Here is a 104,921-nt window from a genome sequence, read left to right on the forward strand (position 1 = left end):
TTTAGTTTATTTTTAATATTATAGCAAAAATGACGATTTTACCCCTACCACCGTTAGGGTTTGGTTAAATCTAACTGGTCATGGGTGAGTGTTTGGTGTTTCCATAGTTAAAGGGGAGACTTTTGAGAAAACGCTAAACCTTGGGTGGGAAATAGTCGTTTGGCCGTTATTCAATGCTTGTTCCTTGTGTTGTGGTTGTGCCAACTAGCTTTCATTCTCCCTCCTTCTCATTGCTGCCCAAACTAGGTTTTCTCAATGCTCATATAATGTTAAACATATGGGTAGGTTAACTATTAATTCAACACAAAATTAATTTGAAATTTTCAAATTAATATATATAAAACAATATCATGCATACCTATTTATATGTGTTATCATATGATTAAGTATTATTTTATCTTTTATTAAAAGTCATCCAATCATGTAATGATACATATGAGTGTGTACATATTTGTGTACCTAAAATATGTACATATTATTTTATTGATATGTATATTATTATGCTTTCAAAACTCTTCCTTAATCAAACGTATGGAAATGACATTTATGGGAATGATTAACGACTAATGGATGGATGTCACACTACCTCTTTGGTTGAGAAGAAAGCTTTGAATAAGATAAAATTTCATTTAGCAGTTACAAATAAGAAGCAGGGGTCAATGTCTATTACATCTCTCACAGATACCTAACATCAAATAACATTTTTCCTATTGTATTGAATTAATTATCAAAATTTCAGCAATTAAACTTAAAATGCAAACTCTCTTACCATATTTGGATCACGATAGCGCACACCAAGCCACAAATTTCTGTCTTTTACAAAATAGGTATACATATAACTCTAGTCTTCGTTAGTATAAATTATTAATAGGTAAGACTAAGGGGAAAGATACTTCTAGCTAACACTATACATCAATTCTACATATCAGCCATTTGTTTTGGCCAACGTCCCCATAATTGCTTTGTTCTCTCTCTCTCTTTCATTGGTCTCCTTAAGTGGTTGGCAATTGTGTAAAAAAAACCCACATTTCCACACCTCTTTGACTTTCATTTATATTCAACTCTAACTTGAATTGGGTCTTGTGACAATTTACATTGAATCTCAAATTGGTGCAAAATAGGCTTCTTCGCATCAAATTCCATACAAACTCGGGCATACGATAGTTGGATGCACTTATAAGTTTGTTTATTACATGAGAGTGAGTGATCCATAAAACTAAAAACCATGCATAAGTTTGTCTATCATATGAGAGTCAACAACCCATTACACTCGAAACCATGCCGTAGTTATACATGTAAACTTAACCTCTGTTAGTATAAATTATTGGTAGTGGTAGTATAAAGGAGAGAGACACTTCTAGCCCTCAATTGGCACTCTAGTATTATAATATGTCATCCAACTTATATTACTAAAAGAATATAATTATTGTTGATCTAAGCTCTTGATATTTTTGGTTGAATCACGTTAAAAATTGATTGTTTCTTTTTCTTTCGTGCCTTTTCATAGTATTATATCAAATTTCACAAAGATTTAGTGTGCTTCTTATTGGTGTAAATCCAACACTAATATTTCTATATATGTGTGTGCATATATATAACCAATAAAATTATATGTATAAATAATGATGTATTATCATATAATTAAATAATATTTTATTTTTAATTTTTTAATAATATAATGATATATCATTGTTTGTGTATATCGTATTATTTATATATAATTCTCAGTTAGAATTTTATGGCCGTTGAGTTGTCAGGCCGGCTCTGATAATTACACTTTGGTTTTAACCCATCAAGCCCAATAAACTAAAACTCGGGCGGATCCGGATCTACCCGGATTTTATGCTCACCGATTACAGTCTACGGAGACAACACAACACAGAGAGCGAGAGAAAGGAGAGAACGTCGTCGTTTTGAACAGAAAAAAGAAAGGGAAATCAAGCAATTTGAGATTGTAGACCAACGGAAGTGTAGGATCCTCTCGCGAAAGTAACACAATGGCGCAGGATTCAGAAAAGAGGTTTCACTCGATCATGGATAAGCTCTTTCAACCTCCTAAATCCACACCAAGCTCCTCCAGGTTCTCTTTTTCTGTTTTTTGTTTTTGGTCATTTTTGTTTGTTGCTTTTCTGCGTTTGGTTCCCGAGAAAACGGAGGGAACCAATAGAAAAACAAAGGACAATGAGAATCTATGCTTAGTCGAGCTGAATATTTTCATAATATTTCGTTTTAGTTATAGTGATTGAAAATATTGATAGTATATACCCTTTCAGAATTTGAAAGTTGTATTCCTTATTGCTCTTTCTTTTTTTTTTTTTTTTAAGTTTTTTTTTATGTTTTACGATTAATCTTTTAGGGACGTTAGGTGCCAAATCTGGTAAATATTTATTACTTGAAGTGTTGTAACACTATTAAAATTAAACATTAAAGTTGTAACAGAGTAAGAATTATACACTTTGTTGTTTTGAGAATGCAGAATTTGCAAGTGGTAAATGTTATCTGTTGTTGATTGGTTTTATAATGTTACCAGCCTGGGTGGTAGTTGTAACCTTTGTTTTTGTTGCATACATAGTGTAATATTGACATTTTCATTGTTATGGTTTTTTTTATAAATAGTAGCTCAGCAGTTGAATTGCCAAGAGGCATAAAGCGACCGAATCCAGAATATGCATTAGCACTAGTGGAACCGAAAACCATAGTGAATAAGGTGGAGAAACACCAGCATTCTTTGTCTCCAGCTGCATCATCTCAAGCCCCACTGTGTAGACCATGGGACCGAGGAGATCTTATGAGGAGGCTTTCAACCTTCAAGTCTATGACATGGTTTGCCAAGCCTAAGGTTGGAGAAATATCATTTGGAATTTCAGTTCTTTCAGAAAAGGGAAAAAAATTTCTCTTGTTTTTATCTAATAAGATTTCTTTATGCTCTTTTCCTGTTGTTTTTAGGTTGTAAGTGCTTTAAATTGTGCAAGGAGAGGTTGGGTCAATGTGGACACAGATACCATAGCTTGTGAATCTTGTGGAGCTCGTCTCCTTTTTTCTGCTCCATCATCTTGGACGCAGCAGCAAGGCATGTCACTATTCGTATTTAGTACATCAGGCAATATTAAATCAGTGTTCTAAATGTTTTTATCTGAATATTGCTATTTCCTGTGTTCTCTCAGTCGGGAAAGTGGCCTTGGTATTTAGCTTAAAGTTAGACAATGGACACAAATTACTCTGCCCCTGGATTGACAATATCTGTGATGAAACACTGGCGCAGTTTCCTCCTACACCTCCTGCTGTTTTAGTTGACAAATTTCGAGAACGTTCTTCTGCACTCTTACAATTGTTAGCCCTTCCAGTCATTTCATCTTCTGCCATTGAGTATATGAGAACCCCTCAATTAGAAGAATTTCTTAAACAGTCATTAATGCTGGAATGTGATGATGGATCTGCGAAGGCCTCTCAAATATATTGCCTTGGCAGTGACTGTGAAGACATTTCTGCTAACTTATATTATCAGGTTTGAAACTTGCTTGCTTGAATGGTTTCTGAATTCTGGGTTGCTGATATGATCACATGTTTACTTCTAATACCGTTGTCAACTGGCATGTAAGCTTTAATTTATTTCATCTTGTTGGTCCTGCCTCCTTATACGTATCCTCATACATATTGAATTCCTGCATACTTGTAATGGTTAATCAAAATTCCATTTCATTGAAGCCAAGAGGTTCTCCATTCCGATTCCTTCTAATACTGTGTCATGGTCATTATTGCTATCAGTGTCCTGTCTACTGATTTCACTTTTGCATTTGATCCATTGCTGATTTCACCCTTGTAGTCTGATTATTTGATAAAAGCCATTGACTCTATCTCTTATTGGCGTTCAATTTGTTTTAATTAGTTAGCTTATGCCTTGGGTCAAAGCATCTATGATTTTGAATACAGATTATGTTCTTTTCTTGCAATCAATGAAAAATGTATAAGCTTTCATGTATTTTTAATTGAGTTTTATATTGCCTCGCTCTTGTAAGACTTGTGCATACTATTTCATATTTCATCACCCTTCAACAATATTCATTAGATTAGATTGTTCAGTGTTTCATCTTTCAGTTAATCTATTTTGTTCTGCTTTTACCCAACAAAATGAGTGAAAATAGTGATAATTGCATGACAAGTATAATTTAGAGTGGTCAGTGTATCTGCATTATTGACATGAGTGATGATCTATTATGCATTTTCAGGCGCAAAAAATCATAAGCTTGTGTGGCTGGGAACCACGCTCACTTCCTTATGTGGTTGTTCTTGAGGACAAAGTAAATCAGTTTGTTATTGATGTTGATGGACAAAATCCAGGCATTGATGCTCACTCTGGTGGCAGCAATGAAATTGTTGAGTCAGCTGAAAACTCTGGGACTCATAAGTCTGTTGTGTTGGATTGCAAGCTTTGTGGTGCTAGTGTTGGATTATGGGCTTTTACTATGGTTCCCCGTCCAGTAGAGTTTTTTAGAGTTGTGGGATATGCAGATGTAAATGGTGAAAATAATTCTGGAACTCATCGTGCAGGAAATGAAAATCATGAAGCTGTGATGAGCACTTTCTCAAATGGTGCACCATCATATAAGGATGCTTCACCCAATCTAAATCTGACAATTGCAGGGGGTCCACCACCAACAAAACAGAACTTTAAAGCAACAATTTCTTTACCGCTTATTGGTCGAGCTTTAAGGGCTAAGTTCTCAAATGATTCTGATTTTAAAGATAGTATATATGGCAAACAAGAAGAAATTCAACCTGGATCTAAGAATAGTAATTTGCCTACAGAGGGATTAGACAGCACAGAACACAATCATACAGGACAAGTTGTTCAGACGGAAGAGATGGGGTTGTCGAAGAGTAAACAACATGAGCAGGGAACAGATAGTTCTTCAAATGATGAACAACCCCCTGGTTTGAATCATAGCACTGGTGAAAAAGATGATGCTCTTGGAAAGGAGAATAGCAATCATATGCCAGTGGAAGGAACAAGTGTCACCCAACGAGCCACATTTTCTGAAACTGGTAAGTATTGTTGTTTTATACAAAGTACCATAGAAACCATTCAGAATGTAGAAGTAGACCTAAATCAAATTGATTTATTCCTGAAAATGCAGCAAATGTTGATCCATCAGGAGGGGACTCTGGTGGCTCTGAATCTAGTGATCTTTCTATTAGAACTCAGGATGCTAATTTGACTATTGCTAATGGGGAACATAGCAAAAATGAGAGATCATTGATGATTACATCTGCCAATGCAGATGTTTCTAGAAGTACAGGTATGATATAGTTTTGATAATTGCCATAACTGTTTCAATGATATTTTGTAGTAAAATCACTATTCTTATATATACTTGTTTAATTGATCCAATTTTTTAATGTTGGCTTTTCACACATTTTGTTTCCTTTTTCTTTTGGCCGGGAATCTTTGCTTACTTTGTCTTTAAAAGAATTTTGTTGTAACTCTGACATTATGTTATACCATTCTACTTGTCCCTTCTGCAATTTCTTCATTGCTAATTTCTAGTGAGTATAACACTTAATTTACCTGGCCTCTTCTCTGCTTAGTAGTGCATAAATATTAAATAAATGAATCTATCGTTGTTGCAACCTTTTTCTTTTTGCAACTCATTTTTATCTCAAGACTATTCACAAATTATCTTTTCTTTTCCAACATTGAGGAAGGACCCTGAAGTGGAATCCTCTTAGCCTATCTAATATTGACCAAACCCTATGGTTTCAAGGCCATTATTTGTATGAGGATAATTTAATTCACAGCTGTGAAATTATATTTTGTAGCCAGTTTTTTTGGCTATCTGTAAGCTGACTATCTCACACTAGTTGGACTATTTTTGACTTTTTTTCTCTGCTTAGTATGACTATTTTCTTCTGATTCTCATAAATTAACCATGTTCCTGTTTTCCAGGAAATGATCCTAAACAATTAGAAATTAGTGCAATGAAATTTGATCCAATAAGGCAGCACAGATATTTTTGCCCCTGGATTGTATCAACAGATAGTGGATCACCTGGATGGCAACGAACACTATCTGCTTTATGTCGTGCGAAAGACTGTACTCATCCATCACTGGCAAATTCTCCTCCATCTACCTCTGTGATTAAGGTATGTCTAAATGTTCTACCATTAGGCCTTGGTTTTAAGAAACTTGAAATTAACAGTGAGCAGCACAGTGATAAAATCCAGTCAATAATAATTCAAGGAACGCTGAACCTCCAAATGGGTCTGAGCTTAAAGTTTATCTGAATTCTTTTTATTATTGTGTAAGCCTGAATGTAGAAATATGGATTCTCTTTCTCCAGTGAAACCCCATTCTTTTGTGAATGTGTATATATAGTACGTAGTGATGATCAATTAGTTTTCTTAGTACTTTCATCTAGAAAGGATTTATATCTTGCTGGATACTGTTAACAGGTTGATGATCCCATCACCTCAGTTAGAAAGCTTTTCGAGTCTCCAGTTACAAAAAGATCGAAGCCCAGTCATTAAGCAAGCTGAAATATGTGCTGCACATCTGTGCTAGTGGAAATCAACGAGTTGCCAAATATCTCCGGGTGAAAATCAATGAGTTGCCAAGTATCTCTGGGATGACACTCCTGTCTTCTCTTATCTGGTAGGTTGTGATGCCCTTAGAGATGTATTTCTCCGTGTCGGTATCTCAGTTGAAAATGAAACCCCTAGAAGTTTTGTATCTACTGTTGCAAGGAAAAAGTTTTGGCAGAATGGTTTTGTGTTTATTACAATATCATTGTGAATTTCGTTTTTCATTTTTCACCTTGTCCTATATGCTATGTTGTAAAATATTGTCACAAGATTTTTTTTTTTATTCCGGAGGGCAATATAATTTTGTATGAAATTGTTCCCGTGGTACAAAACTGAAAGAACAGTAAAGAGTTGCAAATTGCTGTTATGCCATCAAGCCACAATTTGTGATGACCACCGTTAAGTAGGGGTGATTGAAGCCTCTTCCGGGAACTACAGCCCTCTTGTCTCCTATTAGCTTTGCGACTCTGCTCAGCAAACATCAGGTGATTATTATTTTGCCCTATGGTTAGCAGTGAAGTGAGAATGAAGGAACATCTGACTGAAGTACAGAAAATCAACCCTTAGCTTTTGATTGTGCAAAATGGATTCCATATTAGTTCCTATGAATTAGTCCATGTTCTAACCGGACCTGATGTCCTATATGTTCGAGAAAATGCATTATAAATCCCTTTTAACAGAGTCATGTTTTAGCAGGAGTCAACTTCTGTTTTACTAACAGAAACCCAGGATTGAAAAGCTAACCTGAAATATGTAGACCGTTAAGACTCTTCCATCGACTGGAGCTGAGGCATCCAGCTCTGGCGAATCCTCTGCGGAAATCACAAACTCTGCCCTATTTGGGTCCTTACCAACCTATTGATCAATCTCCAGCTTGCCTTTCCAAGCAACCAACTTCAGCTTCGGAGATGGCTTTGAGGGATCTCTGACAAAGTGACAATAATGCGATTGCTGACAATTCCGGCGAAGTTCTTGGTCTGAAGACAATTGACATAGTTTCCCTCCCATTCTTCTTCTATGGGACCATCAATTTCCAGATTGCCCCCTGTTTTCTGTGCAAGCTCAGCATCCACACTGTGCGAACTCAGTAACTTACCCTGCCATGCTACACACCAGTAGTTTAATATATAAAAAAACGTAAGTTTAAATCTTCTTTGACAATATTTCAAAATCAAAATTTTGACTTATTTAATATTATAGTTGTAAGACCAAGTTATTAGACTCAAAGTTTTATTAGCTTGAAGCAACAAAATTAAAAAATAAATTACCCTCTAATAATTCCAAATAAATTATAAGAGCAATAAAATAATAATTGAAGAAGGCTGAGTGGTGATGGAACAAATTTGGAAAAGGCAAGCAACGGCCAGAAGCAGATGATTATTGGGATAGACGTTGAACGACATCGCAAAGGGGTGGTTCCGGAAGTTTTGCAAGAACACATCTTTCAAAGATTCATAGAGCAAAGCAAATTAGAGAGACGACAAACAAAAATAGTCATATGATGCTAGGGTAGTTTCTCTTTTTTTTAAATTTTTTTATTCACCCATGTTTTTTATGTCAACAATGGTGTGAAAGAGGAAGCGGTGACTTTGATAGAGAACAAATGCGAGTATGCATTTCTACTAAAAGAGAAATTTTGGTACCTGAGATAATCAAACAACTCTTACAAATACTTAGACATTGTGATCCATTTATTTATTCTCTTTATTTTATTCACATCATATCATCCACATCATATCATCATGATCATGATCATGATCATGATCATGGCTTTTTCAGTCCATGCAAAATGATTTTTATACCCTTTCATGTAACGGTCTTTTATTAACGGAATGGCCAAACGACTTGTTCCCACCCAAAGTTTTTTTTTTTTTTTCAAGTTTAAATCTATTATCTATTAATAATCTATGGAACTGGTTATAGATAGTTAAAGTTAACTGAATCTATTAGTCATATCATTTTTTTCTCTAGATTTTAAAAAATAATAATTTTTTCTCAATCTAAGTTTTCAAAAATAGCATTTTTCTCTTGGGATTTTGAATTTTTCAGATTCAATTTTTTTGACAATGAAGAGACTTCTCTAATAATTTCCAAACAATATCTCTTTTTCTCTGATGTGTCATCCTTCTAATTTTGTTTCTTCTCGATATTGTGCAACATTGTCGTCGTCATTAAAGAATGAAGACGACTTGTTTTCTTCTCTAAATGAAGACAATTCGTCTTTTGTAAGAGATAAAGACAAACCATCTTCATTTTCTAATGACGACACCGCACAACATTGGGAAGAAACATCACCAAAAGGAGGACATGTTGGAAAGTAAGAGATGTTGCTTGGAGATCACTGGAGAAGTCTTTTTATCACCAAAAAAAATTAATATGAAAAATTGAAACCCTAAGGAGAAAATGCTATTTATGAAAATTTGAGTTGGGAGAAAATTATTAGTATTTATGGTTTAGGAGGGAAAAAATAAATAAAATTTAAGTTTATTTTTAATATTATATATAAAATAACAATTTTACTCTTAAAACTAACAAACTTAGTTGTCCATAGATAGATAAATGAGATTTTTAAAGTTAAAAAATGAAAACTTGTAAAAACAATATATTTTGGGTGGGAATAAGTCCTTTGGCCTAACAGAATTGATGGATGGAGGGACATATGGGCTTTTTAAAACTTTAGGGTGGCAAACGACTATCATCAAAGCTCGAGTGGGAAACAACGCGGCAGTGATTTTACAATTTATTTAACATTCAAAAGGCCTTTTTATTAAAGATGCGCCACGTATTGAGCTATCAATTTGCCACGTCATAGGTTAGGGTTTAAGCCAAAATCCTCAAAATCACAAAGGATGCTGAGAGCACAGGAAATTTCATTTACTCTCCATGGCAGTTCTCTCAAGAAGGCTTTTTCGTTCTCTTCTCTCAAATTCTAATATCTCTAGCGTTTATAGGCCCTTTTGCACCTCCAACATCTCTTCCTCTCACCCCATATCTGACTCTGGAGAGTCGCCTGTCAACTCGGACGCCAACCCAGTTCCTGAATCGTCTTCTCCAACATCATCAACTCGAGGCTCCGGTGAGACACGTCAGGCCTATAATCGCCCTCTTGAGAATGGCCTCGATGTGGGCATTTACAAGGCAACTTTTAACTTTACTTCGCATTTGTATTAATGTCGGATTGGTAATTTGTAATGTTATTTAATTTGCTTTATAACTTAGCGATTATGCCGAAGTTTTGGGACCCATTGAGTGAGCGGAGAAATAATATCTGGGTTTGATGGGTTTCTGTGGGTTGTTTTGTTATAGGCAATATTGGTGGGGCAGGTGGGACAGAGTCCGTTACAGAAGAAGCTGAGGAGTGGTAGAACAGTGACGCTGTTTTCGTTGGGGACAGGCGGGATTCGGAACAACAGGAGGCCACTGGATAATGAGGATCCGAGAGAGTATGCGAATAGGAGTGCTGTTCAATGGCACCGGGTTTCGGTTTACCCCGAGAGATTGGGAGGAATTGTCATGAAGCATGTTGTTCCGGGGTTAGGGTTTTAAATTAAGGATGATTAATTATATTCACCATTTTAAAATGAACATTTTTTATTGAATTATGGCACCGGTGTTCTAACTACATTTCTATCATTTTAAAATGAACATTTTTTATTGAAAACTTATTTTCTGGTTAAAAATCTGAGTGACTAGAATGAATGATGCATCAGTGTTAGACGTGAATATGCTTCTTGTGACAGAGATTGAGGTATAGAAACAAAATTTGAACAGTTTTTTTTCAATTTGTCTCCAAAGAATTTCTTCTTGGATATAAAAGAATTGATCCTGTATTTGGAAGTAATAATGTTAGGGATCCTGAAATGAGAAGAATTCTTGTATGTGAAAACAAACAAGATGATATATCATCTGTGACAGGTTACTATAACATTTAAGGTTCATTTTTTTTTTTTTTTGGTGGCAGATTGAATTTTTTCTATTTGCTCATTTAAAAGGCTAGAAGAAAAGAAAAGATACTTTTTTATAATGTTGTGAAGTTGTGCGTGTCAAGCACTCCAGTAGAGTGAGAGAGAAACACTTGTTATATTTTAGTTAGAAAATTAATGGTTTCCCAAGTTACTTGATCCTATCAATTTGATTAGCTACCATATAACTCTGTTTTTGGAATGAGTATGTGTATTTATCCACATTTTTGTGTAGCATCAACTTGTAGATACAATATTTGCTTCTGCATAGACATTGCTGAAGTATGTCTGTTTTATGCTTGCTTGTGCTTATAGTAGCCAAACTTGATTGTTGGTGCTTGTTGTTTTCTGTTTTGACCATGGCTTAGTTCTTATGAACTTTTGTTCAAGTTGCATCTTACTTCTGTTGCAGGTCATCTTCATTTTTTTTATAATCTCAGCTATGATTTATAATGTTCTTTTTTTATGTAGATCGATTATATATATAGAAGGAAATTTGGAGCAAAAAGTTTTCAATGACCCGATGACTGGTCTTGTTCGGCGTATACGAGAGATTGCAATTCGTAGTAATGGTACATGCATTGCTTTTTTCCAGTTTGTATATTAATTCTTTAGGCTAAAAAGAAAGTCATCTAACCTTATGTCTATCGTATTTACCCTTTTTCCATATATGTTAGAATAGCCTTTAAATTTATGTCTTTGGTGATTTATTGGTGTCTGGATTTCTTTCTGAAAATAAAGATATATTCTCAGTTAAAATGGACCTAGTACCTTCATAAACACAAAAGTCCCTAGCTTACAGAATAATTCACTATACCATTATGACAGTGAAGTGGCAATAAGTCTCCATGCCTTGCATACAAATTTTTGCCTCACTGAAGTTTGTTATTAATTTTTTTCTTTAACCCAAACACTATTTATGTTAAAGTACATTACGCTTTGTGAGAACACTAGTTTAGAATAAAAGTACAAAACTAATATCTCCTTACATTTTATGAAGCTATGCTGGGAACACCATACTTAAAATACAGAAGTAGTGGAGAGATTGATAGAGCTACAGTATGATATATTGATTTGAGTGAAAAGTGTCGGTTCTCTTGTAGAGTTGTGAACTGCCCTATAGACGACCAGAGCTTATTGGCATGACATATTGATAATACTGAACCATATAAGTGTTACTGGTTGATAGAGAATTGTCAAGATAGTGTAATGCTTAGTTTCTCCATCTTGTTTAATGATTTGTCTATTGTGAATTTGGCAGGGCGCCTTGTGTTTTTGGGAAATGGTGGTGATCCAGGGCCTTCATCACGACAAGAAATGAGAGGTGTCGGCTATTACTAAATTCATCATATTGAAGTGAGAGCAACTGTAGGTTCATTAACACATGAATTCAATTTTCAATATTTCAATTATATTTTGACTTTGTTTAAGGTACTTATATTCTGAAAATCTTGCACAAATGTGTTCTTTTAAGTGCTATTGTTGTGTTACTTTTTTCGCACTCTTAATCATATGATCTGCAGTAGTTTGAACACCAACCGGATTGTTCATTACTGTTCTTGAAATTGGGAAGTAACAGGGTAGCCTGAGAAAAGTGAAACCTTGGCGAGTGTTTTCATTCTTTTTGTGGTTGCTTTCATCTTGTTTGCTTTTTTCCCCGTTCAAGGACTGTTCATATGATGATTAGATCCAGTGGGAGAAATTGCCTATTGATGAGCTAGCCATAGATATCTAACTTGGCCATGGAGCAAGGGCCGGTCAGAACCACCGTGGCCACAGGAAATCATGTATGGGTCCATCAAAATCATGGCGAATTGGATGATACACGGAAATTTGATGATGTATTTTTTTTATTTTAAAATCATTTAATTGGTTTATGTGTATAAATTTACATAATTTATTTTAATATATAATATTTCTAAAAGAATATATAAAATCAATATGGGGGAGACAACCGGCGGCACCAGGCAACCACATTTTCCTCATCACAAAATTAAATGAGTTCAGAGCCGCTGATTCTCTGTCAGTCTTTTAAATCATCGGTTTAAGAAACGTACACGTGGCTCATATTCATTGTCAGCTGACGACGCGATGCATGCATGAATGGCTCACTTGTTTCCGTCATGATCAAAGATGCTTGTGCAATGAATGGATGGATTATAGAATTCGATAATACCAAAATAATAATAATAAGGCTTTAATTATTCAAAAGGGTTCATCCAAAGTTTAGTACATTTTCAAATTTTTATTTATTAAATTATGAAAATCTAAATATTCGTTCGTTAATGATTAAAATTTAAAAATTAATTAATTATATAATAAAATTATTATTTTATCAGTAATATTAAAATAATAAAATTTTATCTTATTTTTTTTTTAAGTTTGAGAAACTAACAATTAGAATTAAATTTTAAGAAATTATATTTTTCTCGTAAAGTTTCAATTTTTCAATTATAATTTCGGTAAACAGCTGATGCTCCCTCCCTTCTAACAATATCTCTTTTTCTTTGTCATTTCTTTCGACATAATTTTGATGCTCTTTGCACGTTCGTCTTCGTATAGATAAAGATGAGTTTTTTTGTCTAAGATAAACACAAATGGCCTTTGTCTCAAACAAAAGAGCCACTCAAAGAGAGAAGGCAAGAGGGAGAGAAGTTGATTCAAAGAGAGAAGACGGTCAAAGATAGTGACAGTTGCTAGAAAATTATAGGGATAGAAAATTAAACCCAGGGAAAAAATATAACTTTTCAAAACTAACGATAGATATATTTAATCAAATATTTAAATGATATATTATGATATAATTTAATATTATTTATTCAATCATATAATAACATATAATATAAATACTTCGATTAAATTTTCAAAACTAAATATATATAGTTTTATTAATTTCAAAGGAATTAAAAATTTTCATGGAGTTTTCATTATTTTCTTTAAACCATTGTTGATGTTTCATAAAATTATACCAATGGTGTGATTTTGTACCAAGAGCTGATGATTAAGATGTGAGATAAATATAACAATGTTTTTTAAAATAGTTCGGTTTGCATCTCATAAACTTAAGTCTATTGTTATGTTATTAGTTCTCGGAACGATTTTGAATAGAGTTTTATCGATTTATTATCTCAAACAATATATTGATAATGAGCATCACTATACAATTTGATATTATTTTATGAGAACAAAAATAATATATGTACCCCAACTTAGTACCCAAAATGATACCCACTGATTTGGCAGATGGTGTGACAAATCCCACATATCCATTTTGAATATATAAATGAGTATATATTTATATATATCTTTATGTGAGCAGATGTTATTTTATACTTAATCCAAAATTACCCAATCACATGATGACACATATCAAATGTGTACTTATTTATGTACTCAAAGTAGGTATCTATAATTTTATTATTATTTTATCTTTATTTTAAAATTATCTTATCATACAATAATACATTGCCATAATGCATATATTGGTATTTATTTGTTCGTATACATAGTTTTTTAAATTACGTATATTAATTATTATATCAATTTATCATATACTATTAATTACTAATAATAAATTATGTTGAGTAATATTATGTATACAAACAATAAATAAAAACTTATTCATAAACGATTATATAGCATTATATGATTTAATATTGTTTTATCTCTATGTCAAAATCAATCAATCATATGATGATATATCATTATTTATGTACAAGTTTATACTCATTATTTGTTGACATAGTTTTATTAATTTTTGTTTAACTAAGATGGAGACGTGTGGCTAAATTTTAAAAACTCAGATGCTCATTCGTCAGATGTTAAGGTTAATATAATCAATTAATTATAATTGTAAAATTATCATTTAACTAAAAATATTAAAAATTTAAAAATTTAAATTATTTTCCCCCTTAATTTGGAAAACTACAATTTCATTTAAGATTTAGTTTTGAAAAGTTATATTCCCCTCCCCCCCCCCTCTCCCTCTTACGGTTTCAATTTTTCAGAGTCAATTTTCTAACAAACGTCGACTTTTTTTATGCTCCCTCTCCCTCCCTCTAGCGCTACTTTTGGCATCAATCTGTCTGAAATTGATGAAGAAGGGAATAGTCAATTCATCCATATTAGAAGTAAATAACTACACATTTCATTCAAACAATGTGTATTACAAGGGATGAAGAAAGGACAACCATTCTGGAAGACGATTTCGTCTTCATCAATCTTCGTTTAGATGAATTGACGTTGGAGACAAGCGTCGAAAGCAACACTAGAGAAGGAGAGACTAAAGGGAGGGATAGAGAGATTGGAGAAGTCAGTGTTTGCCAAAAAATTGAATCTTAAGGGAAGAAATGTTACTTTTCAAAACTTAATCATAAAAGAAAATTGTTAGTTTTTCAAATCAACAAGAAAAAATGATATAAACTTTTACATATTTTAATATTATTAATTAAATAACAATTTTATCCTTATAATTAACTGATTATGTTAAATTTAACAACTAACGAGTAGGTATTTGAGTTTTTAAAATTTAGTGAGTGAAAATTTAAGAATACACTAAACCTTAGGTGAAAATAAGTCTACCTTTATTATATATTATGTATCCACTTAATTTCATTGACAATATGTTTTAAATATAATTATATCATCATAATAGAATTCAGTGAATAAAAAAAGTATATACCATAAAACAAGGTTTGTTTTGATAATGCAAAAACTTAGAGTATATATTTAACGATAAATTATAAAAAAATATTTTAAATATTATTTTTAAATAATTAATCAATCTAATCACTAGTCAAAACGATCTGATTGTTGGTTAGACTGGACCATCCCATTCACTAGATTGATGTTCGGTCTGGTTTCGGAAAAAATTTTGAATTCAACAGTTAATTTTCTGTCCATCAATCATAATAATTTTGCAGCATAATGTTTAAAAAAACAAATCGCAAATTATAAGGACCACATGGTTAGTTTGACTAAATTTCGGGGCCAAAAATTTTAACCAGCCCACAGGGAAGCCGAACTCAAAAGTCCAGAACTTCATCGCCATTTTATCAAGAAGGCTCTCTTGATTCATTCATTACAGAGATTAATCATCAACTCTGTTAGCATAATTTCAGCCATCAATCCGCACAATTTCTTCAATCAATCAGCATTCAAAGACCCCTTTGAAAAATCCCTTCTTGCTGAAATGTAATACAAAATTTCTACTGCTATCAAAGTCGAAGAATCAATGGATTCCAGGAGAATAGTTGTGGTAGTTGAAGATTTAGAAGTCGCAAGAACCGCTCTTTTATGGGCTCTTCATAATATTCTTCGCTATGGCGATGTCATCGTTCTCCTTCACGTCTTTCCTTCGTTGAAAAGAAGAAACAAGAAGATGCTGCGGCTGCTCCGTTTGAAAGGGTACCAGTTAGCGCTCTCTTTCAAGGAAATTTGCACAAATTACTTCTTCAACGTAATTTACAGAATTTCATGTTCTTTTTTGAGCTTTTTTGTTTCGGCGGTGTGTTATTTGATGGGAGAATTTTGTTGCAGACTAATGTTGAGATTGTTGTTGCGGAAGGCGATGAAGAAGGCTCTAGAATCGCCGCCGTGGTCAGAGAAATCGGTGCTTCGACGCTTGTTGTTGGCCTCCATGATCAGAGCTTTCTTTACAAGTAAGTTCAAAAATTTTAGAGTTTCTTTTGTTTTATTTTTTCAACTTCTTGATGAAATTGTCAGTTTTGTGAGTGTCATTGTACTGAAAACTCCATGGCCACCGCCGGCACACGGTGTGTGTTTGGCGGCGAAAGAGCCAATAGTTTTAGGATCATTCTGGGGCGTCTGATTGAATCAATGAAAACAAACCGTAGTAGAAAGCTACCGCCTCCTACGCCATGTGGGTTCAACCTTTCTACATTTATTAGGTGATGCCAATTTGAGACACGAAACTTCATGAACAATAATGGTACAAGGGTCAACCACAAACACCGTCTCCATCCGTGACAGATGCAGAAACTAAACTTAGCGGGTCAAAGTTATAACAATATAAATATATTTTAAATTAAAAAAAATATAAATATTTATTAATTAATACATTTATAATTATCTTTAACATGATTTTATCTTTCCAAAGTATTATATAATGATTTTATTTTCAATACAATTAAATATTTTTTTTTTTATGTACAACTAAACTATTATTCAACAATTAACTCATTTATTCTATTTCGCCAATGATTATTGACAAATCTCATAATTAAAAATGCGTCCTTCCCATTAGCAGTGACAATTAGTAAAATCGATGCTAATTTTATTTATAAATAAACTAATTGAAACATTTTATCTTTTTTAATTTCAACAATCATTTTTCAAGACCTCTTATATCATTAATTTGATATTAGAGCGTATATTCAAAATGAAGACATCAAGTTGAGAATATCGTGGAAAAAAGTTTGATAATGTTTAATATTTGAAGGAATAATCGAACAATACTATGAAATGAAAATAAAGGAGGATTGACAATGTTATGAAGAAATGGGTGAGTATGTGAAGAAAGGGGTGACAATGTTATAGAGTTACATTTAAGTCTAACTAAACTCAAGCGTACCTAGGCTTGAGTTCACTAAACTCTCCCCAAAATTATTAAAGTTTGGCTCCCTTTAAACAAATTGAGCTCAAGTTTTAATTAAGTCAAGCTTTGAGTTTGACTCAATATTATAACTGAGAAAAAAATAACTAAGACAACATTATTTTGATACGTATTGATCAAATTTTTCAAAGTTGATGAGTTTGATGAGTCGAACAACCCTTAAGCTAAACTAAAAATTTTTTAACTCTTAAGCTTAAGTTTAAGCTCAAATTTGTTTGAGTCAAACTCATTTTGGATTTGTTTGAACTGAACTCATTTTTTAGTTTGAATAAACTCGATTCAAATCTAACTTTACTTGTTTACATTTTCAAAGATTAAAAATGCATTTTTCGACACTTACACTTTTACAGCATTCACTAAAGACATTCACTTTAAGCACAACCTAACTAACTTCACATTGTACTTTATTCAAACACATTAGAAACGATAAGGAAATAACCTAAAACTAATTAATTTTCTTCCAAATAATCAAACAAGTTTAATAATCAGTCCGAACATCAAATTCAAACAAAACTTAACAATTCAATAAAACTCAAAACTTTAATTCAATCCAATCAAAATAATAAATAAATGCTGAAACTAAGACTTGAATGAATAGTTGAACAAGAGCATAAATGGTGGAAGATTACTGAAATTGTGGTAAAAACGGTGAATTCAGCACGACTACCTATATGGAGAAAATGTCTGTCACTGTTCAATGAAATTGGAAACCGTAGAAAAAAGGCTTTGGAGAAATGGCTATTTTGCTATAAAACTGTTCATGTTAATATAACTAAGCAGTGACAAAACTATAAATTTTATTAAACTTCTGATTTTTTTTTAAAAAGTCAAAGAAGGTTGCTTGACCCTTCTTGACCCTGGTTCCGTTCGCCCCTTATTTCAATGGCTTGGCTGCCATTAAAAGTCTAATATTATCCCAAGCAAGGTTTTCAAAACCGGATCGAGATAAAAACTATTTTAAATACTAGTTTTGATCGGATCGATTAGATCATTTGAACTGATCGATTGGATCGAAATTATAGTTTTCAGGAATTTGGGCATTTTTACTATAAACATATTAGCTAGCTCTCTCTTTCTTCTCTATTTCTACCTCTTCCCTGTCTCTACCTTAATGTAAGCATATTAGGAGCAGATCTGAAAGTTCTGAGGAAAATACCAACAGTAATTCCTTATCAACATCCTCTTTCTTCCCTGTCTCTAACTCTCTCTCTCTTTTTTCATTAATAGCTACATCACCCCTGTGTTTTGCCCAAGTATCTTCCATATTAGCTAGCTCTTTGGTATACGCATCAGCTTCATCCTTCAAATTCTTAGCCTCCTTACCAGGCTCAGCATTTGCATTAGTTTTACCGTTTTCTTTATTGTTTTGTAATAAATGACGTACCCAAGCATGTGAAGTCGAAGAAATTCGGTGGTTGCAGCAACTAAAGTTTTGCTTCTGCGTGCAGTGGAAGAACAGGAAAAAAATAAGTGTGTTATTTTATACTAAGCTTGAACCGGGAACCGGGTTGGATCGTAGTTCATGTGAGAACCAACGGTTCGACCGCAGTTCATGTGAGAACCGACGGTTCGACCGCGGTCCAATCCGATTTCAACCTTACAACGATTCTGTCTTCAATAATATTCAGCTACAATACCGGTTCACGATCCAATCGGCTGGTCCGGTCTGATTTTTAAATCTTTGATCCTAAGAATGTTTTTCATTCCATTGACCTCTCCCTAACTATATATGGCAATTCGGTTTGTAAAACTGAGTTTGTGATCTATCTTTCCCCGTTTAAAGAGAAGATTCCCTAATAAAGACTGAAACAAGGATAACTAAAATCTTCATAATTAAAGATAAGACGAAAATAAAGATAAATATAACTCTTCTTCAATCTCTCTCCTCTTATATTTGTTTCCTCTTTTATTTATTCTCTAAACCCTTATATATTATTAAATTATCACTAAACTTTTTAAAATATTACAAACATGTTTGATCCTCAGTAAATGTTTTATCATCAATCTAATAAGGATGTAAAAGAAAAAGTGGGGGGAAATTTTTCCGTATGAATGGAAAAGGGAATGGTTGAGAAATTTTTCTTGCAAAAAAAGGATGAGAGTTTTCTGTCATCCTTGTATGAAAAATAAAATGGAGACAAAGAAAGAATTTTGTTAGAATCTCTCGTCTCAATAGCTAACTTTTGAGGTATGATTCTCCTAAGGTTCGTATCAAATTTTTCTACAAAAACAGAAACAATAATTAAGATATTCGGCTCTTATCTTACGTATTGTCATCTCTACTCAACCTCAAAAAGACGAAATGCTCTTGGTGACATTGAAGTTTGGAAACAGAACTCAAACTCAAAGCTTGTATTTTTGCGAGGGGATAGGTTGGCTTTGGCCCAGACAAATATAGCAAGCAACTTCAATTGCAGAGTGCTAGCCATCAAACAACCAAGAGGAGCAGTAGCAACAACCATGGAGTTCTCGGAGATCGAAATCACTAAATTACAGTAAGATTCCCACTTTCAGTTTCTTAATTTACCTTCATTTCACCTTCTCCCTTGAATTCTCAGTTAAATAAAAAGGTCTTTTTCGCTCTAAATTTTGACCCAGATGCCCTTTTTTGCCTTTTCTATTATCTTATGATCTTATTGATTCCATTAATGGCGTTTGCAGAGTTCCTGATATGATTTCTCGGAAAATTCCATATCAAATATGCCCCAACCCTTATGGAATTATTTGGAGATGGAAAAAACCGAGAAGCCGGAAAAGGAGTAAAAAAAAGCAGTAAACTATGTCGTTTTTGTCCATTAGCTTGGCTTTGGTTCTTGTCTCACACCGCACACAAAAATTCATATAACAAAAATAGTTGAATTTATATTATACTAATTTGTGTTGTTATGATTATGTGTTCAATAAGCCCCGTGATTGGTTTGATTCAAATTAAATTTAAGTTAAAATTTCAATCTAATAACCTAATTTGAGTTCAGTTTGAATCCCCATATATCAATATTGTTTATCCATCTTGAGTTAGCTATTATAAATTTGAATTAAGTTCGAGATAGTACTTATTTAAGTCCAATTTGACTCAAATATAATTTTAATAATTTTAAATTAATAATAAAACAATATAAATCATATAATGATTTATTAATATACAAATAAATATTAATTGTTCATGCAAATATTATTCTTCTAAAGTGGACACGGTAAGTGGGTTGGGCTGAAACTTACTTTTGTTCTAGTTGCAAAGACAGCAAGGTTTGGACAATGATGGGAAAGATTCTGGTTAGTCTGTAATCTGTTAGTCATAATGGTTTAGTCCATTCATAGTTGGATATTTCTATAGCCTCTCGAAATATAATAAAACTATATGTGTATATCTTTACATACTAATAAAATTATACGTATTTATTTTAAGTATATAAATGTATATATATTTATATGTATCATTATATAATTAAGTGATTTTGAAATAAAGATAAAGTAACATTTAATCTCGTGATAACATATATAAGTGTGTATCTATTTGTATATTCAAAGAGGATATACATAATATGACTCTTTTAAGTACACATTAAGTATATAAATAGTATATCATTATATATTTAAATATTATTTTATCTTTAATTTAAAATCATTCAATTATAAAATGATATATTATTTATATACTTAATTATATATCCGAAAAAGTATATACATGATTTTATTGTTAAAAATAATTTCATTTTAATTAATAACCCTTTATTTAATAATTTTCAGGGGTTAAATTTGAAATTAGCAAAAAAAAATTCTAAAAGGGTACTAATAGCATTGCTCCATATGAAAATGCATATTGCCTAAGAACTTGGAAAAGCCCATATAAATAGACACAAGAACTTGAGAAGGCCTAGCACATTAGATCCTTTCTAAAGTTTAGTTCATGACTTTGAAGCCCAAAGTATGAAAAGTCCGTGTAGATTCGGTCTACAATATGTGTGTGTATATATATATTGAGTGGGTCAAATTCAGTGTAACCTATCGTGCTTACAAGTTATGTCATAACATAGTCCGTGGACATGGCAAGAGTCTAAGCCCTCACGGAGGTTGTGTCTCCATGAATACTTAATTGATGTCAAGTTGGACCGTAAAGTCCTTAGTATGGTTGCAAGCCCACATGCTTGGCATGACTTACAATTCTGTTGCAAGCCGGATCCTTTGACATGTCTATGAAGAGTAAGGAGTGAATACCAAACATTGCTTCTTTATCTTTTCCTTTTGGCCAAAGGCACATTTCCCACCCAAGGTATGCTTTTTTTATAAATTCCCCTCGTTAACTTTAAAAATCTTATTTAACCACCCATGGATCATTAAACTTAACTGAGTCCGTTGGTCATATCATTTCCTCTCAAAACCCTAAAAACTAACACTTTCCCCCAATCCAAGTTTTCAAAAACTATCTTTTCCCCCCTAGGGTTTCTAAACTTTCAGATTCAATTTTTTTGACAATGACCAGCGATCTCCAAACATCTACTCTCCCTCTCTAACAGCCCCTCCTTCCGGTCGTACACTTTCGACGATATATGGTGGCGTCGTCAACGAAGACGCATCATCTTCGTCAACGACGACGCTTAGGAGGGGAAACACCGCACAATCAAAAAGAGGAGACGCTAGGGAAGAAGAGACATCGTTTGGAGATCGTTGGTCATTGTTAAAAAATTCAATCTGAAAGTTTGGAAACCCTAGGGGGGAAAATGTTATTTTTGAAAACTTGGGTTGGAGGAAAATTGTTAGTTGTTAGGGTTTGGGGGTAAAAAAGAAATTAAATTTAAGTTTATTTTTAATATTACAAATAAAATAACGATTTTACCCCTTGAATCTGTCAACCTGACTTTTTTTTAACAGCCCATGGATAGATAAATGGGCTTTTCAAATTTAACAAAGGAAATTTATGGAAAAAGCATTCCTTGGGTGGAAAATTGTCCTTTGGCCTTTCTTTTTAATAAAATTATTATTCAAATAATATATATAATTTTTATATATAATCAATAATATATTATATAATTAGATATTATTTTACTTTTTATTTTAAATTATCTAATTATATAATAATATATTATTAATTATATATAAAATTTTATATATTATTTATACGCATAATATTAATCATACTTTTAAGTTAGGTTGTCAGGGGGCGGCCGGGAGCATCTTCCCAACTCTTTCTTTTCTTTTGGAACAAAAAGTAAATTTGGAAAAGTAATCCAAGGGAACGTAATCTTGACAATGACAATGGCAATGAGCTTATTAGGCTGGGAATCATCCAGAAACCTCATACAGTATTTGGAGAATCAAAATTTTTAATTCATTAAAAATGTTACAATTTTCCATTAATAATATTTATAAACACTATATCCATAGATAAAATAAGCCCAAAGGATTATTTTTCACTCAAGATTTGGTATAAAGACAAAAATATACTTATAGAATAAAATTGTTATTTTAATAATATTATTAAAAAAATATAATTTTATTTTATTTTTTCCTTTTTCATGTTTTTTAAAATTGGTATTTTATCACATGTCTTAATTTTGAAAAATAACTTTTTCTTTTCTAAATTTCTAAGTTTTTTTTTTCACATCTCTAGTCACCAGTGATGGCCAGTTTCCAACCTAAACCTAAGACGACGAAATATTATCCTTTGTTAAACGATGCTCATCGTCTTCGTTAAATGATGAAGTCTTGTTCTTTATCTTTCAGACGAAGGTTTTGTTATTTAAAAGAAAAACATCAAAGATAACTGTCGTTGTTCGTTGGAGGAAGTGGACAAATTTCAAGATATCTGCCCACTATTCAAGTCTCATTAATAAAATTTAAAAAATAAACTTTTATATTAACTAAGTTAAACTCATTTAACTATTTAAATTATTTGATTCAATCTGATCTAACTCTAAAAATAATTTACAACCAAATTGAAACAATTTTTTTTTTATGAATGATGGTGCAACTAATCAGATTAGCCGATTCAATCCGAATTTAAAACCCTGGCCGAAGAGACTCAATATTGATCCCAAAAGTGGATCTTCCTCCACAGGGGCGGACTTACCCTTATATGAGACTCAATAAAATGTAAACAAATCTCACTTATCAAAATGACACCTGTTCTTCTGAAGGTTTATATCTACAGAGTAAACCATCGTTCTCTTTTAGTCTTTCTCTGTCCCTCCTCAGCAGCAACTCATCCCTCGCACTGTGAAAAAAACCCGTAAATTTTGGTTAGGATTTGAGATGTTTCATTCTAGTATTGAAGGTATACAACCTTACGTTATGTTTTACATTTTTTTTTTTACAACCAAAAGTCTCATTTGTATTTATTTGATGGATAAATTTATGATATAATAATCAGATTTATAATCATTACACTAGATAAGTTAAAGTTTCACAAGTATGACAAAAACTCGAATTTAATTTTTACGTTAAAAATTTTAATATTTTACCAATTTTATTAACCCTTGAAATCGACCTTACGTTATGTTTTTAGTATGGTATTTGCATCAATTCTTTTTTGGGGTTGATCGATTGATAATTATACAGTTTTAGTTGAATCTTTTATCCATATTTACAAATTATTGTGTCTTATCTCCTACTCCCTTATATTCTACTCTACTGCCTTTTCAAGACTCATCTTTTCTTTCCTTATGAAGTAGTCTAACTTGTTTCTTTCTACTAATTTTACAAGCCATAGTTGCTAGAACAATATTATATTAACTCTTAAGAAAGTAATCTATCTCTTTTTAAAGCTCTATATATTTCAATTGTGTTGTAGTTATAATTAAACCTTAAATTTATGTGAAATATATTTGATGGATTCTGGTTACCCTAAACATTATATTTACGTGAATCGTTAGGTCACTATAATTTTTTTCTCTCCTCATATTAAAAAGGTTTTTTCATATAAAAATTAATTGGGTTTTTTTCATATTGAAAGGGTTTTATAGTCTTTTTAAAAGTTCTATCTAGTTGATTGAGAAACGATAAAGAAACCATGAAGAACATTAGATTTTGATTGTTCTATAAACATTGGATTTAGGGAAATTGAAATTTTTACCACTTTTTTATTCCGTGTATACAAAATTGCCACATATCCTAAAGCTTTCACAAATATACCACAACAGTACTCACCTTCCCCAAAATACCCCTCTTCAATCTTTCATGCATAAATTCTCTCTCCTCTTCTCTGCAACTTTTTTTTCTCTTCTTCCTCTTCTTCCTCTTCTTCCAAAGTTATAAAGAAATCACTCTCTCTTCTCCCTCATCTTCAAAAAACAAAAACAGGAAGGAAACAACCAAATTCTTCAAATTAAGAATTCTTTAAAGTAAGGATTTTAAAAAAAAAAAGGGGAAAAAAAAAGAGCAACCTACAAGATAAAAAATGACCATCGAAGAAATGATCATGTAACAGTATTTAACTGGAAAAAGAAAAAAAATTGCTATTTAAGCATTTAAGTGAAACAAAAAAAACTGGACATTTAACTTTAAAAAAAAAAAGGTTGGCGTGAAAGTTACTGTGTAACGCCAACCCTTAATATATGTATATAATATTAAATAATATTATTATATTAATATAATATATTATATACTATAATATTATAATATATTATAATTTATATAATTAAATTATAATATTTTATAATATAATATTACATATATAATATAAAATATATTATATATAATATATATAATTATTACAGGGGTTGGCGGCATCGCCAACCCCCCGCTATATTGCCAAGGGTTGGCGATGCCGCCAACCCCTGGTAATATATATTATATATAATAAAATTTATATAATTATAAATATTATATTATAATATTATTTTATATTTTATAAAATATATGTAAAAGCAATCTGGGTTGACGATAAGGGAAATTGGCCTGTAGCATTAATGTAGAGTGGGCCCACCCTTTATAAAGCAAAGCATGATTTATATATATATATATAATTATTTAATTATATATATATATATAATTATATTATATATTAATATATGATATATTATATTATATTTTAATTAGAATATTATAATTATATATTATTTATATTATTATAATATTAAAGATATTCTAGTATTAATAATTATATATTATAATATATAATATTATATATATTAATATAATATATATAATATTATATTAATATATTACAATAATATTATATATTATAATATTATAATATTTTATATATAATATAATATTAATTTATATTTGTATCAAATTTCAAATTAATTTAACAAATTAAAAAGGTGAAAGCTGCTGGATTTTACATCAATCCCTGAATTTAAATATATTATAATATTATAATCTAATATTAATATATTATAATATTATATTATATATTATAATATATAATATGTATTAATATATTATTATATATATAATATATAAACCAAAGGTTGGCGGCATCGCCAACCCTTGGCGACGCCAAAGGTTGGCGATCCTTGGTCAAAATAAAAAAAAAAAAGAGCTGGGGGCAAATGGTGGGACAAGGGAGCTGGGGAAATAAAAAAAAGAAAAAGGAAAAGTTGGCATTAACGCCAACTTTTCTTTCTATCACTCTTTGGTTTTTTTGAATGGTAGGCCCACCTTTAATCCTTCCAGAGATTTATGACAGAAGCATCAGGATTCTCTGCAAGAAAATATTGCAGAGAATAAAATATATATAATATATTATATATAATATTTTATATTAATATAATGTATATATTATATTAATAATGTAAATAATAATATTATATGTATATTACATAATAATATTATGTAATATATTATATAATTATAATTATATTATATATAATATATTATAATATATAATAAAAAAATATATAATATTTTTAATTGCAAATATATAATAAAATATATTATATAAAATATAATAAAATATATTATATAAAATATAATATAATTATATATTATAATATATTAAATATAATATATAATATTATTATAATTATATAATTAAATAATTAAATAATATATATTTATAATATAATATATATATATATTATTATATATATATATTTTTTTTTATTATATAATTATTAATAATATAATATATTTTAATATAATTATAAAATAATATATTATTTATATTATTATAATATATAATATAATATTATAATAATATTAAAATATAATATATATTATTATAATATTATATAATATAATATATATTATATAATAATAATATAATATAATTATAATATATAAAATTAATATAATAATATAATAATATAATAATATATATTAATATAAATACATTATATACATATAAGGGTTGGCGTTGCCAACCCTTCTATGTACAGGCCAGGTTGGCGTTAACAATTCCCAGATTTTACGCCAAGCTTTTTTTATGTTTTTTAGGTTAAACGTAAATTTTTTTTTTAAATTTTAATTCTTAAATGTTAATTTTTTTTTCCAGTTAAATCCTACTGAATGTGATATTCTTCGATGGTCATTTTTTTCCAGTTGAGTTTTTTTGTGAGTTGCTCTTTTTTTTTTAAATCCTTATTTTGAAGAATTCTTAATCTGAAGAATTTTTTATTTCCTGCTTTTGTTTTTGAAATCTGAAGAATTCAATATTTTTTTCCAGAAGAGAGAGTGATTGATTCTTTTATCACTTTAGAATAAGAGAAAAAAAAATTGCAGAGAAGAGGAGAGAGAATTTGTGCATAAAAGATTGAAGAGGGGTATTTTGGGGAAGATGATTACTGTTGTGGTATATTTGTGAAAGCTTTAGGATAGGTGGTAATTTTGTATACACGGAATAAAAAAGTGGTAAAAATTTCAATATCCCTTGGATTTAAGTGAATCGTTCGATCACGGTGATTTTTCTTCTCTACACATTGAAGGAGTTTTTTTTCGTATGGAAGGGGTTTTGTGGCCACTGTTCCTCCACAAGTGTGTGGTTTACAATGTGACAGATCAAAAGCCTTAATTTGTTCCGTTGTGATCATGAAGTCGTCATCTTTGAAAGTTCTTAATTTTTAAAGTTTTTTGACAATGTGGTTGGCCATTGTCATCTTTTTCAAAAGGTTTCGAGATTGCAATGGATCATCCACGAGTTTCCTTTTAAAGCTTGGTTTCTTATAACTTTCTATCAACTTTAAAAAAAGGTAAGAGGTGGGAATCTGAATCTGGGCTCTCTTCTCTTCCATCACCAAAACTTCTTCAAATTCCAACAAAATTTTAACATCAATTTGCCTAGTGCCACATCATTGATTCGTCTCAATCTCCCCTTCATTTTTATGATCAAATTGAAAATTATAAATGTAATTTTTTTACATAACTTGAAAAAAAATTATACAATATGGTTTCTGGGATATTAAAATCATAGTTATTACTTATCTGTATTATAGGATATACGATATATATATATCTTATATATAATACAAATGAAAAACAATATTATCTTAAAATATATTAAATTGATACGATATGATATATATATTATTATTATAGATCAATATATCGTATAAAAAAATAATAAAATGGTAAAGATATATCTAATAAAATCTAAAATTTTAAAAAATATTTATGATATTTTATCAGATGATAATGTGATGATAAATTTTTTTATTATATTTTAATTATTATAATTTTTAAAAAGCAATCCTTATGAGTGGCATCATTTTCTGAAAATGGGTCAATATAATATCTCATAAAATAAATAAAATAATAGAATTACTCAAAGAATCAAATTTTTAATTATAAAGTCAAAAGTATGGTTGTCAAAATTTAGACCCTCCATGTATTAAAAAAATGAATCATTTGTCTTATTATATTATTTAACTTAGAATTATCTAGCATAGTTTAATTGTTTGATCTTTCAACGAAGACATCAAAGTCATTTTGTAATTGTTCAATTTAAAAATTTTAGTCTACCCATGATCTCATCTCCCTTTTCACACAAGAAAGAAGGAAGTCCATTTTTTTTAATACAACTATATTATTAAATGGCACGTGACATTGACAGAGTTTACTTAGATGTATAATATTTATTTAATAAAATTATATGAATTTATTTTAAATGTATATTTATTACATATAATTATATGATTTAATAATTTTAAATTAAAAATAAAACAATATTTAATTATATAATAATACATATAAATATGTTTTATATTTATATATTTAGAATATGTATATATAACGTTGGATTCGAATTGAATAGGATAAAACTCATTTTTGAGAAAACTCGGCTTGCTTCATAGATCGGGAGTTTGTGTTTAACTTGGATTTGTATAGACAAACCAAACTTAGCTTGGGTTCATTGAACTCATTTACTCAAATTTGATTCACTTGTAGCTTATACGGTATAGTTTAAAATTTTTTTTAAATATATTTTAGATCAAGCATAGATTTGTATATGTCAAGCTTGAGTTCAAATTCATGATTGGTTTTCAAATATATTTTAATTTGAGTTCGAACTTAAGTTTGTATATATCAGGTTTGGATTCAGGTTCATTCAAACAAAATTCATATCAAGTTTGAATAAACTCACTTCAAATCTATCCAAAAATATACATAATATTACTCGTATTTATTTGTTTAATTGAATAAATAAAATTATGTGAGCTGAAGTGTATTAATAATAATATTATTATTATTTTATTATATAATTATGTATTATTTTATTTAAATTATTTAACCAATATGTTATTGTTGATATGCATTATTAATACATCTAATTTTAAACATCAAATTTCGAATTTAATGTTCATAAAATTACCCAAGCGTGTAACAAAATAATTGTGGATTCAACAACTAATCCAACTTATTTGTTATTTTTGATTAATTAGTGAATAAAGAATTAAAACTCTTAAAGATGGGCATAATACAACATAATATTTTTTAAATTAGATTGAATATTAACTTGATAGAGAAGTCGATATAATCTAATCAATGGTTAACTCGATTGACTGGTGGTTAAACCAATTAATTGTTTATAAATAATATTTATTTTTTTTATAATTTGGCTTATTTAACATAATAATAATAAACTAAGTTCGAATATATATATATATATATATATATATATATATATATATATATATATATATATATATAAAATAAGATTTTGACTTTAAGTTTGTATAATAAATTTTTGAAAAATTTTTGTTATGTTAACCGAGTCATACTCGGTTTTATACTCAATCTAATTGGATAATTCAAATAGTTTAATTCGGTTCAATATGTTTTAATTAGAAAAGTAGTTTTTAAGTAAATTAAAATCAAATTGGCTAACGATTGACAATTCAATTACTCAAATCAATCGATTCGATCTAATTTTTAAAACCAAGATACAACCCACAATTGGCTTGTTTGACTAATGCAAGTAATTGACACCAACCTATTTGTTGATTTTACCTATTCGATTGAGTCTAACTAAATCATAGATCCCCTAGAACAATTAGAAGAATCTATGTCTACTTATCATAAATGCTCTAATGAATTGTTTCTTTTTTATTTTGACATGTGATTAAACGAATTAATTGTTCAAAAATATTTTTTATATATAAATAGAGAGAGAGAGAAAGGCTAATGATTAACAATTCGATCAGTCACACTAATTAATTCGATCAAATTTTTAAAACTATGATACAACACACAATTAGCTTGTTTGACTAATACAAGTAATGACACCCACCTATTTATTGATTCTACCCATTCGGCTGAACCTAACTAAATCCTAGATCACTATGAACAATTAGAAGAATTTATGCCTACTTATTATAAATGCTTTAATGAATTGTTTTATTTATTTTGATACATAGAGTGTTTAAAGTATATATTCCAAAACAAGCTCTTGAAATTATACCCACAATCGAAGTCTTCAAATATATTTTAGAGTAGTATTATATATATAATTTTATATATAAATAATGATATATCATTTTATGATTAAATAATTAAAAATAAAAAATAAAAAATAAAACACCTAATCATATAATGATAAATTATTATTTATACACATAATTTTATTATTTATTTTAATTATACTTGTTTCATGTCAATGTACTTACCAAGTTTACTCTTTACGTAATATTGCTCATATTAACACGGTTGAAATACTTTTTGAAGCAATATCGAAGAAGTTTCTAATTTACTTGTTTGCTAATTTGTATATTACATTTTTCATTATTTTTAATGGGTATTTTTGTCATTTCAATTTAATTTTCAAAAACAATGAACATATAATTAAGCATGAGATAAATAGAAAGCCCAAAATGTTGGTATATGAAATGATTGTCCTTGACGAAAATGGTAGGCCAAATACACTTATTTTCGACCATATATTAGTGTATTTTCAAACTCTTATTTATAAAATTTTAAAATTTTATTTATTATTTAATTTTAATTAAAATCCTTTATTAAGAGTAAAGGTATTAATAATATTAAAAAATATAAAATTTTTATATAATTTTCTCTTTAATTTAAAAAATTAATAATTAAATTTTAATCATTTTCTCTCTAAGATTTCCACAATGTCCAATGATTTTTTGACAAATTGCAATCGCTTTTCTCTCTCTTTGGTGTTGTCTTCTAGACAAAATGTCTAAATAATAAAGATATTATCTAGATAAATTTAATTAAATAACAATTTTATCTTTAATTTTAATAAAAATTAAATAAAAAATTTAAATTTAAATTCTGCACGTGAAAGATTGCCAGTACACTAAACATTGAGTGGGAATAAGTCCATCAGGCAAAATAATCATAGCATCCACTCTCTACAAATACCGTCCAGCACTTTTGGACTAATCAAAACCAACCTTTTCATTTGTTTATTAATAAAACTATGTATATTTATTTTAAATATATATATTATTATATGATTAAATAATTTTAAATAAAAAATAAAAAATATCTAATCATATAATAATATATATAAATATGTATATATTTATATATTTAAAATGAGTATTATAATATTACTTTTTATTTATTTATACTTTCTTGTTTATAATAAGTGTAATATTGTATGTATAACTTTATATACAAATAATGATATATTATTATATAATTAGATAATCAAAAATTAAAAATAAAATAATATCTATACAAAATGATATACATAATTTTACTATTATAATAATTTCTCCGAAACCGCAGGTGCATGAATTGACGAGGATGAAGAAAACTTTAACAAAGAAGGAAAGTGGGGACAGTCATAGGAGAAATAATCACAGGCAATAATTCATAAAAGCTTAATTATAAATTTAATTAATAAAAAAATAATAAAAATCACGTGGACTTACCTCTGATGAGAAGCAGCCGAAGACAAAGTTGGTGGACTTCTTGACTTTATCCATGAGGATTTCACAATATTTATCACTCTTATCTTCATTTTGCTCGCTCAGTTTGGTTCTCTGAAATTTCAATGCAGATAGAAAAAAATGGAGGGAGGAGTTCACGCAGAGGCCGATATTTCAGCGTTCAGAGAGTGTTTCTCTTTGACATGGAAGAACCCTTATGTTCTCCGCCTTGCTTTCTCCGCTGGAATCGGTGGCCTCCTCTTTGGCTACGACACAGGTGCTTCATTTTCCAGTTTCTTTGAGAGGGTTTTCAGAAGTTGTGATTTTGATTTTAACTGTGGGATTTTGCAGGGGTTATTTCCGGAGCTCTTCTTTACATCAGAGATGACTTCAAGTCTGTGGATAGACGAACTGTTCTACAGGTGAAATCTGTTCTTCTTTTCATCTCTTTCTCTGTAATCAGCCAAATGATGATAACAGTCAATAAAATTATTTCTATTTACTTTGAATGCACAAATGAGAATAGGTTTAATGTGTGTTAAGTGTTTTGAATTAAAGATAAAATAAGACCTAATCATCTTATGATTAGTTATTTGTGTATTAAAAAAAAGGTCAGCATAGCATTGCTCTGATAAGAATTTACCATTATGATCTGATCAGGAGAGCATAGTCAGTATGGCTGTAGCTGGAGCGATCATTGGGGCTGCAATAGGTGGCTGGATGAATGATCGTTATGGAAGGAGAAGTACAATCCTGATAGCCGATTTTCTTTTCTTCAGCGGTGCTGTGATCATGGCCTCAGCTCCGAACCCAGCTGCTCTTATCACCGGTCGTGTTTTTGTTGGACTTGGGGTGGGAATGGCATCAATGACATCTCCTCTGTATATATCTGAAGCTTCTCCAGCAAAAATCCGCGGTGCCCTTGTTAGTACCAATGGCTTTCTCATCACCGGAGGCCAGTTCCTGTCTTACCTTATCAACTTAGCCTTTACCAAGGCACCAGGGACATGGCGGTGGATGCTTGGAGTTGCAGGTGTCCCGGCTCTTGTGCAGTTTGTTCTCATGTTGCTTCTTCCAGAATCTCCCCGTTGGCTATACCGAAAGGTAACTTCTTTCATTATTGCTTCTTTCAAACCAGTTCTGCATATTCTAAATATCAGGAAACCAATCATATGTTCTCTGATTGACAGGGAAGACAAGAAGAAGCTAAGGCAATTCTCAGGAAAATCTACCCTGCCCATGAGGTTGAAACCGAAATCCAGGACCTAAAGGAATCAGTTGATAAAGAAGTTCAGGAAGAAGGGTCTTCTGAGAAGATAAACTTGATCAAACTACTGAAAACCAAAACAGTGAGAAGAGGACTTATAGCTGGAGTTGGTCTTCAGGTTTTTCAACAATTTGTGGGTATAAACACAGTTATGTATTATAGCCCTACCATTGTTCAGTTAGCTGGCTTCGCGTCGAACCAAACAGCACTCCTGCTTTCACTTGTCACGGCTGGCCTCAATGCCTGTGGCTCCATTGTGAGCATATACTTCATCGACAGGACTGGGAGGAAGAAGCTTCTAATCATCAGCTTGTTTGGGGTAATAATTTCTCTTGGACTTTTATCAGCAGTCTTCCATGAGACTACTTCTCACTCACCGATGGTTAGCCTAGCCGAAACTTCTCATTTTTCAAACACCACTTGCCCAGATTATAGTGCAGTTGCAAAAACTGAGAGCTGGGATTGTATGAAGTGTCTGAAGGCTTCTTCTCCAGATTGTGGCTTCTGTGCTTCAGCTGCTAATAAGGTAAAACACATTTCCCCTTCTTCAGATCACAAACTGGGAAGCAAAATAATACTAACATACAACTCATTGCAGCTATTTCCGGGGGCATGTTTGGTCTCGAACGATGATGTGAAGAAATCATGCCATGAAGAGGGAAGAGAGTGGTACACAAGGGGATGCCCAAGCAAATATGGATGGCTTGCGCTAATCGGCCTGGCACTCTACATAATATTTTTCTCTCCTGGAATGGGAACTGTCCCATGGATTGTGAATTCTGAGATCTATCCGTTGAGGTTCCGAGGGGTCTGTGGAGGAATAGCTGCCACAGCAAACTGGATATCAAATCTCATTGTGGCACAATCCTTCCTATCTCTGACTCAGGCAATTGGAACATCCTGGACATTTCTAATATTTGGAGTCATTTCAGTCATAGCATTGATTTTTGTCATAGTATGTGTACCTGAAACTAAAGGGCTCCCCATTGAAGAAGTTGAGAAGATGCTGGAGATCAGAGCTTTCCATTACAAGTTCTGGAGCAAAAACCATAAGCCATCGGAAAAGGGTAATGCTGTATGAAGAATATGTATATGTTGAAATCAAATCAGGAATCCCTAGAGAATGGTCAATGTAAGTTGTTCTGGGATTTCAGTAAATCAACAAGCAAGGGTTATGTTTCCATACCAAAAGCATGCCTAATTAAGTCAGTATAATTAGGGATGTCTTTCAGTATTTCTGTTATTAATTTTAGTTTTCTAAGCCATACTTACCATAGAGTTGGTGACTGCTTGTAATATTAGTTTGCAAAGCTAATGTAATGCTGTATTTGAAAAGAGCTGTGCCCATTCCCAAGCCAGTTAGCCTGCCAGTTAGCCAAACATAAGAGATTTAATTGCATATGGTTACCTCAAAGATTGACGAACTATTTGGTCGAATTTTAATGTTATATCAGAGATAAAGAACCTAGTATAATAAACTCCAAATTGTGTTGTTAGCTTTCCTTTTCAAAAAGATAACACAGTTAAATATAGGAGACCACAGTTATAAGAAGGTTTGCAGAAAAGGAAATACTCATGGTAATACTAATAAGGCAAAGCTTATCTTGGTACAAGGATCCTTCAGGCATTTCCTCTTATTGCTAAATATGATTGTAGCATACCCACTTAAAAAAAATGAGTGCTAAAAGGCAGGAAAATGATAGCTTTTGCAGTTTTGCTTTAGAATTAGATAATTTAGCTCTAAATATAGTCCAAATCAGCTCTAGATAAGCTTGAACTAGCCCCACCCAACCCCCAATTTTTTTATTACTTTGAGAAAAGAATTTTGTAAAGGTCTATCTTAATTCATCAATAGGAACGTAATATATAGGACTAGGAACATTAACATCTCAATTATTCAAGAAGTACACAAACAATAAGTTGCCAAACATAGAAATATACCACCAGTAAATTACAAAACTTAGAATTTAAAAGGGAAAGTTTACTTAAATCAAATCCCTAAACTCGGGTAATTGATTCTAGGATCCAATTCTGGGATTCTAACACATCAGTACAGTACAATACTAAAGATCTTAGAGCCTGAATGCCTGAAGACCAAAATCAACTTTGATCAAAATCCATACCTCAGGTAATATGCTCTGCCAAAGTAAAGGATCTTGACATGCTTTTACTTCCTTGGTACTCTGGTCCCAAACGGCTGGCCTTGCATGGAGAACCCCCAAATCATCCTATACAAACGATAATTCAAGGCTAAGGCACAAATCTCGAAGATTAGGATAAGTTTATCTTGATGAAAGAAAAATTCAAAAATTCGGTAGAAACTCTCATAGGTGAAACAATTAGAAGGCAATTTCACAAAAAGAAGACAATTAACAAAACCACAAAGGTTAGCAGAACCCCGGAGATCCTATTGAAAATTGACATTGTTAAAGAGAGCTGTGGCTTATGAATAGAAAGATGAGGAGACAATAGGCCGCACTGGATCACTTTAAAACTGGATTTCTTGCATCAATGTTATCCCCCAATTCAGCCCCCTTTTCTCCCTTCAGAGCTTGTGTGGACATCAAATTTTTGGCGCCAGAGTTGTCCACAATGTTGAGAATAGTCTGCATCTGTATGCAAATCCTTTGCCGCCATAAAATGCAAACCATATGTTACAGTTATGTCTACAAGAGCTATAAAGAGATGACCAAAGAAACTAACTAATTTTACGAAACAATGTTGCAAGCCAATTGGTTCAAACAAATAATTAAGAAATTTGCAATGCCCTGGCTCTAAATAAAAGAAGTTGCAGAAAAGTAGGCCTATGCATAAATAGCTTCCAGTTATAAAGAATATAAATTACCTCCCTAAATATTTAAGTAGGTGTAAGTATAGACCAAGAAATCTATAGCAGATATCACTTAAGTGAAACTATTTCTATATATACAATTTGCAAAAGATTTCAAGAAAGTTACTTTCCAAACTCTAAGAAAGATTAGATCATACAAGACTTTATATGTTTCATAACATCAATGTAGATGAAATCAAACCGCAACCAAATACCTAATACTCACCTGAGACAAGAAATTGCGGGCTGTCGTCTCATTCAGTATGCTAAATAAACTAGACAAATTGTTTCCTAAGCCCCCCGACAATGAACGCTGCACAGCATTTTTTTGGTTCCACATGCAAATAAAATCCAATGAGTGAATAAGGAAAAATATTGGAAAATTAGAAAAACTGAAAACAAAGTTTCACATTTGCATCAAAGGAAATATGGGGTTAGCAAGGTAAATAAAGTTTGACATATTGAAAATCATGCATTGAAAATAAGGTCTGCCCAACAATAACATCAAGAAGTTAGAAAAACTGCAAGGTCTGCCCAAATTTACCATGTATTTGTTAATTGATTCAACTTGTATGCTCTAGACAATAAATTATAAGCAATTATTCAGAGATATCACCATTAAACTTGCACCAAGTGAACAAATAATTGGTCAACAGGTAATCAAGCTAACAAACATTTGTAGCAAAGATGGTTCCAGGGAAAATCTCCATGATTGCTGATCAGGAAGAATTTAATCAACTGATTCAGAAGAGATCTTGTGTTGGCTTCCAACCAAACCAATATCCTTTCCTTTCTACACTACCATTCAGCATAGCTTCCTTTACTGATGCATCAATGCTATCCCCCAATCCAGCCCCATTTCCTCCCTTCAGAGATTGTGTGCACATCAACTTTTTCATGCCAGAGTTGTCCATGACGTCGGGAGCAGTCCCCATCTGTATGAAAGTCCTTTGCTGCCATAAAAATGCAAACCAAATGTTACTGCTATGTCTATAAGAGGCTACAAAGAGATGATCAAAGAAACTAACTAATTTTATGAAACAATGCTGCAAGCTGATTGATTCAAACAAATAATTCAGATATTTGCAACGCCCTGGCTCTAAATAAATAAAGTTGTAGAAAACTAGGCCTACACATATATATCTTCCAGTGATAAAGAATGTAAATTACCTTCCTAAATATTTAAGTTCGTGTAAGTTTAAGACCAAGCAATCTATAGGCTATCAAATATCACTTCAGTCAACCTATTTCTATATACACAATTTGCAAAAGATTATAAGTTACTTTTCAAACTCTAAGAAAGATTATATCATACAAGACTTTATATGCTTCATAACATCAATGAATATAATATCATACTTAACGCTCACCGGAGACACGAAATTGCAGGCCGTCATCTCATTTGACGTGCACAATAAACTAGACAAATTGTTTCCTAAGCCCCCCGGAAATGAGCGCCTCACCGGTTTTGTGGTCTAACGTGCAAATAAAATCCGGTGAGTGAATAAGTAAACATATTGGTAAAGCACAAAAACTGAAAACAAAGTTTCACATTTGCTTAAAAGGTAAATAATGTATTGTGAGATCCCTCCTCCAACGGAAATTAGAGTGAAGGAGCATACCAGTTGCGAGTACACGAAGATCCAAACGAAAGCTCCAGACGAGGAGAGAGGAGAGGGGATCGAAGAAGGATAATGAAGTGCAGAGTGAAGATATGTGATATGCTAATCAATTAAAGAGTAATGCTATCCGGACACTATTTCCTTTTTTTTAAGATTTGTTGAGAATATGTTATCGTGTGAATAAATGTTAAAATCATTCAGTCATATAATAATATATTATCTGTATATTAAAATTATGTACGTATAGTTTTATTGTTAATTAAAATAGTCGAATAGTAAGAAAATTCATGTTACAATTACAATTGGGGTCATGTTTGGGGCAATTTGAACTCAATTAAGTCAAGTTGACCTGAATTGAGTTAGCTCGGTTTTGAAATTTGATTTAGCTTAAATTCATTTAGGTTGAATTTGAGTTAAATTTGAATCCGAAGGCTCTTATCGTTTTTAGAACTCAAGATAGATAGATGGAATTCAATTCAGTTCGACTCAAGCTCGAAAAAATTTGATTCAATTCAAATTTTAGTAATCAAGATTACCCTTTAATAAAATCAAATTTTCGATTCAATTTAGTTATAATAAAATCAAGATTATTTTAATAATGTTCTAATACCTAAAATAGAAGTGATAATCAGATTATCCTTTATATTATTAGTTATATCACCATTGATAATAGAAGATTATATTAATTTTTTATTATTTATAAATCAAATATCATTTTATTTAATTATTTTATTTAATTTATAAGTAATAGAAAGATAGTTAGGAGTTCTTCTAAAAAACAATAAATAGTTAAGTGTGAAGAAGTATCGAGGCAAAGATCATCTACTGTGATTGCTAGAAGACTCTCATAAAAACTTCTTCCTCAATTCATAAGACCAATTTCCCATCTGGGTATTGCCACTTTTGCATGTGCTGATTAAGCTTCTACAAAATGTAAAATTTTTCACTACATGATTTTCTGCGGGCTGAGCTTCTTTGTTGTAGCTTCAGTCAGAGGTTTAGCTGTTTCTCAGATTAACAGTACTGACTCATCCAAGAAGACTAGATCTTCGAATATCAAGCACCGAGGTGCTTCAGCCTGTTCTAATTTTGTGGACATCTGTTTGTCATTCTGTTAAATATTTCATGGCTTCAGTAAAAATGTCAGTACTCATAATTCTTTGTGCTCTTCTGCGTATACTGCAGAGAAAAAATGCCTCAAGCTCTAAATGAGATTGAAGAAGAAGAGGCAGAAGAGATTTACAGAAAACTTATCAGTAGTCTCTTCCTGTCGCTCTTTGAAAATGCACAAAAAAAGTAATGGAAATTAATACAAATATGAAACAACTTGAAGGAGGATGCGAATGCACATCAGAAAGACAAGTACACATTTTAATGTAGGGATAGGCGAAGAGGAAGATGGTGCTAGAGAAAATTGCTTGAACCACATGGTCTACAAGAGCAGCAAGCATAAATTATTCAAATGCATAGTCATTTGGAGGAGATAATAACAGATACTGGCATGCTCGGGGACATTGTTAATCAATTTGATGATGAAGCAGAATATCTTCGAAAAATTGCAACTAAAGAGAGTGAAAAATATGCTAGTGGCATTGGAGAAGAAGATGAATGTCCATGCTGGCCACATGAAGCAACAACAAAACATGTAGAGTTAGACATGTGTGGAGATGCAGAGGAACGAGTAGATCACCACTATTACTTGGTCTATCGATAGGAAAACATGAATGTTGAAATCTAATTAGGATTCCCCATCCACACCCACATTTACTTTAGTTGAATTTTCCACATTGAGAAAAGAATTTTGCAAAGGTCTCTAATTTTCTATTCATCAATAGGAACATAATATATAAAACTAGGAACATTAACATGCCCATTATTCTTCAAGTACACAAACAGCAAGTTGCCAAACATAGAAAAATACCATCAGTAAATTACCAAACTTAAAAAATTAAAAGGGTAAGTTGACTTCAATCAAATCCCTTAAATCGGGAATTTTATTCTGGGATTCTAAACAAGGAGTCTAAGACACATCAATACAATACTAAAGATTTTACAGCCTGAATGCCTGAAGACCAAAAAGAAGTTCCATCAGAATCCATACCTCAGGTAAAATGCTCTGCCAATGTAAGGATCTTGACATGCTTTTGTTCCTCAGATCTTGACAAGCTTTTACTTCCTCGGTATTTTTGCCCCAAATGGCCGGCCTTGCATTGAGACCCAAATCGTCTTATACAAATGATAAGTCAGGGCCAAAGCAGTGATCTCGGAGATTATGATAAGTTTATCTTGATCAAAGAAAAATTCGAAAATTCGGTAGAAACTCTCATAGGTGAAGCAAATAGAAGGCAATTTCAGGAAAAGAAGATAATAAAACAAAACCACAACGGTTAGGAAAACCCCGGCGATCCTATTGAAAATTGACATCGTTGAAGTGAGCTGTGGCTTATAAACAGAAAGATGAGGAGACAATGGGCGCTGGATCACTTTAAAACTCGGATTTCCTGAATCAATGCTATCCCCCAATTCAGCCCCCTTTTCTCCCTTTAGAGCTTGTGTGGACATCAACCTTTTGGTGCCAGAGTTGTCCACAATGTTGAGAACAGTCCCCATCTGTATGAAAGTCCTTTGCTGCCGTAAAAATGCAAACCATATGTTACAGTTATGTCTACAAGAGGCTATAAAGAGATGACCAAAGAAACTAACTGATTTTACAAAACAATGTTGCAAGCTGATTGATTCAAACAAATGATTAAGAGATTTGCAATGCCGTGGCTCTAAATAAATAAAGTTGTAGAAAAATGGAACTATGCATAAACAGCTTCCAGGGTTAAATTTTAATTTCTTCAAAAAAGAAAAGCTTCCAGGGTTAAAGAAAATAAATTTACCTTCCTAATAATAAGGTAGGTGAAAGTATAAGACCAAGAAATCTTCAGCAGATATCACCTTAATCAGACTATTTCTATTACACAATTTGCAAATGATTACAAGAAAGTTACTTTTTAAACTCTAAGAAAGATTAGATCATATAGGACTTTATATGTTTTATAACATCATTGCAGATGAAATCAAACTGCAACCACAAACTTAACACTCACCTGAGACAAGAAATTGCGGGCTGTCATCTCATTTGACATGCTCAACAAACTAGACAAATTGTTTCCTAAGCCCCCCAACAGTGAACGCCTCACTGCTTTTTTCGGTTCAACATGCAAATAAAATCCACTGAGTGAATAAGGAAACATATTGGAAAATCACAAAAACTGAAAACAAAGTTTTATTGGAAAATCATGCATTGAAAATAAGACTGCACAACAATATCATCAAGAAGTTAGAAAAAATGCAAGGTCTGTCAAAATTTACCATGTATTTGTTAATCAATTCAACTTATATACTCTAGACAATACATTATAAGCAATTATTCAGAGATGACACCATTAAACGTGCACCAAGTGAACAAATAATTTGTGAACATGTCATTAAAAGGACAGGAAACAAGCTAACAAACATTTGTGGCAAAGAGGTTTTGTGGTGGCTTCCAACCAAACAAATATCCTTTCCTTTCTACACTTTACCATTTGACACAGCTTCCTTTACTGATGCATCAATGCCATCCCCCAATCCAGCCACTTTTTCTCCTTTTAGAGCTTGTGTGTACATCAACCTTTTTGTGCCAGAGTTGTCCACAGCATTGGGAACAGTCCCCATCTGTGTGAAAGTCCTTTGCTGCCACAAAAAATGAAAACCAAATGTTACAGTTACATCTAGAAGAGGCTATAAAGAGATGACCAAAGAAACTAACTAATCTTATGAAACGATGTTGCAAACTGATTGATTCAGACAGATAATACAGAAATTTGCAATGCCCTGGCTCTAAATAAATACAGCTGTAGAAAACTAGGCTGATACATAAATAGCTTACAGGGATAAAGAACATAAATTACCTTCCTCAAAAGTTAAGTTGTTATAAGTATAAGACCAAGCTATCTATAGTAGATAACGCTTCAGTCAACCTATTTCTATAAACACAATTTGCAAAAGATTACAAGAAAGTTACTTTCCAAACTCTAAGAAAGATTATATCATACAAGACTTTATGAAATGACTATGATATCAAACTATAACCACAAACTTAACACTCACCTGAGACAAGAAATTGCAGGCAGTCATCTCATTTGATGCACACAATACACTAGACAAATTGTTTCCAATGCCTCCCAACAATGGACGCCTCACTTCTTTTTTTGTTGAAAATGCAAATAAAATCCAATGAGTTAATAAGGAAACATATTGGAAAATCACAAAAACTGAAAACAAAGTTTCACATTTGCATCAAAAGAACTATGGGGTTAGTGAGGTAAATAAAGTTTGACATATTGAGAAAATCATGCATATAACAAATGACTCCCCAACCATAACATAAACAAGTTAGAAAAAATGCAAGGCCTTCCCAAAATTACCATGTATTCGTTAATCAATTCAACTTACATACTCTAGACATTAAATTATAAGCAATTAGTCAGAGATGTTACCATTAAATAATTTGTCAACACATCATTAAAAGAAGGTAATCAAGCTAGCAAACATTCGTAGCAAAGATATTTTCAGGTAAAATCCCCACGATTGCTAATCAAGTAGTATTTAATCAACTTATTTAGCAGAGGGCTTGCGGTGGCTTCCAACCAAACACATATCCATAAGGAAGATACAGAAGTTGAAAAAACTCAACAAAACATTCTAATTGATAGCAAAATTAAGCACACAAATGCAGGTGTGCACAAAAATTTTTAATGCCCAGATCATTTTCAAATATAGCTTCCTACTTTAAACATGCACAAAATGTTGATTTATTTAAAAGTAGAGCAACCAAGAGTTTCGATAATGTATCTTTGAATCAAAACTCTGTACCGACGCAGATATTATCTAATTATCAGCTTAATCAGATACAACTACAATCTGAGTAGATAATCATATGAACAGGATTAACTTCAACCAACATTAACAATGTCGAGCTTCAAAGCTCATATCGTTATATAAACAACAAGTTGCCGACCACTGTGTATTATATAGCCATTTATTAACTTACATCAATTAATAGGATTTTCACATATCACCTGCACGAATATGAATAAACTAACTAACTGAAATTAATACAAGCAAAAATCCACAACCCTAAAAAAAAAAAAACACATACCACGGGACAATTTTAAAGCCAAACTTGCAGCCATCTCTGAAATTAAGATCCCAACCTTGACCACAGCAAAAGTCAAGGATTATAATAAACTTTCATGTCCTTCAAAGCAAACCTTAAAATTTCTTAATAGGATAGAAAGATTTTCAGAACCAACCTGGAGTAGTACAACCGAAGCGAGATTGATCTAATAGAGAGCAGCCGAGAAAACCTAAATACCTACTACAGTCTACAGCTTTGGAAAGTGAAATGATGAAGTACTTGGATTTGGGCCATGGCCCGGAAAGTTGCAGGTCCAGTCCAAACACAAAGAAGTTAATCTACAATTACCTGGAACCCTGATAGAAAAAGTCAAGTCATCAACAAAAAAACAAAAAAATCCACCGCTACGTACGATTCCCAAGCTCTCTCATTTCTCTCCACGTCTCCCCTTGCATGTCTCAAACTATCCCACCTGTCCCCCAAACAGCAACTTTTCCTACTTCATCTTCTTCAATCTTTCACCTCTCAACATTCCCCACAAACCCCTTTCTTCTTCTTCATCTCCAAACCTCAGTTTCAAACTCTATGGCCGAACGAAACCCCACCCACCAACGGCCCTCCAGACCTAACCACTCCCTCAACGCCAACTCCTTTCTCCGAAAACTCCAATCCCACGCACCCAACTCCGCCCAACTCCTCGGCTTTCTAGCCCTTTTCATCTCTGGCTCCATTCTCCTCCTCCTCACCGGCTTAACCATCACTGCAACGATTATCGGCCTTATTTTCTTCGCCCCATTGCTCATCATTTCGAGCCCCATTTGGGTTCCCATCGGAACCGTTCTGTTCGTCGTCGTTGCTGGGTTCTTGTCCGTTTGCGGGGTCGGTTTGGCGGTCTTGGCAGGTTTGTCGTGGATGTATCGATACTATCGGGGGCTCCACCCGCCCGGATCGGACCGGTTCGACTACGCAAGGAGTCGAATTTATGACACGGCGAGTCACGTGAAGGATTATGCAAGAGAGTATGGCGGGTATCTGCAGAGTAAAGTGAAGGATGCAGCTCCCGGTGCTTGAAGAATTGGCCGGCTGGTTGAAGAGGGTTTTGTTTTGTCTTTAAGGCTTTTGTTTGGTTTTTCTCTTTTTTTTTTCTTTTTTTTTTTGGGTTTTCGGTTTAATGGAAAAATAGAGGTTTTAATTTTGCATGAAAGTTGAGTTGGGCGATACGAAGTTCATTGATGGTTGCAAAATTCCCAACAAAAATTAAGATAAATGAATTTCAATAAATTTAGATCCATATAATTAAATGTTATTCATTTCATTTTTACTTGATTTTTAAAAAAGTAATTTTATATATATTTATTTTGAGTTTACAAATATATATTATATATTATTATTTAATTTAATATTATTTTATTTTTAATTTAAAATTATTTAATTATATAATATAAGTACATACTTATTTATCATATTATTTTTAAAATATTTTTCTTTTTTTTTAGCTAAAGGGTATTTTATTTAATAATGAATTAGATTTATCATGTTGAAATACCTTTAATATAACTTTGAAAAGAAGTTTATTTTGGTGGAAATATAAAATAAATTTTAATTATGTGATAATATATATATATATGTGTAGATAGATATATATAATATTATTTTATTATTTAATATTATATTTATGACACGTTTGGATCAGGAAATTTTTACTAAAAAAATATAGATTCATGTAAATTATTACTACTATAAATAATTATTGTTTTTATTGAAATTGTTAAAAAATACTATTATTATTTATTTAAATGTTTTTTATATTATTATTATAAAATATTTTTTTAAATTATTTATTATATTAATTAAAAATAAAATTATTTTTATCTTAAAATATATTTTAGTATTTTTTTAATATATAAAGTAATGGTGATAATTAGATTTTCTCTATTTATTATATCATGTAATAGAAGTTTATCAAAAGGTAATAAAAAATTATCGAAATTTTTTATTATTTTTTAAACTCAATAAAATATTGTCAATAATAAAAAAATATAATAAAATTTTATTAATAATAAAAAATAGGTCATTCATAGCATATAACACGAAGCAAAAAAATCTATGGATACCAAATGAAAATAAAATCTAAACTTGTTTATATATCACCATTCCAATATATTAATGTAACTCCACAAGATGTCGTTGTTAAATAATAGTATAATATTATATATATATATATATATATATATATATATATAGTATTTAATTAAATATTTAAAAAATATAATATATTATTTATATATTATTCGAGTGCCTCATTAAAATTAGATGTACATAATTATGTGCGAAGTTTTATTTGTACACTATTGTAAAGAATAAGTGCAATGCAAGTTTTATTGTGAAGAATAAGTGCAATGCAAGTAATATAAAGTATGTTATGTGGACTAAGTGGAAAGGGAGAATAAAGGGCAACGTTATATATATATATTTTATATATAATTTATATATATAGATGATGTGTTATTATGTAATTAAGTATTATTTTATTTTTGATTCAAAATAATTTAATTATAAAATAATATATTATCTAAATACTTAAATTTTATAATATATATATATATATATATAATTTTAGTAGAGAATAAAAGATTAAGTGGACTAGTATAAAGGTAAAATAAAATAGGTAAAAATAGAATATTGTTCTTCAATAGTCATATATGGGACTTATAATAAAATTATACATACATATTTTTATATATATAATTTAAATACATAAATGATATATGATTAGATGATTTTGAATTAAATATAAAATATCATCAAATAGTATGATGACATATTATTTGTGCACTTAAATTGTATATAAAAAGTGTATACACATAACATTATTCTTATATGTTATATAACATTGCATTCGTTTTTATTAATAATAAAATTATATGTATCTATTTTGGGTATATATATATATATATATATTATGCGTGTCATTATGTAATTGAGTAATTTTACATTAAGGATAAAATAATATTTAATTATATGATGATACATATAAATATATATATTTATATACATAAAATATATACGTATAGTATTACTATATTTTGTGGTATGTGACAAGGTGGCATCCTCACCCATATATGAGTAGGTAGAATTGTATATAATATTTTACATCTACCTTCGTTAAATAAAAATTTACTCATATCTTATGATACGTGTTACACAAACAGTTTCTTTTAAAACATATGATGATATTGTCAAAGTCCACTTTTTCATAGTATTTCTATTTTTTATAATAAAATTATGTATATAATTTTTGTACATAATTTTATATATAAATAATGATATATTATTATTATTATTTTATTTTTAAATTTTAATTATCTAATCATATAATAATACATCATTATTTATACATAAAAATTATGTATATAATATTATTAATTTTTTTAAATCACTCACATATAATTATATTAACTTTGTAATGACAAACTTAATAAAATAAACAAAGTAGAGGACTTAACAAATCAAATCAAACCTTCGGGTTGGTAAATTTATCGTAAAGATAAATGATACCACCATAGGTAAGTTCTTCCTAAAGGTTGACTTAACTTTGCTAGCGAACATCCCATATTGATAATGTGTTATAATGTAACTGTAATTAGTATAGTATTGCATCTCCACTCTTTTCAAATAGAATTTAAACACATCGTATGGGATTTAGCCACTTCCTATAACACATGTCACAAGATAACATCAGTAACAACCCTAACAATGTGAAATTTTATATAATATTACGACTCACCGTTATCAAATACAAGTTCAACCACATCTTATGAAATAAAACTATATATATATATATATATATATATATATATATATATATATATATATATATATATATATATATATATATAATTTTATATATTTAGTTAAATATTTAAATGATATATTATTATATAATTAAATATTTAAAACTGAATATACATAAAAGTCAAAGTTAAAGTCAACCAAAACGCCAAATTCTAATATATGTGACAAAATTGACTTTCATTTAAGTAGACATGGTGAGATGGTGGGGATCTATCGTATCCTTCCTCTCTCCCTCTCTCCCTCACGCTATCTGTATATCTATATATATATATATATATATATATATATATATATATATATATATATATATATATATATATTATGGTTCAATAAAGCTGAATATATCATGGTTCAGAAAAGCCGAACATAGAAGTCAAAGTCAAAGGATGATGACTGTGATATTTAGCCAGAATCAGCCATTGAAGTATGAAGTTTGAACCTTGAGGTTGAAGGCAAGGACTTTCTTATTAGTTAGTAAGAACGATCACCTTCAATATGAAAAGCTTGGGAAATTGAAATGTTGTGCACAATTACCTAAACTAGGGATGTGCATAATTGGATTCAAATCGTAAAACTAAACCTAACCACTTAAAAATTATGATTTTGTTTGAGTTGAAATTTTTTAAATCGTTTTTTAAGTTCAAATTACGATTTTAGTAATTTTCAAACAGAACTAAATCGTAAACAGTATATATATATACACACTCTGTGTAGAAACTGACACCTAGGAAAGCAGTAGTCAGCATTACAGTTTGCTTAATTTCTTTGTTATAAGGTAAATTTCTTGGTTTAGAGCTCAATTTCGGTTCCAAAATGTTAGCTATTTTGTGAGTGACTCTTCTGTTTTTTGATTTAAATTGTCAAAATCCGTATCTCTTCTATATGTCACTTCGTTCAGAGAATAGCAAACCTCATTTTACATATATGCCCTTGGAATCAAGGAATTGCTTTTATTTATAGCTTATACACAACATACCAATTCCTTTTACTATTGTGTGTCATTGGTATAAGAGTTCATGTAAATTTCAATAATAATCTTATATTATTAGTTCATGTCATTAGAGAGTCTGGCTTTTTCACCCTGAAGCACTGCATCCCAGCTATAAAATACACATAGCACACATTTGTTCTTTATAGGAGGGTAAATATGGTATTTTCATTCAAATGGATTGTTACATGGTTGGTTATTTCAATTTTTTAGGTGTTTTCTGGAAAACAGGTAGTGTAGAGATTGAACTATATTTGTAAATCTTAAAGTTGTGCTTGAAAATGTTTGATGTGATATTGTTTCTGTTTTGGTCTTTGATTTCTCGAGTCTTAAAAATGATATGTATTATTTTCTATTTATATATCATATTATATTATATGATACGATATGTATCGTATATCATAAGATACTGATAATTACAGTTCAAAATAAATTAAATCTTATTTTTTTAGTTTGGTTTAGTTTAGTTTTAAATCTCAAATGGTTTGGTTTGGTTTAAAAAATTTTTAAACTATTTTTTTCAGTTTGATTTAAAAAATCTCTTAAACCATATCAAACTGGATCGTGCACTCTCTTAACCTAAACCTAAGTCATGTGAGCTTTCTATTATCAATAAATTAGTTAGGATTTCTTATCTATAGACCTGATAATATATTTTCTAGGTAATATTTAGAAATAGACAATGAGTCGAACAACGGTCAAATTTCAAAATCCTTGTTTTTGTTCTCATAAGGAAAAACTTTTTCTATCCTTGTCCTCGCAAGAAAAACATTTCCATGTTCCCACCTCATCTTTGATATGAGGATCATAGGAAATTCCCATACACTTTCTACAAAAAAAATTTCTCTCCCATTCTCTTTTCCATCCCCATCCTCACGCGGAATTTCTCCACACTTTCCCCTCCTTATCTCTGATATAAATATAATAAAATATTTACTAAATATCATAATATATTTATAATAAATCAAAATTTTTAAGAGTAATTATATATATAAAAGTTTATAAAATATATAGAAGAGAGGCAAATCAAGGAAGAGACAGGTTGAAGATATATTTATCTCCATTCTTGACCAAAAATTACATACCATCGATGAGAAATCTCAATAAACATATGTAAACAATAACTAAGATTAGTTATCTAACAAGAGTAATGTAATTACATCTATAATTTTGACATAATATAAATAACTTAGTTTTTTTCCTAATAAAAAGATAAATATCTCAAAAAAAACCTAATATTACATAAAGAACAATGTTATATATATATATATATTAAATATACAGATAATATATTATTATATAATTAAATATTATTTTTTTTAATTTTAAAATTATCTAATTATATAATAATATATAATTTATATATCTAAATTATATAAAATATATGTGTACACGCAGTCTGGATTATTAGGTTTTGGCTTCCAACCAAATTGGTCAAAGTTTTATGATTGCCTTGTCCAAGGGAGTCGTTTACCATCCATATATTTACCAAAATATCACTGCGTTCCTTAAATGCTTTTAAATATCCGTAAAAAAATTTAAAAAAAAAAAAAATTAAGTAAGTTGAATGGTAGATTCAAGCCGACCAAGTGTGAACTCGAACCCATTACAACTTGAATCAATGTTGAGTTAAAAGTTAAGATGAAGCTCAATGACTTTTAAATCATGAGTTCGATAGCTTCGTATACACGACTTGCTCAAGTCTTAGATTTCTGTTCAAGCTTAATCGAATCAAATTGACAAATACATTCAAACTAGGGATGTTAAAAAATATATAATAATTGAATTGAAATAATTTTTAAATAAAAAATTAAACTGAAAAATATGTTATTTAATAAAATTAAATAAATAATAATAAAATATTAAATCTATTTTCAAAAAATTTGAAAAAAAATAGTTAAATAAGATAATTTTTTGAAATTCAGTTCAAAACTAGTTAATCAAAAATTCATTTCAATTCATATGTATTTTTTATTTTGTTCAAAATAGATTAATTTTTAAACTGGTTTGATTTCGATTTATAATTTTTTTAAAAACCAAAAATTGAGTTTGATTCAAAAAATTATCAAACCGATTTTAAACACCCTTAATTTGAATCATAGTTAGTAAATACGAGAATACGCAAATTATATAGGTGCAATACGGTAAATAATAAAAAATACATTTGCAAAAAAAAAAAACCCCTAAAATTTTCATATGAAAAAAGTACAAAATATGTATTTACGAGTTTAATACGGCACATCGTCAATAATACATTTTTTAAAATATGATAATATCATAATAATTTTAATTATTTTCATGAATCTTTTATTGAAAATCAATATAATAATTGAAATATAAAATATTTAATTAACTATTAAATCTAATATAACATAATATATAATCAAAATTCTTTGAATAATAAATAATGTATCATTCAATTGGAAAAAACTAATAAATTAATCAGTTTGAATTTTATATTCAAATTAGGGTGAATTTTTATACAGGTCATAAGAGAAGAAAATGCAAAATTAGAGTTGAGAATTAAAAAAGAAATATTGTTAGTTTTTTTTTTTTTAAATGGTAATGATGTTTTTGTAAATAATTTAAAATAAATAGAATAATTTTGTATTTTAAGTCTAGCAAAAAATTAAAAAATGTGACAAAAATATGGTTTATAATTCGCATTTAATATAAAAAGAACATAAAATATGTGCTTAATATATTTTAGGTTCAAAAATTATTTTGAACGTGTTTAATAAGCAAATAATACGGAAACGTGAATAATATCCGAATTTACTAACTAAGATTTGAACTAACTCGGTTTGAATCTATCATTATCCAAAAGTAATAGAGTCATAAAGATAAACAGATAAGAAAATATTAAAAAGGTGAAATTATTTATGTTTTTGAGAGTTTATATCTCGAAAATATTATTTAGCAAGAAATTCTATATTTCTTGTCTTCATACGAAGAGCTACTTAGGGACACAATTAAAATTCTCCAAGAGACTCACCCTTATATATACATATGCCATCTAATACATACACATCTAAAACGACACCGCTTTGACCAAACGACTTGATCATCCCCTCAGCATGACCCCGAAGCTCTCTTTGTGCTCACCCATAACACCAACACGCACGACACATACCGTTTAGCTGTGACTTGACTCAACTCCATGGCTCACCCGCCTGTGACAATATCAGATCACGTCTCTTGTCGTCGTGCAAGATATCCCGGCAACGGACTCGCACGTGGCGACCTCAGAGGCACCTCGCTCAGCCGCTTCCCCCTACTATCATAATAAATTACACCTGAGAAATCCAACGGCTGACATTTATCCCCCATCAAAATGGCTCGTTGCCACACACCGCCGTCCCCAAAATCCTCCTCCCTAGACGCATGGAAAATCGCATCGTCCTCCTTCTCCTCGCCGACTTTTTTCTTGTTCATAAATTTGATCGCCTTGTTGCTTATCGTCGTAATAAGCTGCTTCGGTCGGGCCCTTAACGGCGACATCGGACTCGGAGGAACTGATAAAGAAGTGTTGTAACTTCGCTCTTGGTAAAATTTTTTGCTAACCGGTTTCGATTTGGCTTTGAGCTTACTCGTGACTCGACTGGCTTGCTTGGCACAGAGAGATATGAGGGAGGAGATGCTTATAAGGAAGGTGGCAGAGAGCCGCTTTGGTGAGGCGGAACACTCGCTGTGTTCGGAGGAAACTCGGCTCATCTTTGAATTTTTGAGCTGTGGGCTTTTTTATTAGCCGAAAATGGCAAAAATGGCGGGGAAGGCTGTGTATGAGGACAGGCTCACTGTATTTATAGGTGAATTATGGGTTTAGGTGACCGGTAATAGCCGGTGGCAATTAGTTTGATAGTTGACTCACTTGCTTGAGACAACTTGGGTAAAAAATTGATTGGCAAATAAAAGCTCGGAATTTCAGTACATGAAGTTATTACGAAAATAACTATTTATATTAATTATTAGAATTATATATAGTCGGTTTGAATTGTAAATTTGAATTAAATTATTTAAATAATTTGGTTAACAAATTTTTAAAAAATAATTTTTAGTTTGGACAATATTTTTTGTTATTTTTAGGCCGATCCAAATAGTAAATTATTTTATATATATATATTCATATTTGACAAAATTTTTTAATAATTAATTGTGTCTACAATTTGATTTTTTAATATTTATTTTGTTATTTTTTAAATATGTATATTATATATATATTTTTATATTTATATTATGTTTTTGAAAAAAAATTATAAATTAATTAATTTTATTAAATAATATATATTTAGAAGTGAATAATTTTAATATGTTCAAATCGTAATTTAAACTAAATCAAATCAAACCGTATTCGGTTTAGTTAAGATGTTTGATTTTGTTCGAAATTTTTTAAATTATTTTTTATTTTGATTTAAAAAAAACTCTTTAATCATATTAAACTGGGTTGTGATATCTTTATTAATTATGTAAATTATATTTTTAATTAGTGAATAATTTTGTTATAATATTCTTATTTAATTTATTGGATTTAAATTTAAATAAATAATTTAGTTGATTGCTTGCACAATTAACGGTGGAGATTTCATGACGTGTTCAAGTTTTCAAATATCAGCCCACGCACGTAAACCATTTTGGTAATACTAATTAACTAATTAGTAGCCACTAATAAAGATTAACACCATCTTAATCCTAAATTAATTAACAATAAACTTCGAGTTTAAAAGATTTTAGTGGACTGCAAACTTATCTGATAGCTAGTGGTTGATGAAATCTGCACGCAAGAGAAGCACCGGATCATGTTTTCCACGTGTCGCGTAGTGATAGACGAAGTTGTAGAGTCAACGGCGAATGTCGTTGATCTATGGGGTCTACGTGGAATTGGCCAAAGTCCGATTTTTTTTCAATTTGCAAAAGCAATGGGCGTGCGTGGGAAGGTAAGTGCGCGTGGCCCCCACGATTGCAACTTGAATTTTGTGTGTCTGGGAGTGCTCTTGGGCCCATTTTCGTCCCAGTCCACTATCGACCCCTGCCTCCTTTGAAATATCATGAATGGTTTCGGTTGGTCGAGGACCTTTGTCGAGAAAATATAGAATACCCGAAATGTTTAAATGGGTTTGATTATTTTATCGGGTCATAAAAACCTACTTTTCAAAGATTTGTTTCTTTTCTTTCGGATCAAACATCAATTGTAATGATTTGATATACGACTCGTTAAGATAGATATAAATAAACAATACTCTCTAAAAATATATAAATTTTTTTTTTTGTATGTCTTAAAAAAATAACTTGAAATAATTCATCAATAATAATAAAATTATTCGTATTTATTTTGAGTATATAAATAAGTAAATATTTAATAATATTATCATAAAATTAAAAATAAAATAACACTAAATTATAGGAAGTGTATATCTATTTATATACTCAAAATATATAATATAGTATTGTTCCACCAATAAACAAAATTATATAATTTGATTCAAACTGTAAAATTGCATCAAACTATTAAAAATTTGTAGTTTAATTCGGTTTAATCTAGTTTATAAAATGGTTTCATGGGATTGATAAATTTGTGATAAAATATTTACGACAATTATGTGTATATCTTATTTTTCATATTTATTTTATCATTTTATTTACATGTTTATTAAATACGTATTTCATATTTATTTTACACTTTTATTTCATATTCTAAAAAATTATTATTCAATAAATATAATATATTTAAAAAGTGAATGATTTCTAATATATTCAAACAGTAATCTAAATCAAAACAAATCATTTTTGTTTTTCAGTTTTGCTTGGTATAGAATTTTTCAAAATTATTATTTTTAATTTGGTTTGAAAAAATTCTTAAACGAAATCAAATAAGATCATACGTATTTCTATCAATAAAAATACGTGAGATGTTACATTGCTTATTTATTTATTTATTTTCTAAAAAAATATATTTATTAATGGTAAATAAATAAATTGTATATAATGTTTTAAATATTGTTAGATAAAATAATATGAAAAATAATAATTAATTTAGGAAATTTTCAACAAGAAATTGATTGTGTGGTGAAGAATATTAGTCAATGTTGGCTGGTTACCAAATCACAAATAAAAATGCAAGGAGAAGTGTTCGGTAATCTTCCATTAATTTTATTAATAGTAAAATTAATGTATTATTATGTTGATTTTGGCTTAATTAAATTAATTTGTTATATATTAATTAGGGATTAGTGAATAATCCAAACTCAAGCCTTTTGCTTTCAAATGTGAAAGTGGGAAAATGAGGATTAAATTATTTAATAAGTTTTTTAAATATTTTATTATATGTAAAACCAAGTCAAATGATTATTTTCTATTCAAAGTTGATAAAACAGTCGAATTCTTATCTTTTAAATTTGAAAAATAATTTTTTTATTTGTTTGATAAATTTGTTAATTTTTTATAAAATTATTGAAAAACGATAAAAGAAAACTCATGTTAAATAACATTTTATTTTTAAAATGATATTAAATATATTTTTATTTATAATTTATATTAATTTTAATTAAAAATAATAAAATAAATAAAAATTTTAATTTATTTAGACTAAAATGAAAATAAAGAGATTAAAGAGAAAAAAAAACATTTAAGTTTAAAGCAAATTTTGTTTTTATTATTAAATTTAAATGTATAAGTTCTATAATAATATTTAAATAAAATGACATTAAAACGTTATTAAAAATAACGGCTAAATTAAATAATATTATGTATACATATTTTTAAATATATAAATGATATATAATTATATAATTGGTGTTATTTTATTTTTAATTTAGAATCATCAAATTATATAATAATACATCATCTATATATTAAAAAATATGTATATGTAATTTTATTAAACTAAATTTGGGTGAAAGAAAAAAAAAACTTTTTCGAATATAAAAAGTGAAAATCTATAAAATATTTAGGGTTAAAATAATTTGTTTTTGTTATTAAATATTTAAATCATATTAATCATATAATAATATTTAGATAAAATAATATAAATATATTATTAAAATTAACAATTAAATTTAATAATTATTTTTATAAAATGATTTTTTTTTTAAATTAAGAAGTGAGAACCCACCATTTCATCGAACATGGGGTGGGTAGTCATTTGGCGTATATGCAACCCCAAGTTGGACGAACCACAAAGAGTAACAAGAGTCGTTCAAACTAATAATATTAAGAAAATTTAAGTGGGAAATTAGTGGGGCGAAATTATTATAATATGACTCTAAAAAAAGTTGATGAACAAATCATAATTTGGCACGTGCCAGCTAAATAAAAGTGGTTTCCTTAATTAGCCTGGTCTCCATTTTGCTTATAAGAGTGTTTAGATGGATGTATTGAAAGATTATTCTGTTATTTTATTTTGTTATTAATATTATATTATTTTATTTGATTCAAACCAAAGGATTTATCCTTATTTAAAGTATGTTATATTTTCAAATTTATACCCTTTAATTTTAAAAATCTTATTTACTTATTTATAAATTGTTAAATCTTAATTTTAAGGATGAAATTATTATTTTATATATAATATTAAAAATAAACTAAACTTTTATCTTTTTGATCCCTCTAACTAAAATTTAAAAATTAACAATTTTCTCCTCTAAACTAGGGTTAGATTCGAAGCAAGGTTGTTTGGACTTGAAATGAACTTTGCTAGAACAAGCCCGAACCGAGCTTGCCTTAAACAAGCCCAAGTACGAATACGAGTGTAGATTTTAAGCGAATAATGAACAAGAGTCCGAACCCGAACATGAGTTAAGTTGTCAACACTGTTTATTCCTTAAAATACGAGTTTGGAGTCGAACTGTCAAGCTTGAAATGTGAGCCCAAAATCGATCAAAGCGAACTAGAGCCCAAACATACAAACCTGAGCTAAGTGCGAGCCGATCTTGAATACTAAAATTATGAAATGAGCTGAACATGAATATGTGTTTAGTAAGCTCGATGAGCCCAAGCTTGGGCTCACTAAAAACTAGTCAGACCTTGTTTGGGCTCCACTCAGCTCGTGTCCAACCCTACCCAAAACAAAGTCTATGAGTAGGTAAATAAAATTTTCAAAATTATGAGATGAAAACTTGGGAATGCAACATACTTTAGGTGAGAAAAAGTCTTTAAACTTTTGATTTATAAGTAATAAAAAATTTTAGTAATTTTTTATTGTCAATGGTGATATAGTATATAATAAAAAAGTTAATCTGATTACTATCTTTTACCAAGATGATCTTAACTTTATTATAATTTTATTTTTATTTATTAATTTTATATGACAAAAATATCTTTATTTTTAATTAACATAAAAAATATTTTAAAATAATTATACCTAATAATATTTAAGTAAAATAATATTTTAATAACATACCTATATTAAAATTATTATAATAAATTAACATAAGATTAGCTTGACAAACTTGAAGCATAAAAGAGAACGCCATACGCCATCCTTGGCATTTTAAGCATGATTTACCCACCCATATAAAAAACTTACAAAATGTATTTATTTCCTATTATTATTTTTATATTCATTTAATGAATGAGAAAGAGTTATTATATTTTTCTTTGATGAGTAGGGTTAAATTCAAATTGAGCCAGTTTGAACTTAACTCAAACGAGTCGGCCCTAATCAAGCTCGAACTCGAGCTATTCGTCAGATTTTCTAATTAAAAATTTTGATACAAAACGACGTCGTTTTGATCAATATGTATTAAAATGACGTCATTTTAATAACAAAAAATAAATCGAATCGAATTCAAACGAAGTTTGAGCTTAATTTTCATGAGCTCAAACAAGTTCAATTCAGTTCGAATCCAATCTTATTGGTGAGTCAGGATTTAACGAAATGATTGAAGACTTGGTCTCAGGTCAATTGGGAGTAGCATGAAAAATGATCAAGTGAGAAAGGGGCAATTAATTAAAATAAAACGGCAAGTCAAAGGCTCAAAAGTCACACAGTGTACATCAATCTTTGTCACTCAAACTCTGGCTTCAGCAATGTGGCTTTTGCCCTTTGTTTACAGCCCATGGAGCCATGCGAGAAATTGAGAGTGACATGCCTTGCTCACCAGCACGAAGTTTTGATAACATTTATAAAATTAGATCAATAATATTTATATCAATTGATGAGCTCTTCAATACCATGCAACATTATAGTGTATTATTCATTATATATAGGCCAAATAATTATTTTCCACCCAAAGTTTAATGCAAACACAATTTCTCACTTGTTAACAATCGAAAATTCAAATATTTATCCGTCTATTAAATTTTGTTAAAATTATAAAGGTAAAATTGTTATTTATCAAAATATTTAAAAAACTAAAAATTTATCATATTTTTCTCTTAAATTTAAAAATATAACTAATTTACCCCAATATAAAGTTTGAAAATCAACATTTTCCCCTAAGGTTTTTGCAGCCACTTCTACGGACGATCGAAGATGGTGAAGACGACATTCTCCATCCCTCTTGGCTTCTCTCTTAGTTCTGCTCCATTTCCGATCATTATTGACCAACAAAACAAGCCAATGAAGACATTCTTCATCTCCAAATGAAGACGCAATCGAGACTAAGAGAGAAGTGTGGAGGGAGAGAAGACGCCACTGAAAATGGTGGTTGGAAAAACTCTAGGGAGAAATATTAATTTTTCAAACATTGAGTGAGAGAAATTTATTAGATTTTTAAATTTAGAGGAAAAAATATGATAAATTTATAGTTTTTTTAAATATTTTGATAAATAACAATTTTACCCTTGATAGTAATAGTAAAATTTAATATATGGGTGAGTATTTAGATTTTCGATAGTTAGTAAATGGAAAGTTAAGTTTGCATTAATGTTACTTTTTGTTACTTATAATAGAATTAATGTTACTTATATCTCTAATAATGACAAACAAATATATTTTCAATCTAACTATTTTGTTTTTTTTTTTGGTCACATCCTTCTGTTTTTCCTTTTTCTTATTTTTTCTCATTTCTTGGTCCTCAAAAAAGATCTAGGGGATAGCTAGCAAATCTGGATGCAAATGGTGAGGCATCTTGGGTTGGTAAAAATGATAAGACTCGACTAAAATGAAACTTGTTTGTGGCAAATTTGGGTTAGAAGTGAAAGATCTAGACAAGATCTATTAATCCGAAACAATTTAATAGTGAGCAAAGGTGGTGATGTCAAAAAATTGTACATAAAATTGAAAATGTAGTAACAACTGAAGGACTCAATTATATATTAGTAAAAAATTGAAAAGTTAGTTGGTAGTTGATGGTGACATATGGGTGGTTATTTATTTATTTATTTTTTTGTCACATCCTTCTTTTTTCCTTTTTAAAAATTTTTTCTCATTTCTTGGCCCTCAAAGAAGATCTAAGGGATAGCTAGCAAATCTGGACATAAATGGTGAGGCATCTTGGGTTGGTAAAAATGATAAGATTTGACTAAAATGAAACTTGTTTGTGGCAAATTTGGGTTAGAAGTGAAAGATCTATTAGTCCAAAACAATTTAATAGTGAGCAAAGATGGCAATATCAAAAAGTTGTATATAAGATTGAAAATGTAGTAACAACTGAAAGACTCAGTCACATATTAGTAAGAAATTGAAAAGTTGGTTGGTAGTCGATGGTGACATACGGGTGGTTATACGAGAGAGGAATAGTATATCTGATTTTTTTATAATAATTTTTCGCTTTCATTAATGAGGGATGAATAAAATTTTATAATTCTTTTTTAGGAGAGCAAACTGTTACTTAATTTAGTTAGGATGGAAAAAAAAATAGGCGCTTCGGTTATATCTAGGTTTAGATGGGCATATTGGGCCAGAAAGATGGACTAGATTTGCAGAACAAGTTGAGACGGCCCATTTATCTGGTGAATCTTTCAGCTCAAATGGGTTAACAGGCCTAATTAGCACGACGGGGAAAAATTTCGGGGGCTTGACTCTTAGACAAAGGTTAAAGGAATGGCATGCCATGACGCACTTTTTGTTTCCAATAAAATTACAATAAAACAGTGTATATTTATTTTAAATACAGAAATAAATATATATTTATATGTGATAGTATATAATTGAATAATTTTAAATTAAAGATAAAGTAACATCAATCACGTAATGACACATATAAGTATGTACCTATTTGTATATTCAAAGTAAATATTTATTATCACGTAATGACACATTTAATTTATAGAATACAAAAATTAAATGTTTAGGGATTCAGACAAACTTGATTTGCCATTCTAACACAAAAAATTGAAGAAAAAATGACCAATTATCGGTCTCTATAACAAGTTTTCCTTCCCAATTTTTAAAAGTGATAAATAGAATGAGTGTCAAAATAAATCGAACGTATACTGGAAAGGGACTTACCCTTTTTTTGATAATAGTTTATTATGCTTTTTTATCAAAAGCCCATCGAACTTAATAGCCTACACTTGTATCATCATAACCCAAAATTTTATAAATAAAGTGTACGGGGTATTTAACAAAATTGCTCACGATATGTCTACAAACAAAACTTGTTAGACTATGCATTTACTCGGGTTTTATTAAATTAAACAATATTAATGTTTGCCCATATTTGAGAAATTTTCTAACAAATACACCATACAAACACTTAAAACTGTGTATACGTAATATTGTTCTGTTCGTTTTCGAAAAATAATAATGAACGAGTAGCAATCTATAGTGGAATACCATTCAAAATCTAAAATTCAGAATGTGAATACTTTGTATGAATTGTGCAATTGTGGTCTTTTAAATCATTACAAATAGAAGTGGTGATTAACGTGAAGCCCTATTGCACTTCCTTACCCACTCATTTTCGCTTTCTTTTTTATCAAAACACTGTGTACACAGTATGACGATAATAGCCAAAGCAATAAGATAAATAATAGTGTTATTTCATAGTGCATCATTATTGAAATATGGAAATGTATTGTAAAACTTCTCTTCAATCAAATTCACATCATCGGTACTGAAAGAAGTGATTAGTCAACAAATTGTGACAAATTACATAATCAACGATCAAACTCTTTACCTATATGCGAATTGATGTGAAAAACTTTCCACATAGAAGAGGTAAGGTGAGTGAGAGTTGATAGATTTACCCTTTCCACAATCTCCCTGATGAGTTGAATTAGGTTTCCTCTTTCTATAGGATTATCTGTCTATTTCATCTCGTGTCTATGTAGGAAAATAATCACTTTCAAACAAATCAGAATCATGTAAATCAAAATTGGAATAGAAATATATAGATTCGTAATTGTAGTACGATGTTGACAAATCTCATATGTAAGCTTGCCATTTTATCCTATAAATAAAGTATAGGTAAAAGCGGTTTGATCTTCTAGCATCTCTTTTGAATCACTTTGGAGGCGTTTGTTTTAATGTATAAAAAGATTACTCTAATAATTTATCTTTTATTATTGACATCACTTTATTTAATTGTGAGGTAATAAAAGATTTTGATAATCTTCTATTACCAATGATGATGTGATAAATAATTTATCTTTTATTATTAATATCATTTTATTTAATTGTGAGGTAGTAAAATATTTTGATAATCTTCTATTACCAATGATGATGTGATAAGTAATATAAGAGATAATATAATTATCACTTTCATTTTAGGTATTAAAAACATTACTAAAATAATTTTGATTTTATTATAATTATATTCTTATTTATTAATTTTTTAAAGAAAAAATGACTTTATTTTTAATTAATATAACAAATAATATAAAAAATTTAAAATAATTATAATCCAAGATATAATAATTAATCAAGAAAAATAAATTTGATTAAAAAAATAAGAAAAATAATTAGAAATTTGATTCGATATTATATTATCTGATACTAACTTATTGAAAGAAAAATTTTAAATTCAAATATTGTTTAGTACGAATTTCAATTCAAAAGAGATATATAAATTGACATAATTAATTAATTAATTAAATCCCAAATGAGAAAAAAGCACATGTAAAATCTGGATTAGCTAAAATAAAACAGAAAGGAAAGTCGATGAAGATGGCTTAAGAAAGTAGGTTGACATTGTAAACTTTTCTTGAACTAATTAATACCAACCCCACGTTGAAATTTTAAACCCTAATTTTCAAGTTTGAAAGGTTAAAGTTTTAAGTACAACAAACACACCATTTTCATTAACTTCAATTCGATCTACTGCGACATTGTTCAAACTTTGACTTCTTTAGAATCCAATGTTGAAATGTGTGAAACCCTTTTGCTTTTAATTATTGACTTCTTCATTATTGTTAGGGGAGGTTAAGCATATGTTAATCTTTGATATAATTAGAAGTGGATTGAAGTCAAATTAAGCCGATTGCTCAGTTCACACGAGTTTTCATAAGTATTGACGATGATTCTCAAATATTGTAAAATAAAATGTGATATGATGTGATATAACACAATAAAAATAAATACATATGGGATAAGTTATTTACTTTTAACGGTCAAAACGAATACTTTTATTTTGAATTATTTAATTTAAAATGAATCAAATCTCTCCAAGTAGGATTTGAACTTACGATTAGTTAGTTAACAATTGACTACTTACCATTGAACTACTATGAAACAACATGAAATTTCAATCTCATAAGCTTTAATTCTTATTCTCAAGCCATAAAGTTTCCTTTGCAACTCCCGAAACTTCTTTGTATCAAGTTGGAGCATTAAATTGATAAGTTAGTTTGAGTTTATCTTGTTTGTTGACACTATTTATTCTTATAATAACACTGTTTACACAATTAAAACATTGTTCATTCTGTTATCAGTTTTCCGACAATATTGAATATTATGAATTCGAACAAAATTCAAATCAACTCTAGTTTGGTTTAAATCCAATCCTAATAAATAATACAAATATTTATCTCTCTATGCCAACACTATATAGTAATAAATATTGGGTTGCTACCCACGCGAGGTACAATCTAATTGAACCAGATTTGCCGATTAAAATCTTGAAAATTCTGGTCTCAGAAACATGCCGTGCCGTCACAGCCACTCCTGTGTTTCTTCCACACATGCACCACATAGAGTTGAACTCAAATAAAATAAATACATTAAATTATTTGCCTGATCAAGCATGCTTGAACGAAGCATTTAATAATTTACATCGAGAATAATTAATCAACAGAAATGAAAATATGAATCTCTAAACAAAAGTATGGAATTTATCATACAATTATGTTCACAGGGCAAGATTTATGATCTTGTTTTCTTCTTCTGGTGATGAATGATGAGAAGAAAAATGAATGATTAGGGTAAATCATATTGCAAAAGCTTGAAGTGATGAGGAGGAAGAATATTTAAACCTCTATGTATATATCTCAATGGTGCAATGGGTTTGGGCCGCTGGGAACAAGCCTTTTTTCAGCGCCGTATCTGGGGTCGACGACGCCGTCTCCGGCAGGATTCGGCTTAAAGGGCAAGTGTTTCCGGTGGTGTCTGTGGCCGTGAGAGAGAAAAGGAGTGAAGTCGAATTTGGAAGGTGCAGAGACTCTGGTACTGTTAGTGGAGTTGAAGGTATGAAAGAAAAGGAGAAAAAGAAAAAGAGAGAGGGAGAGAATTACAGTAAATACTTGTGGGACCTTGATGGCCATGACAAAGGAGAGAAGAAGAAGTGAAGAGAGTGCATGGAGAAGAAGTTCAAAGTATTTTTAGAAGAAGAAGAAGAACAATTACAGCTGCTTAAATGCGGATGCAGAGAGGGAGGCAGAAACGTCGTCGTCGAGCATTGTTATACCAATGAATCTACCGTTTCGTACAAGGAGCAAATTAAGGGTCAATATGAGCAGTTTGAAAAAGATGAGAGGTGATTAGGTGAATTTACTGTTAATTAGGGTAGTTAATTAGTTGATTGTCATACCAAATCATTTATGTACGTATAGTTGAAATTAACTTTTACTCCGCCAAGGTTTGGGTGGATAGCGTAAATAATGATTTTTTACCCCAAATCAAACTTTGTTAAAATAAAAAAACCAACACCGTAAAGGTTAATCTCTATAAATTTTAATAATAATTTGTTATAAATCTCACTAAAATATTTAAAACATGATAGTTTGGTATTTTTATAAATTTAAAAATTTATAATTCAGTCTTTATAATTTATTAGAAACCCTAATGGTTAGCGTTGTCAACTTCACTACTATCAGAATCTCTCTATCTGAACTCTAAACCATTGTTATGATCTTGCCACATAATGAGCTTACATTAACATTTTTTTTCACTCAATCAAATCATCAACAAATTGATTGAATGTAATCACTTATGTGATGAGAGAAAAAGGACAAAAGGAGGTAGAAGGTCGATAGAGAAAAGGAAAGATGGTGGTAATAGAGAGATGATGGATTGAGGGTTATAACTCTAAGATAGGTTGTCAGAGAAAGAGGATGTTGTAAGCCAACCAATGAAGAAATGGTGAAGGTGAAAGGAAATAGAAGAAATAAAAATGAATAGATAACTTATAATCGTAATGATATATTATCTATAAATCTAATTAAATATTAAAAATTAGATATATATAAACCGGAGCTATAAAAGTAAGTTTATAGTGTACGGTAATATAAATTGGAGCTATAAATCTATATGAATAATTAATTGGGAGACAGTGAAAGAGAAAAATAAAATGAAAATAAAAAATTGGTCCCGAAAGAGTGGAATATAAATGGGAAGAAAAGACGGTGGAAGTAATCCTCAATTAAAGGGTTGAACAGCTGGATTATTATGAAAGAAGATTTCCATGCTAAGTTTGCATAGATGGACGAAACAATTCCTTCACTTATACTCTTCACCAAAATTTTACATTGAATCTGATGCAATGTTTTGCCTACAACCAAGGCATCATTGATGATTAATTACCTCAAGAGATAGTTCAAGTTTCGAAACAAATAGAATTCAAATACGAAAAAAATAATTCAAATTTTATTGATAATATTTTAATATTAAATTATTAACTTATCTGATATAATAATTGTAAAACAGGGTATTGAATATCAAATTTTATATGTTTTATTTAAATAAGATTTCTTAATTACAAAAATAAAAGTGATTACTAATTGTAAAAAATCAAATGAAGATAGAATAATTGTGGAAGATGGCTCTCAAAGAAAAGATCAACCATGGTTCTGTGTGTATAAACAATCTCCAAAAGCAGGTTGAATTAGATATGCATATAAAAATGAACAGTATTATATATATATCTAGTTTTTAAAGTATCAAATTAGATATCACATCAGAAGTTAACAAAACTGGTAAAATATTATAACTTTTAAGTAAAAGATCTATGTTTAAACCTCTATCATGTTTATCTTATCAAACAAAAAGAAATATCAAATTAGGTATATATATGTCACATGATGATAGTGGGTACTCTAAACTGAATATACATAATTTTATTGTTTTCGAAAAAACGGGAGGCTCACTTCCAGGATAGACCACGAAGAGGCCTCACTAATTATCTAATTTTGAATACATTTGGAGCCACATGGAAGGCTGAGTGAATTGGCTGGCTGGCGCTGAGCTTTTTCTTTATACATGCCAGCCTTGTTAAATCAAAAACTGAACATCAAATTACTATTAAAGTTGTCTTTGGTTTTGTTTGTGGGAAAATTTGTCAAAAAGAGTAGTTGGATCGGCCATCCCAGGAAGAATAAGAAGGAAAAACTATGATTAACCTACTTGAAATTTAAAAAGTCAACTTGGAGTCCCACTTTTGCACTTCATTTAAACCACAAACACACCCATCTCCACCCACCCAAAATTCTTAAGTTTTTGGGTAAAGATTTTGATTTAGATTTATCATTGTGTATAATATGACTATACGAGTAGAAGTGGAATTACGTTTCAGAAAGGGTTACTTGTTAAAAGGTTGGACGGTTATTTGTGTTGACTGAAATTTAACCAAATGTTTAAAGGTTTTAAGAGGTTCAACAAATTTTCTTTAATTTTAAAATTAAATGGCTATTTTTTAACTTAAGATTCGATGAAATAATAGGTTTTTATCTGTTAAATTTGAAAAAAATCAAATTTTCACCCATATGTTAAATTTTTTAACAAATTTGGTTTACTTTTTTTTTCATAAAATTATTGAAAAGATTAAAAAAAAAAACTTTAAGCTAAATAATATTTTAATCCTAAGTACTTATTAAATAATGTTATACCATATATTTATATTAATTTTGGTTTAAAATAATAAAAATATTATTGATAAAAACATAAATAAGGCGTCGATGACGTATAATCATACGGTTAGAAGTAAATTATAATTTTTAAAAATATTAGTGAAAATTTCAAGGGGGTTTTGAAATTTGAAAAAAAGTTGGAAATGTTTTTTTGAAATTTTTACTATTTTAATATACCCTTCAATAGTTTCAAAATTGATAATTACACCCCTAAAATCCATACTAAATAAAGGATGCAAATGTCTTATTACACATTATTAAAGTTACATTATATTTTAAAATATATGAGTTAGATATAATAATTTTCTAAATAAGATAGGGAAATTATTATGTACCCTTATTAAGTTTTAAAATACAACATTGACACTTATAATATTTGAAGAAAATAACATAAATACTTTTTTATAGTTAAAATTGACATTTTACTTTGATAGATGGGTAGAAAATTAACTTTTTTAAACTTAATGAATAAAAGATGGTCTAATTTTAATGAGTAATATTATGCGTACTTATTTTAAATACATAAATAAATATATATTTATATGTGTTATCACGATTAAGTCTGATTTATCTTTAACTCAAAATTATGTCATTATATGATAATAAATATCAAATATATATTTATTTGTATACTTAAAATAAATTCGTATACTCGTAATATTAGATTCCATATTGAGCGAGGCCCCCCTCTTAGGCTGATTGTACAAGGCCAATATGTAGAAGAAGATTTCTAGGAGAATCCCCTAAGTTTTGGTAACTGTTTTTAGTCCTTTTATGTTTAGAATATTTTTCTATGGGACCAGCCTAATCTATCCACCTTATTGGGCTGCCACTATTTTGCTTCGCTGAATAAATTTCAAATTTTCATAGAATTGTCCCAAATTCTAAGATAATTCTTTTTATTTTTTAAATTTAATGTAAGCCCTAGAGGTGGCAAAAGGGTCAACCCGATTAGATACTGTTTACTTTTAAAATTTTTTTAATTATTAATATAATGGAGAATCCAAAAATTAATATGAATACTTAAACATATTAATTATTTATTATTAGTATTACAAAAAATTAATATAAGAAATATAAATTTATTATTTATTTATTATTAATCTTACAAAAAAACTAAATGATTGATAATGATTTGATACAAAAAGAAAAATCTGAATTTATTAATTATTACAAAGATTCTAAATTTATTAATTAATATATTATTCCAAATTTATTATTAATGTCATGGAAAATAAAATAATTAATAATGAATTAATATAGAAAACCTAAAAGACTTTAACAAAATAAGTTAAAAATTAAAAAAAACTAATAAAATATATAATTCAGTGGTCTATCTGATAAGAACCCATGGGTCGGTCTAACCTACTAAGCCTGCAGTGCAGCAGGCATAGACACAGCTCAGCCCATTAGCACAACGGGCCACACCGGGGCCAGCCGGTTGACACCTGTATAGGCCCTATTGAATTGAAATGGTTTGTTGGGTTAGGTTTTAGGATGAGCACAGAATATTTAGTAGGTGTACATAGAGTTGTCCCTCCTCTCTACTCTAGTTTCTGCTGTACCCGCCTGTCGGTGTGTGGGTGTGTGTGTGGGTGTCTCTCTCTGTCTTTGGAAAATGGAGATGAAGCAATTAATCGTGGCCGATTCCTGTGGCGTAAATAGGGTGTACTGGAAATAGCTGCCGATCCTCGGAGCAATTTCCGGAGATCTGCATCAGGATTTTTCTTCAGCAATTAATTACTCGGTCAAAAAAGGACTTCACCTCTTTCACTCTTTTTGCGCGCTTACTCATGTCTGGAGTTTGAAAAAATCAGAAATATCAAAAACGTGGATAATTTTATTTGTAAATAATTATGGAATATTATAGGGTCAAGTAATTAAAAATAAAAAAAATTAATATTTAATTATATAACCATATATTTTATTTATTTATAAAATTTTATATAAAATTTTATTGATAGCAAAATAGTCTGATTATAACTCTGAAATGATAATTGGAGTGATAAAAAAGGTGGGCTTCTAAGAGAAAAAGTTCAGATTTAAGTCTTTGATGACATACTAAGATAAAAGTTTTGATTTATTTGATTTAATAATTATGAGATTGATCATTAAATTCGAGATTTGATTTACTCGATATGATCGGTTTGGTCTTAAATAGAAATACTTGGCTGAAATTCCTCGATAGCCAAAAAAAAAAAAGTGGATCACTCATAGGATCGGTAGATAATTTGGGTCTAACTTTAGGGGTCCCGATCCTAACGGAAAACGAATTCCCTAATAGAAACGGGGAAGGGGACGGGGATGAAAAAAATCTTCGCAATCGGGGACGGGCCGGGGATGGGGATACATGTGTCCCCTCCCCGTCCCTTTATATTAATATATTTATTTAAAATACTAATATATTTTTATAATTTTAAATTATTTATGTTTTTCAAATTTATTTAGGTTTTTGTTGTGCATATTAAAAGAGTTAATATATTATATTTATGATATTTGAAACAGTAGATTAATTTTAATTTTGCTTAATTTTGTTATTTAATATATTTATATTGTATTTATAAGGTAAAAAGAATATATTTTTTTTGCGGGTACAAGGAGGGGATTTTTCTTTTCGGGGAGGAGACGGAGAATCATTTTCATCCCTGTAGCGGGGACGGGTCGGGGACGGGGACGGGGACGGGGATTGAGATCCCCTCCCCGCCCCTTCCCGTTACCATCCCTAGAGGATACCCACGGGTTATCCGTTATTTCTTTTTTATTTGCGTTTTTCTTTTTCTTCAACATCAAACTTATAACACATCCAACATAAATTTCAAACATTTTTTTCTCTTGATATGAAATAAACTCAAAACCATTTAAAATTAAAGAATTTGTTATATTAAAAACAAAATTAAAAAATATGAACACTTGACAATATTAATTTCATGTTCAATGTTAAAATTATTCAAATTTATAAAAAAATATTTTTATAATTTGAGTTTAATTTTTGATCCTCCATAAAATATTAAAATTATTAAAAAATACAAAAAAATATTAAAATAATAAAAAATTAATATTAACAGATAATATATGGGTCGGCCCATAACCGCAAAATTATATACAAATATTATAAATCATTACCTATATAACTTACTCCAAACCTATTTCATCCACACCTATATTAACGTAGCTTGCATTCAATCTGAGACGAGACTCGTCTGATGTCAGGTCTAGTAAAAATAAAAATCATTTAATAGTGTCACAGCTAGTTAAAGGAAATGAACTATGAAACATGACTCACAAAAAATAGAAATTGTTACCCTTTGCAAAAAATTTCAGTCACCCTAAATTTGAATTACATCATATGGTGAATTATTTTAGTAATATTATACGTATTTATTTTATTTATATATATTTATATAATTAGATATTATTTTATTCTTATTTTAAAATTATTTAATTACATAATAATATATTTTATATAATATATACCTATTTATATATATATAATAAATATATATAATTTTATTATATTTTTTTTTTTACTTTTTATTGCAAATATTAGAGAAAAGAGATTGTAGTAAAAGGGGTGCTGAAAAGGTGTAGAATATATATCATGTGTGAAATGTGTGGAGTTTGAATGATGTGTGTCTCTCTCTTTACACGTCTTTTTTCCTTAAAAGAAGGAACTCTAATCCAACCACGTCATCTCTGCCCTTTAACTTTTACTTCTTTATGAATTATTAAAATTAATTAATTTTAAATTTTTATTTTTTTTATCTCAAAAAAATTAATAATTTCTCCCTCAGTTTAAATTTTAAAAAACAAGATTCTGACAGATAAGGATTACTCTCCACTCTTCGCCTCCATCACCGGTGGCCTCTCTTGTGCTGTTTAGTATAGATTTGATTATTGATATTTTAGTACTTCACCTCTTCAATTCTTCCTTGCTGTAGCCGCTATTTTACTTCACGGTGACGAATATGGATGTTTACACGAAGAAGGAAAGACAATATAGAAGAAAATGTGGAGAGATAGATTCCCATTTCCTCTTTTAGTTCTGCAGTATATATATATAATTTAGATACGTGATTTAAATATATAGATGATATATTATTATATAATTGAGTATTATTTTATTTTTAATTTAAAATTATTCAATCATATGATAATACATTATTTATGTACTTAAATTTTATACCAAAAATATATACATATTTTTATTACTCAAGAATATATGTAGTTCTTGCTCGTGAGGATTGCTTGAGTGATAAAAAATAAAAATACCCACCAAACAAAGAGGATATGATTTGGAATCTCGTTAGAGACATATCAAAATCATTTGTCTGGTGAATGATTGAGGGAATCACTAGACTCAAGGTATTCACATGGTTCATGTTTTTAGTTCAAACCTAATTAGACTGAAAAAATAGTAGTATAACTAAAATATACACTTAATTTAAGATTTTTATCGTTGATTTAAATTTATATTGAGGTGTGTTATGTTTATATAATAAGAAATTTATTTACGAGAAAATTAACATTGTGCTGGATGATTATTTTAAAACTGTTGTGTTGTAAAATTCGGTTGAATCCTTTGACATCACTATAAAAAAATTGGCAATAGTAAGAAAAAATAAAAAGGGGATAAATATCTCATTTTTGTAAATATTATTTTCTTAATATAATATGTAATAATTTATACTTTTATTAAAACTAAATAAATTTATAATTTAATAAAAATAATAATTTTATTATTAAAAAATGTTAACGACAAAAAAATTTTTATTAATTTTTTTGTTGTAGTTTCTTTTGTTAAAAATATTAACGATAAAAATACTTTTAACAAAAAAATTATACTAATTAGTGACAACAAAATTTTTTTATTATTAAAATTTTTGAATAATAGAAAATAACTTTTTAACAATAATTATTTAATTAAATTTATAATTTTTTATTTTTAATTAAAATATAAATAATTAATTATAATAATTAAATATTTATGCATTTATTTATTTATTTTTCATCGGGATAAACTTTCGTTTCATAATAGATAATTTTTAAAATTGGGTGTCACATCCAATTAAATATTAATTTGTGTCTGCACTCCCACGAAGCAGGAACATTCAAGCTCAGAAGATCCGGTTTTGAAGGCTTTCCAATAATAATTAAATAAACAACTCATCAATTAAAGTCACATCAGAAATCAATATTATTTTCCCTCTCAAAATTTCACTTTTGCATACAAATTTCCAACCAAAATAATTGTTGCTTGCCCAAGTTTTAATTCATACAAATTGCCACCCCTCTATTACCCTTCTCCGACATGGAAAGTTGAAAATCTAATTTTTTTTTTATATAATATATATCATAAAATTTTTTAAATATATTTTACCAATAATTTTTATATAATATATAATATATACTCCAATTTTCGAAAATCTAACAAAATTCTGTAAAAAAAACTCAGATAAAATTAAAAGTAAAATAATTTTTTTAATTAAAAAAAATATTTAAACCCTTATTCTAATTTCTATCTTCTTGCCACCCAAGCTCTCCTTTTCCAAAGTGTAATAATAGAAACTCAAAGCTTTTAAAAAACCTAACCGAGAAACTAGGTCACGCAACAGACGTCACATGAACCAAGGTAACTGCTTTTTCTGGAACCAATGAAGACCTAGCTATCTCTGCAACACATGGTACGTAAACGTACTCAGATAACATAATGAAAACGGGACAGCAGAAAACCCTAGCTACTTTCTCTTCTTTTCCCTTTAAAGAGTGCAAGAACTGCTAGTCTTCATTTATCGTGCCACTTCTTTTTCCGGATCTGTCTCTTTCAGTTTTATGCAGTCGTCTTCTTCTTAATTGTTCAAACTTTGCTGCTGCAATTGATGGCTGGCTTCCGTGTACTGGTTGAGTTTCTCTGCCTCAACTCTTCCTTTGTCGGAGGCTCTTCAGATTTTGTTAAGCACGTCATATTGACCAAATTGGACCAGGTTTGTTTGAAGGGCGGCATTTTTTGGTTGAAATTTTGTTTCCTCCTGCGTATGGCTTTTCCGTGTTTACTTTCTTCTATGTATCTTTTGGCTGGAGGTGATGAGGGTACTCCTTTCACGAAAAGCACAGTGATTGTTCGAAGAATCTATGACGTATATGAAGGTAACTGTAAATTTTGAGCCAACTGCAATTCCATTTTAGAATTTTGCATGATAATTGCATTCAAAATTTCACATACTTAGTGAGATCAGTTCCTTACTTCTTCTTCTTCTTCTTCTTTTTGATTATCGTTACTAGGTTGGAGTTGAAAGATCATTATACTGTATTATAACCTGAAATAGGAAGTATTTTTTGTCTACTGATTTCAGTGTTAAAAGCAGAAGATATTAACCTAGCATTTCGTGCTAGAAAATAAGTATACAAGAGGAATTCGATATATGATCAAAAGGTGACCGGATTAATGAATCATAAAGAAGCAGTTTTTGTAATAAGCATAGTCTAACAATCAGTGCTGGATTCAAATCAAGTAGAACTTTAACATGGACCAATTCGAGTTTGTCAAGCCCTAAAAGATGTTCAAAGGTTGGCTTGTTTGAGAAGAGTTAAGATTGAGTTTAACTCTGATGGGAACTCAATTACAATATTAAACTGAACTGAAAAATGACTAAAACGATATTGTTATTATGTATATGAGTTAAAATGATACAACTTTAGTCAATTTAAAAAAAAAAATTTCATATTCATAAGGTTAGTAAGTCGAACACTCTTCAAGTTTAAGCTTGAACTTGACAATATAAACTTTTTAGCTAGAGTTTGAGATTAAGTTTATTTGAGTCAAATTTATTTTGAGTTTATTTTTTAACTTGAAAAAGTTTGGATTAAATCTAACCCTAAATTAACAATACTGTTGATATTTAATTAAGATGATAAACCAAAAATAGCATATCTGTCACATCATTCATTAAACTGTGATGTAGTGATAGATCCATGAGCATGTGGTCACAAATAGGAAGGATGACCACCTTCCCTGTGAACACTTGTAGCCAGGCCCCCCATAGAGGAAGAGAATTTCGTTCATGAACTCATCAGTGTATTAGGTAAACTAGGCACTCACATTTTCTCCCTTTTTCGTGAAAGCAACGTTTTTTTTTCCCTTTCCCATCAAGAAGATTAGGATGATCTATGATCAGCGAAGGTTATGGTGATAATTTTACTGGGTCCCTTTTCTAGTCTTTTGTACTTGGTACATGTCTTTGATTTCACTGAAATTATAGATATGCATTTTTAAATACATAAATAATATTATTATATAATTAGATAATTTTGAATTATAATAAAATAATATTTAATTATATAATAATATATTAAATATATATTATATTGTGTATCAAAAAGTATATGTATATAGTATTATTTATTGAATTTATGATCACTTATATTGTTAAATTTATTTGGCCGTTTGGTTGGGTAAGATTTTATTATTAAAATTAAAAGATTATTTTGAAGATAGATTACTTTGAAGATTATTATATATAAATGATAACTATATTTAATATAATTTGATAGATATAAATAATTATTGTATTTAGTTAGATGTAATAAAAGAATATTAATATATTATTTTACTTAAATGTTTTTATGTATAATTATTATAAAAATATTTTTTATATTACTTATTAAATTAATTGAAAATGAAGTTATATTTATACTAAATAATTAATAAATAAGAATTTAATTATAATAAAATCAAAATTACTTTAGTAATAGTTTAATACCTAAAATAAAAATAATAATGAGATTATCAATATTATTGCAATTTTTTATTACTAACAAATCAAATAAAATAATATAAGTATAAAAAAATAAATTAACAAGGTAATTTTTATTTACTAAGAATCAAATAACCCATTAGGTTTATTTCATAATTTTACTGCGTTTAGTATTTGCAAACTCAGAAAAAATTCATTTTGCTTTTATTATTGTTCTTATTTTCATTTTTTTTGTTTTCCTTCTCTATTTCATGTTGAAGAAGGTACAATATTTGATTAGTTCTTATTTTCTAACGTAGAGAGTAGGAAAGGTAGATAATTAGGCGTATAAATAAGAAATTCAAAACAACCAAAACATTTCTATACATTTTCTATTTATTATAGGAAAATGATAATAATTCCCACGTAAAAATTACTCTTTTCTCAAGTTTTCATCTTTTTATTTTAAAAAAATTTAAATATTCACCATTCTATTAAAATTTATTATTAGGGTTAAGAGTAAAAATGTTATTTTAACAACACAGATTAAAATAAAAAAAATTATTGCATTCTCCTCTCTCTTCATTAGTTTAAAAATCTAACAATTTTGTCTTATTTGAGATTTGAAAAGTAACAAATTCCTTCTAAAATTTTGAAACAGTCACTAGAAACCATGATAGAAATAAGTTCTAAATTTTTTATTTTTTTCATAATTATATGCTGTTTTTAGAGCGATTTTTAAAATCATGACAACACAAAGTTGAGATATAATATTGAAGTTTTGAATATTGAAATACACCAAAAGAACTACTTTTAAATTTAATTAAAATGTTATTCAAATTTTAAGAAAATATAAAAAAAATAGAATATCATAAATAATTTTTTTGAGTGAGTGGAAGATAGAATAACAAAAAAAAAAGTACTTAGATTTGATCGGGAGGCTATTCAAATATAAGAACACAAAATAAAATATAAAATCTTACAGTTTTTGAATATGTAGAAGCCAAGATTACCAAAAAATTGACTATAGAATATTCTATGGTTATTTGATGAACATCTATAAAAATTAATTCATTAGAATTCTCATAAATATGAATAAATTACATGTTAATAAAAGATTTATACCACATACTTCTTCTAAGTTTTTGACTTAAAAAAAACTCAAAAAAGCTTTTGGATTTTCACTATAAAATGGTACAAATTTTGGTAAAATGATATGATCAAAGGACTATTTTCCACCCAAGTTTTATTACAAAGGTAAATACATACGTATGGGGTTTAAAAAATGTAAACACTTACTCATAAGTTAATTTTCATTAAAATTTTCAGTTAAATGATAAAATTATTATTATAATAATAATATTAAAAAAAATATATAATTCATTATATTTTCTCCCTAGGTTATAAAAATTAATATTTTTACATTTGTCTAAAGTTTATTAATTTTGAAAGTTATACTCCCCCCTCCCAAAACCTAGGGTTTCCATCTTTTTTTTTTCATTTTAGCTGCCCCCCAAACTTTTGAAAACTTGAAAGTATTTAAAAATTCTGTGACCTCTCCCTCTGTCGACCTTTGCTTCTCTCTAGTGCTTGAGCTACACTCCAGCAACAACGCAACGTAATTTCTCCTCTATAAGGTTCGTTGTATGAAATCTTGAAGATCTCTCAAAGATCTCTTCATCGAGATGAAGAGATTCCCCCTGTGTCTCTTCATCACACCTCGTGTACTGGTCAACCATTTTATCGATGAGAGACAACCGATTGAATAAAGGAAAAAGGAGTCATCGTAGAGGGGCGGTGGTTGGAGAGGAAAAAAAAATTAGGGAAAAGAGAAAATATACACTTTTCAATATTAGAAACATTTAGGTAAGGATAAAATTAGTTTCTAAAATTTTGGAGAGAAAATAAGATAAAATTATATATTTTTAATAATATTATTAAAATAACAATTTTATATTTAATTATAATAATAAATTTTAATAAAAATTAACATATAAATATATTTTTAAATTTTTAGAATTTTATAAATATATATTTATGTTTTTATTAAAGCTTGAACAGAAAATAACCCATAGACGATTACACTGAATTGAAGTTTTACAAGAACAGCTCCAAGATTTGACTAGGAAACTGATTAATTCTGAGAACACAAATAAAATATATTATATTTTAAAGTTTGGCAGTGACAGCAGAAGACAAATTAAATTACATGAAAAGAATTGCTCCTATTTTTTGATAGGCTAGCTATTGTTCATCGGCATTGTAACTTGTTAGATTTTCATAGCCAAGACTACAGCCCACCCATGCTAGATTTCAACCTGTAATCCATTTATGATGGTAGATTCCATTAAGTGGAAGATATAAAAAACATTTTATATAAAAAAATTTAGATGGTAGATTCCATTAAGTGGAAGATATAAAAAACATTTTATATAAAAAAATTTATTTTTTATTTTTTCTAAACGAAGTATATTCAAGATAAAATATTATTTTTAAAAATAGTATAGGTAATTAAATATTAATGAAATTTTCAATAATTTTTTAAATTAAAAAAAAGATATTTTTAAAATTTAATATCTTTTTTAATAGTTTTTAAAAAATAATAATTTCATTAGAAACAAAAAAAACAAAAAACAATAGTTTTGAAGTTGGGAAGAATGTTGATATTTTTTAAGGGTATAAATGTTATATTTATAAACTAGTAATGATATGTTGGTAATTTAAAATTTATATTGAGTATTAATGATAATTTCAAATTTTCAATATGATAAAATTATATATACACTTTTTCGGTATATAAATATGTACACATATGAAAATATCATAATATGATTGAGTGATTTTGAATTAATGATAAAATAAGATCTTATTATATAATGACATATTTATGTGTATATATTTATGTATACCAAAAGTTTGTACACATAATATTACTCATTTCGAGTAATATTATATGTATATATTTTTTATATATAATTTAAATATATAGATAATGTGTTATTATGTGATTGAATATTACTTTATCTTTAATTTAAAATTATTTAATTATATAATAACATATCATTTGTGTATTCAAATTATATACAAAAATATATACTTTCAGTTTTATTGATAAATATATGTATGAGAGGATTGTGATGTTAATATATATGAACTCATTTCATCATCTAAATTCAATTTCCTCAACAGCTAGCGTGGATCGTGGCACAATGCCCTTATTTCTGGATACAAGAGTCACAGTACAGAAGATTGATTTTATGCAGCAATGGCAGAGAAATCGGTAAGAGTTGCTCATATTGCTCCTTTTACTTGAAGATTTAAGATTTGTTAATTCCATAACTTCATTTTAGCGTAGTTGTTCATAATTTTATTCTCATTATTTAATCATATAATGATACATATCAATTTAGATAATGTCATTAGATTATGTTCGGTTCATGTCAATTTAGGTTTTAGAAACTCTCAAACCTAACCTAACCCAAATTAGAATCGTGTCAAAATTTTCTGATCTTAACCCAACATAAATTATATTTGATTGGGTTGACTAGACACAACTCATATTAATTTGAAAAATTATTCAATCATATAATGGTACATATCAATTTAGGTAATGTCATCAGATTATATTCGGTTTATGTCAATTTAGGTTTTAAAAACTTTCAACCCTAACCTGACCCAAATTAGAATTATATCAAAATTTTCTGATCCTAACCCAACATAAATTATATTTGATTGGGTTAACTTGACACAACTCAAATTAACTTAAAATTATCTACTATTTTCATTCTCATAAGTTTTTTTTAACATTTTAATTTCCTCACCAAATAATCCTAACCTACTATTAACAAAATACACAACATAAGATTTTGCTTTTTTTTTTTTTTTACAAATAGTATAAAAAATTATATACCAAGACCATTTAAATTAAAACACTTGAATAATCTTATAAATGGAATCTTATTTTCACTATTGAAAAATAAAATAATATTTATAAATAAAAATTAAGAATAATCAATGTAAGTACAACTATAGGGAAATACAAGATATGCAATATGTAAAAACTTCAATTATTATTAATTCTTGTCTAACAATGTTTTGTTAATCTGCGTCTACCAGATTCTACTACAATAACATTCTCTAAACATTCGAGATAATTTGAGTTACTTTCGGATCAACCCAAATATAATCTAATTATGTTTTTTGAATTGTATCAAATTAATCCAAATTAAATTTTGTGTCAAAAGAATTCAACCATAATCTAATTTTAGGGTTTAAGATTTAAGGTTTAGGATTGTTAGCTCTATGTTGTTTTTATTTTGTATAAGTTCATCGAAACCTAGTCAAGTCTATAAGGTCAAAAGCCACCAAATCCACAAATGGGCCCCCTTTAATCCATATATGCTGTTATTAGAAAATGGGCCCCATTTCTGGCCCAATGTTTTCTTCTTCGTGTTCTTTTCCAGTGTCGTTATATTTACGCCTTTTAACACTTTTATTAGGCTTTTTTTTTTAAATTGCAATTTTACCCATCAGGATAATTAATTATTAAATAGGGCAACATAGATCATCGTGTGTTATTGAAATAAATTATCATAAGCAAAATATGCTTAATTTATATATATATTATACATAATTTGAATACATAGATGATATATCATTATATTATTGGATAATTTTAAATTAAAAATAAAATAACACTTAAATAATATACTAAAAATGTTGGTATATCGCATTGTTATTTATTTAAAAAAAAAACCCCATATTTCTAACCACTAAATTCTGAAGGTTTTTTTTTTTTTTTCAACTAGTAATTTTAAATATTAGTATATGTGTGCATTTGAATTACTTTATTTTATTTTATTCTATTTTATTTTTGGTTTCTTACCCGTATAAGAAAGTATCTGCTTCACTCTCCCACTTATTTGTGAGGAAAAAAATTTTTTATCACCTTTCATAATTTTAATTTTCCAGGATAAAAAAAATATAAAATTTATATAATATGTAACTTGATGTGAATCTAAGTTCGAATAAAATGAATTCAGTGCAAGTAAACTTTGATTTTATAAATAAGATAGTATATGATGATACAAATAAATGTGTATCTATTTATGTACTTAAAATGTATATATAGATAAATAATATAGAATTGCTAAGTAGGTAAACTATATTGTAATGTGACCAATAACAATTCAATGCTTCAAGGAAAGTCATTAGCCAAGGACAAAACTTTCACGAATCTCTGGTCAAAAGAGAAATGATAAAGGAAGAACCAAGTTTTCAACAAACAAAACATGAAACATAATATTATTCATTAAGTCTTAGGTATTACACTAAAAATTAGACTATTTTTATAGGTCCTAACAAAACAAAACATTTTAATAACAGTTAAATTCTTAGTTGATATGACATGATTTTTATTTATAAGAGCCTCTAAAAAGGTAAGGAAGGAGCCACCAAAGTTTGCAAACTTTGTCTTTATAAAAAAGGGAATGACTTATAGCCACCATTTTGTCTCTTCATATATGCTCCGATACGTTTTGTTGACTTGGTATTCGATCTTCAAAACTTATATTATACTTTAAAACAAAACAAAACATAAAGTAAAATTTATTTTACATTTTAATGCAAAACATAAAGTATAACTAATTAGCATGAAAAATAAATATAAATTTTTGAACTTTTATGAGATTATCAAATTTGAGGATATCTTTTTAAGATTAGTCAATCCTTTTGAACTTCATATCCAAGTAAACCATTTTTGACCCATATGATTATATTGCACCCTAAGGAGTAAATTGGGTTAGTAAATAAGGATTAGGCGAAAGTGAGAATATCGTTGAGAAAATGACCGTTGGATCATCACTAACACTAAGGCATTGCTTTCATACGCCTCAAATTAATACACCTAGACATGAAATCTACATGTCTCAACACCAATACATTGATGTTACATTGAAACACTAAACACAAATTACTTGTCATATTGTCACCATGTTTAGATCGTTTATATTCGAAGTTGAATTACTAGGTATAGTCCCAACAAATACATATACTTTCGTTTTCCCATAATGTTTATGCCAAACCCTCGGAAGTCCGAATGCAAGGTGGTGAAATTTGGCTCGTTTAAAACTTGGGATTTCTCTGAAATCCAAGCTTGGTTATGCAAATTGATTAGGCCCTTATCAAAGGCTTACAACTTTATTTGTGTAGGAATATTCCCTTCGTAAACTTAATTGAACTTGATTGTTAGGCTATCAATTCCAGCTCATAGATTCCCACTACCATAAATTCTAGCCAATGTTTTAATTGTACTCTCTGGTTTTTATGTCACTTGTCAGTTTTCTTTTTTCATTGTTTTTTCTGCAATTATCCATGAAAGCTCCCATCACTACAAATACGTATAGCCTGTCTTCCCAGAAGTAGATGCTTGGAGCAGGTTTTGTCTTTGCAAATAAGGGCCATACCCTAAATTCATTTTAGGAAGATTGTTGAAGTAGCTTAAAGTCCGAATCCAATAACTAACCTCATAAATATTAGATCTGTTGAGTTTGGGTCCACCTATGGCAGACGGAGCAGACCCATTTGTATTAAATGCCTTGATGACAACTGAAGAAGAGTTTTAGAAACAATTAGAGACATGTTTAAATGTCCCAGCTGCTGCTGCAGTTAATTTAACGCAAGTTTCCCTCTCTTCTCAAATACACCATGCAGACAAAAAAGAAGAAGAAATAAGAAAACCTTCCAATACCAAATACATAGAAAAGCTCTCTATTATATAAGGTACGAAAACAAATTGTGTTGTGGAAAAGGTTAATCATCAAACCCCGTATCGTATTCAATTCATAATAGAAGTAAGGGAATCAAATCTTGTTATGTAATTTTCAACAAAACCATGTAATCGAAAAGTTTAATTTTAATATTTCGTCAGTGAGTCTTTAACCCATACTTTTAAACTCAGAGATTCTAAATATTTTGCCGTTCAAACTACCCTTTTAGGGTAGAACCCCTTCAATGATTTATTATTCTTCAATATTAGTTTATTCGAACTTCTTTTTTCTCTACGGCAAACTTCATCCTGCCATTGATTCATTAAACCACCTTGGAAAAGCAATTTTCTATTAATGCTTAAGCCACGCCCTAGAAGTCCAAATCAAAGATTCTCTATACAATACAAGCTTGGTTCATGCAAATTAAAAGGGGCCCTTGTCAAAGGCTTAAAGCTTAATTATTTCTTCATAAACTTAACTGAACTTGATTGTTAGGCTATTCCACCTAATAGATTCCACTACTAAGACTTTCCCAGTGTTCACACTTCAAGCTCTAGTCAAATATTTTGATTGTACTTTCTGGTGTTATGTCACTTGTTAATCTTCTTTTTCATTACTTTTTTGCTTGCCATCCTTTAAAGCTCCCATTACTTCAAACGCGTATAGCTTATCCCCTCGTAAGTGGATGGGGGTACAGATTTTGCCTCTGCAAATAAATAATGGCAGACAAATAGACCTGCTCCTACCAAGTTCATTAGGCTAAGTACATTTGAATCCAATTAGTTATTGTCATTTACTATGCATTCATTTTGGAAGAGTTACTGTTGCAGCTAAGGTTGGGCTTAAACTAAATCGAACTTGTTAAGCTTATCATAAAATTATTCAAGTTTGACACTGTATTAGTACTGTAGCCTAGACAAGTATGACTCAAATATGAGGTTGAGAAACTAGATACCCGTAAAATTCAAATTTTAAAATATTTAATTATGAGACTTGAACTTGAGTTTGTTTTCGAGCTCGAAGAAGCCTGCAACCTTTTAAGCAATGTTGAATTCTACTAACAAAAAGAAAAAATTGATTAAACAATAAAATTATATGTATTTATTTTGAATACACAAATATCATTATATGATTAAGTAATTTTAAATTAAAAATAAAATAATATTAAATCATATGATAACACATATATATATATTATTTATGTATTTAAAACAAATACATATAATATTGCTTTAGATTAAAATATGTTGCCTCTGGTATGAATGTGTGATGTAAATTTCATTAAAATGAACCACAGGTGGTGAGGGAGAAGACTTGTGGTTAAAAATTCTGGTTTAAATCTGTTCTGAGTTGGAATAGAGAGTGGTAATTTTGGTTGAATTCTGCAATGTCACTTCGCTTTAACATTCACTTGGCTTCACTTTCATTGTATTCATTCTTTAACAAACCTTCCATAGATGTACAGAGTATACCAAAAATGAATATATATATATATATATATATATATTATATACAATTCAAATACATAAATAATATGTCATCATGTGATTAGATATTATTTTATTTTTAATTTAAAATCATTTAATTATATGATGACACGTCATTTATATATTTAAATTATATATAAAATATATATATACATAATCATTTAATTATAAGAAATAGTATGATTTCGATATTTGTTTGAATTAGGGTCATAGTTTTATTCCTTTGAATTCATGCATACACCTATGGAGTGGCAACTTCTAGTACACAAACTTCTTTGTGCCATTTTATCTGGTCTTTGCAAACCCTTCTCTAGTTCTCTTCTTAGGGAGTTTGTCTTGTGATCTTTGATCACAAGAGACGAAAGATTAATAAAATATTATCACAAAAAATAAAGATTGTCTAAAATATTTATAAATATAATTATTTTTTAAATATCATTGAATATAGATATTTTAAAATACTTTTTATGTTTTTAAAATTTAATGAGCGAGTGTTCGAGATTATATGGGAATAAGTCTTTTGGCCTTATATAGAATGATAAAGTCTGTGCATATCATATTATTTTCGGGATCAAGTTAATTGAAAATCGATAAGGGCAAATCAGGCAGGTGGGTTACGATTAGATAGCAGAAAACAGGAGCTGGTTGATAATATTCTCTGTTTGAAATTCAATTGTGGGTTACATACAATGCACCCAGGCCAGCTATAACATTAACGTCTTTTCTATCTTCTGCATAATTTGTACTACAAACCCACCAGTTGGCCTCTTAATGGCTCTCACATTACTCTTCCCACTTTTTATGCTAACCTGAAAGGTAAACTGTGAGACCCTACACGACCAGCACACACACCTTGGCTTTGGTTCCCATCGCTTTTGACATGCTTCGTTCCAACCATTCACATCAAACCCACTGTACTTTTTCTCTATAGGGTTTCTCAGAAAGTACCTTATCTCATTGATGAGGCACCGCCTTTCCTGTTAGAGAACAAATTAAAGCACCTCTTATCTTTTCTTCTCTCTTTAGGGTTCCTCACCCTGCTGTTCCAATTTTGCAGTAAGAATGGACTTTGAATCTCTTTCTAGGGTTCTACACTTACTGTAGAATGTTTGGGGAAGAATATTTGTTTGAGAAATTTCATTTTTTTCCTCTCATAAGTATTGCGGCTGGGTATCTGATCCGTTTTTTGAAAGAAATATTTGACAGAAACCAGATAACTTCTTTCTGTAACATTTTTGATCGGTTTCAAAGGTGACTTCAGAATATCTCTTTTATCTCTTTGTTGGGATGAATATATTTTTGTTTCTTTTGTAAGGACTTGCTTTTCTAAAGATCTTTGTTTGATCTGTCTCATTTACTCTTTAATTACTGATGGGTATTTTTTTTTAAGGGTTCTTAAGTCTCTGTGTTTCTTTGTCTTTTCTATCACACGCCCAGAAAATTTTTTAGGGTTTGACAAATTTCCTTTAGATTTCGAGTATTGATTTCTATTTCTCTTGTACATCAGATCCTCGGACTTATTGATGATCTTGCCTATGACTTTTTCTTTCTTTTTTTCTTTTTTCTGTTATTCTAGGTGATCAATTTATGAAAGTTTTCCTTCTGAAATTTCTTGATAATCTTTGGTTGCCATTTTACAGACTTTTAGCAGTAAGAAATATTGAATTTTCTGTTGCAGAATGGATCTGGAAGTTTTCTGGGTTAATTTCTAGAAATAATTTTTTTTTTATTTCCCTCTGCGAGTGAATTGCACTAGGCTGGATTGTGTTATTCGGCATGCATCTAAAATTCTAAAACCAATGCTGATGTAGGCAGCAAAATTCCAAATTGACAAATGTCACAGGAAAGAGATTGGCTTTGCTATTCTGAAGAGAATGGAAATAGAAATAAAAAAGAAAAAAGAAAAAGGAAAAATATATTTACCAGGAACATTATATTTACCAGGAACATTATAAACCATTTCCTTCATTGTAAAATTAATTTTCACAGTTAACGCATATGATACATAACATAAGGGTTCTACATACGAAGAAGTTGCTAATTATAATGTGATCGATAAATAGGGAAAAAAAAAAGATCCCATGAAGTTGGTAATGACATCAAGTTTCTTGGAAGGGCATTGATTTATACGGTTAATTTAAATATTTGATTAAATATTCAAATAATGATTTATTATGTAATTGAGATTATTATTTAATCCTTTTCATTTGAATCTTAGAAAATCAAAATGGTCCTACAGACCATCTTGAAAAATCCTCATACCAACTCAATTGAAAGGATTTGAAAAGAAAAAGGAACCCATGTTTGGTCTTTGCCCATATAGTCTTTGAAGAAGAACCAAATAACGTTAGCAAGGATACCATCATGAGGAACAAGATTATCTTTATTTCATCAGTTTCTTCATTTCTTCCCCTTGACATTGATTAGCTCGGCAAGACCAGGTTAAAAAGGAAAACATATCTTTTTCGACTCTTTGTAATAAGAAAAAAATGAATAAAAATCAATGGCACAATATGTACCTACAAATCCTTATGAAAACTTGTGCAAGCCCAACTGTAAACACCAAAAACTTACAGAGGTTAGAGGGTATGTTTTGTTCTTAGATTCATATGCTCTCTTAGCTGTTGTCTTCTGCGGTCAATATAGAGAAATTACTTGCCTTATAATTAAAATTGAAATTAGACTTTTCTCAAGAATAGGTGGTTGTTTTGCCACAATATAAACCAAAAATATATAAAATAGTTATGATAAACTTTAGAAGGCGATCCCAATAGCTAGTAAAATTGGTAATGTATTAAAACTTTCAAGATGAAAGTTTAGGTTTGAGTTTTTGTCATGCTTGTAAATCTTTAACTTACCTGGTACAGTAATTATGAGTCTGATCACTGTATTCGGGTTTATCCCTCCAACAAATATAAGCGGGTCCTAATTATTAGAAAAAAAAAAAAAAACTTTATAAGGCCTCCCTAGCATAGAGTGGTATATGGTATTAGTATTCTGTTTCCAGAATTGTTCTTTAGTTTTATCATTTTCTTCTTCACCTCTTGACATAGATGACTGCAACGAGGCTAATTTTCCTGCTACAATAAGAAAATACAAATGAAAATGGTACTCATCAACAGTAACCGCAACAACAACAATAATAACTAGTATCCATTTAAAACAATAATAAAACTATATGCATATATTTTTTAACATATAGATAAATATATAAATAATATATTATTATATAATTAAATAATTTTAAATTAAAAATAAAATAATAAATAATTATATAATAATATATTATCAATGCTAAAAAATGTAGCGCATGGTATTGCTGTTAAAACAGGTACAAACCCAACTGTCACCACCAATAACTTTCAGAAGGCTGGGGTATGTTTTGTACTACTCCCCCACCTTCTGCTATTAATTGCCGTCAGTAAGGAGTACATCTGTTCAGCAATAAGTGATATCTCTCTTTTTCATTACTTTCCAGTTTCAAACTCTTCTCTAAATTGACACTAAAATTATAAATTCATCTTTTTTTAAGTACCACAAGTTCCTATCAACTCCATTTAGACAACTTAATCTGATGCTTTAATGGTAGGTTCTGTGTATGACCTCAATTAGGCCATACAATATTTCTCAATCTAAATTATGTGAAACATGACCAGGAAACATATTGAGAGAGGCAAAAGATGTTGGGTGAATAATTGAACTGATAATTTCATTTCATAATCAGATGATTGTTTGGGGCTTCTGCATTGAGGATATAAGGCACCTTAGTGTATACATAAAATTGATTGATACAAGTTACCAACAATGTCTGTTTGTCATGGAGCAGAAAAGGACCCAAGGCTTAATGGGGAGCTAACCAAAAGTGAGACGCCAGGCCATGCTATCATGACAGTCACCTTCCATTTCACATGCCTAGCACAACTTAGAGATGGTGGGATTTTTGCATCACATCTAATGAGCCATAATGATTGGAGAAAATAATTCAAGTAAATTTTATCCAGGTTAGTTTAAATAATTTCCATGGTATATTCTGAAGATGCCTATTTTGCATTGCATAATATTGTCTTGTGTTGTTGTAAATGCCATTTGATCCCCTTGTGGCAAGTAGAATTTTGAGGTTTGGCAAGCAATACTTCATCTCTTCCATGGAGAAGAATAAGTTGCCAGTTTGCTCACATTCATTAATTAGCTTAGTAAATTAGTTTAGACCAATGCCATATGTATATAACTTTTTAAGTATATAATTAGATACACAAATGATGTGTTCTCATGTAATTTGATGTTACTTTATCTTTAATTCAAAATCATCCAATCACATGTTGACATATCATCTATGTATCTAATTATCTACTTAAAAGAGTATTAACATAGTTTTTTCATAAGTTTAAGAGTTTGAATTCAGGTTTGCTGCCTCAAGTTCATTCATGAGAGCTTTATTTTTATTGCTTAAGGACAGTATAACCATATGACATTAATTTTGTTTATTTATTCATGATAAATAGGAAAACATATATTTTTTTAAATTTTTCTTGAAGTTTTCATCCATGGCAACATAACCATGTTTCAAGTTTTTCTAGTCTAATAATTTTGCACCTTCAGGTTCTCATTGTATTTAAATTTCATCTTCATCACGCCATAACTTTTTCCCAAGATGGAAATGAGAAAACTCTTAAAACAAGAATGAAAGCAAATGTTCAAATCCATTCTGGTAAAATTTTAGCATTTTAATAGTTGGGATTATGAAGATTAGTCTGTGTCATGTAAACAGTCCTTCAATGGAATTCTCATTGTGACTTGGAACATTTATGTTGTAGTTGCCATCCTTGCATCACTGTCTGCAACAAAAAATAGGATCCATACACCACAGAATATATATAGAAAATGAAATACTAAATCTTTCTTATGATGGAAGGTCCCTCCACTCAAGTGATTTATGCCCCTCTATCTGGTTAATATACGAAACTGCATATAAAGTACAGTTCAAACAGCATGCATTGTTCAATACTTCATCATCGTGAAGTTGATAAGAAACGGCTTCATGAGCTTTCAGATGTTGTGTCTTGTTTATGTGCTAACTCCATGTACAACCAACTTATTATGCTCATATAGAAAGCAGTATTCTGGTGAAATTTTAAGCTGTCAAAAAATACTGTTGCTATATAAAAGAAAATTATGGATCTTTTTCTACATAGGCTACACCTCTTGCTCTGCAAAAGGCAATGATATTACTAAATTGCATCAGTCCAGCATTATGTTTTGACTTAAGCATCAGGGGATCAAATTTTACAGCCTAAGAACTTTCCTACTGAAGTCCGGAAGATGACCAGAAACCTTTAGGTTCATAGGAAACACAGAAGGAAGGTTGGCTTCAAGATACATATGAATGAAAAACTAGATTATCTATAAGAAGTCCAAATATTCTGTGGGATGTTTCCATATTTAAAGAGAGAAACTCTAACTTGATTAGTGTGTAGATTATCTAATAAATAGATTAGTTTTAAGTATCATAACTAAGATTCATAAAATTATGTAAATATACTTTTGAGTATGTTATTAAATATACAGTTAAAATGTTATTATATAATTAGATGATTTTGAATTAACGATAAAATGATACTCAATCACATAATAATACATGAACTATATATCCGATTATATACTCATAGCTGTGTCTTCTTACTTCATGTCAGGAGGTCTACATGGGTTCATATCTCAAGACCATCAAATTCAATAATTTCATGCATATTTTCCACCTTATATGACTTCATATAAGGCAATCCTTAAGAAGAATCTTATCCTAAAGTAAAACAAGATAACTGATATGTTTAAATTTCTTTCGTTGGTTGTCAATGGTGGGTAGTGGATGACTCATATGCCTGTTCAATCACTTCCTAAAAGTGTATCTGTCTTATCGGCATGCATTTAGGAAGCTCAAAAGTCCACTAAAATACAATGGAACAAACACAAGGCAAAGTAGTTGAAGAAGTAACCCTAGGAGACCTGGATTTCCCACAGCTTGGATGTATTAAGAAATTAAGAAAAATGTTTTTAAAAACTTGCACCTAATTGAGAAGAACATATTCTATAAATCACGATATAAATTCAGAAACTAGGATTAAGGGTACATATAATCATTCCAAAGGATAAATATACATAACAATCACTGGCAGAAACGCCCAAAAGAAATTACATAATAAGATACTTATTACATTACAATCTTTAAACAGAAAGGGAGGAAACACTGAACATACCAAAGATAGAGAGATAAGCCATGTTAGCATTGACGATCTTGATGAACTTTTGCGGCAGGTTTCTATGGTTTGCCGAAGAACTGAGAGTCCGGAAATCGATGCTGCAGGCAGTAACAATAGTGGCGATTAACTAGAACTTCCATTGAGGTACTTGATGTTGCTTAATATTGATCATTGATGCACATTAATTTGTCTTTTAACATGAAAGATTGGAGAAAATTTTGGCATAATCAGGAAATTTTCTATTTAACAAACTTACCCCTTCTGGAGTTCCGATGTTGTGTGGATAATTGAAAAAGGAAGAAGGGCTCCACTTTGCCATTACCGCAGAAGAATCATCATAATGGTTCACTAAATGTTCTTCAACCTCGGCCAGCATCTCCAAGAAATTCCCGTATGGACTTGGAGAACTAGAATCTTCACCATTTTCAAAGGAGCTGCGAGAGCATAATTGATCTGGGCAGTTATGTTTTGCCGAGTTTCGACCAAACATCTTCTTAAAACTTGTCCTCTCCCTCGCCCTTGCTCTTGCCTTGTTCCTCATATCCTTTGTTAGAGGGCCAAGAGTACGAGACTTTCTGATCTTGTTCACTTTGATTGAGGGTTTTGATCCTGCAGAAGCAGTGGCAGCTGCAGCCTGGCGTATCCCAGATGCCGCTTCACATTCAGAAGTAGAAGAAGCACTCTTTGCACAAGCAGTGCAGCCGTAATTCACGATCTGAGGAACCCGTCCTTCTAGTTTATCGATCTCATGTTTTGCTTGTGTGAGTAACCACTCAACAGTTTTACTAGGTTTGTCAAAGCCTAACATGTCTTGCAGCTTGAAAAACCGTCGAGCAACTTCAACAGACAATCTCATTCTCCGGTCTCTCACTCCTCTAGCTGTGGTGATCTTGCTGTGGCGATCTTTTCTTGAAGCAGCTGGTGTCTTTTTTGTTGGAGCCGGCTCGGTGGTGACGTTTGGACTTCTGTTGAGTTCATTTTTGGCTGAATCCCCCATGTTGGCAACAATTTCAAGGTCATGGAGAAAGTCATCATGGTCATATAAAGGGAAGTGCAAAAAGGATAAGGAAGCTTCTTCTAGTTTGGAATCAGGGATGAAGTCATTGAAAAAATGCTTATTGAAAACAGATGGGTCATTTGTAAAATAGGATGGCTCATAGTAACCATTGAAGTCTCCGTTTGAAGGCAACATTGCAGCTTAATTTGTTTCTGCACTTGCACACTTTACAACCCTAGCCACCTGGTGAGCTATTTGTTGGCCGCACTGGAGCTTTGAGGAAGAAACATGCAACGTTACTGTATTATATCAGGCTTGAATCTTCAGCTAGATCTACCAATATCCTTTCTTTCTCAGTTCACTTCTCTGAACAGAGAAAAAGAAAAAGAGATTAACATTGTTGATAAGATTATAAGAAAGAGAGATAATAGATTGTCTATCACTTACCACTGTATGTCCATGGGAGGGGGGCAGGCTTCTTTGAATATGTTGTGTTGTGTAAACTTGTGAGAGAGAAATCTGTGTAAAAATGATGTTCAGGAGGAGATGAAGAGAAGGGATTTTATAGAAAGTGCCATTTTTTATTAATCTTTTCTTCATAGAAAAAAGTTGGCTTGGCCTTCTCTTCACTGCTCTTGTGGTTGAACCATGAAAGCGAACCAAAAAGTAAAACAGAAATATTGTGGGAATTTTGAGTGGACAGGAGTCACTTTGTATTGTGCCACTTCACATTGTAGCAGGTGAGACATTTGTGTTTTTCAATCAAACCCAAGAAGTTGCATGAAAATCAACTTATATTTCTTATTTTTTATTCTGCGTTTAGGGCCGGAATTTGAGATGACAATAGGATAAATAAAGATCAAACACCTTAATCTCGATTTTTATTTTCTTAGAAAAAAACCTTTCTTCATCCCGTTCTAATAGGGGAAAGACAAGAATTCTAATCCCCTCTACACAAAAATTTTTTTTCACACTTTTCCCCCCTTATTCTATTAGAAAAATAATTAAATATTTATTAAATGTCATATTCAAAATCTTTAAGAAAAATTTAATATATAAGAGTTTAAAAAATATGTAAAAGAAGAGAGACCAAAAGAGAGATATGTTGACAATATATTTATTATTATCTGTATTTTATCTCAACTATAAGAATTTTAATTATTCTCATCCTTATTTTCATCCGAAATTCTCTTCTCCTTTAGGAAAAAAGTGGGCTGAATATCTAATTTTACAGATGAAATTACGATATCTAGCTGGGGTTCCAATTCAAATTACAGACCCAAAGCCTTTGTGACTTGTTATGGCAAGATACATATAACACAACATGATGTTGCTAGATTTACATGTGGATGTGTCAGAGTCTAATTAGTGATGAGAAGTGTAATTATTTTCACGAGAGAGAATAAAATAAGCCTGCAAAGAGAGATAATGCTTCTTTGACCGGATGACCTTGGCAATTAAGGTCGCTTTCATAAAAAAGAGAAACCCCTCATGTGTCTCCAGGTCTCTATCTCTCTCTTTCTTTCATAATTGTTCTTCATGCTCATCTTTCATGTCTAAGCTTTGATTGAGATACGCGAAGTCATATTGTATTTCCAGGGCTTCTCTCTCTTAAATCTTACGTAGAAATGGCAATTCAGCCAAGAAAATTGCATCTTCAATCCATCCTTTCATAAAGAAGAAGGAGATTTTTGATAAATACAAGGGTAACTAAACTCTTTATAGTTGGAGATACGATGGGGATAGAGATTAATATATTTTTATCATATCCTTTTCTTAGTATGTTTCTTCTTTAGTATATTTTTTAAATTCTTATTTATTTAATTATTTTTAAAAATTTTGAATTATTATAAATATATTATGATGCTTGATAGGGTATAATTTCTCTCTCTGACATCTTCAATAAAGATGATAATTTTATCTATATAATTGAGTCTTCAACCCATCCCTCCCAAATAAGATTTTTTAATTAAAACAAAGATGACTAAAATCCGTAAATTGGTTCTTCAACCCATCAATTTAGTATATAAACTCAGATCTTTGACCTAACCCTAAAATATCATAGAGGATTTGAATTTTTATTTTTTCACCTCACTCTTTATTGCTCAAACTAATCTTGAAGAGCTTCGGCACATTATTCCCTAATCACTGTTTAGGAATGTTAAGAAAACCCAACTGAGATTATATAATGGAAATGGCAACAGTCTTATCCACTATTGGATGCCCCTTCTTTGCAAAATACTATTTTTGCACTCATTTTGATGTCCATTTCCATATAAACAAGCCGTCCTTTATCCAGAATCATTTAACTTTCTCTCTCTCTCCCTCTTTTCTGCCTATAGCTGATAAGTGTTGTCCTCTTTAGACTGGCTTCATTATTGTATAGAGGACCACATGAAATGGAGAGCTGGTTTGCTCTAAGGTTGCTTTCAAAGAAGAAGATAACTATGACAAAGATGGTGATTTTGCACCATTTTTTTTTGAAGTGGATGATAATGAATGAGAGCATAAAAACCCTCGAAGTCTTGCCCTAGTTTAAGTGCTTTCATTTCATTTCCCTCTGTGCATTCTTTTCTTTGTCTGTGCTCTTGCACAATCAGACCAATAATTTTGTGGCTGAAGTCAATGTCAAAAGTACATCTCACCAGCTATTATTTATCTTCTTCTTCTGTGGTGAACTTTTTCACCATGATTCTTTTTCTTCTGTTGTGATATTTTTCACTGATGATAATTCTTCTTCTTTAATTATTCCTCCTCTTCTTTGACAATTGGTCTCTTTCTCTAATATTATTGTTCATCTTCTTTTATATTATTATTCACTAACTCAAAACTACTCAAACTGTTTGTTCTATATTCGAATAAAACTCAAACTAATATTTATTCAAACCCAGTTTATATCTACCTATAATTGAGAGAGTTTTCGATATAAATGAATTTTTTAAGTATCTTTGATCATCAATCAGATATATGGTTTTATTAATTCACCATTTTTATAATTTTGATTTGATTAGATTGCCCATATAGTTATTCTTTTCATGACATTATAATACAAGGAGACAATAATACACAAAAGGTCCCTCGATCGATTGATGCCAGAAATCTTTAACAAACTATAAGATAAAAAGTTTTGATGTCATTTTAGTTAAAGAAATTAGTTCTGATAAAAACATTTCGTATATTGAAAATGTTGTAGATATAATATCGGATATATCGATTATAATAAAAGATTGACAAAGGAAACTAGAAATCAAACATTGCAAGATTGACTTAATTTGGATTTCATAAACAAAATCTTATATTCAAGGCGGAGGTGTTCCTTTAATCGAATCTATTAATATAATGTCAATCTACAAGGTATAATACAACATCTCTTCAAGATTATATAAATGTATGAATATTACAACAACCAACACTACAAAAAAATTTGCGTTATCGAAAGGATAATAACAAGTGAATAAATAATCGATCGTTTTAAATAATAATTTTATAATTTTAGCGACCAATTATTTATACTCTCATTAAAACTAAATAAATTATGATTTTAACAAGAAAAAAATTGTTGTTAAAAGTGTATTTCCTGTTATTAAAAAATTTTAACGACAAGAAAAATCACCAGTTATTTTTTTTTTATTCTCATTTGGTGATCTTTTTTACCATGATTCTTCTTCTTTTTTGGTGAAATTTTCACCGACGATGATTCTTCTTTTTCAGCTATTCTTCTCCTTCTTCAACGATTTTTCTCTTTCTCGATGTTATTATTCATCTTCTCTTGTGTTATTATTCACCAACTCGAAAATCACTTGAACTAATTATTTTATATTCAAATGAAACTCAAACTAATGTTTATTTGGGCTCAGTTTAAATCTACCCACGATTAAGATAGTTTTGATATAAGTAAATTTCTTAGCTGTCTTTGATCATCAATCACATATATGGTTTTATTAATTCACTATTTTTATTGTTTGATTTGATTACATTGCCCATATGGTTATTCTTTTCATGACATTACAGGTGTTTGCCTTCTTGTCCAAGGAAACGATAATATACAAGAGGTCCCTCGATAGATTGATGTTAGAAATCTTTTACAAACTATAAGATAAAAGTTTGTATGTCGACCTCAAGGATTAGCTTAAGTAGTTAAAGAAAAAAGTTTCCTATGAAAAGTTAGGGTTCGAGTAACTTGTTCACCTAGATTAAAAAAATCTTGGGTGAAACCATAATATATTTGGTAAAGTAGTTATGGATCTAATCAATGTGCTCTCGAATTTGTCTATTCAACGAAGTTGGGTAGAGTTCCCTAGTTAAAAAAAAAAAAAAAGCTTTTATGTCATTCTAGTTCAACAAATAAGTCTAATTAAAACATTTCACATATTAAAAATGTTGTAGATTTAATACTGGATGTATCGATTATAATAAAAGATTGACAAAGAAAACTAGAAATCAAACATTGTAAGGTTGACTTGGTTCAAATTTCATAAACAAAATTTTACATCAAAGATGCAGGTATTCTCTAATCGAATTCACTAATATAATGTCAATATACAAGGTTATGAATATTACAATAACCGACACTACAAAAAAATTTGCATTACCAAAAGGAAAATAACAAGTGAATAAATAATCGGTTGTTTACGTAATATTTTTATAATTTTAACGACTAATTATTTATAATTTCATTAAAACTAAATAAATTATGATTTTAACAAGAAAAAATCGTTGTTAAAAGTGTATTTCTTATCATTAAAAAGTTTTAACGGCGAGAAATATTTTAATGAGAGAAAATGACAATAATTTTTATATCGTTAAAACTTTTTAACGATGAGAAATAAATATTAACAATTATTTTTCTATTTTTAAACTTATAAATTTATTTATTTTTAATGAAAATATAAATAATTAGTTATTAAAATAATAAAAATAACACTTCTAATAATCAGATATTTATTTTTTTTCTTTGTTAATACAAATTTTTTTTTCTTGTGAAGAAAGGTGCTCATCGGACAAAGTCAAACCGATGAGCTTAAAAAGGAAAATTCAAAACACTAGCAAAGCATCCAAGGCAAGATAAATAAAAAAATCAATCGAAAAATCTTCAGTAACTAAAATAACCCAGATTTATATACCGAGATTAATAATGATCTAACCCTAGGAATGGTCAAACTGTCACTGATATGACACTAAAAGGACTAATCTGCCCTGTGATGCCACTAAGGTTAAGACACATATAACAGAAAATCATTTGGTTTGTCACAGTATAACGCATATAATGTCTTAAACAAAACTCCACATAATATAGGCCAAAAGACTTATTCCCACCCAAAGTATAATAAAATCTCAAATTCTCATTCTCTAATTTTAAAAAATCTAAACATCCATTTATAAACAAATTTTTGTTAAAAATCGCAATTAGTATTAGGGATAAAATCATTATTTATTAAAAATTTAAAAAATTAAAATTTTATCACATTTTTCTTTTCATGTTTAAAAAATTTATAGTTTTCCTCAATCCAAAGTTTAAAAAATGACAAATACGTCATAGGTTTATTCCTTTTCCTTCAGTGTTGATTTCTCCATCTCCGACCATCGGCCATCTTCCTGCCTCCTTATCTCTTCCTTTGGTCATTCTTTCTTGCCTCTCTGGTCGTCTTCAACCAAAGACAAAAATGAAATCGTCTTCCTCTTAAACGTCGCGTCTTCATATCAAACGAAAGCTATTCGTTTTTGTCTCCTATCGAAGATACCTGGAGAGGTAAGGGAGAGATAAAAGAGGAGGAAGGATGACTAACGATCGAAGATAGAGAAATCAACATCGGAAGAAGAGGAACAAACTTTAAATGATATTTGTCACTTTTCAAATTTTAGATTAAAAGAAAATTATAAGATTTTTAAACATAATGAGAAAATATAATAAAACTTTATTTTTTTAAAATTTTTAATAAATAACGATTTTATTTCTGATCTTAATAATAATTTTTAGTAAAAATTTGTTTATAAATAAATATTTTGATTTTTAAAAATTAAAAAATAAAATTTTGAGACTTTACCCTAGTTTATGCGGAAATAAGTCGTTTGACCTATATTATATATATATATATATGTATATAATATTTGTGTGCGTGTAAAAGTATTAAATATTGTCATATCATTTAATTTTTCCTGTGAAAGCGAAGGTTCACTTTCCTGTAATTAATATTGGCATTATTTCCTTTGTTGGTTTCTGTTGTGACAAGATAACATTGGAATATGACAAGTCGTGAAACGTGAACAAGAATTTAAAGTAGTCAAGAAGCCATGACTACCAGCAATAATTTGAAAGAATAATTTTCTTACTTGGAAGGCCGTAAGATTTTTTCCCACCAACGGTTTACGTTATTCTCAAACTCCCAGCAAAATAAATATTTGCTGGTGAGTTATTAAAAATAATAAAATTTATTAAATTTAAAAGTGTAATTATTATTTAATTAATAAAATTTTATTTTATTTATTTATTTTAATTTTAAAATCTCATAATTTTTTTGAATATAAATTTTTAAAAATTATATTTAATTAATAAATTTTTTCCTTTCTTTTTTAACAACTATTCTTTGACTGATCTCTTATCTTTATTGACATTATGCATTTTGGATGATTGGCAAACAATTCAATCGACCTTCGATCAATTGATGCACAGTTGACACATAGGTCTATGGGATCTATGTTGATTGTGCATCGACCAATTAGAGGTTGGTCGGATCATTAGTTGTTCGTCCGAGCAGCATAACCCCAGCAGAGATGGGAGATTGGTTGGCTCTGGTTGTTAGAGAAAGAAGAGAAAAAATGCAAACTTTAACAGATAAAAAATGTAATTTTTCAAAATTTATAGTAAAAGAAATTGTAAATTTTTAAAACTAAGATGATGAAATGAGATAAGATTTTTTTTTAATATTACTAGTTAAATGATAATTGTATCCTTAGATTTAACGAATTTTATCAGCATAACCCCAGCAGAGATGGGAGATTGGTTGGCTCTGGTTGTTAGAGAAATAAGAGAAAAAATGCAAACCTTAACAAATAAAAAATGTAATTTTTCAAAACTTATAGTAAGAGAAATTGTAAATTTTTAAAACTAAGATGGTGAAATGAAATAAGATTTTTTTTTTAATATTACTAGTTAAATGATAATTTTATCTTTAGATTTAATGAATTTTATTAACTTTAAGAGCTAACAGGTGGGTATTTAAATTTTTTAAACTTTGTAGGTGAACATTTAACAATAGAGTAAATCTTGGGTAGGAAGAAGTCTTTTGGCCTATTTGGAAATATGAAATTGAATTTTGCCTTTTTTATTTAGGTCAAAAGGCTAGTTCCCACTCATAATATAATAAAAACCTAACGTGACATGTTCTAACTTTCAAAAATTTAAATATTTATCTATAAGTAAATTTTGTTAAAAAATTTAGTTAAAATTAAAGAAAAATTATTATTTAAAAAAATAAAATTTATTATATTTCATTCCCTAAATATTAAAAATTAATTTTATTTTTATCTAAAATTTTTAAATTTAAAAAAATTATTTTAATAATTTATTTATTATTATTTTATTTAATTAATAAATAACAAAAATTTTTAATATTTTTATTATCAATATTAATATGATAAACTCTTAAAATATTAAAATATCACCGTCATAGTTTGAATTTATTACAAATTCTAAAAGTAACGCGGAAAGCTGACGAAGTCTTTATGATGGTTTGATAACTGCAAAAATAGTAAAACTCTTTGAAGGTACACTGCCATTGTTTGTCACTGTTGTTCGACATAATTTATTTGAAAATGGGAGAAGAGTTCGTCAGTACATAGCATTGATAAGACTTGTACTGTCAGTAATGTTTTTAGTGTACGAAATTTGACAAATTAATTAAAATAGACATATAATTTTTGTTAAATTTTTTTTTTTGATAAATTTTAGGTGATTTTATTTTTTTAAATAAATTTATTTTTTATTTTAATAATACTTTTTATCTTATTATTTTATATTTATAATAATTTATTAGAGAATTTTTTTTTCTTCTATATCACATATGGAATATATAAATTAATTTTAGATTAAATTTTATGTAATTGTTGATATTTATGAATTAAAAATAGATTAATTTTTTATGTAAAAGTTGATATTTATAAATTATAACAAAATGATGAACATAACTATATAAAGGGGTGTGGAAATGAAAAATGTGTGTGAATATGAAAAAAATGTGTGTAGGTGCGAAATGATGCATGCATATACAAAAATGTGAGAAAGGGTATGTGCAGGTGTAAAAAGATGCATGTGAATGTAAAATGATACGTAAAAATATAAACAGATATATAAAAATACATACAAATGTGTGTAAATGTGAGCAGATATGTGAGAATGCATACGGGTGCGCGCGTCCCCTTTTACATTTCTACACACACACACACACACAAATATATATGTCTCTGTGTGTGTATAAAATTATATAAATAAGGGCGCGAAGAGGTGCTTTTATATATATTATATATAATATAATATAATATATATTTTTATATATAATATATTATATCATATAATCATATATATTATACGTATTTAGCACCAAGAAGGAAGAAAAATACCATTTCAAAAAGATTCTCCAAGTCTTTTCATACATTTGTGAATATTTTTACATATCTATTTGTATTTTTTCACACTTACACGTACTTATTCGCACCTATTTTCACTTCATTCTTTCACACTTGCTCGCACCCTTTCACGTTCGTGTGTATCTTTTTGCACATTTTCACACCCTTTCCCATCCGTGGGCATCATTTCTCACTCACACTCATTTTGTGTAGTTATGTTCATCATTTCGTAAGGATACGTAAATATCAATCTTTATATCATAAATTATTAGTCTCTTTTTTATTCATAAATATCAATAATTACACAACAATTAATCTGTATATTAAAAATAAGACTTTTTAATAAAAACCTACTTCGAATACGATGAAATAAGATAAAAAGTATTATTGAAATGAAAATTATAATTTGTTTAAAAAGATAAAATTACTAAAATTTTGCCAAAAATAGTTTACACACATAATTCCATGTCTATTTTTATTAATTTCCCAAAAAATTTAGAGTTACTGTAGAATATTTGAGGGAAACAGGCTGTTGAGAATGAAAAAATTACCATTGTTTGTTTTTTGTTTTAAGTAAAGGGCCACCATTGTTGCTGATATTGAAGGATTGTATTTCCTTGCAGAGTCAACTGTTCACGGTGAAGGTCCAGCGGTACTTTGCGGTATGAAGGTAAAACGGTGACTGAGTTTTACTAAAAGTCACCGTACTACTGTAACAAGGGAATAATATTATAGACCCAAAGTCTCTTAAACGGTAAAATGTGATATATTATAATAAAATTAATTTTTTGATTTATCCAATTCGTAATTACGGATCTAGGTGATTACGAGTCTTTAGAGGTTTATTGTAAGGGTTTTTCTAGGTTAACAAAAAAAATAATATTATATATATAATTTTTATATATAATTTTATATATACATAATAATATATTATTATATAATTAGATAATTAAAAAATAAATAAAATAACACTTAATCATATGATGACACATCATTGTTTATATACATAGTTTTATTAATTATAAAAAAGGAGATTTCCTTTTTCTCTCAACTCTTATTCAATTTCTCTTAGGGTACATTTAGGTTACGTAATATTTTATTATTAAAAATAAAATATTATTTTAAAAATAGATTATTTAAAAGATTATTAAGTATAAATTATTATTATATTCAATAAAATTTAACAAAAATCGATAGATATAAATAATTATTATAGTTGATTAAAGGTAATAACAAATACTAAAATATTATTTTACTTAAATATCCTTAGATATAATTATTTTAAAATATTTTTTATGTTACTTATTATATTAATTGAAAATGAGGGTATTTTTGTCTTCAAAAATTAATAAGTAAGGATATACTTATAATAAAATCAAATTATTTTAGTAATCTTTTAATACCTAAGGCGAAGATAGTAATCAAATTATTATCTATATTACCTATCACATCAATATTAGTAATAAAAGATTATTGTAATCTTTTATTACTGTAATATTTTATTACTGACAAACCAAACAAAAGAATAAAAAATAGGTTATCAAGATAATCTTTAAATACTGAAATCAAACGACCCCTAAGATCTTACGTAAAATAATTATATTTTACGTAATTGGCAAACAATTCGATCGACCTTCGATTGGTCGATGCACAGTTGACACATAGATCTATGGGATCTATGTTGATTGTACATCGACCAATTAGAGGTTGGTCGGATCATCAGTTGTTCGTCCGAGCAACATAACCCTAGCAGAGATGAGAGATTGGTTGGCTTTGGTTGTTACAAAAAGAAGAAAAAAAAATGCAAACCTTAATAGATTAAAAATATAATTTTTTAAAACTTATGATAGGAAAAATTGTAAGTTTTTAAAACTAAGATAGTTAAATGAGATAAGATTTTTTTTTAATATTACTAGTTAAATAATAATTATATCCTTATATTTAATAAATTTTATTAACTTTAATAACTGATAAGTAGGGCTGGATTCGAGCCGAGCCGAGCTCGGTTCGCAGCCAGCTCGGGCTCTGCTCGGCTTTTTAATGGTCGGCTTGAGCTCGACTCGAGCCGAATTCGGCTTGGCTCTAGTTCGGCTCGTTTTCAGCTCGGCTCGGTAACGGCTCGGTTCGGCTCATTTTTTATATCAAAACGATACCGTTTTGTATATATATATATATATATATATATATATATATATATATATATATATATATATATATATATATATATATATATATATATCAAAACGACGTCGTTTTGTATAAAAAAATTTTTAAAAAATATACCGAGCCAACCTGAGCCAGCTCGGCTCGAGCTCGATCGAGCCGAGCTAAGCCCTGCTCGTTTCGGGCTCGAACCGAGCCGAGTTCGAACTCAAACTAGCTCGGCTCGAATCCAACCCTACTGATAAGAAAGTATTTGAGTTTTTTTAATTTAATAGGTGAAAATTTAGCAATAGAGTAAATCTTAGGTAGGAATAAGTCTTTTGGCCTATTTGGAAATACGAAATTGAATTTTGCCTTTTTTATTTAGGTCAAAAGACTTATTCCCACTCATGGTACAATGAAAACCCAACGTAACTTATTCTAATTTTTAAAATTCAAATATTTATTTATTAGTAAAATTTGTTTAAAAAACCAAAAAAATTAAAAAAATAAAATTTATTATATTTTTTCTTAAATATTAAAAACTAGTTTTATTTTTGTTTAAAATTTTTAAATTTTAAAAAATTATTTTAATAATCTATTTTTTATTATTTATATTATTTTATTTAATTAATAAATAACAAAAATTTTTAATATTTTTATTATTCGTATTATTATGATAAACCCATAAAATATTAAAATATCACCATCATAGTTTGAATTTATTACAAATTCTAAAAGTAACGCGGAAGGCTGACGAAGTCTTTATGATGGTTTGATAACTGCAAAAATAGTAAAACTCTTTGAAGGTACACTGCCATTGTTTGTCACTGCAGCGTTCGTCAGTACATAACATGGATAAGACTTGTACTGTCAGTAATTTTTTGGTGTACGAAATTTGAGAAATTAATTAAAATAGACGTGAGATGTTTTGTTTAAACTTATTTTTGATAAATTTTAAGCGATTTTATATTTTTAAACCAATTTAATTTTTATTTTAATAATACTTTTTATCTTATTACTTTATATTTAAAATAGTTTATTAGAGAATTTTTTTTATTCTATATCATATATTGAATATATAAATTAATTTTAGATTAAATTTTATGTAATTATTGATATTTATGGATTAAAAATAGATTAATTTTTTATATAAAAGTTGATATTTACAAATTATAACAAAATGATGAATATAACTACATAGAATACGTGTGGATGCAAAAAAATATGTGTAGGTGCGAAAGGATGCACGCAGATATGAAAATATGAAAAAAGGTACATGCGAGTGTAAAAAGGTGCATGTGAATGTGAAATGATACGTAAAAATATAAACAGATATATGAAAATATATACAAATGTGTGTAAATATGAGCAGATACGTGAGAATATATACGAGTATACATGTCCTCCTTTACATTTCTACTCACGTTTTTATACATACACACACACACACATATATATATATATATATATATAAAAGGGGTGCGAAAAGTGCGTGCGCCCCTTCCCACCCTTTTTATATATATTATATATATAATATAATATAATATAATATATATTTATATATATAATATATTATATCATATAATCATATATATTATACATATTTATATATTTGTTCATACATTTGTGAGTATTTTTATGTATTTATTCATATTCTTTCACACTTACACATAATCATTCACACCCGTTCCCACTTATTTACACTTGCGATCATCTTTTCACACTCGCTTGCACCCTTTCACATCTGTGTGTGTCATTTCACATATTTTTGCACCATTTCAAAAAAAGGACACCCTTTCACACATTTTCACACCCCTTTCCCATTCGCGTGCATCTTTTCTCACTCACACTCATTTTGTGTAGTTATGTTCATCATTTCGTAAAGATACGTAAATATCAACATTTACATCCGAAATTATTAATTTATTTTCGATCCATAAATATCAATAATTAGTTTAAAATTAAACTATCTATTCTAAAAGAAGATTTTTTAATAAAAACCTACTTCGAATACGATGAAATAAAGTGAAAGGTATTATTGAAATGAAAATTATAATTTATTTAAAAAGATAAAATTACTAAAATTTTGCCAAAAATAGTTTACACACGTAATTCCATGTCTATTTTTATTAATTTCCCAAAAAATTCAGAGTTACTGTAGAATATTTGAGGGAAACTGGCTGTTGAGAATGAAAAAATTACCATTTTTTTCTTTTCTTTCAAGTAAAAAATCACCATTGTTGCTGATATTGAAGGATTGTATTTCCTTGTAGAGTCAACTGTTCAAGGTACAGGTCCAGAGGCACTTTGCGGTATGAAGGTAAAACGGTGACTGAGTTTACTAAAAGTCACCGTGTTACTGTAACAAAAGAATAATATTATAGACCCAAAGTCTCTTAAACGGTAAAATGTGATATATTATAATAAAATTATTTTTTTGATTTATCCAATTCATAATTACGGATCAAGGTAATTACAAGTCTTTAGAGGTTTATTGCGAGGGTTTTTCTAGGTTAACAAAAAAACAATGTGATATATAAAATTTTATATGTATATAATAATATATTATTATGTGATTGAATAATTAAAAATAAAAGATAAAATAATATCTAATCATATGATGATACATCATTATTTATACACATAATTTTATTGATTATAAAAAGGGGGATTTCCGTTTTCTCTCAACTCTTATTCAATTTCTCTTAGGGTACATTTAGGTTGCGTAATATTTTATTATTAAAAATGGAATATTATTTTAAAGATAAATTATTTAAAAGATTATTGAGTATAAATTATTATTATTATATTTGACAAAATTTAACAGAAATCGATTAATAAAAATGATTATTATATTTGATTAAAAATAATAAAAAATACTAAAATATTATTTTACTTAAATGTCTTTATATATAATTATTTTAAAATATTTTTTATGTTACTTATTATATTAATTGAAAATGAGGTTATTTTGTCTTAAAAAATTAATAAGTAAGGATATACTTATAATAAAATCAAATTATCTTAGCAATATTTTAATACCTAAGATGTCTGTCACATCACTATTGATAACAGAAACTTATCGAAATTTTTATTACTTACCAGCCAAATAAAGTAATATAAATAATAAAAAATAGATTATCAAAGTAATTTTTTACCCCTTAAACCAAACACAATCTTTTGGTTCCAGTATTTAAAAATTATTTTGGTAATCTATTTTTTATTTCTTTGTTTGGTTTGTCAGTAATAAAAAATTACAGTAATATTCTATTACTAATGTTGACGTAGGAGGTAATATAGATGATAATCTGATTATCATATTCACCTTAGGTATTTAAATATTATTGAGGTAATCTTGATTTTATTATAATTATATTATTATTTATTAATTTTTTGAAACAAAAATAAATTTATTTTTAATTAATATGATAAATAATATAAAAATATTTAAAAATAATTGTATTTAAGGGCGTTTAAGTAAAATAATTTACAAATATTCTTTTATTACCTTTAACCAAACGCAATAATTATTTTTACCTATCAAATTTTATCAAACATAGTAATAATTTATATCCAGTAATCTTCTAAATAATTTATCTTCAAGGGAATCTTTCTATTTTGGTAATAAAACATTACCCAAACCAAATGCCTCCTTAAGGTTAGTGTTATGAGAAACAACTTTGGTGTTCTCTCCTCTTGCAATGTCGATCTCATCCAACAGTTTTTGCAAGGCCCTATGTTTGTGTTTCGTGTAATTAATTTTGAAGAATAATTTTGCACAACTTTATATTTAAATAATGATATGTCACCATACGATCGAATAATTTTAAATTAAGGATAAAGTAACACTCAATATATAGTAATATATCATTATTTATACATAAAATTATATATATTATTTTATTGTTTCCGTTGAAGGCTAGCACAATATAGAACTTGTTTATCTAAATTTCATAAATACGTGTTATTATATTTAGTGGTGTGCACACTTTAGCTTGGTTTGATCCGAAAGATTTTTCCGAGCAAACTAAAAAAATCAATTTGGTAAAATCAAACCAAACAAAATTATTTTTGTGCTTCAAACAAAATCACACCTAATTGAAAATTTATGGTTTAGTTAGGTTTTCATTAAATTTTAATATTAAAAAAATTATATTGTAATTATTAAAGTATAAAATAATTAATAGGTATGGCGTCCAAGTTATATAAAGTGTAACAAAAATGTATTAGAGACAAACAAGAGCCCAGCACACAATACTCCACTTTTGGTAAAAGTAATTTAATTTGCAGAATATCAAATCCTAATTCTAATTCATTCTTCTAGCAATTTAATTGGAAAAAAAATATTTTAAAAGCAATATTATATATACATATTTTTAGTATATAATTTAAATATATATATGATGTACCATTATACGATTGAATGTTATTTTTTTTAAATTTAAAATTACTTAATTATATAATTATATATTATCTGTATATTTAAATTATATATTAAAAATGTATATATATAGTTGTATTGTTATTTTAAATAACCCATCTTTATATTGTTATAAATTTCATGGTCTAAAATTACGTCATAATAATAATGATTTTTATTTTCTAAATTTTAAAATTTGAAATTGTGTTTGACAAATAAACGCCCAAATGACTATTTTTTACTCAAGGTTTGATGAACTAATAGATTCCCGTTCTCTAAGTTTAAAAAAATTAATTATTAATTTTAACGGTAAAATAATATTTATATCATTTTGTCAAAATATCATACTATATAGAGGTAAGTGGGGTATAAATGTCATTTTTAAAAACTTATTAGGAGCAAATGAATATTTTCCCTCTCATATATTGAATGTTATTATATTCATCTCGTATATTTTAAAAATATATTTATAACCCTGATAATTTTAATTTGATATTTAAAACCTTAATTTATTATATTTTATTCATTTTTTTAGGGTGCGATCATAATTTTTGAAACTATTAAAAATCATGTTAAAATTTAAAATTTTCAAAAAATCCCTAATTTTTTTAGAATTTTAAAAAATCCCTAAAATTTAAAAAAGTTATAATTTACCGTAAACATATGATTTTATGTCACTAATACACTTATCTACATTTATACAAATAATTTTTTTATTTTTAATTAAAATTAATATAAATTAGAGATATAAAAATTAATTAATAAACTTCTGGGGACACAATTTATTTACCTAGAGGACTTTTTTAACTTTTCAATATTTTTTAGCAAATTTAACAGATAGTTACAAACTTGACTGTTTCAAATTTACACAAATAAAATTGTCATTTCATCAATGTTACGTGGGAAATAGTGACTTGGCTAAAATAAAAATGACAAACAATAGGTAATTTTTACCAAATTGCATTGATTATATATATGATTTGAGATTCTACTATGCCATGTCCCTACCCACCTAACTTGGTATGGGTTGCGTTTGACCCATATTACCAAATTATGATTAGATTTAATTCAAATTATTTAAATTTGAATTCAAAATTAGATTGAATTTATCAAATTGCAATGAAAGATTGGATTGATTTAAAATATTTTAAATTTAAACTAGTTTAAATGAAATTTAAAATTAAATTATTTTTAATAAAATTTAAGTTTTGTTTATGTTCAACCTAAATTGAATCCAACCCTAATATGGATTGGGACAATAGGTGACTTTGCACCACAACAAAGCCAAGTTCCTAGGAAAATGGTATGAGTTAGATTCTTTATAAATATTTATGTATAATCATATGATAAATATATTTAATCATAATAATTTAAAGAATTTATATAAAAAAATATCTTGATTTTTATTACACGATCATAATTATCAGTATCTTATCCTATAATATATAATACATAATTTACGATACGATATAATATATATTACATTATATGATTCATATTGTTGACACAAATTGATATACTTTTTAGAAAAATTGATGATATAATAAAAGTATATATAAAAATTATAAATTTTTAAGAGTATTTGTAATATATTCTAAAATAATGATGTGTTAAATAAGTTTTTTTATTATTTTATTTTTAAAAAAATTATATTATATAATATAATAATTAATATATAATATAAAAGATTAGATTTTTGATATATGATATATAATGTGATTCATTTACCATGTCCACAATATATTATAATAATAATATGGTTGGTTTTATATAGTAAAGTGAAAAAAAATTAAAATCGTTTTTAGTGTGATTCTTTTAAAATGCCAAATTTAGCCATGTCTGACTTTGAATTAACACGTGTCCTCTTTCGGATTAGCGACGGCTAAAATCCAACAGTCAAGCAGTGCTCCATTTTAAAGTAAATAGTAGTGGCCACTTTAATAGTACTCATACCACAGCCCGGTCGAGCAAAGCTTGTGACGAACAACCCCTACAAAGCCACGTAATGCGATCGAAGATCATTACTGACCATGGAGAAAAATGTCGCAAAACAATTGGACATTCATGTTCATCTCGAAGACAGCTGTCATCGGGGT

At 29.0% G+C, this 104,921-nt stretch overlaps 10 protein-coding genes and 1 long non-coding RNA gene across 26 annotated transcripts; 6 read left to right on the plus strand and 5 right to left on the minus strand.

The window, feature by feature from the left end:
* The first annotated feature begins 1,868 nt into the window (after nucleotides 1-1,868).
* Nucleotides 1,869-6,892, plus strand: LOC123204852. The gene is made up of 8 exons (XM_044621655.1): nucleotides 1,869-2,080; nucleotides 2,617-2,839; nucleotides 2,947-3,070; nucleotides 3,165-3,505; nucleotides 4,227-5,043; nucleotides 5,136-5,297; nucleotides 5,945-6,141; nucleotides 6,451-6,892. Exons 1-8 carry the CDS (start codon nucleotides 1,998-2,000, stop codon nucleotides 6,523-6,525), a joined length of 2,022 nt encoding a protein of 673 aa, XP_044477590.1. The 5' UTR covers nucleotides 1,869-1,997; the 3' UTR covers nucleotides 6,526-6,892.
* A 2,531-nt stretch (nucleotides 6,893-9,423) lies between these two features.
* LOC123204010 (single-stranded DNA-binding protein, mitochondrial) lies at nucleotides 9,424-12,106 on the plus strand. Its single transcript, XM_044620533.1, has 4 exons — nucleotides 9,424-9,717; nucleotides 9,886-10,112; nucleotides 11,013-11,113; nucleotides 11,803-12,106. The coding sequence occupies exons 1-4, from the start codon at nucleotides 9,463-9,465 to the stop codon at nucleotides 11,880-11,882; spliced, it is 663 nt and encodes a 220-aa protein (XP_044476468.1). The 5' UTR covers nucleotides 9,424-9,462; the 3' UTR covers nucleotides 11,883-12,106.
* A 3,426-nt stretch (nucleotides 12,107-15,532) lies between these two features.
* Nucleotides 15,533-20,108, plus strand: LOC123204259. The gene is made up of 4 exons (XM_044620860.1): nucleotides 15,533-15,999; nucleotides 16,080-16,201; nucleotides 19,548-19,670; nucleotides 19,837-20,108. Exons 1-4 carry the CDS (start codon nucleotides 15,775-15,777, stop codon nucleotides 19,949-19,951), a joined length of 585 nt encoding a protein of 194 aa, XP_044476795.1. The 5' UTR covers nucleotides 15,533-15,774; the 3' UTR covers nucleotides 19,952-20,108.
* A 3,260-nt stretch (nucleotides 20,109-23,368) lies between these two features.
* On the minus strand, nucleotides 23,369-32,402 carry LOC123204440. 3 transcript variants are annotated; one of them, XR_006499559.1, is made up of 3 exons: nucleotides 32,095-32,402; nucleotides 31,455-31,904; nucleotides 23,369-23,386 (listed from the first exon to the last, which is right to left on the minus strand). It is a non-coding gene; the product is annotated as an uncharacterized LOC123204440 (long non-coding RNA). The 3 variants fall into 3 exon arrangements; XR_006499560.1 differs by lacking the exon at nucleotides 23,369-23,386 and adding an exon at nucleotides 24,415-24,452; XR_006499558.1 differs by lacking the exon at nucleotides 23,369-23,386 and having other exon boundaries at nucleotides 31,370-31,904.
* Nucleotides 31,564-34,053, plus strand: LOC123204437 (probable inositol transporter 2). Its single transcript, XM_044621088.1, has 5 exons — nucleotides 31,564-31,728; nucleotides 31,803-31,873; nucleotides 32,112-32,555; nucleotides 32,642-33,244; nucleotides 33,317-34,053. Exons 1-5 carry the CDS (start codon nucleotides 31,593-31,595, stop codon nucleotides 33,797-33,799), a joined length of 1,737 nt encoding a protein of 578 aa, XP_044477023.1. The 5' UTR covers nucleotides 31,564-31,592; the 3' UTR covers nucleotides 33,800-34,053.
* On the minus strand, nucleotides 33,333-37,318 carry LOC123204439. Of its 10 annotated transcripts, none has more exons than XR_006499557.1 (7): nucleotides 37,171-37,318; nucleotides 36,919-37,023; nucleotides 35,775-36,501; nucleotides 34,842-35,343; nucleotides 33,991-34,082; nucleotides 33,684-33,753; nucleotides 33,402-33,542 (listed from the first exon to the last, which is right to left on the minus strand). XR_006499557.1 is itself a non-coding variant. In XM_044621092.1 (6 exons), exons 2-6 carry the CDS (start codon nucleotides 36,943-36,945, stop codon nucleotides 33,745-33,747), a joined length of 387 nt encoding a protein of 128 aa, XP_044477027.1. In that variant the 5' UTR covers nucleotides 36,946-37,023; nucleotides 37,171-37,318; the 3' UTR covers nucleotides 33,333-33,744. The 10 variants fall into 10 exon arrangements, 3 of the variants coding, with proteins under 3 accessions (XP_044477027.1, XP_044477025.1, XP_044477026.1); XR_006499551.1 differs by lacking the exon at nucleotides 33,991-34,082 and having other exon boundaries at nucleotides 33,478-33,542; nucleotides 34,842-34,946; nucleotides 35,775-35,869; nucleotides 36,351-36,501; XM_044621092.1 differs by lacking the exon at nucleotides 33,991-34,082 and having other exon boundaries at nucleotides 33,333-33,753; nucleotides 34,842-34,946; nucleotides 35,775-35,869; nucleotides 36,351-36,501.
* A 1,651-nt stretch (nucleotides 37,319-38,969) lies between these two features.
* Nucleotides 38,970-42,648, minus strand: LOC123204607. Of its 4 annotated transcripts, none has more exons than XM_044621366.1 (6): nucleotides 42,516-42,648; nucleotides 42,362-42,416; nucleotides 41,311-41,402; nucleotides 40,743-40,893; nucleotides 40,266-40,360; nucleotides 38,970-39,798 (listed from the first exon to the last, which is right to left on the minus strand). In XM_044621366.1, the coding sequence occupies exons 2-6, from the start codon at nucleotides 42,393-42,395 to the stop codon at nucleotides 39,340-39,342; spliced, it is 831 nt and encodes a 276-aa protein (XP_044477301.1). In that variant the 5' UTR covers nucleotides 42,396-42,416; nucleotides 42,516-42,648; the 3' UTR covers nucleotides 38,970-39,339. The 4 variants fall into 4 exon arrangements, with proteins under 4 accessions (XP_044477301.1, XP_044477299.1, XP_044477302.1 ...); XM_044621364.1 differs by having other exon boundaries at nucleotides 41,311-41,405; nucleotides 42,516-42,646; XM_044621367.1 differs by having other exon boundaries at nucleotides 40,266-40,357; nucleotides 42,516-42,644.
* A 188-nt stretch (nucleotides 42,649-42,836) lies between these two features.
* Nucleotides 42,837-43,544, plus strand: LOC123204608 (oleosin G-like). Its single transcript, XM_044621368.1, has one exon. It carries the CDS (start codon nucleotides 42,926-42,928, stop codon nucleotides 43,409-43,411), a length of 486 nt encoding a protein of 161 aa, XP_044477303.1. The 5' UTR covers nucleotides 42,837-42,925; the 3' UTR covers nucleotides 43,412-43,544.
* Nucleotides 43,545-50,037: 6,493 nt separating this feature from the next.
* LOC123204699 lies at nucleotides 50,038-50,955 on the minus strand. Its single transcript, XM_044621492.1, has one exon. It carries the CDS (start codon nucleotides 50,895-50,897, stop codon nucleotides 50,373-50,375), a length of 525 nt encoding a protein of 174 aa, XP_044477427.1. The 5' UTR covers nucleotides 50,898-50,955; the 3' UTR covers nucleotides 50,038-50,372.
* A 19,047-nt stretch (nucleotides 50,956-70,002) lies between these two features.
* On the plus strand, nucleotides 70,003-86,781 carry LOC123204194. Its single transcript, XM_044620782.1, has 4 exons — nucleotides 70,003-70,547; nucleotides 75,323-75,413; nucleotides 84,214-84,388; nucleotides 86,697-86,781. The coding sequence occupies exons 1-3, from the start codon at nucleotides 70,280-70,282 to the stop codon at nucleotides 84,230-84,232; spliced, it is 378 nt and encodes a 125-aa protein (XP_044476717.1). The 5' UTR covers nucleotides 70,003-70,279; the 3' UTR covers nucleotides 84,233-84,388; nucleotides 86,697-86,781.
* On the minus strand, nucleotides 86,474-88,304 carry LOC123204192 (transcription factor TCP18). Of its 2 annotated transcripts, XM_044620781.1 has the most exons (3): nucleotides 88,086-88,304; nucleotides 86,898-88,004; nucleotides 86,474-86,739 (listed from the first exon to the last, which is right to left on the minus strand). In XM_044620781.1, exons 2-3 carry the CDS (start codon nucleotides 87,831-87,833, stop codon nucleotides 86,701-86,703), a joined length of 975 nt encoding a protein of 324 aa, XP_044476716.1. In that variant the 5' UTR covers nucleotides 87,834-88,004; nucleotides 88,086-88,304; the 3' UTR covers nucleotides 86,474-86,700. The 2 variants fall into 2 exon arrangements, with proteins under 2 accessions (XP_044476716.1, XP_044476715.1); XM_044620780.1 differs by having other exon boundaries at nucleotides 86,474-88,004.
* Nucleotides 88,305-104,921: the final 16,617 nt, after the last annotated feature.

Source organism: Mangifera indica, chromosome 20, assembly GCF_011075055.1.
Source record: "Mangifera indica cultivar Alphonso chromosome 20, CATAS_Mindica_2.1, whole genome shotgun sequence".
Taxonomy (NCBI): Eukaryota; Viridiplantae; Streptophyta; class Magnoliopsida; order Sapindales; family Anacardiaceae; genus Mangifera; species Mangifera indica.

Excerpts from the sequence above, each read along its gene's own strand:
- LOC123204194 (XM_044620782.1), top strand. The coding sequence starts at position 70,280 with ATGGCTGGCTTCCGTGTACTGGTTGAGTTTCTCTGCCTCAACTCTTCC. Across the intron at positions 70,548-75,322 it reads AATCTATGACGTATATGAAG|CTAGCGTGGATCGTGGCACA; the intron begins GTAACTGTAAAT and ends TTTCCTCAACAG.
- LOC123204437 (XM_044621088.1), top strand. The coding sequence starts at position 31,593 with ATGGAGGGAGGAGTTCACGCAGAGGCCGATATTTCAGCGTTCAGAGAG. Across the intron at positions 31,729-31,802 it reads CCTCTTTGGCTACGACACAG|GGGTTATTTCCGGAGCTCTT; the intron begins GTGCTTCATTTT and ends GGGATTTTGCAG. Across the intron at positions 33,245-33,316 it reads GTGCTTCAGCTGCTAATAAG|CTATTTCCGGGGGCATGTTT; the intron begins GTAAAACACATT and ends AACTCATTGCAG.
- LOC123204699 (XM_044621492.1), bottom strand. The coding sequence starts at position 50,897 with ATGAGCCGAGTTTCCTCCGAACACAGCGAGTGTTCCGCCTCACCAAAG.
- LOC123204192 (XM_044620780.1), bottom strand. The coding sequence starts at position 87,833 with ATGTTGCCTTCAAACGGAGACTTCAATGGTTACTATGAGCCATCCTAT.
- LOC123204607 (XM_044621364.1), bottom strand. The coding sequence starts at position 42,395 with ATGGCTGCAAGTTTGGCTTTAAAATTGTCCCGTG. Across the intron at positions 41,406-42,361 it reads GGCTTTAAAATTGTCCCGTG|AAGTGAGGCGTCCATTGTTG; the intron begins GTATGTGTTTTT and ends CAACAAAAAAAG. Across the intron at positions 40,894-41,310 it reads CCTGCAATTTCTTGTCTCAG|CAAAGGACTTTCACACAGAT; the intron begins GTGAGTGTTAAG and ends TTTTTGTGGCAG.
- LOC123204852 (XM_044621655.1), top strand. The coding sequence starts at position 1,998 with ATGGCGCAGGATTCAGAAAAGAGGTTTCACTCGATCATGGATAAGCTC. Across the intron at positions 2,840-2,946 it reads CATGGTTTGCCAAGCCTAAG|GTTGTAAGTGCTTTAAATTG; the intron begins GTTGGAGAAATA and ends TGTTGTTTTTAG. Across the intron at positions 3,506-4,226 it reads CTGCTAACTTATATTATCAG|GCGCAAAAAATCATAAGCTT; the intron begins GTTTGAAACTTG and ends ATGCATTTTCAG.
- LOC123204010 (XM_044620533.1), top strand. The coding sequence starts at position 9,463 with ATGGCAGTTCTCTCAAGAAGGCTTTTTCGTTCTCTTCTCTCAAATTCT. Across the intron at positions 9,718-9,885 it reads TCGATGTGGGCATTTACAAG|GCAATATTGGTGGGGCAGGT; the intron begins GCAACTTTTAAC and ends GTTTTGTTATAG. Across the intron at positions 11,114-11,802 it reads GATTGCAATTCGTAGTAATG|GGCGCCTTGTGTTTTTGGGA; the intron begins GTACATGCATTG and ends TGAATTTGGCAG.
- LOC123204259 (XM_044620860.1), top strand. The coding sequence starts at position 15,775 with ATGGATTCCAGGAGAATAGTTGTGGTAGTTGAAGATTTAGAAGTCGCA. Across the intron at positions 16,000-16,079 it reads GCACAAATTACTTCTTCAAC|ACTAATGTTGAGATTGTTGT; the intron begins GTAATTTACAGA and ends ATTTTGTTGCAG. Across the intron at positions 16,202-19,547 it reads GATCAGAGCTTTCTTTACAA|GTTGGCTTTGGCCCAGACAA; the intron begins GTAAGTTCAAAA and ends GCGAGGGGATAG.
- LOC123204439 (XM_044621090.1), bottom strand. The coding sequence starts at position 36,945 with ATGACGGCCTGCAATTTCGTGTCTCCG. Across the intron at positions 34,947-35,774 it reads CCCGCAATTTCTTGTCTCAG|GATGATTTGGGGGTTCTCCA; the intron begins GTGAGTATTAGG and ends TCGTTTGTATAG. Across the intron at positions 34,083-34,841 it reads GGCAGAGCATATTACCTGAG|GCTAACTGGCTTGGGAATGG; the intron begins GTATGGATTTTG and ends GCTAACTGGCAG.
- LOC123204608 (XM_044621368.1), top strand. The coding sequence starts at position 42,926 with ATGGCCGAACGAAACCCCACCCACCAACGGCCCTCCAGACCTAACCAC.